This window comes from Drosophila miranda (genome assembly GCF_003369915.1).
Source record: "Drosophila miranda strain MSH22 chromosome Y unlocalized genomic scaffold, D.miranda_PacBio2.1 Contig_Y1_pilon, whole genome shotgun sequence".
Taxonomy (NCBI): Eukaryota; Metazoa; Arthropoda; class Insecta; order Diptera; family Drosophilidae; genus Drosophila; species Drosophila miranda.
In genome coordinates this window covers 10,606,778-10,748,949 of record NW_022881603.1, presented here as the reverse complement: position 1 = coordinate 10,748,949, position 142,172 = coordinate 10,606,778, and the positions used below count along the sequence as shown (strand labels likewise).

The 142,172-nt window shown below is 47.2% G+C and overlaps 8 protein-coding genes, 1 long non-coding RNA gene and 9 pseudogenes across 9 annotated transcripts; 9 read left to right on the top strand and 9 right to left on the bottom strand.

Annotated features, from left to right (window-relative positions):
* Positions 1–3,787: 3,787 nt before the first annotated feature.
* LOC117192085 lies at positions 3,788–5,103 on the bottom strand. Its single transcript, XR_004474196.1, has 2 exons — positions 4,584–5,103; positions 3,788–4,522 (listed from the first exon to the last, which is right to left on the bottom strand). It is a non-coding gene; the product is annotated as an uncharacterized LOC117192085 (long non-coding RNA).
* A 41,011-nt stretch (positions 5,104–46,114) lies between these two features.
* Positions 46,115–48,685, top strand: LOC117190438 (annotated as a pseudogene).
* A 29-nt stretch (positions 48,686–48,714) lies between these two features.
* On the bottom strand, positions 48,715–51,030 carry LOC117191913 (annotated as a pseudogene).
* A 79-nt stretch (positions 51,031–51,109) lies between these two features.
* Positions 51,110–53,933, top strand: LOC117191920 (annotated as a pseudogene).
* Positions 53,901–56,233, bottom strand: LOC117191914 (annotated as a pseudogene).
* A 1,139-nt stretch (positions 56,234–57,372) lies between these two features.
* LOC117191918 (general transcription factor 3C polypeptide 3-like) lies at positions 57,373–59,250 on the top strand. Its single transcript, XM_033396667.1, has 2 exons — positions 57,373–58,283; positions 58,342–59,250. Exons 1-2 carry the CDS (start codon positions 57,411–57,413, stop codon positions 59,194–59,196), a joined length of 1,728 nt encoding a protein of 575 aa, XP_033252558.1. The 5' UTR covers positions 57,373–57,410; the 3' UTR covers positions 59,197–59,250.
* On the bottom strand, positions 59,218–83,549 carry LOC108158454 (spondin-1). Its single transcript, XM_017290740.2, is given in 6 exon segments — positions 59,218–60,331; positions 60,385–60,610; positions 60,670–61,131; positions 61,200–61,250; positions 61,253–61,608; positions 83,170–83,549. Coding segments are annotated over 6 exon segments (2,313 nt in total). The 5' UTR covers positions 83,357–83,549; the 3' UTR covers positions 59,218–59,300.
* Positions 61,997–62,736, top strand: LOC117191915 (protein teflon-like). Its single transcript, XM_033396665.1, has 2 exons — positions 61,997–62,259; positions 62,322–62,736. The coding sequence occupies exons 1-2, from the start codon at positions 62,019–62,021 to the stop codon at positions 62,723–62,725; spliced, it is 645 nt and encodes a 214-aa protein (XP_033252556.1). The 5' UTR covers positions 61,997–62,018; the 3' UTR covers positions 62,726–62,736.
* Positions 81,920–82,306, top strand: LOC117191916 (protein teflon-like). Its single transcript, XM_033396666.1, has 2 exons — positions 81,920–82,038; positions 82,097–82,306. The coding sequence occupies exons 1-2, from the start codon at positions 81,940–81,942 to the stop codon at positions 82,304–82,306; spliced, it is 309 nt and encodes a 102-aa protein (XP_033252557.1). The 5' UTR covers positions 81,920–81,939.
* Positions 83,550–87,319: 3,770 nt separating the features above from the next.
* LOC117191912 lies at positions 87,320–91,028 on the bottom strand (annotated as a pseudogene).
* A 166-nt stretch (positions 91,029–91,194) lies between these two features.
* LOC117191917 lies at positions 91,195–95,372 on the top strand (annotated as a pseudogene).
* Positions 95,373–95,407: 35 nt separating this feature from the next.
* LOC117191921 lies at positions 95,408–97,282 on the bottom strand. Its single transcript, XM_033396668.1, has 4 exons — positions 96,825–97,282; positions 96,299–96,446; positions 95,897–96,241; positions 95,408–95,832 (listed from the first exon to the last, which is right to left on the bottom strand). Exons 1-4 carry the CDS (start codon positions 97,018–97,020, stop codon positions 95,421–95,423), a joined length of 1,101 nt encoding a protein of 366 aa, XP_033252559.1. The 5' UTR covers positions 97,021–97,282; the 3' UTR covers positions 95,408–95,420.
* Positions 97,283–115,022: 17,740 nt separating this feature from the next.
* LOC117189486 (cyclin-dependent kinase 10-like) lies at positions 115,023–116,611 on the top strand. The gene is made up of 5 exons (XM_033394625.1): positions 115,023–115,333; positions 115,407–115,479; positions 115,534–115,911; positions 115,968–116,414; positions 116,476–116,611. The coding sequence occupies exons 1-5, from the start codon at positions 115,199–115,201 to the stop codon at positions 116,607–116,609; spliced, it is 1,167 nt and encodes a 388-aa protein (XP_033250516.1). The 5' UTR covers positions 115,023–115,198; the 3' UTR covers positions 116,610–116,611.
* On the bottom strand, positions 116,563–117,044 carry LOC117189490 (annotated as a pseudogene).
* Positions 117,045–117,135: 91 nt separating this feature from the next.
* On the top strand, positions 117,136–121,616 carry LOC108158452 (annotated as a pseudogene).
* On the top strand, positions 120,262–121,570 carry LOC117190434 (GPI ethanolamine phosphate transferase 1-like). The gene is made up of 5 exons (XM_033395513.1): positions 120,262–120,523; positions 120,592–120,857; positions 121,004–121,049; positions 121,105–121,475; positions 121,550–121,570. The coding sequence occupies exons 1-5, from the start codon at positions 120,262–120,264 to the stop codon at positions 121,568–121,570; spliced, it is 966 nt and encodes a 321-aa protein (XP_033251404.1).
* A 946-nt stretch (positions 121,617–122,562) lies between the features above and the next one.
* LOC117189489 lies at positions 122,563–124,136 on the bottom strand. Its single transcript, XM_033394626.1, has 2 exons — positions 123,490–124,136; positions 122,563–123,385 (listed from the first exon to the last, which is right to left on the bottom strand). Exons 1-2 carry the CDS (start codon positions 123,586–123,588, stop codon positions 122,807–122,809), a joined length of 678 nt encoding a protein of 225 aa, XP_033250517.1. The 5' UTR covers positions 123,589–124,136; the 3' UTR covers positions 122,563–122,806.
* Positions 124,137–127,479: 3,343 nt separating this feature from the next.
* On the bottom strand, positions 127,480–129,513 carry LOC117189488 (annotated as a pseudogene).
* Positions 129,514–142,172: the final 12,659 nt, after the last annotated feature.

Sequence of the window (142,172 nt, the reverse complement as noted above, 5' to 3'; positions counted from 1 at the left end):
TTCCACCTCGTTTATATCTTATTTTTGTTATATTTATACCCGATACTCAAAATGAGTATTGGGGTATATTAGATTTGTGGTAAAAGTGGATGTGTGTAACGTCCAAAAGGAATCGTTTCCGACTCCATAAAGTATATATATTCTTGATCAGCATCAATAGCCGAGTCGATTGAGCCATGTCTGTCTGTCCGTCTGACCGTCTGTCCGTCCGTCCGTCTGTCCGTCTGTCCGACCCCTTCAGCGCCTAGTGCTCAAAGACTACTACACTGCTACAAGAATATTTCAAAACTTTGCCCCGCCCACTTCCGCCCCCACAAAGGGCGAAAGTCTGTGGCATCCACAATTTCGACGATACGAGAACACTAAAAACGCAGAATCGTAGAAGATGACTATATCTTCTAGAGTGCAAAATCTGAACCAGATCGTATAATTATTATAGCCAGAATCAAGAAAACAATTTCATTTTTTCTCGCCCTGTCTCTCTCTAACACACACGTAGCATAGGCGGCTTTGCTTAGAGTAAAACATTAGCGCCTAGATCTCAGAGACTATAAAAGCTAGAGCAACCAAATTTGGTATCCACACTCCTGATATATCGGACCGAGACGAGTTTATTTCAAAATTTCGCCACAGCCCCTTCCGCCCCCGCAAAGGATGAAAATCTGGGGATATTCACAAATCTCAGAGACTATTAAGGCTAGAGTAACCAAATTTGGTAGTCGCACTCCTGTTAGATCTCACTATAAAACGTATATCTCAAAATTTCAAAATTTTCGGTTTGCATAGCTCAAACCATTACAAATCCAGCTAGCACATCTGTGTTAACGAGGCAGCAATCTAGACTCGTACCAATCCCAAGAGCAGATAGCTTATCAAATTTGGCCGAAACGAGAAGTGAAGAGCTAAGTGCGAGCGAGAACCCGTCCATCGTCGAGATGAGCCAGACGTCTGCCGAAATTGCAGCCGCTGTCAAGGCTATACAGAACGAGCTGTTAACTCAGTTGACAGAACAAATGGCGAATCTCATTCAAACCAATGTAGAAGCTCACATAAATAATATGGAGCAGCAAAGACAAACGCCAAATCCAAATACTAGCAGGAATACTTCTTTGGAGCAGCTACTAGGAATCAATGGGCAGCAACCAGATCCGGGGTTACCTCCGCGTGCTACCAGCGCCCGATCGGTAGGTTCTGAATTGGCCCAAAGACCAGACAAAGTGGCCTTAATGTCGAACTGGAAATTAAGATTTTCAGGAACCACCGATACAATAGGAATCGATAGCTTTATCTATAGAGTTGAGGCCCTTACTCATCAGACCTTAGAGGGAAATTTCTCACTTCTGTGTGGTAATGCGAATTCGCTAATTGATGGCAAGGCATCTGATTTCTTTTGGCGATATCACAAGTCGGTAGGAGTAGTTCGTTGGCAGGAGCTTTGTGCTGCGTTGAGGAAGCAATTCCGAGACTCCAGAACGGATGTGGATATCCGCCAAATGATAAGGGATAGAAAACAGAGGGAAAAAGAAACGTTCGAAAGTTTCTACGATGCCATCCTAAAGCTAACTGATAGACTCGACCAGCCTCTTAATGAGAAGACGCTGATTGAAATTGTGAGGCGTAATTTACGTCCGGAAATTCAGCATGAAATTCTCAACATACGGGTAGATTCGATGGAAACCTTGAGGGATATATGCAGGAAAAGGGAATGCTTTTTAGAAGAAGTCCGTAAGAATCATGGTTATCAGAAACCATCGGTCTTTAAGAAGCAGATATCAGAGCTCTGGGAGGAAGCGAACATCGATGATGCCGTAGAATTTTCTGAAGGAGAGGTAGAGGATGAGATAGGCGCTTTTGCTCTCGTATGCTGGAATTGGAGGAAGGAGGGGCATAGGTATCAAGACTGCGCGGAAAAAAGGAAAATTGTTTGCTATGGATGCGGTATTCCTAATGCCTATAAACCTTCATGTGCGCGATGCCAAAAAAACGCGCAAAGGAGCACTGCAGCATCTCGTCCACTGACCAGTGTTCCCAACCGGCAAGCGGCGACAAAGGAGTGAGGATATATAGCAGTGGTGGGGAGCGGGAAATGACACACTCCCTTTCGGCTGGTCAGCCAGAGTATTTTTGTCATACTAAGCTGGAAAGATTAGGAAGATTGGGTTTCCGAGCTTTGGCGACAAAGCAAATACAAGTTCTCGCAGCAGTCGGCGGTTAAAAAAATTCTGGGAGTCAGTAAAGTACATAAATAGCATTAGAAGAAACAAAGGGGACAAACGCCCTTATGCTGAAGTTGGTCTTCTGGATAATAAGCGAGTGGGTTTGCTCGATACAGGAGCTGCTCTGACTTGCATCGGAGGGAAACTGGCCAAAGAATATATTATCAGCAGGAGGCCGTTTAAAAAGGTGCTGTCCAAGGCATGCACCGCTGATGGAAGTCATCAAAAAATAATTGGTAAATTTAGGACTAGTATAGAGTATAAAGGTATAAGTAAAGAATTAGATATATACATAATCCCTTCGTTAAGTCAGGATGTTTATTTAGGAATTGATTTTTGGATGTCGTTCGATCTTTTGCCCCCACCCTTAGAGGTGGCGGAAATATCAGCCGCCACAGAGCAGCACGTTCTGACAGACATTCAGGAATTGAAATTGCAGGGAATGGTCCAACGTTTTCCATCATTTGCGACATCGGGTCTCGGGAAAACTTCGGTGTTGTCACACTCAATAGACACTGGAAACGCGAAGCCCGTTAAGCAGCGTCATTTTCCAGTTTCCCCGGCAATTGAGAAGTTATTGTACACTGAGATTGACAGGATGCTTCAACTAGGAGTGATTGAAGAATCTAAGAGTCCTTGGTCCTCGCCAGTAGTACTTGTCCGGAAACCGGGAAAAGTCAGAGTTTGTTTGGACAGCAGAAAAGTGAATGAGGTTACGGAAAAAGATGCGTACCCCCTTTCCCAAATAGATGGCATTCTCAGCCGTTTACCGAAGGCAGTGTTCATAAGTAGTCTCGACCTGAAGGATGCATATTGGCAGATCCCCTTGGATCCGGCATCTAGGTGTAAAACTGCATTCACGGTTCCAGGGAGGCCCTTGTATCATTATAAAGTCATGCCGTTTGGTCTCTGTAATGCCTCTCAAACCATGACACGCTTAATGGATAAAGTCATTCCTGCGTCGCTTAGAAACGAAGTCTTCGTTTATTTGGACGACTTATTGCTGGTGTCAGATACGTTTGAGAGACATTTACTCGTTTTGGACACCGTGGCCTCGCGGATTCGGGAAGCTGGCTTGACCTTAAATATCGAGAAAAGTAAATGCTGTGTGCGCTCTGTGAGATACCTAGGGCATATAATAGGAGAGGGTGGTATTCGCACTGACCCCGAAAAAGTCTCGGCTATTTCGGATTTTCCATTGCCGACGTCGTTGAAAGCGTTGAGAAGCTTTCTGGGATTGGCAGGGTGGTATCGAAAGTTCATAAACAACTTTGCGTCTGTATCCGCCCTGTTGATGCCAACAGAAGGCAAGGAAGCTTTTGAGCGGTTAAAGGGCATGCTTTGCAGTGCTCCGGTCTTGCAAAGTCCGGACTTCAGCAAACCATTTTTTATACATTGCGACGCCAGTAAAAGCGGGGTAGGCGGAGTCCTGGTACAGAAGTCGGTCGAAGGGGAAGAACTGCCGATAGCCTTTGTTTCGAAGAAGCTTAACAAAACCCAAAGAAACTATACGGTTACAGAGCAGGAATGTCTCGCTGCTCTGGTGAGCATAAAAAGATTCAGAGCCTATGTAGAGGGTCAGGAGTTCACTGTAATTACGGATCACGCCTCGCTGAAATGGCTCATGTCTCAAAGTGATTTGAATTCGAGGTTAGCGAGATGGGCTTTAAAACTGCAAGGTTTCCGGTTCAGTATCCAACACAGAAGAGGGAAGCTGAATGTTGTTCCGGATGCCTTGTCCAGGGTCCCATATGACCAAGTGGCTGCAGTGGATTTCAGCAATGGCTTGCTGGTGGACATTGAGTCAGCTCATTTCAAATCGGGAGAATATTTGGAACTGATGGAGGGAATTAAGAGCAATATGGCTCAACTCCCCGACCTTAAAATAGTTGATTCTCTGATCTATCGGCGATCCGAGCATGTAAAAGGAGACATCCTTAACGACGCGTTTGCTTGGAAGTTGTGGGTACCCAGGGGGATGGTCAAAGAAGTGCTTAAGAGAGCACACGATGATCCGCTGGCTTCCCATGGTGGAGTCCACAAGACACTCGAGCGGATTCGGCGTTATTATTTCTGGCCCGGACTCATCAATGACGTAAAAGACTACGGGGCAGCCTGCGAGCAATGTAAAATGTCAAAAGCTCCAAACGCTCCGTTACGTCCACCGATGGGAAAAGCGGCCGAGTCGCAAAAGTTCTTCCAGCGTCTCTATATTGATTTCTTAGGTCCGTATCCTAAGTCTCGCAGTGGAAATATAGAAATTTTTATTGTCCTGGACCATTATTCGAAATTTGTTTTCCTCAAGGCTGTAAAAAAATTAAATGCGGATGTTGTGCTGAGGTATTTAGAGGAGGAGTTATTCCATACTTTCGGAGTTCCAGAGGGAATTGTATCTGACAACGGATCGCAATTTCGATCCGAGAAGTTTCAAGGCCTGCTCAGAAGGCATCGAATAACGCACACGCTAACAGCTGTCCACGCTCCCCAAGCCAATGCTTCGGAGCGAGTCAACCGTTCGGTCATCGCTGCCATTCGGTCGTATATTCGCAGTGACCAGAAAGACTGGGATGAGAGTCTTAGCAAAATATGCTGTGCGTTGAGGTCGGCGGTTCACTCAGGGTTAGGATCCACGCCCTACTATATGGTTTTCGGCCAGCAGATGGTGTCTTCAGGCGCAACGTATTCTTTGCTGAGGAAATTGGGGATGTTAGAGGACAAGGCAGCGACCTTCACACGTGAGGATTCATTGGATATCGTCAGAAAGAGAGCGTGTGAAGTGATGCGGAAGCAATGGGAGCGAAATCGACGGCATTATGACCTGAGGGCACAGGAAGTATCGTACCAGGTGGGGCAGGAAGTGCTACGGCGAAATTTTAAACAAAGCAATTTTCAAGCTGGCTACAACGCTAAGCTAGGGCCAATGTTTCTTAAGGCGCGAGTTAGACGGAAAGTGGGGAACTCGATTTATGAGCTGGAAGATCTGCAAGGAAAGCTCATCGGAAGGTACCACGGGAAGGATATCCGGCAAGTGTAGCTACAAGCCAGTCAGCCTTGTGGATTCCTCAAGGCAGGCAATATCCCTAAGTCTGACTTTGGCAGGGGGATTTTGTAAGAGGCTTGTAGCTGAGGGCGTAAACTAAATTGACCGCCAACGACTTTGTATGGGCAGCCATAGTCTCGCTGCTACAGGGGGATTTGGAGTCAGGGGCTCTTAAACGGTGCTCTGAAAGGTTGGCTCCCTCTGGGGGTGAGTTAACGCTGATGGCAGGTGAAGAGAAAGAGGAGAAAGCGATGACATTCGAACGTCATCCAGCGGATCCGACCGGTCTCATAGTGGATGGGAGCGTGTCCATCTTCCTTTTGGAATTTGGATGTCGAGCGACCAACATCGCCCCGAACAGGCTCAGCAAAAATCATTAATGAAAAAGTTCCAAAGTCAAGAAAAGAATATTGTCAAAGCGCGAGTGGTATCCAGCAGCATCAAAGCAAAAGTCGCGGGACTACGATAACTGAAGCTAGGTGGTCGGCCACTGGGGCCAAGATTGACGGGTAAGAGGAACAAAAAGTGGGATACCACAGATCTTTCGGGGCCGAATACGTTAGACGGTTCTTTCTCCCTGCACTAGATTTGGCGCCTAGCAATTTGGGCTGGCGAAGCAGCGGCGCTCCAAGCAGCTGATCCGTCGCAGCACAGAGCGAGGGATCAGAGACGCAGAAAAAATTCAGAGAGGCTCGACCTTCGCGGGCAGCCGGATCGACGTCGGTGAGGCGGCGGCCACAAAGCGGGACGGCCGATAACCCGCGATAGCGGAAAGTTCAGCACCGGCGAAATACGAACGGAGAAAAAGGAGGAAAATAGCGCAAATCCTACCTAAACGTGCCGTATACAGTTAACAAGGCCCAATTAAGATCCGCAGTACATAGGGAAGGAAAGAGTTAGTGTGTTGTTGGAGTTCAATACTCAGAGCTGCAAGGGTAATGCCCCAAAAAAATAAAGAGGGCGAGCGGAGCCAAAGGTGATGCGTGCATAGGCAGAGAGTGAAAGCGGGGGAGAGAGAGAACTCGCAAGCAGCAAAGGCAGAGCCCAATAGGAGAGCGAGCGAGCTATAAAAACGCTCGCCAGCAACGGAGCCGAAGGGGGCTGGCGATAAGCCGAGTGAAGTAACATAAGTTAACATAAGAGTAAGCAGAATAGTACCGAGCAGCAGAACAGCTATTTAAGTTTACATACATATACATAAACGAGGTGGAACGTTGTGAGTTGCTGCGGACACCGCAACTCTACAGTTATACCCGATACTAAGTCAGTACGGCTCTCCTCCGGCAGACGCCGCTAATATTAAACGACACGACAAAGAGTGCGTGCGAGAGAGACAGAAAATCAGTCTGAGCGTGACGTCGGGTGCTGCGAGGCCAGTGCAAATTGATTTGTTCCTTTTGGCTATAAAAATGATCTGATCTGATCCAGATTCAGCAATCTGATATATATGATCATTATCTATGATTCTGCGTTTTTAGTTTTCTCGTATCCTCAATATTGTGGATGCAACAGATTTTCGTCTTTTGTGGGGGCGGAAGGGGTGGGACGAAATTTTAAGATACACGTTTTATAGTAAGATCTAACAGGAGTGCGGATACCAAATTTGGTTACTCTAGCTTTAATAGTCTCTGAGATTTTTGAATATCCCCAGATTTTCGTCCTTTGCGGGGGCGGAAGGGGTGTGGCGAAATTTTGAAACAAACTCGTCTCGGTCCGATATATTAGGAGTGTGGATACTAAATTTGGTTGCTCTAGCTTTTGTAGTCTCTGAGATCTAGGCGCTAATGTTTTACTCTAAGCAAAGCCGCCTATGCTACGTGTGTGTTAGAGAGAGAAAGGGCGAGAAAAAATGAAATTGTTTTCTTGATGCTGGCTATAATAATAATACGATCCAATTCAGATTCCGCAGTCTTAAAGATATGGTCATTCTCTACAATTCTACGTTTTTGGTTTTCTCATATCTTTAAAATTGTGGATGCCACAGATTTTCGTTCTTTGTGGGGGCGGAAGTGGGCGGGGCGAAGTTTTGAAATATTTTTGTATTAGTGACATATCACAGAAGTCTGAATCCAAAACATCGTTGCTCTAGCACTTATAGTCTTTGAGCACTAGGCGCTGAAGGGGACGGACAGACGGACAGACGGACGGACGGACAGACGGACAGACAGACAGGGCTCAATCGACTCGGCTATTGATGCTGATCAAGAATATATATACTTTATGGGGTCGGAAACGATTCCTTCTGGACGTTACACACATCCACTTTTACCACAAATCTAATATACCCCAATACTCATTTTGAGTATCGGGTATAAAAAGAGCCGCTACATCTCAGAGAGCTGGCAATCTTCATCAAAACTGCTGACTTAAACTTTTGACCCCTTTTTTCTTCATCATGTTATAAAGTAATTTCAGTTTATTTTCTAAAACAGTTAAGTAATTTTCCTCTTTTTTTTATATACCGACCTGTTGTAAGAGGCTTGTAGCTGAGGGCGTAAACTAAATTGACCGCCAACGGCTTTGTATGGGCAGCCATAGTCTCGCTGCTACAGGGGGTTTTGGAGTCAGGGGCTCTTAAACGGTGCTCTGAAAGGTTGGCTCCCTCTGGGGTGAATTAACGCTGATGGCAGGTGAAGAGAAAGAGGAGAAAGCGATGACATTCGAACGTCATCCAGCGGATCCGACCGGTCTCATAGTGGATGGGAGCGTGTCCATCTTCCTTTTGGAATTTGGATGTCGAGCGACCAACATCGCCCCGAACAGGCTCAGCAAAAATCATTAATGAAAAAGTTCCAAAGTCAAGAAAAGAATATTGTCAAAGCGCGAGTGGTATCCAGCAGCAGCAAAGCAAAAGTCGCGGGACTACGATAACTGAAGCTAGGTGGTCGGCCACTGGGGCCAAGATTGACGGGTAAGAGGAACAAAAAGTGGGATACCACAGATCTTTCGGGGCCGAATACGTTAGACGGTTCTTTCTCCCTGCACTAGATTTGGCGCCTAGCAATTTGGGCTGGCGAAGCAGCGGCGCTCCAAGCAGCTGATCCGTCGCAGCACAGAGCGAGGGATCAGAGACGCAGAAAAAATTCAGAGAGGCTCGACCTTCGCGGGCAGCCGGATCGACGTCGGTGAGGCGGCGGCCACAAAGCGGGACGGTCGATAATCCGCGATAGCGGAAAGTTCAGCACCGGCGAAATACGAACGGAGAAAAAGGAGGAAAATAGCGCAAATCCTACCTAAACGTGCCGTATACAGTTAACAAGGCCCAATTAAGATCCGCAGTACATAGGGAAGGAAAGAGTTAGTGTGTTGTTGGAGTTCAATACTCAGAGCTGCAAGGGTAATGCCCCAAAAAAATAAAGAGGGCGAGCGGAGCCAAAGGTGATGCGTGCATAGGCAGAGAGTGAAAGCGGGGAGAGAGAGAACTCGCAAGCAGCAAAGGCAGAGCCCAATAGGAGAGCGAGCGAGCTATAAAAACGCTCGCCAGCAACGGAGCCGAAGGGGGCTGGCGATAAGCCGAGTGAAGTAACATAAGTTAACATAAGAGTAAGCAGAATAGTACCGAGCAGCAGAACAGCTATTTAAGTTTACATACATATACATAAACGAGGTGGAACGTTGTGAGTTGCTGCGGACACCGCAACTCTACAGTTATACCCGATACTAAGTCAGTATGGCTCTCCTCCGGCAGACGCCGCTAATATTAAACGACACGACAAGGAGTGCGTGCGAGAGAGACAGAAAATCAGTCTGAGCGTGACGTCGGGTGCTGCGAGGCCAGTGCAAATTGATTTGTTCCTTTTGGCTATAAAAATGATCTGATCTGATCCAGATTCAGCAATCTGATATATATGATCATTATCTATGATTCTGCGTTTTTAGTTTTCTCGTATCCTCAATATTGTGGATGCAACAGATTTTCGTTTTTTGTGGGGGCGGAAGAGGGTGGGGCGAAATTTTAAGATACACGTTTTATAGTAAGATCTAACAGGAGGGGGGATACCAAATTTGGTTACTCTAGCTTTAATAGTCTCTGAGATTTTTGAATATCCCCAGATTTTCGTCCTTTGCGGGGCGGAAGGGGGTGTGGCGAAATTTTGAAACAAACTCGTCTCGGTCCGATATATTAGGAGTGTGGATACTAAATTTGGTTGCTCTAGCTTTTGTAGTCTCTGAGATCTAGGCGCTAATGTTTTACTCTAAGCAAAGCCGCCTATGCTACGTGTGTGTTAGAGAGAGACAGGGCGAGAAAAAATGAAATTGTTTTCTTGATGCTGGCTATAATAATAATACGATCCAATTCAGATTCCGCAGTCTTAAAGATATGGTCATTCTCTACAATTCTACGTTTTTGGTTTTCTCATATCTTTAAAATTGTGGATGCCACAGATTTTCGTCCTTTGTGGGGGCGGAAGTGGGCGGGGCGAAGTTTTGAAATATTTTTGTATTAGTGACATATCACAGAAGTCTGAATCCAAAACATCGTTGCTCTAGCACTTATAGTCTTTGAGCACTAGGCGCTGAAGGGGACGGACAGACGGACAGACGGACGGACGGACAGACGGACAGACAGACAGGGCTCAATCGACTCGGCTATTGATGCTGATCAAGAGTATATATACTTTATGGGGTCGGAAACGATTCCTTCTGGACGTTACGCACATCCACTTTTATCACAAATCTAATATACCCCAATACTCATTTTGAGTATCGGTATAATTAAGAAGATCTTGATTTTTGGCGCCCAACGTGGGGCCACCTTGTGTTGTACATCGGATTGACTCCGATTAATTAATACCAGGAGGACTCACACATTACATTGACCACAATTGTTTTCTTTCCCATCTGTCTTATTTACAACCTTGTATTGGCTGAGTGAATAGCGTAGGGTAGCTGTCCGTAAAGTTTACGCTGGTTAGCGTATAGCTTTGATGGAAAATATCTGTTTTCTGCGAGCATGGAACCATGACAAAAACTTGGAATGCAGGCAAATTAGCCTCAGAGGCGATAACCTGTCCAGTGAGATGTGGGTTCGAGCGGGATTTCTATATTTTCAACAAGTGAAGGGACGACTGGGATAGAATGCATAGGAATTCAGAATGGGTCGGCTGCGAGCAGTTGCCTTCTGACCACATTTACCTAGCGATAGTTTTCACTTAACTTTATCTTTTATTTGTTTTGATGTTTTTGTTGAAAAGCCATTCTGACGATTGGAAATCAAGTTGATTCAACCTTAGGGGTGAATCTCTGACCACGGCAGATGGACTGGAACGGAAACATGGCAGTTCTTCTATTTGTTTGTGATCGAGAAATTGAGTCGAGTAGGAAACAAGGAGAGTTTTTTTGTCATGACATGCCTCCTGTCCACGATTCATTTGTGTTGGTCAGTTTCATAAATTTGCTATTAGACGTTACCAAAAAAAGCGGACAATTGGTGTGCAGCTTCTGCAGGGAGCTATTGGGAGTCGGGAGATCATTCTTTTCTTTTGATGGTATAATTTCAAAGAATTAAATTTCTTTATATATTTGTTTTATAGAAACATTTTTATATTTTCTTCTATATTTTTATACCCGATACTCAAAATGAGTATTGTGGTATTGTTCGGAGCAGAACCCAGCCGATTAGCTGCTTGCCAAATAGCACCTAATTCTTCGGCCCTCAGCCGCTTATTTTGTTTGTTACTTATGTCTATGTCACTCATTTGTTTGTTAAAGCTCTGCGCTTGCTTGCCCTGCTAAACGCTCTCTGCCAGCTCGCTCTTCGCTATCTCCGCTTTGCGTCTGCCTACCGACGTCGGCCGAGCGAAGCTGCGCTTAGCGATCGGAGCGGCAATGTAAAGGGCAGGCAAGCCACACTTGCAATTTGGATGTCACGAATTAAAGAACATATCGTAATTTTATTTCTGCGCCGAGTTTTATTTAATTCGAAATAATTAGTCGGCCGATTGGGGATAAAAAACATTATCTCCACATAAAATTTGGTGACCCCGACGTGATCTCTGAGTTGCAGTGTCAATTAATATTTATTCGCGATCGACATTCGTTAGCCCTAGCAAATTTTCGGCGGTTAAGCACAATTCGGTGCTAAAACACACTTACATACACCTACATACACGCATTGCTGGCTATTAATTTCTCTGTCGCGACAATTCGGTCAGTGCAGTGCGGTAGGCAGTGCAGCGAACTCACTAATACACACAAGCGGAGTACAAAGCGGAATCGGACAGCTCGCACAGCCGCACAGCTAAAGGCATTAGCTGTAATCCCTTTGCTTTCGGTTCCCACGTTTATACGTATACAGGGTGTCTTTTTCGGTCGTGCTGAGTGACTCTTTTAAAACCTCAACATGGCAGCACCTGAGCCTACCAATGTCGCGAACGCAGCAATGCCGAGTGATGTAGATTTCTACAAGCACAAGGCCGAGTCCATCGCGCGCCAACTAAAGGCCATGGATCGCTTTCTCACCAAGGGAGATCTTGCCGAGTTAGATGAGGCAGAACTTCAAGCTCGCTTAGAGCAGATCGAGCGAATGAATGCGGATTTCGATGCCGCTCAAACGAGCCTTGAAAGGCTGGATTTCCTGCAGTTAGCCCATGATGCCCGGCTGGACTTTTCGAATGTTTATGTCAAGGTTAGGTCCAGGCTGTCGCGGGAGTTGATGGCTGCTCGCACGGTAAATGTTGCCAATTCAACGGCTCGGCATACTCTCGAGGGGAATTCGTCGTTGTTCGCCTATCATAGTATAGGCCGTTCTCGAATGCCCAAGTTGCAGCTTCCGCGATTCGGTGGGAGCTACATGGATTGGCCAGAATTCCACGCGATGTTTTCGACAATGGTGCACAAAGACCATCGTATACCAATCATCGAAAAATTCCAATATCTTCGTGGATGTCTAGATGGTGCTGCGCTGGATACGATTCGTTCCTTGGAACTTTCTGAGGAGAATTACGACAAGGCGTTGAATTTGCTAATGTTGCGATTCGATAATAAACTGTTACATTTTCAGGCACACGTCAAGGCTATTTTCGGGCTGCAAGGGGTGGAGAAGGGCTCGGCTATCGGCTTGCGCGCGCTCAGCGATAAAATCAATTCGCACTTGCGTGCACTTCAGACCTTGGCGACCCCGCAGGAGATTTCCGATGGGTTGCTGATCTTCATCATAGGCACGAAATTGGACCACAAGACCAAGCAGAAATGGGAAGAGAACTTGCCGACGTCAGGATTGCCTCGGTGGTCAAGCATGGCCTCATTCTTGGAAGCAAGATGTCGGATGCTGGAAAATTTGTGATCGGCTATGGTAACAATTCCTAGCCAGCAGGTGGGAGAAAGTAAACCTAGCACCCTAATCACCTACATTAACGATCATAATAGCTCAACATGCAAGTATTGCAAATCCTCCGATCACTACATATCCCGATGCCAGGCATTTATAGATCTCCCTGTTTTTTCTCGATACAAGGAGGTGAAGAAGCGCCATTTATGTCTAAACTGCCTCAACAAAGGCCATTCATTGCAACGCTGCAAGTCAGGGGCATGTAGAAATTGCCAAGCCAAGCATCAGACACTGCTCCACATGCAGTCGGGCGCTGACGCTGAGTTGCCGTCGCCGAGCACGGAATCGACCCAGCATGATCCTGCAAGTGCCCTAGTAGCAAGCAAATATATTAGCCCTCCCCCTCGAGTCAAAAATCTCTGCCTAGCCAAAACGTGCTGCTAGCTACTGCAATCGTATATGTCAGGGGCCGTTTTGGATCGCTTATTCCATGTCGTGCCATTTTAGATTCCGCTTCTCAGGTTAACTTTATAACATCGAGACTCGCCAATCAGCTGCAGTTAGATCCTCACCCGTCTCACGTTAAAATCGCCGGTATTGGAGAGTCAATTCTACCATCCAGCAAGGCTGTGGACATCGTCCTGCAATCTCAAGACGAAAGCTATCGCGGTTTCCTCTCTGCAATTATCACTGCCTCAATCACAGGAATGCAGCCTAACTTCGGCCTAGACGCAAAGGATTGGCCAATGCCAAATAATCTAAAACTGGCTGATCCTAATTTCGCCAAGCCCCAGCGTGTCGATCTGTTGATAGGTGCTGGTTTGTTTTTCGAATTAATGTGCGTTGGACAGATTCGACTGTCAGACCAATTGCCAACATTGCAGAGGACGAAACTTGGCTGGATAGTGTCAGGAAGTATTAAAAACTCTGAGAAAGCCCGTGCGGCGCTAGCAGCCGTTGAAGATCCCCCTGTCATCTCCGCTTGCGAGACTAATTTGTGCGATATTGTAAGGCGGTTTTGGGAAGTCGATGGAGATTATTCGCCCTCATCAATTTCGGAGGAAGATGTTCATTGCGAACAGCATTTCGTCACAAACTGCATTCGCCTAGAGTCCGGAGCTTACTCCGTGCGTTTGCCAACCAAATTCAGTCTAGAGGAATTAGGAGAATCGTATCAGCAGGCGCTACGTAGATTTCTCAATTTGGAGAGGAAGCTAGCAAAAAATGCACAGCTTAAGGCAAAATATATGGAGTTTCTCCAGGAGTATCGTGATTTAGGACACATGTCGCCAGCTTCGCGGCAGTCAGACCTCCCGCAGTACTTCTTGCCTCACCATTGCGTCCACAAGCAGGATAGTACAACCACCAAATTACGCGTAGTGTTCGATGGATCTGCCAAAACAGCGTCTGGAGTATCACTGAATGATGCGCTAATGGCTGGACCCACCATCCAACCTAAAATTCTGATAACTCTGCTTCGTTTCCGCTTTTTTAAAGTCGCCTTGTGTGGCGATATCTGCAAAATGTATCGCTGTGTACGCGTTTCCCATCCCGATACGCACGTGCAGTGCATCCTATGGCGCAATGACCCGAAGGAGGAGATTCAGGTGTTCAAGTTGGAGACTGTTACTTACGGAACCAAACCTGCCGCTTTCTTAGCAATTCGTGCTATGCATCAATTGGCAAATGATGAAGAGTTGCGTTTTCCGCTTGGCGCTGATGTTGTTCGAAGAGATTTCTATGTCGATGATCTCATATCTGGAGGGGACAGCATTGATTCTGTCATCAAGATTCGTCAGCAGGTAAAGGAGCTACTTTCGAAAGGATGTTTTCCCATACGTAAATGGTGTTCCAATGAACCCGCTGCTTTGGAAGGCGTATCGGAGGCGGATCGCGAAAAGTTCCTTACCTTTCATGACGGGACTGAAGTAACCAAGGCGCTTGGTCTAGTTTGGGATCCCACCACGGACAATCTTCTGTTTAGCTTCGCTCACGTCAGAACCGCTGCAGGCCCAATATCGAAGCGTTCGGTCCTGTCTACACTAGCTAGGTTCTACGATCCTCTAGGGCTCATCTCTCCCATCATCACAAAAGCTAAAATATTTATGCAGTCGCTATGGAACGAAAGCCTAAAGTTGAATTGGGACGAAAGCCTGCCCCAGGATCTACATACGAGTTGGATTGAGCTGACTTCGCAGTTGTCGATGGTTAAAAACTTGAAGTTTCCACGTTACGTGCTTCGGCAGCAAGCCAGATTAGAAATGCACGCGTTTTCTGATGCGAGCCAAGCAGCATATGGCGCCTGTGTATTCGGAAGCTCTTGGCATTGTGCAAAGTCATCTCTTATGCTCTAAATCCAGAGTCGCGCCCTTGAAAAGTATGACTATCCCCAAGCTTGAGCTGTCCACTGCCCTCGTATTAGCCGAACTAGTGTCCACCATAGTTAAGGGATTATCAGCTCCATGCCAAATACATTGCTGGTCGGATTCGTCCATAGCCCTTGCCTGGATTCGAGAATCACCATTGAATTTTAATATATTTGTTTCTAATCGAGTTCAGCGGATTCAGGAGCTCACCGCTGGAATGACTTGGCATCACGTGCCCACAAAGTTGAATCCTGCCGACATCATATCACGTGGAGCCACGCCCGCTGAACTAATGGATAGCAGCCTTTGGATCTCTGGACCACCATTCTTGCGTCTTGAGAGCTCAGAGTGGCCTGCAGGCTTGCAATTGCCGACCGATGTACCAGAACGTCGTCATGCAGCATTGGTTGTTTCAAACGAAAGGGATGTATCGTACGATTGCAAATTTCAAAACTCATTCGGATCCATGCAGCGCGTCTTTGCTTACATATATCGATTCTACATTCTCAAGGACAAAGGCATAGCGCGGTCGAAGGGTCAACTTACCGTAATCGACATCAAAAATGGTACGCATTTCCTCATAAGGGCAATACAGCAGCAACAATTTTCGGAAGAGATAAGGGCCCTCGCCAGCAAACAGGCCCTACCCCCAAAAAGCACGATGGCCTCACTGAATCCATTTCTGGATAGCTTTGGATTGCTGCGTGTTGGAGGCCGCCTCCAAAATGCCGAATTGGACTACGACGCGAAGCACCCGATCCTGCTTCCTAAGGGACATCCTGTCACTGTCTCTATTATTATCTTCTTTCACGAAAGGTTTCTCCACGCAGGAGCTCAAGGATTGCTCGGACTGCTTCGGCAAAAATTCTGGCCTATTGGTGGACGCAAATATGTTGCGGGAATCATTCGCAAATGTGTTAGATGCTTTCGTTTGAAGCCAGTGCTGAGGGAACATATCATGGGAAACTTGCCTGCGGATCGCGTAAGGACTAATCCAGCATTCCACACAACGGGCGTTGATTTTTGCGGACCCTTTTATCACAAGTCGGAAGTCAGAAGCAGGCCTCCTATCAAATGTTACATCGCTGTCTTCGTATGCTTTAGCACCAAAGCAACTCATTTGGAAGTCGTTCGGGATCTATCTACAGAATCCTTTCTGGCAGCATTAAGGCGTTTTATAAGTCTACGTCCCAAACCTCGAATCATCTGGTCAGACAACGCTACAAATTTTGTAGGAGCAAAAAATGAGCTTTTGGAGCTTCGGCAAATGTTCCTCAGCGATCCTCATACGTCGGCTGTGTCACATCTCTGCGTTTCTAGTGGAATCGACTGGAAATTCATCCCCCCTCGTTCACCTCATTTTGGGGTTTGTGGGAGGCGGCTGTTAAAGCAGCTAAATATCATTTTCATCGCATCGTCGGGACCTACATTTTTACTCTTGATGAAATTCAGACCTTGGCTTGTGAAATCTCTGCTTTGTGAAATTCCCGCCCGCTTTATGCAATTACAGAAAGTCCCGATGATCTAGATGTGCTCACGCCAAACCACTTTCTCAATGGAGCCCCGAAAGCTGCATTCGACGAGACAGATGTGGCGCATCTCCGGGTCAACCTACTTAGTCGATGGCAGAGATTGTGCCAAATGAAGCAGGCGTTTTGGAGAAAATGGAGCACGGCGTATCTTTCGATTCTTCAGGAGCGGAGCAAATGGCGGTCATCGTCTCCAAACATCAAGCTAGGAGCGCTCGTCATGATCAAGGAGGAAACGCTGCCACCATTAAGGTGGCCGCTTGGCCGCATTGAGAGCGTCATCCCAGGAAAAGATGGAACCATCAGAGTAGCCGTCATCCGCACTCAAAAAGGCCTTTTCAAGAGGGCCGTTGGAAAAATAGCGGTTCTGCCCCTTCAGGATGGATCTGTTGAAAGCCTTTGCCTTCCAACGGGGGGTGAATGTTCGGAGCAGAACCCAGCCGATTAGCTGCTTGCCAAATAGCACCTAATTCTTCGGCCCTCAGCCGCTTATTTTGTTTGTTACTTATGTCTATGTCGCTCATTTGTTTGTTAAAGCTCTGCTCTTGCTTGCCCTGCTAAACGCTCTCTGCCAGCTCGCTCTTCGCTATCTCCGCTTTGCGTCTGCCTACCGACGTCGGCCGAGCGAAGCTGCGCTTAGCGATCGGAGCGGCAATGTAACGGGCCGGCAAGCCACACTTGCAATTTGGATGTCACGCAATAAAGAACATATCGTCATTTTATTTCTGCGCCGAGTTTTATTTAATTCGAAATAATTAGTCGGCCGATTGGGGATAAAAAACATTATCTCCACAGGTATATTAGATTTGTGGTAAAAGTGGATGTGTGTAACGTCCAGAAGGAATCGTTTCCGACCCCATAAAGTATATATATTCTTGATCAGCATCAATAGCCGAGTCGATTGAGCCCTGTCTGTCTGTCCGTCTGTCCGTCCGTCCGTCTGTCCGTCTGTCCGTCCCCTTCAGCGCCTAGTGCTCAAAGACTATAAGAGCTAGAGCAACGATGTTTTGGATCCAGACTTCTGTGATATGTCACTGCTACAAAAATATTTCAAAACTTCGCCCCGCCCACTTCCGCCCCCACAACGGACAAAAATCTGTGGCATCCACAATTATAAAGATATAAGAAAACCAAAAACGTAGAATTGTAGATAATAACTATATCTTTAAGACTGCGGAATCTGAATTGGATCGTATTATTATTATAGCCAGCATCAAGAAAACAATTTCATTTTTTGTCGCCCTGTCTCTCTCTAACACACACGTAGCATAGACGGCTTTGCTTAGAGTAAAACATTAGCGCCTAGATCTCAGAGACTACAAAAGCTAGAGCAACCAAATTTGGTATCCACACTCCTAATATATCGGACCGAGACGAGTTTGTTTCAAAATTTCGCCACACCCCCTTCCGCCCCCGCAAAAGACGAAAATCTAGGGATATTCAAAAATCTCAGAGCTAGAGTAACCAAATTTGGTATCCGCACTCCTGTTAGATCTTACTATAAAACGTGTATCTTAAAATTTCGCCCCACCCCCTTCCGCCCACACAAAGAACGAAAATCTGTTGCATCCACAATATTGCACATTCGAGAAAACTAAAAACGCAGAATCATAGATAATGACCATATCTATCAGATTGCTGAATGCTGAATGATCTGGATCAGATCAGATCATTTTTATAGCCAATAGGAACAAATCAATTTGCAGTGGCTACGCAGCGCCCGACGTCACGCTCAGACTGATTTTCTGTCTCTCTCGCACGCACTCTTTGTCGTGTCGTTTAATATTAGCGGCGTCTGCCGGAGGAGAGCCATACTGACTTAGTATCGGGTATAACCGTAGAGTTGCGGTGTCCGCAGCAACTCACAACGTTCCCCCTCGTTTTTTATAATTTTTTTATACCCGATACTCAAAATAAGTATGAGTCCGTCCCCTTCAGCGCCTAGTGCTCAAAGACTATAAGAGCTAGAGCAACGATGTTTTGGATCCAGACTTCTGTGATATGTCACTGCTTTAAAAATATTTCAAAACTTCGCCCCGCCCACTTCCGCCCCCACAAAGGACGAAAATCTGTGGCATCCACAATTTTAAAGATATAAGAAAACCAAAAACGTAGAATTGTAGAGAATAACTATATCTTTAAGACTGCGGAATCTGAATTGGATCGTATTATTATTATTGCCAGCATCAAGAAAACAATTTCATTTTTTCTCGCCCTGTCTCTCTCTAACACACACGTAGCATAGGCGGCTTTGCTTAGAGTAAAACATTAGCGCCTAGATCTCAGAGACTACAAAAGCTAGAGCAACCAAATTTGGTATCCACACTCCTAATATATCGGACCGAGACGAATTTGTTTCAAAATTTCGCCACATGCCCTTCCGCCCCCGCAAAGGACGAAAATCTAGGGATATTCAAAGATCTCAGAGACTATTAAAGCTAGAGTAACCAAATTTGGTATACGCACTCCTGTTAGATTTTACTATAAAATGTGTATCTTTAAATTTCGCCCCACCCCCTTCCGCCCACACAAAGGACGAAAATCTGTTGCATCCACAATATTGAGGATACGAGAAAACTAAAAACGCAGAATCATAGATAATGATCATATCTATCAGATTGCTGAATCTGGATGAGATCAGATCATTTTTATAGCCAATAGGAACAAATCAATTTTCAGTGGCTACGCAGCGCCAGACGTGACGCTCAGACTGATTTTCTGTCTCTCTCGCACGCACTCTTTGTCGTGTCGTTTAATATTAGCGGCGTCTGCCGGAGGAGAGCCATACTGACTTAGTATCGGGTATAACCGTAGAGTTGCTGTGTCCGCAGCAACTCACAACGTTCCACCTCGTTTATATCTTATTTTTGTTATATTTATACCCGATACTCAAAATGAGTATTGGGGTATATTAGATTTGTGGTAAAAGTGGATGTGTGTAACGTCCAAAAGGAATCGTTTCCGACCCCATAAAGTATATATATTCTTGATCAGCATCAATAGCCGAGTCGATTGAGCCATGTCTGTCTGTCCGTCTGACCGTCTGTCCGTCCGTCCGTCTGTCCGTCTGTCCGACCCCTTCAGCGCCTAGTGCTCAAAGACTACTACACTGCTACAAGAATATTTCAAAACTTTGCCCCGCCCACTTCCGCCCCCACAAAGGGCGAAAGTCTGTGGCATCCACAATTTCGACGATACGAGAACACTAAAAACGCAGAATCGTAGAAGATGACTATATCTTCTAGAGTGCAAAATCTGAACCAGATCGTATAATTATTATAGCCAGAATCAAGAAAACAATTTCATTTTTTCTCGCCCTGTCTCTCTCTAACACACACGTAGCATAGGCGGCTTTGCTTAGAGTAAAACATTAGCGCCTAGATCTCAGAGACTATAAAAGCTAGAGCAACCAAATTTGGTATCCACACTCCTGATATATCGGACCGAGACGAGTTTATTTCAAAATTTCGCCACACCCCCTTCCGCCCCCGCAAAGGATGAAAATCTGGGGATATTCACAAATCTCAGAGACTATTAAGGCTAGAGTAACCAAATTTGGTAGTCGCACTCCTGTTAGATCTCACTATAAAACGTATATCTCAAAATTTCAAAATTTTCGGTTTGCATAGCTCAAACCATTACAAATCCAGCTAGCACATCTGTGTTAACGAGGCAGCAATCTAGACTCGTACCAATCCCAAGAGCAGATAGCTTATCAGATTTGGCCGAAACGAGAAGTGAAGAGCTAAGTGCGAGCGAGAACCCGTCCATCGTCAGAATGAGCCAGACGTCTGCCGAAATTGCAGCCGCTGTCAAGGCTATACAGAACGAGCTGTTAACTCAGTTGACAGAACAAATGGCGAATCTCATTCAAACCAATGTAGAAGCTCACATAAATAATATGGAGCAGCAAAGACAAACGCCAAATCCAAATACTAGCAGGAATACTTCTTTGGAGCAGCTACTAGGAATCAATGGGCAGCAACCAGATCCGGGGTTACCTCCGCGTGCTACCAGCGCCCGATCGGTAGGTTCTGAATTGGCCCAAAGACCAGACAAAGTGGCCTTAATGTCGAACTGGAAATTAAGATTTTCAGGAACCACCGATACAATAGGAATCGATAGCTTTATCTATAGAGTTGAGGCCCTTACTCATCAGACCTTAGAGGGAAATTTCTCACTTCTGTGTGGTAATGCGAATTCGCTAATTGATGGCAAGGCATCTGATTTCTTTTGGCGATATCACAAGTCGGTAGGAGTAGTTCGTTGGCAGGAGCTGTGTGCTGCGTTGAGGAAGCGATTCCGAGACTCCAGAACGGATGTGGATATCCGCCAAATGATAAGGGATAGAAAACAGAGGGAAAAAGAAACGTTCGAAAGTTTCTACGATGCCATCCTAAAGCTAACTGATAGACTCGACCAGCCTCTTAGTGAGAAGACGCTGATTAAAATTGTGAGGCGTAATTTACGTCCGGAAATTCAGCATGAAATTCTCAACATACGGGTAGATTCGATGGAAACCTTGAGGGATATATGCAGGAAAAGGGAATGCTTTTTAGAAGAAGTCCGTAAGAATCATGGTTATCAGAAACCATCGGTCTTTAAGAAGCAGATATCAGAGCTCTGGGAGGAAGCGAACATCGATGATGCCGTAGAATTTTCTGAAGGAGAGGTAGAGGATGAGATAGGCGCTTTTGCTCTCGTATGCTGGAATTGGAGGAAGGAGGGGCATAGGTATCAAGACTGCGCGGAAAAAAGGAAAATTGTTTGCTATGGATGCGGTATTCCTAATGCCTATAAACCTTCATGTGCGCGATGCCAAAAAAACGCGCAAAGGAGCACTGCAGCATCTCGTCCACTGACCAGTGTTCCCAACCGGCAAGCGGCGACAAAGGAGTGAGGATATATAGCAGTGGTGGGGAGCGGGAAATGACACACTCCCTTTCGGCTGGTCAGCCAGAGTATTTTTGTCATACTAAGCTGGAAAGATTAGGAAGATTGGGTTTCCGAGCTTTGGCGACAAAGCAAATACAAGTTCTCGCAGCAGTCGGCGGTTAAAAAAATTCTGGGAGTCAGTAAAGTACATAAATAGCATTAGAAGAAACAAAGGGGACAAACGCCCTTATGCTGAAGTTGGTCTTCTGGATAATAAGCGAGTGGGTTTGCTCGATACAGGAGCTGCTCTGACTTGCATCGGAGGGAAACTGGCCAAAGAATATATTATCAGCAGGAGGCCGTTTAAAAAGGTGCTGTCCAAGGCATGCACCGCTGATGGAAGTCATCAAAAAATAATTGGTAAATTTAGGACTAGTATAGAGTATAAAGGTATAAGTAAGGAATTAGATATATACATAATCCCTTCGTTAAGTCAGGATGTTTATTTAGGAATTGATTTTTGGATGTCGTTCGATCTTTTGCCCCCACCCTTAGAGGTGGCGGAAATATCAGCCGCCACAGAGCAGCACGTTCTGACAGACATTCAGGAATTGAAATTGCAGGGAATGGTCCAACGTTTTCCATCATTTGCGACATCGGGTCTCGGGAAAACTTCGGTGTTGTCACACTCAATAGACACTGGAAACGCGAAGCCCGTTAAGCAGCGTCATTTTCCAGTTTCCCCGGCAATTGAGAAGTTATTGTACACTGAGATTGACAGGATGCTTCAACTAGGAGTGATTGAAGAATCTAAGAGTCCTTGGTCCTCGCCAGTAGTACTTGTCCGGAAACCGGGAAAAGTCAGAGTTTGTTTGGACAGCAGAAAAGTGAATGAGGTTACGGAAAAAGATGCGTACCCCCTTTCCCAAATAGATGGCATTCTCAGCCGTTTACCGAACGCAGTGTTCATAAGTAGTCTCGACCTGAAGGATGCATATTGGCAGATCCCCTTGGATCCGGCATCTAGGTGTAAAACTGCATTCACGGTTCCAGGGAGGCCCTTGTATCATTATAAAGTCATTCCGTTTGGTCTCTGTAATGCCTCTCATACCATGACACGCTTAATGGATAAAGTCATTCCTGCGTCGCTTAGAAACGAAGTCTTCGTTTATTTGGACGACTTATTGCTGGTGTCAGATACGTTTGAGAGACATTTACTCGTTTTGGACACCGTGGCCTCGCGGATTCGGGAAGCTGGCTTGACCTTAAATATCGAGAAAAGTAAATGCTGTGTGCGCTCTGTGAGATACCTAGGGCATATAATAGGAGAGGGTGGTATTCGCACTGACCCCGAAAAAGTCTCGGCTATTTCGGATTTTCCATTGCCGACGTCGTTGAAAGCGTTGAGAAGCTTTCTGGGATTGGCAGGGTGGTATCGAAAGTTCATAAACAACTTTGCGTCTGTATCCGCCCTCCGGTCTTGCAAAGTCCGGACTTCAGCAAACCATTTTTTATACATTGCGACGCCAGTAAAAGCGGGGTAGGCGGAGTACTGGTACAGAAGTCGGTCGAAGGGGAAGAACTGCCGATAGCCTTTGTTTCGAAGAAGCTTAACAAAGCCCAAAGAAACTATACGGTTACAGAGCAGGAATGTCTCGCTGCTCTGGTGAGCATAAAAAGATTCAGAGCCTATGTAGAGGGTCAGGAGTTCACTGTAATTACGGATCACGCCTCGCTGAAATGGCTCATGTCTAAAAGTGATTTGAATTTGATGTTAGAGCAAAGGGCTTTAAAACTGCAAGGTTTCCGGTTCAGTATCCAACACAGAAGAGGGAAGCTGAATGTTGTTCCGGATGCCTTGTCCAGGGTCCCATATGACCAAGTGGCTGCAGTGGATTTCAGCAATGGCTTGCTGGTGGACATTGAGTCAGCTCATTTCAAATCGGGAGAATATTTGGAACTGATGGAGGGAATTAAGAGCAATATGGCTCAACTCCCCGACCTTAAAATAGTTGATTCTCTGATCTATCGGCGATCCGAGCATGTAAAAGGAGACATCCTTAACGACGCGTTTGCTTGGAAGTTGTGGGTACCCAGGGGGATGGTCAAAGAAGTGCTTAAGAGAGCACACGATGATCCGCTGGCTTCCCATGGTGGAGTCCACAAGACACTCGAGCGGATTCGGCGTTATTATTTCTGGCCCGGACTCATCAATGACGTAAAAGTCTACGGGGCAGCCTGCGAGCAATGTAAAATGTCAAAAGCTCCAAACGCTCCGTTACGTCCACCGATGGGAAAAGCGGCCGAGTCGCAAAGGTTCTTCCAGCGTCTCTATATTGATTTCTTAGGTCCGTATCCTAGGTCTCGCAGTGGAAATATAGAAATTTTTATTGTCCTGGACCATTATTCGAAATTTGTTTTCCTCAAGGCTGTAAAAAAATTAAATGCGGATGTTGTGCTGAGGTATTTAGAGGAGGAGTTATTCCATACTTTCGGAGTTCCAGAGGGAATTGTATCTGACAACGGATCGCAATTTCGATCCGAGAAGTTTCAAGGCCTGCTCAGAAGGCATCGAATAACGCACACGCTAACAGCTGTCCACGCTCCCCAAGCCAATGCTTCGGAGCGAGTCAACCGTTCGGTCATCGCTGCCATTCGGTCGTATATTCGCAGTGACCAGAAAGACTGGGATGAGAGTCTTAGCAAAATATGCTGTGCGTTGAGGTCGGCGGTTCACTCAGGGTTAGGATCCACGCCCTACTATATGGGTTTTGGCCAGCAGATGGTGTCTTCAGGCGCAACGTATTCTTTGCTGAGGAAATTGGGGATGTTAGAGGACAAGGCAGCGACCTTCACACGTGAGGATTCATTGGATATCGTCAGAAAGAGAGCGTGTGAAGTGATGCGGAAGCAATGGGAGCGAAATCGACGGCATTATGACCTGAGGGCACAGGAAGTATCGTACCAGGTGGGGCAGGAAGTGCTACGGCGAAATTTTAAACAAAGCAATTTTCAAGCTGGCTACAACGCTAAGCTAGGGCCAATGTTTCTTAAGGCGCGAGTTAGACGGAAAGTGGGGAACTCGATTTATGAGCTGGAAGATCTGCAAGGAAAGCTCATCGGAAGGTACCACGGGAAGGATATCCGGCAAGTGTAGCTACAAGCCAGTCAGCCTTGTGGATTCCTCAAGGCAGGCAATATCCCTAAGTCTGACTTTGGCAGGGGGGATTTTGTAAGAGGCTTGTAGCTGAGGGCGTAAACTAAATTGACCGCCAACGGCTTTGTATGGGCAGCCATAGTCTCGCTGCTACAGGGGGTTTTGGAGTCAGGGGCTCTTAAACGGTGCTCTGAAAGGTTGGCTCCCTCTGGGGGTGAGTTAACGCTGATGGCAGGTGAAGAGAAAGAGGAGAAAGCGATGACATTCGAACGTCATCCAGCGGATCCGACCGGTCTCATAGTGGATGGGAGCGTGTCCATCTTCCTTTTGGAATTTGGATGTCGAGCGACCAACATCGCCCCGAACAGGCTCAGCAAAAATCATTAATGAAAAAGTTCTAAAGTCAAGAAAAGAATATTGTCAAAGCGCGAGTGGTATCCAGCAGCAGCAAAGCAAAAGTCGCGGGACTACGATAACTGAAGCTAGGTGGTCGGCCACTGGGGCCAAGATTGACGGGTAAGAGGAACAAAAAGTGGGATACCACAGATCTTTCGGGGCCGAATACGTTAGACGGTTCTTTCTCCCTGCACTAGATTTGGCGCCTAGCAATTTGGGCTGGCGAAGCAGCGGCGCTCCAAGCAGCTGATCCGTCGCAGCACAGAGCGAGGGATCAGAGACGCAGAAAAAATTCAGAGAGGCTCGACCTTCGCGGGCAGCCGGATCGACGTCGGTGAGGCGGCGGCCACAAAGCGGGACGGTCGATAATCCGCGATAGCGGAAAGTTCAGCACCGGCGAAATACGAACGGCGTAAAAGGAGGAAAATAGCGCAAATCCTACCTAAACGTGCCGTATACAGTTAACAAGGCCCAATTAAGATCCGCAGTACATAGGGAAGGAAAGAGTTAGTGCGTTGGTGGAGTTCAATACTCAGAGCTGCAAGGGTAATGCCCCAAAAAAATAAAGAGGGCGAGCGGAGCCAAAGGTGATGCGTGCATAGGCAGAGAGTGAAAGCGGGGGAGAGAGAGAACTCGCAAGCAGCAAAGGCAGAGCCCAATAGGAGAGCGAGCGAGCTATAAAAACGCTCGCCAGCAACGGAGCCGAAGGGGGCTGGCGATAAGCCGAGTGAAGTAACATAAGTTAACATAAGAGTAAGCAGAATAGTACCGAGCAGCAGAACAGCTATTTAAGTTTACATACATATACATAAACGAGGTGGAACGTTGTGAGTTGCTGCGGACACCGCAACTCTACAGTTATACCCGATACTAAGTCAGTACGGCTCTCCTCCGGCAGACGCCGCTAATATTAAACGACACGACAAAGAGTGCGTGCGAGAGAGACAGAAAATCAGTCTGAGCGTGACGTCAGGTGCTGCGAGGCCAGTGCAAATTGATTTGTTCCTTTTGGCTATAAAAATGATCTGATCTGATCCAGATTCAGCAATCTGATATATATGATCATTATCTATGATTCTGCGTTTTTAGTTTTCTCGTATCCTCAATATTGTGGATGCAACAGATTTTCGTTCTTTGTGGGGGCGGAAGGGGGTGGGACGAAATTTTAAGATACACGTTTTATAGTAAGATCTAACAGGAGTGCGGATACCAAATTTGGTTACTCTAGCTTTAATAGTCTCTGAGATTTTTGAATATCCCCAGATTTTCGTCCTTTGCGGGGGCGGAAGGGGGTGTGGCGAAATTTTGAAACAAACTCGTCTCGGTCCGATATATTAGGAGTGTGGATACTAAATTTGGTTGCTCTAGCTTTTGTAGTCTCTGAGATCTAGGCGCTAATGTTTTACTCTAAGCAAAGCCGCCTATGCTACGTGTGTGTTAGAGAGAGACAGGGCGAGAAAAAATGAAATTGTTTTCTTGATGCTGGCTATAATAATAATACGATCCAATTCAGATTCCGCAGTCTTAAAGATATGGTCATTCTCTACAATTCTACGTTTTTGGTTTTCTCATATCTTTAAAATTGTGGATGCCACAGATTTTCGTCCTTTGTGGGGGCGGAAGTGGGCGGGGCGAAGTTTTGAAATATTTTTGTATTAGTGACATATCACAGAAGTCTGAATCCAAAACATCGTTGCTCTAGCACTTATAGTCTTTGAGCACTAGGCGCTGAAGGGGACGGACAGACGGACAGACGGACGGAAGGACAGCCGGACAGACAGACAGGGCTCAATCGACTCGGCTATTGATGCTGATCAAGAATATATATACTTTATGGGGTCGGAAACGATTCCTTCTGGACGTTACACACATCCACTTTTACCACAAATCTAATATACCCCAATACTCATTTTGAGTATCGGGTATAAAAAGAGCCGCTACATCTCAGAGAGCTGGCAATCTTCATCAAAACTGCTGACTTAAACTTTTGACCCCTTTTTTCTTCATCATGTTATAAAGTAATTTCAGTTTATTTTCTAAAACAGTTAAGTAATTTTCCTCTTTTTTTTATATACCGACCTGTTGTAAGAGGCTTGTAGCTGAGGGCGTAAACTAAATTGACCGCCAACGGCTTTGTATGGGCAGCCATAGTCTCGCTGCTACAGGGGGTTTTGGAGTCAGGGGCTCTTAAACGGTGCTCTGAAAGGTTGGCTCCCTCTGGGGGTGAATTAACGCTGATGGCAGGTGAAGAGAAAGAGGAGAAAGCGATGACATTCGAACGTCATCCAGCGGATCCGACCGGTCTCATAGTGGATGGGAGCGTGTCCATCTTCCTTTTGGAATTTGGATGTCGAGCGACCAACATCGCCCCGAACAGGCTCAGCAAAAATCATTAATGAAAAAGTTCCAAAGTCAAGAAAAGAATATTGTCAAAGCGCGAGTGGTATCCAGCAGCAGCAAAGCAAAAGTCGCGGGACTACGATAACTGAAGCTAGGTGGTCGGCCACTGGGGCCAAGATTGACGGGTAAGAGGAACAAAAAGTGGGATACCACAGATCTTTCGGGGCCGAATACGTTAGACGGTTCTTTCTCCCTGCACTAGATTTGGCGCCTAGCAATTTGGGCTGGCGAAGCAGCGGCGCTCCAAGCAGCTGATCCGTCGCAGCACAGAGCGAGGGATCAGAGACGCAGAAAAAATTCAGAGAGGCTCGACCTTCGCGGGCAGCCGGATCGACGTCGGTGAGGCGGCGGCCACAAAGCGGGACGGTCGATAATCCGCGATAGCGGAAAGTTCAGCACCGGCGAAATACGAACGGAGAAAAAGGAGGAAAATAGCGCAAATCCTACCTAAACGTGCCGTATACAGTTAACAAGGCCCAATTAAGATCCGCAGTACATAGGGAAGGAAAGAGTTAGTGTGTTGTTGGAGTTCAATACTCAGAGCTGCAAGGGTAATGCCCCAAAAAAATAAAGAGGGCGAGCGGAGCCAAAGGTGATGCGTGCATAGGCAGAGAGTGAAAGCGGGGGAGAGAGAGAACTCGCAAGCAGCAAAGGCAGAGCCCAATAGGAGAGCGAGCGAGCTATAAAAACGCTCGCCAGCAACGGAGCCGAAGGGGGCTGGCGATAAGCCGAGTGAAGTAACATAAGTTAACATAAGAGTAAACAGAATAGTACCGAGCAGCAGAACAGCTATTTAAGTTTACATACATATACATAAACGAGGTGGAACGTTGTGAGTTGCTGCGGACACCGCAACTCTACAGTTATACCCGATACTAAGTCAGTACGGCTCTCCTCCGGCAGACGCCGCTAATATTAAACGACACGACAAAGAGTGCGTGCGAGAGAGACAGAAAATCAGTCTGAGCGTGACGTCGGGTGCTGCGAAGCCAGTGCAAATTGATTTGTTCCTTTTGGCTATAAAAATGATCTGATCTGATCCAGATTCAGCAATCTGATATATATGATCATTATCTATGATTCTGCGTTTTTAGTTTTCTCGTATCCTCAATATTGTGGATGCAACAGATTTTCGTCTTTTGTGGGGGCGGAAGAGGGTGGGGCGAAATTTTAAGATACACGTTTTATAGTAAGATCTAACAGGAGTGCGGATACCAAATTTGGTTACTCTAGCTTTAATAGTCTCTGAGATTTTTGAATATCCCCAGATTTTCGTCCTTTGCGGGGGCGGAAGGGGGTGTGGCGAAATTTTGAAACAAACTCGTCTCGGTCCGATATATTAGGAGTGTGGATACTAAATTTGGTTGCTCTAGCTTTTGTAGTCTCTGAGATCTAGGCGCTAATGTTTTACTCTAAGCAAAGCCGCCTATGCTACGTGTGTGTTAGAGAGAGACAGGGCGAGAAAAAATGAAATTGTTTTCTTGATGCTGGCTATAATAATAATACGATCCAATTCAGATTCCGCAGTCTTAAAGATATGGTCATTCTCTACAATTCTACGTTTTTGGTTTTCTCATATCTTTAAAATTGTGGATGCCACAGATTTTCGTCCTTTGTGGGGGCGGAAGTGGGCGGGGCGAAGTTTTGAAATATTTTTGTATTAGTGACATATCACAGAAGTCTGAATCCAAAACATCGTTGCTCTAGAACTTATAGTCTTTGAGCACTAGGCGCTGAAGGTGACGGACAGACGGACAGACGGACGGACGGACAGACGGACAGACAGACAGGGCTCAATCGACTCGGCTATTGATGCTGATCAAGAGTAGATATACTTTATGGGGTCGGAAACGATTCCTTCTGGACGTTACACACATCCACTTTTACCACAAATCTAATATACCCCAATACTCATTTTGAGTATCGGGTATAATTAAGAAGATCTTGATTTTTGGCGCCCAACGTGGGGCCACCTTGTGTTGTACATCGGATTGACTCCGATTAATTAATACCAGGAGGACTCACACATTACATTGACCACAATTGTTTTCTTTCCCATCTGTCTTATTTACAACCTTGTATTGTCTGAGTGAATAGCGTAGGGTAGCTGTCCGTAAAGTTTACGCTGGTTAGCGTATAGCTTTGATGGAAAATATCTGTTTTCTGCGAGCATGGAACCATGACAAAAACTTGGAATGCAGGCAAATTAGCCTCAGAGGCGATAACCTGTCCAGTGAGATGTGGGTTCGAGCGGGATTTCTATTCTTTCAACAAGTGAAGGGACGACTGGGATAGAATGCATAGGAATTCAGAATGGGTCGGCTGCGAGCAGTTGCCTTCTGACCTCATTTACCTAGCGATAGTTTTCACTTAACTTTATCTTTTATTTGTTTTGATGTTTTTGTTGAAAAGCCATTCTGACGATTGGAAATCAAGTTGATTCAACCTTAGGGATGAATCTCTGACCACGGCAGATGGACTGGAACGGAAACATGACAGTTCTTCTATTTGTTTGTGATCGAGAAGTTGAGTCGAGTAGGAAACAAGGAGAGTTTTTTTGTCATGAAATGCCTCCTGTCCACGATTCATTTGTGTTGGTCAGTTTCATAAATTTGCTATTAGACGTTACCAAAAAAAGCGGACAATTGGTGTGCAGCTTCTGCAGGGAGCTATTGGGAGTCGGGAGATCATTCTTTTCTTTTGATGGTATAATTTCACAGAATTAAATTTCTTTATATATTTGTTTTATAGAAACATTTTTATATTTTCTTCTATATTTTTATACCCGATACTCAAAATGAGTATTGGGGTATTGTTCGGAGCAGAACCCAGTCGATTAGCTGCTTGCCAAATAGCACCTAATTCTTCGGCCCTCAGCCGCTTATTTTGTTTGTTACTTATGTCTATGTCAATCATTTGTTTGTTAAAGCTCTGCGCTTGCTTGCCCTGCTATACGCTCTCTGCCAGCTCGCTCTTCGCTATCTCCGCTTTGCGTCTGCCTACCGACGTCGGCCGAGCGAAGCTGCGCTTAGCGATCGGAGCGGCAATGTAAAGGGCAGGCAAGCCACACTTGCAATTTGGATGTCACGCATTAAAGAACATATCGTAATTTTATTTCTGCGCGGAGTTTTATTTAATTCGAAATAATTAGTCGGCCGATTGGGGATAAAAAACATTATATCCACATAAAATTTGGTGACCCCGACGTGATCTCTGAGTTGCAGTGTCAATTAATATTTATTCGCGATCGACATTCGTTAGCCCTAGCAAATTTTCGGCGGTTAATCACAATTCGGTGCTAAAACACACTTACATACACCTACATACACGCATTGCTGGCTATTAATTTCTCTGTCGCGACAATTCGGTCAGTGCAGTGCGGTAGGCAGTGCAGCGAACTCACTAATACACACAAGCGGAGTACAAAGCGGAATCGGACAGCTCGCACAGCCGCACAGCTAAAGGCATTAGCTGTAATCCCTTTGCTTTCGGTTCCCACGTTTATACGTATACAGGGTGTCTTTTTCGGTCGTGCTGAGTGACTCTTTTAAAACCTCAACATGGCAGCACCTGAGCCTACCAATGTCGCGAACGCAGCAATGCCGAGTGATGTAGATTTCTACAAGCACAAGGCCGAGTCCATCGCGCGCCAACTAAAGGCCATGGATCGCTTTCTCACCAAGGGAGATCTTGCCGAGTTAGATGAGGCAGAACTTCAAGCTCGCTTAGAGCAGATCGAGCGAATGAATGCGGATTTCGATGCCGCTCAAACGAGCCTTGAAAGGCTGGATTTCCTGCAGTTAGCCCATGATGCCCGGCTGGACTTTTCGAATGTTTATGTCAAGGTTAGGTCCAGGCTGTCGCGGGAGTTGATGGCTGCTCGCACGGTAAATGTTGCCAATTCAACGGCTCGGCATACTCTCGAGGGGAATTCGTCGTTGTTCGCCTATAATAGTATAGGCCGTTCTCGAATGCCCGAGTTGCAGCTTCCGCGATTCGGTGGGAGCTACATGGATTGGCCAGAATTCCACGCGATGTTTTCGACAATGGTGCACAAAGACCATCGTATACCAATCATCGAAAAATTCCAATATCTTCGTGGATGTCTAGATGGTGCTGCGCTGGATACGATTCGTTCCTTGGAACTTTCTGAGGAGAATTACGACAAGGCGTTGAATTTGCTAATGTTGCGATTCGATAATAAACTGTTACATTTTCAGGCACACGTCAAGGCTATTTTCGGGCTGCAAGGGGTGGAGAAGGGCTCGGCTATCGGCTTGCGCGCGCTCAGCGATAAAATCAATTCGCACTTGCGTGCACTTCAGACCTTGGCGACCCCGCAGGAGATTTCCGATGGGTTGCTGATCTTCATCATAGGCACGAAATTGGACCACAAGACCAAGGAGAAATGGGAAGAGAACTTGCCGACGTCAGGATTGCCTCGGTGGTCAAGCATGGCCTCATTCTTGGAAGCAAGATGTCGGATGCTGGAAAATTTGTGATCGGCTATGGTAACAATTCCTAGCCAGCAGGTGGGAGAAAGTAAACCTAGCACCCTAATCACCTCCATTAACGATCATAATAGCTCAACATGCAAGTATTGCAAATCCTCCGATCACTACATATCCCGATGCCAGGCATTTATAGATCTCCCTGTTTTTTCTCGATACAAGGAGGTGAAGAAGCGCCATTTATGTCTAAACTGCCTCAACAAAGGCCATTCATTGCAACGCTGCAAGTCAGGGGCATGTAGAAATTGCCAAGCCAAGCATCACACACTGCTCCACATGCAGTCGGGCGCTGACGCTGAGTTGCCGTCGCCGAGCACGGAATCGACCCAGCATGATCCTGCAAGTGCCCTAGTAGCAAGCAAATATATTAGCCCTCCCCCCTCGAGTCAAAAATCTCTGCCTAGCCAAAACGTGCTGCTAGCTACTGCAATCGTATATGTCAGGGGCCGTTTTGGATCGCTTATTCCATGTCGTGCCATTTTAGATTCCGCTTCTCAGGTTAACTTTATAACATCGAGACTCGCCAATCAGCTGCAGTTAGATCCTCACCCGTCTCACGTTAAAATCGCCGGTATTGGAGAGTCAATTCTACCATCCAGCAAGGCTGTGGACATCGTCCTGCAATCTCAAGACGAAAGCTATCGCGGTTTCCTCTCTGCAATTATCACTGCCTCAATCACAGGAATGCAGCCTAACTTCGGCCTAGACGCAAAGGATTGGCCAATGCCAAATAATCTAAAACTGGCTGATCCTAATTTCGCCAAGCCCCAGCGTGTCGATCTGTTGATAGGTGCTGGTTTGTTTTTCGAATTAATGTGCGTTGGACAGATTCGACTGTCAGACCAATTGCCAACATTGCAGAGGACGAAACTTGGCTGGATAGTGTCAGGAAGTATTAAAAACTCTGAGAAAGCCCGTGCGGCGCTAGCAGCCGTTGAAGATCCCCCTGTCATCTCCGCTTGCGAGACTAATTTGTGCGATATTGTAAGGCGGTTTTGGGAAGTCGATGGAGATTATTCGCCCTCATCAATTTCGGAGGAAGATGTTCATTGCGAACAGCATTTCGTCACAAACTGCATTCGCCTAGAGTCCGGAGCTTACTCCGTGCGTTTGCCAACCAAATTCAGTCTAGATGAATTAGGAGAATCGTATCAGCAGGCGCTACGTAGATTTCTCAATTTGGAGAGGAAGCTAGCAAAAAATGCACAGCTTAAGGCAAAATATATGGAGTTTCTCCAGGAGTATCGTGATTTAGGACACATGTCGCCAGCTTCGCGGCAGTCAGACCTCCCGCAGTACTTCTTGCCTCACCATTGCGTCCACAAGCAGGATAGTACAACCACCAAATTACGCGTAGTGTTCGATGGATCTGCCAAAACAGCGTCTGGAGTATCACTGAATGATGCGCTAATGGCTGGACCCACCATCCAACCTAAAATTCTGATAACTCTGCTTCGTTTCCGCTTTTTTAAAGTCGCCTTGTGTGGCGATATCTGCAAAATGTACCGCTGTGTACGCGTTTCCCATCCCGATACGCACGTGCAGTGCATCCTATGGCGCAATGACCCGAAGGAGGAGATTCAGGTGTTCAAGTTGGAGACTGTTACTTACGGAACCAAACCTGCCGCTTTCTTAGCAATTCGTGCTATGCATCAATTGGCAAATGATGAAGAGTTGCGTTTTCCGCTTGGCGCTGATGTTGTTCGAAGAGATTTCTATGTCGATGATCTCATATCTGGAGGGGACAGCATTGATTCTGTCATCAAGATTCGTCAGCAGGTAAAGGAGCTACTTTCGAAAGGATGTTTTCCCATACGTAAATGGTGTTCCAATGAACCCGCTGCTTTGGAAGGCGTATCGGAGGCGGATCGCGAAAAGTTCCTTACCTTTCATGACGGGACTGAAGTAACCAAGGCGCTTGGTCTAGTTTGGGATCCCACCACGGACAATCTTCTGTTTAGCTTCGCTCACGTCGGAACCGCTGCAGGCCCAATATCGAAGCGTTCGGTCCTGTCTACACTAGCTAGGTTCTACGATCCTCTAGGGCTCATCTCTCCCATCATCACAAAAGCTAAAATATTTATGCAGTCGCTATGGAACGAAAGCCTAAAGTTGAATTGGGACGAAAGCCTGCCCCAGGATCTACATACGAGTTGGATTGAGCTGACTTCGCAGTTGTCGATGGTTAAAAACTTTAAGTTTCCACGTTACGTGCTTCGGCAGCAAGCCAGATTAGAAATGCACGCGTTTTGTGATGCGAGCCAAGCAGCATATGGCGCCTGTGTATACATGCGTTCGGAAGCTCTTGGCATTGTGCAAAGTCATCTCTTATGCTCTAAATCCAGAGTCGCGCCCTTGAAAAGTATGACTATCCCCAAGCTTGAGCTGTCCACTGCCCTCGTATTAGCCGAACTAGTGTCCACCATAGTTAAGGGATTATCAGCTCCATGCCAAATACATTGCTGGTCGGATTCGTCCATAGCCCTTGCCTGGATTCGAGAATCACCATTGAATTTTAATATATTTGTTTCTAATCGAGTTCAGCGGATTCAGGAGCTCACCGCTGGAATGACTTGGCATCACGTGCCCACAAAGTTGAATCCTGCCGACATCATATCACGTGGAGCCACGCCCGCTGAACTAATGGATAGCAGCCTTTGGATCTCTGGACCACCATTCTTGCGTCTTGAGAGCTCAGAGTGGCCTGCAGGCTTGCAATTGCCGACCGATGTACCAGAACGTCGTCATGCAGCATTGGTTGTTTCAAACGAAAGGGATGTATCGTACGATTGCAAATTTCAAAACTCATTCGGATCCATGCAGCGCGTCTTTGCTTACATATATCGATTCTACATTCTCAAGGACAAAGGCATAGCGCGGTCGAAGGGTCAACTTACCGTAATCGACATCAAAAATGGTACGCATTTCCTCATAAGGGCAATACAGCAGCAACAATTTTCGGAAGAGATAAGGGCCCTCGCCAGCAAACAGGCCCTACCCCCAAAAAGCACGATGGCCTCACTGAATCCATTTCTGGATAGCTTTGGATTGCTGCGTGTTGGAGGCCGCCTCCAAAATGCCGAATTGGACTACGACGCGAAGCACCCGATCCTGCTTCCTAAGGGACATCCTGTCACTGTCTCTATTATTATCTTCTTTCACGAAAGGTTTCTCCACGCAGGAGCTCAAGGATTGCTCGGACTGCTTCGGCAAAAATTCTGGCCTATTGGTGGACGCAAATATGTTGCGGGAATCATTCGCAAATGTGTTAGATGCTTTCGTTTGAAGCCAGTGCTGAGGGAACATATCATGGGAAACTTGCCTGCGGATCGCGTAAGGACTAATCCAGCATTCCACACAACGGGCGTTGATTTTTGCGGACCCTTTTATCACAAGTCGGAAGTCAGAAGCAGGCCTCCTATCAAATGTTACATCGCTGTCTTCGTATGCTTTAGCACCAAAGCAACTCATTTGGAAGTCGTTCGGGATGTATCTACAGAATCCTTTCTGGCAGCATTAAGGCGTTTTATAAGTCTACGTCCCAAACCTCGAATCATCTGGTCAGACAACGCTACAAATTTTGTAGGAGCAAAAAATGAGCTTTTGGAGCTTCGGCAAATGTTCCTCAGCGATCCTCATACGTCGGCTGTGTCACATCTCTGCGTTTCTAGTGGAATCGACTGGAAATTCATCCCCCCTCGTTCACCTCATTTTGGGGGTTTGTGGGAGGCGGCTGTTAAAGCAGCTAAATATCATTTTCATCGCATCGTCGGGACCTACATTTTTACTCTTGATGAAATTCAGACCTTGGCTTGTGAAATCTCTGCTTTGTTAAATTCCCGTCCGCTTTATGCAATTACAGAAAGTCCCGATGATCTAGATGTGCTCACGCCAAACCACTTTCTCAATGGAGCCCCGAAAGCTGCATTCGACGAGCCAGATGTGGCGCATCTCCGGGTCAACCTACTTAGTCGATGGCATCAAGCTAGGAGCGCTCGTCATGATCAAGGAGGAAACGCTGCCACCATTAAGGTGGCCGCTTGGCCGCATTGAGAGCGTCATCCCAGGAAAAGATGGAACCATCAGAGTAGCCGTCATCCGCACTCAAAAAGGCCTTTTCAAGAGGGCCGTTGGAAAAATAGCGGTTCTGCCCCTTCAGGATGGATCTGTTGAAAGCCTTTGCCTTCCAACGGGGGGTGAATGTTCGGAGCAGAACCCAGCCGATTAGCTGCTTGCCAAATAGCACCTAATTCTTCGGCCCTCAGCCGCTTATTTTGTTTGTTACTTATGTATATGTCGCTCATTTGTTTGTTAAAGCTCTGCTCTTGCTTGCCCTGCTAAACGCTCTCTGCCAGCTCGCTCTTCGCTATCTCCGCTTTGCGTCTGCCTACCGACGTCGGCCGAGCGAAGCTGCGCTTAGCGATCGGAGCGGCAATGTAAAGGGCAGGCAAGCCACACTTGCAATTTGGATGTCACGCAATAAAGAACATATCGTCATTTTATTTCTGCGCCGAGTTTTATTTAATTCGAAATAATTAGTTGGCCGATTGGGGATAAAAAACATTATCTCCACAGGTATATTAGATTTGTGGTAAAAGTGGATGTGTGTAACGTCCAGAAGGAATCGTTTCCGACCCCATAAAGTATATATATTCTTGATCAGCATCAATAGCCGAGTCGATTGAGCCCTGTCTGTCTGTCCGTCTGTCCGTCCGTCCGTCTGTCCGTCTGTCCGTCCCCTTCAGCGCCTAGTGCTCAAAGACTATAAGAGCTAGAGCAACGATGTTTTGGATCCAGACTTCTGTGATATGTCACTGCTACAAAAATATTTCAAAACTTCGCCCCGCCCACTTCCGCCCCCACAACGGACAAAAATCTGTGGCATCCACAATTTTAAAGATATAAGAAAACCAAAAACGTAGAATTGTAGATAATAACTATATCTTTAAGACTGCGTAATCTGAATTGGATCGTATTATTATTATAGCCAGCATCAAGAAAACAATTTCATTTTTTGTCGCCCTGTCTCTCTCTAACACACACGTAGCATAAGCGGCTTTGCTTAGAGTAAAACATTAGCGCCTAGATCTCAGAGACTACAAAAGCTAGAGCAACCAAATTTGGTATCCACACTCCTAATATATCGGACCGAGACGATTTTGTTTCAAAATTTCGCCACACCCCCTTCCGCCCCCGCAAAAGACGAAAATCTAGGGATATTCAAAAATCTCAGAGACTATTAAAGCTAGAGTAACCAAATTTGGTATCCGCACTCCTGTTAGATCTTACTATAAAACGTGTATCTTAAAATTTCGCCCCACCCCCCTCCGCCCACACAAAGAACGAAAATCTGTTGCATCCACAATATTGCACATTCGAGAAAACTAAAAACGCAGAATCATAGATAATGACCATATCTATCAGATTGCTGAATGCTGAATGATCTGGATCAGATCAGATCATTTTTATAGCCAATAGGAACAAATCAATTTGCAGTGGCTACGCAGCGCCCGACGTCACGCTCAGACTGATTTTCTGTCTCTCTCGCACGCACTCTTTGTCGTGTCGTTTAATATTAGCGGCGTCTGCCGGAGGAGAGCCATACTGACTTAGTATCGGGTATAACCGTAGAGTTGCGGTGTCCGCAGCAACTCACAACGTTCCCCCTCGCTAGTTTTCTCGAATGTGCAATATTGTGGATGCAACAGATTTTCGTTCTTTATTTTTTGCGGAAGGGGGTGGGGCGAAATTTTGAGATACACGTTTTATAGTTAGATCTAACAGGAGTGCGGTTAACAAATTTGGTTACTCTAGCCTTAATAGTCTCTGAGATTTTTGAATATCCCCAGATTTTCGTCCTTTGCGGGGGCGAAAGGGGGTGTGGCGAAATTTTGAAACAAACTCGTCTCGGTCCGATTTGCCACTGCAAATTGATTTCTTGCTTTTGGCTACAAAAATGATCCGATCTGATCCAGATTCAGCAACCTGATAGATATAGTCATTATCTATGATTCTGCGTTTTCAGTTTTCTCGAATGTGCAATATTGTGGATGCAACAGATTTTCGTCCTTTGTGGGGGCGGAAGGGGGTGGGGCGAAATTCTGAGATATACGTTTTATAGTGAGATCTAACAGAAGTACGGATACCAAATTTGGTTACTCTAGCCTTAATAGTCTCTGAGATTTGTGGATGCCCCAGATTTTCGTCCTTTGCGTGGGCGGAAGGGGGTGTGGCGAAATTTGGACACGAAACGGTCAAGGTCCGATATCACAGGAGTGTGGATACCAAATTGGTTGCTCTGGCTCTTATAGGTTCTGTCTGTCCGTCTGTCCGTCCGTCCGTCCGTCCGTCCGTCCGTCCGTCCCCTTCAGCGCCTAGTGCTCAAAGACTATAAGAGCTAGAGCAACGATGTTTTGTATCCAGACTTCTGTGATATTCCACTGCTACAAAAATATTTCAAAACTTCGCCCCGCCCGCTTCCGCCCCACAAAAGACGAAAATCTGTGGCATCCACATTTTAAAAGATACGATAAAGCCAAAAACGCAGAATCGTAGAGGATGACTATATGTTTTAGAGTGAAAAATCTCAACCAGATCGTATAATTATTATAGCAAGAATCAAGAAAACAATTTCATTCTTTCTCGCTCTGTCTCTCTCTAACACACAGGTTTCAGGGTCGGCTTTGCCAATTGCAAAATATGAGTTCAAGGATCTCAGAACCTATAAGAGCCAGAGCAACCAATTTGGTATCCACACTCCTGTGATATCGGACCTTGACCGTTTCGTGTCCAAATTTCGCCACACCCCCTTCCGCCCACGCAAAGGACGAAAATCTGGGGCATCCACAAATCTCAGAGACTATTAAGGCTAGAGTAACCAAATTTGGTATCCGTACTTCTGTTAGATCTCACTATAAAACGTATATCTCAGAATTTCGCCCCACCCCCTTCCGCCCCCACAAAGAACGAAAATCTGTTGCATCCACAATATTGCACATTCGAAAAAACTGAAAACGCAGAATCATAGATAATGACTATATCTATCAGGTTGCTGAATCTGGATCAGATCGGATCATTTTTGTAGCCAAAAGCAAGAAATCAATTTGCAGTGGCCACGCAGCGCCCGACGTCACGCTCAGACTGATTTTCTGTCTCTCTCGCACGCACTCTTTGTCGTGTGGTTCAATATTAGCGGCGTCTGCCGCAGGAGAGCCATACTGACTTAGTATCGGGTATAACTGTAGAGTTGCGGTGTACGCAGCAACTTACAACGTTCCCCCTCGCTAGTTTTCTCGAATGTGCAATATTGTGGATGCAACAGATTTTCGTACTTAGTGTGGGCGGAAGGGGGTGGGGCGAAATTTTGAGATACACGTTTTATAGTTAGATCTAACAGGAGTGCGGATAACAAATTTGGTTACTCTAGCCTTAATAGTCTCTGAGATTTTTGAATATCCCCAGATTTTCGTCCTTTGCGGGGGCGGAAGGGGGTGTGGCGAAATTTTGAAACAAACTCGTCTCGGTCCGATATATTAGGAGTGTGGATACCAAATTTGGTTGCTCTAGCTTTTGTAGTCTCTGAGATCTAGGCGCTAATGTTTAACTCTAAGCAAAGCCGCCTATGCTACGTGTGTGTTAGAGAGAGACAGGGCGAGAAAAAATGAAATTGTTTTCTTGATGCTGGCTATAATAATTATACGATCTGGTTCAGATTTTGCACTCTAGAAGATATAGTCATCTTCTACGATTCTGCGTTTTTAGTTTTCTCGTATCGTCGAAATTGTGGATGCCACAGATTTTCGCCTTTTGTGGGGGCGGAAGTGGGCGGGGCAAAGTTTTGAAATATTCTTGTAGCAGTGACATATCACAGAAGTCTGGATCCAAAACATCGTTGCTCTTGCTCTTATAGTCCTTGAGCACTAGGCGCTGAAGGGGACGGACAGACGGACAGACGGACGGACGGACAGACGGACAGACAGACATGGCTCAATCGACTCTGCTATTGATGCTGATCAAAAATATACATACTTTATGGGGTCGGAAACGATTCCTTTTGGACGTTACACACATCCACTTTTACCACAAATCTAATATACGCCAATACTCATTTTGAGTATCGGGTATAACGAGGGGGAACGTTGTGAGTTGCTGCGGACACCGCAACTCTACAGTTATACCCGATACTAAGTCAGTATGGCTCTCCTCCGGCAGACGCCGCTAATATTAAACGAGACGACAAAGAGTGCGTGCGAGAGAGACAGAAAATCAGTCTGAGCGTGACGTCGGGCGCTGCGTAGCCACTGCAAATTGATTTGTTCCTATTGGCTATAAAAATGATCTGATCTGATCCAGATCATTCAGCATTCAGCAATCTGATAGATATGGTCATTATCTATGATTCTGCGTTTTTAGTTTTCTCGAATGTGCAATATTGTGGATGCAACAGATTTTCGTCCTTTGTGTGGGCGGAAGGGGGTGGGGCGAAATTTTGAGATACACGTTTTATAGTTAGATCTAACAGGAGTGCGGATAACAAATTTGGTTACTCTAGCCTTAATAGTCTCTGAGATTTTTGAATAACCCCAGATTTTCGTCCTTTGCGGGGGCGGAAGGGGGTGTGGCGAAATTTTGAAACAAACTCGTCTCGGTCCGATATATTAGGAGAGTGGATACCAAATTTGGTTGCTCTAGCTTTTGTAGTCTCTGAGATCTAGGCGCTAATGTTTTACTCTAAGCAAAGCCGCCTATGCTACGTGTGTGTTAGAGAGAGACAGGGCGAGAAAAAATGAAATTGTTTTCTTGATGCTGGCTATAATAATTATACGATCTGGTTCAGATTTTGCACTCTAGAAGATATAGTCATCTCCTACGATTCTGCGTTTTTAGTTTTATCGTACCGTCGAAATTGTGGATGCCACAGATTTTCGCCCTTTGTGGGGGCGGAAGTGGGCGGCGCAAAGTTTTGAAATATTCTTGTAGCAGTGACATATCACAGAAGTCTGGATCCAAAACATCGTTGCTCTCGCTCTTATAGTCTTTGAGCACTAGGCGCTGAAGGGGACGGACAGACGGACAGACGGACGGACGGACAGACGGACAGACAGACATGGCTCAATCGACTCTGCTATTGATGCTGATCAAAAATATACATACTTTATGGGGTCAGAAACGATTCCTTCTGGACGTTACACACATCCACTTTTACCACAAATCTAATATACCCCAATACTCATTTTGAGTATCGGGTATAAAAAAATTATAAAAAACGAGGGGGAACGTTGTGAGTTGCTGCGGACACCGCAACTCTACGGTTATACCCGATACTAAGTCAGTATGGCTCTCCTCCGGCAGACGCCGCTAATATTAAACGACACGACAAAGAGTGCGGGCGAGAGAGACAGAAAATCAGTCTGAGCGTGACGTCGGGCGCTGCGTAGCCACTGCAAATTGATTTGTTCCTATTGGCTATAAAAATGATCTGATCTGATCCAGATTCAGCAATCTGATAGATATGGTCATTATCTATGATTCTGCGTTTTTAGTTTTCTCAAATGTGCAATATTGTGGATGCAACAGATTTTCGTCCTTTGTGGGCGGAAGGGGGTGGGGCGAAATTTTGAGATACACGTTTTATAGTAAGATCTAACAGGAGTGCGGATACCAAATTTGGTTACTCTAGCCTTAATAGTCTCTGAGATTTTTGAATATCCCCAGATTTTCGTCCTTTGCGGGGGCGGAAGGGAGTGTGGCGAAATTTTGAAACAAACTGGTCTCGGTCCGATATATTAGGAGGGTGGATACCAAATTTGGTTGCTCTAGCTTTTATAGTCTCTGAGATCTAGGCGCTAATGTTTTACTCTAAGCAAAGCCGCCTATGCTACGTGTGTGTTAGAGAGAGACAGGGCGAGAAAAAATGAAATTGTTTTCTTGATGCTGGCTATAATAATAATACGATCCAATTCAGATTCCGCAGTCTTAAAGATATAGTTATTCTCTACAATTCTTACACACGTCTGTCCGTCTGTCCGTCCCCTTCAGCGCCTAGTGCTCAAAGACTATAAGAGCTAGAGCAACGATGTTTTGGATCCAGACTTTTGTGATATGTCACTGCTACAAAAATATTTCAAAACTTCGCCCCGCCCACTTCCGCCCCCAAAAAGGACGAAAATCTGTTGCATCCACAATATTGCACATTCGAGAAAACTAAAAACGCACAATCATAGATAATGACCATATATATCAGATTGCTGAATCTGGATCAGATCAGATCATTTTTATAGCCAAAAGGAGCAAATCAATTTGCACTGGCTACGCAGCACCCGACGTCACGCTCAGACTGATTTTCTGTCTCCCTCGCACGCACTTCTTGTCGTGTCGTTTAATATTAGCGGCGTCTGCCGGAGGAGAGCCATACTGACTTAGTATCGGGTATAACTGTAGAGTTGCAGTCTCCGCAGCAACTCACAACGTTCCCCCTTGTTATGTATAATTTAGTTCCAATAAATATCATTATAATGTTTAACTAAACCCTTCTTATGATCTCCCCTTCCATGCCCCTGTAGCGCGTGTCGGCACACCAAGGGGTCATGGCCGACAGATAGATGTATGGAATGGCATGACCAAGGTAGGGTGGGCAAGGGGTCCTCGAAACAGCTGAGGATCGTCCGTCTGTCTTTTAGGTAATCGTCCGTGTTATGTGGTCATTTGTAGTGAACTCTGTCCGGTGAGGTGTATGGCTTGTTTTTTTCTTGCACGTTAAATTTAAAATAAAGAAAGTAAAGGGCCTCGGACTATGACAATAAAACAACTCCACCCCCTTGCTGACGAGCCAGCAGCCGGAAACAATACGTGCCGGTCATAGCCGAGTAATACCATCTCGCCCAAGTACTCGTTACCCATTACACTGTCAAACTCGCCAAACTACATCACCAGTATCTGATCAATGTGGCTACAGTGCTACGATCAAAATTCCGATCATCCTTAAGATGATTTAAAACCAAAAAAAAAAAAAAAAACGAGGTGGAACGTTGTGAGTTGCTGCGGACACCGCAACTCTACGGTTATACCCGATACTAAGTCAGTATGGCTCTCCTCCGGCAGACGCCTCTAATATTAAACGACACGACAAAGAGTGCGTGCGAGAGAGACAGAAAATCAGTCTGAGCGTGACGTCGGGCGCTGCGTAGCCACTGCAAATTGATTTGTTCCTATTGGCTATAAAAATGATCTGATCTGATCCAGATTCAGCAATCTGATATATATGGTCATTATTTATGATTCTGCGTTTTTAGTTTTCTCGAATGTGCAATATTGTGGATGCAACAGATTTTCGTCCTTTGTGGGCGGAAGTGGGTGGGGCGAAATTTTGAGATACACGTTTTATAGTAAGATCTAACAGGAGTGCGGATACCAAATTTGGTTACTCTAGCCTTAATAGTCTCTGAGATTTTTGAATATCCCCAGATTTTCGTCCTTTGCGGGGGCGGAAGGGGGTGTGGCGAAATTTTGAAACAAACTGGTCTCGGTCCGATATATTAGGAGTGTGGATACCAAATTTGGTTGCTCTAGCTTTTATAGTCTCTGAGATCTAGGCGCTAATGTTTTACTCTAAGCAAAGCCGCCTATGCTACGTGTGTGTTAGAGAGAGACAGGGCGAGAAAAAATGAAATTGTTTTCTTGATGCTGGCTATAATAATAATACGATCCAATTCAGATTCCGCAGTCTTAAAGATATGGTCATTCTCTACAATTCTACGTTTTTGGTTTTCTCATATCTTTAAAATTGTGAATGCCACAGATTTGCGTCCTTTGTGGGGGCGGAAGTAGGCGGGGCGAAGTTTTGAAATATTTTTGTAGCAGTGACATATCACAGAAGTCTGGATCCAAAACATCGTTGCTCTAGCTCTTATAGTCTTTGAGCACTAGGCGCTGAAGGGGACGGACAGACGGACAGACGGACGGACGGACAGACAGACAGGGCTCAATCGACTCGGCTATTGATGCTGATCAAGAATATATATACTTTATGGGGTCGGAAACGATTCCTTCTGGACGTTACACACATCCACTTTTACCACAAATCTAATATACCCCAATACTCATTTTGAGTATCGGGTATAAAAAAATTATAAAAAACGAGGGGAACGTTGTGAGTTGCTGCGGACACCGCAACTCTACGGTTATAACCGATACTAAGTCAGTATGGCTCTCATACGGCAGACGCCGCTAATATTAAATGACACGACAAAGAGTGCGTGCGAGAGAGACAGAAAATCAGTCTGAGCGTGACGTCGGGCGCTGCGTAGCCACTGCAAATTGATTTGTTCCTATTGGCTATAAAAATGATCTGATCTGATCCAGATTCAGCAATCTGATAGATATGGTCATTATCTATGATTCTGCGTTTTTAGTTTTCTCAAATGTGCAATATTGTGGATGCAACAGATTTTCGTCCTTTGTGGGCGGAAGGGGGTGGGGCGAAATTTTGAGATACACGTTTTATAGTAAGATCTAACAGGAGTGCGGATACCAAATTTGGTTACTCTAGCCTTAATAGTCTCTAAGATTTTTGAATATCCCCAGATTTTCGTCCTTTGCGGGGCGAAAGGGGGTGTGGCGAAATTTTGAAATAAACTCGTCTCGGTCCGATATATTAGGAGTGTGGATACCAAATTTGGTTGCTCTAGCTTTTATAGTCTCTGAGATCTAGGCGCTAATGTTTTACTCTAAGCAAAGCCGCCTATGCTACGTGTGTGTTAGAGAGAGACAGGGCGAGAAAAAATGAAATTGTTTTCTTGATGCTGGCAAAAATAATAATACGATCCAATTCAGATTCCGCAGTCTTAAAGATATGGTCATTCTCTACAATTCTACGTTTTTGGTTTTCTCAGATCTTTAAAATTGTGAATGCCACATATTTGCGTCCTTTGTGGGGGCGGAAGTAGGCGGGGCGAAGTTTTGAAATATTTTTGTAGCAGTGACATATCACAGAAGTCTGGATCCAAAACATCGTTGCTCTAGCTCTTATAGTCTTTGAGCACTAGGCGCTGAAGGGGACGGACAGACGGACAGACGGACGGACGGACAGACAGACAGGGCTCAATCGACTCGGCTATTGATGCTGATCAAGAATATATATACTTTATGGGGTCGGAAACGATTCCTTCTGGACGTTACACACATCCACTTTTACCACAAATCTAATATACCCCAATACTCATTTTGAGTATCGGGTATAAAAAAATTATAAAAAACGAGGGGAACGTTGTGAGTTGCTGCGGACACCGCAACTCTACGGTTATACCCGATACTAAGTCAGTATGGCTCTCCTCCGGCAGACGCCGCTAATATTAAACGACACGACAAAGAGTGCGTGCGAGAGAGACAGAAAATCAGTCTGAGCGTGACGTCGGGCGCTGCGTAGCCACTGCAAATTGATTTGTTCCTATTGGCTATAAAAATGATCTGATCTGATCCAGATTCAGCAATCTGATAGATATGGTCATTATCTATGATTCTGCGTTTTTAGTTTTCTCAAATGTGCAATATTGTGGATGCAACAGATTTTCGTCCTTTGTGGGCGGAAGGGGGTGGGGCGAAATTTTGAGATACACGTTTTATAGTAAGATCTAACAGGAGTGCGGATACCAAATTTGGTTACTCTAGCCTTAATAGTCTCTAAGATTTTTGAATATCCCCAGATTTTCGTCCTTTGCGGGGGCGGAAGGGGGTTTGGCGAAATTTTGAAATAAACTCGTCTCGGTCCGATATATTAGGAGTGTGGATACCAAATTTGGTTGCTCTAGCTTTTGTAGTCTCTGAGATCTAGGCGCTAATGTTTTACTCTAAGCAAAGCCGCCTATGCTACGTGTGTGTTAGAGAGAGACAGGGCGAGAAAAAATGAAATTGTTTTCTTGATGCTGGCTATAATAATAATACGATCAAATTAAGATTCCGCAGTCCTAAAGATATGGTCATTCTCTACAATTCTAAGTTTTTGGTTTTCTCATATCTTTAAAATTGTGGATGCCACAGAGTTTCGTCCTTTGTGGGGGCGGAAGGGGGCGGGGCGAAGTTTTGAAATATTTTTGTAGCAGTGACATATCACAGAAGTCTGGATCCAAAACATCGTTGCTCTAGCTCTTATAGTCTTTGAGCACTAGGCGCTGAAGGGGACGGACAGACGGACAGACGGACGGACGGACAGACGGACAGACAGACAGGGCTCAATCAGGACTCGGCTATTGATGCTGATCAAGAATATATATACTTTATGGGGTCGGAAACGATTCCTTTTGGACGTTACACACATCCACTTTTACCACAAATCTAATATACCCCAATACTCATTTTGAGTATCGGGTATAAAAAAAAACTTCTCCAACGACTCCAATGTTCTAATTGAGGAAATTGAGACCAACGATGTGCCGGACGATGAGTTGGAGCAGTTCGAGGAGACGCAGCCCCTCAGGATTGTGGACATCATAGACATGGCTACAGGGGAGGCTGAAGACAGTGACCAGAACTACGACTACGAGGAGGAAGGAGCGCTAATCAAGCGCTATGTGCAGGGAGTCCAGTGCCTAGAATTCCCAGACTTCTGCACAAAGCTCGAGCCCAGCGACGAAGATGATGAAAATAATGGAGAGGAGGAAGCAGAGGAACAACCCACAGTGTCTGCGCAACGAAAACCGCCGGTGGGACAGCAGCAGGAAGGTGCTCGCTCCGGCGGTGGCGGAAATCTGGGGCGCAAGAGCCAGCTGAGCCCCGCTCTGCAAGGATTGATGGGCGAGGCGAACCTGAGCTTCGCGTACGGTCGGTATGAGACAGCCGAACGGATTTGCATGGAGATCATCCGGCGGAACCCGCTGGCCAGTGAGCCGATAAGAGTCTCTGATTTTCTGGTGCAGCAGGGCAACATGGCCCGTGCCCGTCTTATTTATACAAAGGCCATCAAAGTGCTTCCAAAAGGTTACTTGTTAAGGCTCCGAAAAGCGCAGCTGCTGTACCTCAAGATGCTGCCCCTGATGCCGCCAGAGGAGTGGAGCACGTGCCTTAGCACGGCAAAGAATGTGGCTCGTTTCTTTCACGTCCTCGAGAAGCATGCGATAGCTCTCGAGGCCATGGAGGGGGCGTACAGTGGATGTGGAACCCGCTTCAGCCTGGAGGATCTCAACATGTATCTCGAGCTGTTGATTATCAACAAGCGATACTCCAAGGTGCTCAGTTGCCTCAGAGAGCGAACAAACTTTGAGCTGGAATGATTGGAGATGATTTACTGTTGTGTCATACCCGACGACTACGCGCCCGAGCTGAGGGCCAAGCTATGTGTGAGTCTGATCCATCTGCGGGCCCACCACCTCTTGGGCTACCTCATCCAGAATGTACAGGAGCACATCACGCTGACCGTGGGCCGCGTGGAACTGTACATGGACATCACGAAAGCCCTGATGCAGGAGCACAAGTATGCCGAGGCCATAGCCCTTATGAGTCCCATCACCGATGGCGATACCTTCGACTGTCCCGCCTTCGTCTGGCTGCAGAAGGTGGAGTGTCTTCGCCAGCTAAATCGCACCAATGAGGCCATCCAATGCTACCAGAGAGTGGTCCATCTAGCCCCCGTTTGCTACGATGACAAGTTCACGCTGTCCGCACTTCTGAAACAGCAGGGCCGGCATGAGGAGGCCGTCGAGGCCTTGGAGCAGTCTGGCGAGGTCGAGGGTCAGCCCTTGATTGCTCGCCTGCTCTACGAAATATGCGTAATGTTGAAGCAAATCGGGCGCATCGAAGAGTTTCTGGACGTGGGATATGTTTTGCTCAGTAGACATTCCATCAAGCTGAAAAATCGCGAGGAAATGATAGCGGCGGACAACGGCGGAAGTACCTACAACGCCGAGAGCTTAAAGGCCATTATGCAGATGCGAAGTCTGGCAGCTGGGGAAACGGGATCAACAGAGCCGGAGCTGCAAGTAAAAATACTTACTTGTACGATTCCGAAAGAATTCCATTCAATTGAGTGATCTTTAGGATCCCGGCAAGAGTGCCGCATCAGAGGCCTCCGATCTGACCATCAAGGATGAGTACGATCTGTTTCAGGACCTGATGCGCACGGCCCACACACATGGCATGAGCAGTGCCGCTGAGAAGCTCTGCTTCGCAATGGTCACCACAAAGAGGTTCACGTATTACCATTACGAGATTGAAAGGATTATGATACTGGCCTGCTATTTCAATGACGGTTGCGCCATTGCGTTTTCGTATCTACGTGAACTCATCGCAAAGCAGCCGAACCAGATAAACTTGTGGAACCTGCTCTCCCTGCTCGTCCAGAAGGGGGAGGACATGCGGTACTGTCGCTACATAAGGCGTCTCCTGCATCGCCAGCCCCTTGTCGACCAACAGATGCGTCTTTTCCTGGGCCACTACCATCTCAACTGCAGTTCATTCAAGTACGCTCTCAACGTGTACGTGCCCATGCTGCGCGAGAATCCGGATCCCCTGGTAGCGCTCTCCATAGCCGTCGTCTTCAATCAGTTGGCCCTGCAGAAGAAGGTGCTCCGGAAGTCGGCAGCCGTAGCTCAAGCGGTGGCCTTTGCCGAGCGCTACAAAGAACTCCGGTCTGCTGGCGATGATTTCTGCAGGTGCGCTGCCCAGCAGGAAATCTTCTACAATATCGGATGCATCTACCATCAGGCCAATATACTCCACCTCGCAGTCGAGTTCTACGAAAAGGCCTTGGCCGTGCATCATCCACTGATTGCCGAGTATGAGGACACTCTGGGACTTCAGCACGAGACGGCCTTCAACTTTCATCTCATCTACCGCGCCAATGGCAACCCCTGGAAGGCCCGTCAGTATCTCATGCGTTACTGTGTGGTGTGATATATGTATTTAAGATGAAAATATTGTAAATGTGTTTATTTGAATCTCTGTGGAGACGTACATTGAGTAATTGGTGAGGATTTTTTAGCTTGCCAAAAGATAGGCTAGCAGGCGGGCATAGTGCAGCGACGATGTTTGACCAAACGCTTGGGACAGGACTGGCCGCCATGCTTCGGCTCGCTTATGACAAAGCGATGGCCCTCGGAGAAGCCGACGCCGCAGCTGACGCTACAGGCCGACCAATTTTCCCACTCGGACATGATGCAGCCTTTGGGTAGATTGCCATCCTGGTCAGCTGTGCTCGAGGCGGAGCCTGTCATGCTGCAGGTGTGCAGACAGTCTTTCTCCGTAAGGAAGTTGTTCCGGTTTCCACGGCAACCGCCGTAGCTGAACGCATCGCAGCGATGGGTGTGCGGATTGAAGGCGTAGCGCTGGTAGCTGCCGCGGCAAGGACCAGAGTCCGGCTGTTGAACGCAAATGTCCTTGGCCAGCTCCATATTGATGTGGCAGTCCTGCGGGTTAACACACTCCTTCTGTTGATGCAGCTCCATTCGCTGCGTGCAGTTCTCCTTCTCGGGTCCGTTCTCCAGCAACAAGAGACGGGTGCGGATGGTCACGCCGCGACCACAGGTGGCTGAGCACGGGCTCCAATCACTCCACTGTGTGGTGGGACAAGTCGGATCGGGCAGCTCCACTTGCTCGTAGGTGCAGTATTGCCGCATGCACTTGTTCTTCTCCACGATGGTGATGTGCGGACAGCGCTTGCTACCCAGATGGTTGACAAAGGTGCGAGTCTGCATGGTGATTCCGATTCCGCAGCTGGCAGAACACTCGGACCATACGGACCAGTGACTGTGAGTTGGCCAGGTTCTCGCCCTCATCCTCGTCTCGGTCGCGGCTGGGGGATGAGCCGTCGGCGCACTCGGCCACCGCAGCCACACACATCTCCTTGGAAACCAATTGGCGACTGCACTTGGTCTGCTCCGCCTGCTGGGGGTAGACATACTGCCGACTGCGCATTCGGATGCCCTTGCCACAGGTCACAGAGCATGGGCTCCACGTGGAATAGTCGTTAACACGGCACTCAGCTGGGGATAAGAAGATGGAGTTAGCATTAAAATAAAATATGAATGCATCTTACCGCGAGTGTCCTGCTCCTCAGCATCGTCCGACACCTCCAGCTGGAGCGCTTACAGGAACTCTTCATCGCAGTTACGCGAGACAATCTTCTCTCTGCGCAGATGCAACTTGGCCAGTGGCGTCATCTCGCGGCTCTGCGGGTTGTAGAAAGGAGCACGGGGATCCTCTGGGTACATTGTCGTGATGCGGTACATCCGTACCGGGGGCTGTGTTTCTGAATTGGGCGACTACAGCAGAATGAACATTAGGCAATTGGACGAGGCATCCGAGCAATCTAAGACCTCACCATGTAAGTGATCCCACTGTCAGTGCCAGCATCCCAGGGATACAAATCGAAGTCCAGAGACTCCTTCCAGCTGCAGTCGTCAGTGCAAAGGTCGACGCCACTAATGCCCACGACCCAGTCCGGGGAGGACCAAACATCGACACCATAGACACCTTGGGATGCTTCCGATCTACGCGGAACTTGGAGGAGGTGTTCTCGTTTACATTCGGATACCAGAGGCCTGCGGCTTTGATCAACGTACGCAGCTTGGGCCCGTTGGCTCGAAGCTCCGTCTCCAGAGCTGCTGGCGATCCCCATTCGGCCAATGAGTGAAAACCGGCAGTCGCAATGTGATTCTCGCCCCAAAATGAGAAGTTGGACTCGTGCGAGGCCCCAATCACGTCCGAAAAGTGGGTCAACCAGATGGCAAATGGATAGTCCTTCGGATGCGTCTCATTCGACCAGATGCCCTCGAAGACAAACTGCAAAGGGACCAGTACAATTGATTATAGTTACCTTGAGGACCGCAACCACTTCCTATTCAACTAACGCTGTACTTGGCCTCGTCGCAGGCGCAACATTCCTTCTGACTCAGAAGTTCTGAGCCGTGGCAGCATCGGGTTTGCGCTGACAGATTACCGCTGACAGTTTGCCGTCATCTGCATATCACGCACGCGGACCCTCGTAAACCATGGCGGAGAGTGCTACGCAGCCAGATCCGGACTCCGGAGCTACCCACATCACCTGGACTTCCGTCTTGGGCAAGTCATCCGCCTCCGAGACGGTGTTCACACATCGATCATTGAATTGGGTTAGCGAATCACTAAATAGCTGGAACCGTCCTACGCGTCGAGGACTGGCCACTTGGGGGCGTCTGGCGCCAGTTTGAGCCTCTGCAGTAATGGTGAAGTGGGTGAAATGTTGCACCTTTGAGTGCGTGCGGGAACCGAGCAGGAGTACTGAAAAAAATTTAAAATTCGCTCTACTTCACTCGATAGTGTCATCTGCAGCTAGGGGAGGAATATATATGAGACGATATATTTTGGTGTATTTCTGAGGGTCGGTCACACTGGATACGAGAATTAGCAGCTGTTGAACATTCGATTTATGAGTTCGCGCGTTTTTTTTGTTGTTCAGTCTTCGTGTTGTTATAAAAATGTCCTCGTTTCTTGATATCCTGGGCGATGGACATGTGAACTTTGAAAAATGTGGGGACGTTGTTGTTTCGCCCAAGGACAACATGGTCGCCATGTTCTGCCATTTCTGCAAAGACATTTTCACTCATCTGCCGGAGTTCCTGAGACACCTTCAGTGGGCCCACAGCGACGTGTTGCAATTCACAAAGGAGCAGAATGTTTACAGAGTCGAGGAACTGATGTCCTTGGAGAGCTCAGAAGATGATGTACAGTCGCAGGCAAACAGCTGCAGCAGCGGCGACTCGGGATTGGCAGGCGAAATGGAAGATGCAGATGGGGAACCAGGATCATCCGAGTGCCTGGTAAATAATTTAGAAATAATGAATGCCCTGGCAGCATTCGATGTGGATGTCGATGGACTGAATAATGTCAGCCACGAACAGTCGTATTCAAAAACTCCTCCGGATTCTCGGACAGAAGGTAAGTCCAGTGCGACAGGTTCATTAACTTACTTTAAATGGTAAATACTTTTGTACCGGTAGATATTGGGGAAAAATGTGCCGCAAGAAATATTCTAGCAGAAGTGGAAGCCATGATGCTTGAAGATGAGGGCGACATTTCTCCCAGCTCCCAAACTGTCCAGTCAGTACATTGCCGTGCGGAGAGGAAAATCCAGGCAGAACCTATCATAACAGAAACACCCGTCAAGAAAACGTACTGCAAAGTAAACTACACCGAGAAGGAGATAGAGGCCCACAGCTCGAAAGGTTTCCGTCGAGCCCGCAAGCCGGGGAGAGTGAAAAAACCACCGAGCATCTGCGACCTTAAGAGCTACAACATTACCAGACACTCCCGCAAAAGGGAGGCGATCAAACAGCGCCTAAGCAGCGTAAAAAAGCGTATCATGCGCTCCCTTGAAATGATGTGTCAAAGCCAGTCGTTATGAATCTAAATGACAGGCGTCTGCCTTTAAAAGGCACCAGCATTAGGCAGGAATTGCCATATCAAGTCACTGCTGTAGCTACAAAATTGCCACGTGACAAATTTGAGTCTAAAGAAAACCGCGTTATGTTAACTCAAGCGATCCAGTCTAGTGAAATGAAGCCAGCATTTATCAACCATTTGAGCAGGACAAAAACTTTAGCTTATGTTAGTTTGATTAGGCCAGCGTTAACCTCGTCTACAACCAAATCTGTAGTTAAGGAGAAATCGGTCCTGTCCGCTTTGACAAATCGAAATAGTACTACAAATAGCACTTCTATCACCTCGGTTCCTGCTAGTCTGCGTGAACCATTGGCTAAAAACGAGGCAAAGGCCGAGGCCATAGCCCTTATGAGTCCCATCACCGATGGCGATACCTTCGACTGTCCCGCCTTCGTCTGGCTGCAGAAGGCGGAGTGTCTTCGCCAGCTAAATCGCACCAATGAGGCCATCCAATGCTACCAGAGAGTGGTCCATCTAGCCCCCGTTTGCTACGATGCCAAGTTCACGCTGTCCGCACTTCTGAAACAGCAGGGCCGGCATGAGGAGGCCGTCGAGGCCTTGGAGCAGTCTGGCGAGGTCGAGGGTCAGCCCTTGATTGCTCGCCTGCTCTACGAAATATGCGTAATGTTGAAGCAAATCGGGCGCATCGAAGAGTTTCTGGACGTGGGATATGTTTTGCTCAGTAGACATTCCATCAAGCTGAAAAATCGCGAGGAAATGATAGCGGCGGACAACGGCGGAAGTACCTACAACGCCGAGAGCTTAAAGGCCATTATGCAGATGCGAAGTCTGGCAGCTGGGGAAACGGGATCAACAGAGCCGGAGCTGCAAGTAAAAATACTTACTTGTACGATTCCGAAAGAATTCCATTCAATTGAGTGATCTTTAGGATCCCGGCAAGAGTGCCGCATCAGAGGCCTCCGATCTGACCATCAAGGATGAGTACGATCTGTTTCAGGACCTGATGCGCACGGCCCACACACATGGCATGAGCAGTGCCGCTGAGAAGCTCTGCTTCGCAATGGTCACCACAAAGAGGTTCACGTATTTCAATGCTATTTCAATGACGGTTCCGCCATTGCGTTTTCGTATCTACTTGAACTCATCGCAAAGCAGCCGAACCAGATAAACTTGTGGAACCTGCTCTCCCTGCTCGTCCAGAAGGGGGAGGACATGCGGTACTGCCGCTACATAAGGCGTCTCCTGCATCGCCAGCCCCTTGTCGACCAACAGATGCGTCTCTTCCTGGGCCACTACCATCTCAACTGCAGTTCATTCAAGTACGCTCTCAACGTGTACGTGCCCATGCTGCGCGAGAATCCGGATCCCCTGGTAGCGCTCTCCATAGCCGTCGTCTTCAATCAGTTGGCCCTGCAGAAGAAGGTGCTCCGGAAGTCGGCAGCCGTAGCTCAAGCGGTGGCCTTTGCCGAGCGCTACAAAGAACTCCGGTCTGCTGGCGATGATTTCTGCAGGTGCGCTGCCCAGCAGGAAATCTTCTACAATATCGGATGCATCTACCATCAGGCCAATATACTCCACCTCGCAGTCGAGTTCTACGAAAAGGCCTTGGCCGTGCATCATCCACTGATTGCCGAGTATGAGGACCCTCTGGGACTTCAGCACGAGACGGCCTTCAACTTGCATCTCATCTACCGCGCCAATGGCAACCCCTGGAAGGCCCGTCAGTATCTCATGCGTTACTGTGTGGTGTGATATATGTATTTAAGATGAAAATATTGTAATTGTGTTTATTTGAATCTCTGTGGAGACGTACATTGAGTAATTGGTGAGGATTTTTTAGCTTGCCAAAAGATAGGCTAGCAGGCGGGCATAGTGCAGCGACGATGTTTGACCAAACGCTTGGGACAGGACTGGCCGCCATGCTTCGGCTCGCTTATGACAAAGCGATGGCCCTCGGATAAGCCGACGCCGCAGCTGACGCTACAGGCCGACCAATTTTCCCACTCGGACATGATGCAGCCTTTGGGTAGATTGCCATCCTGGTCAGCTGTGCTCGAGGCGGAGCCTGTCATGCTGCAGGTGTGCAGACAGTCGTTCTCCGTAAGGAAGTTGTTCCGGTTTCCACGGCAACCGCCGTAGCTGAACGCATCGCAGCGATGGGTGTGCGGATTGAAGGCGTAGCGCTGGTAGCTGCCGCGGCAAGGACCAGAGTCCGGCTGTTGAACGCAAATGTCCTTGGCCAGCTCCATATTGATGTGGCAGTCCTGCGGGTTAACACACTCCTTCTGTTGATGCAGCTCCATTCGCTGCGTGCAGTTCTCCTTCTCGGGTCCGTTCTCCAGCAACAAGAGACGGGTGCGGATGGTCACGCCGCGACCACAGGTGGCTGAGCACGGGCTCCAATCACTCCACTGTGTGGTGGGACAAGTCGGATCGGGCAGCTCCACTTGCTCGTAGGTGCAGTATGGCCGCATGCACTTGTTCATCTCCACGATGGTGATGTGCGGACAGCGCTTGCTACCCAGATGGTTGACAAAGGTGCGAGTCTGCATGGTGATTCCGATTCCGCAGCTGGCAGAACACTCGGACCATACGCTCCAGGGCGATGTCTTGCAGAGACCGGCTCCCTCGCCATTGTCGTTGACCAGTGACTGTGAGTTGGCCAGGTTCTCGCCCTCATCCTCGTCTTGGTCGCGGCTGGGGGATGAGCCGTCGGCGCACTCGGCCACCGCAGCCACACACATCTCCTTGGAAACCAATTGGCGACTGCACTTGGTCTGCTCCGCCTGCTGGGGGTAGACATACTGCCGACTGCGCATTCGGATGCCCTTGCCACAGGTCACAGAGCATGGGCTCCACGTGGAATAGTCGTTAACACGGCACTCAGCTGGGGATAAGAAGATGGAGTTAGCATTAAAATAAAATATGAATGCATCTTACCGCGAGTGTCCTGCTCCTCAGCATCGTCCGACACCTCCAGCTGGAGCGCTTGCAGGAACTCTTCATCGCAGTTACGCGAGACAATCTTCTCTCTGCGCAGATGCAACTTGGCCAGTGGCGTCATCTCGCGGCTCTGCGGGTTGTAGAAAGGAGCACGGGGATCCTCTGGGTACATTGTCGTGATGCGGTACATCCGTACCGGGGGCTGTGTTTCTGAATTGGGCGACTACAGCAGAATGGACATTAGGCAATTGGACGAGGCATCCGAGCAATCTAAGACCGCACCATGTAAGTGATCCCACTGTCAGTGCCAGCATCCCAGGGATACAAATCGAAGTCCAGAGACTCCTTCCAGCTACAGTCGTCAGTGCAAAGGTCGACGCCACTGATGCCCACGACCCAGTCCGGGGAGGGACCAAACATCGACACCATAGACACCTTGGGATGCTTCCGATCCACGCGGAACTTGGAGGAGGTGTTCTCGTTTACATTCGGATACCAGAGGCCTGCGGCTTTGATCAACGTACGCAGCTTGGGCCCGTTGGCTCGAAGCTCCGTCTCCAGAGCTGCTGGCGATCCCCATTCGGCCAATGAGCGAAAACCGGCAGTCGCAATGTGATTCTCGCCCCAAAATGAGAAGTTGGACTCGTGCGAGGCCCCAATCACGTCCGAAAAGTGGGTCAACCAGATGGCAAATGAATAGTCCTTCGGATGCTTCTCATTCGACCAGATGCCCTCGAAGACAAACTGCAAAGGGACCAGTACAATTGATTATAGTTACCTTGAGGACCGCAACCACTTCCTATTCAACTAACGCTGTACTTGGCCTCGTCGCAGGCGCAACATTCCTTCTGACTCAGAAGTTCTGAGCCGTGGCAGCATCGGGTTTGCGCTGACAGATTACCGCTGACAGTTTGCCGTCATCTGCATACCACGCACGCGGACCCTCGTAAACCATGGCGGAGAGTGCTACGCAGCCAGATCCGGACTCCGGAGCTACCCACATCACCTGGACTTCCGTCTTGGGCAAGTCATCCGCCTCCGAGACGGTGTTCACACATCGATCATTGAATTGGGTTAGCGAATCACTAAATATCTGGAACCGGCCTACGCGTCGAGGACTGGCCACTTGGGGGCGTCTGGCGCCAGTTTGAGCCTCTGCAGTAATGGTAAAGTGGGTGAAATGTTGCACCTTTGAGTGCGTGCGGGAACCGAGCAGGAGTACTGAAAAAAATTTAAAATTCGCTCTACTTCACTCGATAGTGTCATCTGCAGCTAGGGGAGGAATATATATGAGACGATATATTTTGGTGTATTTCTGAGGGTCGGTCACACTGGATACGAGAATTAGCAGCTGTTGAACATTCGATTTATGAGTTCGCGCGTTTTTTTTGTTGTTCAGTCTTCGTGTTGTTATAAAAATGTCCTCTTTTCTTGATATCCTGGGCGATGGACATGTGAACTTTGAAAAATGTGGGGACGTTGTTGTTTCGCCCAAGGACAACATGGTCGCCATGTTCTGCCATTTCTGCAAAGACATTTTCACTCATCTGCCGGAGTTCATGAGACACCTTCAGTGGGCCCACAGCGACGTGTTGCAATTCACAAAGGAGCAGAATGTTTACAGAGTCGAGGAACTGATGTCCTTGGAGAGCTCAGAAGATGATGTACAGTCGCAGGCAAACAGCTGCAGCAGCGGCGACTCGGGATTGGCAGGCGAAATGGAAGATGCAGATGGGGAACCAGGATCATCCGAGTGCCTGGTAAATAATTTAGAAATAATGAATGCCCTGGCAGCATTCGATGTGGATGTCGATGGACTGAATAATGTCAGCCACGAACAGTCGTATTCAAAAACTCCTCCGGATTCTCGGACAGAAGGTAAGTCCAGTGCGAAAGGTTCATTAACTTACTTTAAATGGTAAATACTTTTGTACCGGTAGATATTGGGGAAAAATGTGCCGCAAGAAATATTCTAGCAGAATTGGAAGCCATGTTGCTTGAAGATGAGGGCGACATTTCTCCCAGCTCCCAAACTGTCCAGTCAGTACATTGCCGTGCGGAGAGGAAAATCCAGGCAGAACCTATCATAACAGAAACACCCGTCAAGAAAACGTACTGCAAAGTAAACTACACCGAGAAGGAGATAGAGGCCCACAGCTCGAAAGGTTTCCGTCGAGCCCGCAAGCCGGGGAGAGTGGAAAAACCACCGAGCATCTGCGACCTTAAGAGCTACAACATTACCAGACACTCCCGCAAAAGGGAGGCGATCAAACAGCGCCTAAGCAGCGTAAAAAAGCGTATCATGCGCTTCGTTGAAATGATGTGTCAAAGCCAGTCGTTATGAATCTAAATGACAGGCGTCTGCCTTTAAAAGGCACCAGCATTAGGCAGGAATTGCCATATCAAATCACTGCTGTAGCTACAAAATTGCCACGTGACAAATTTGAGTCTAAAGAAAACCGCGTTATGTTAACTCAAGCGATCCAGTCTAGTGAAATGAAGCCAGCATTTATCAACCATTTGAGCAGGACAAAAACTTTAGCTTATGTTAGTTTGATTAGGCCAGCGTTAACCTCGTCTACAACCAAATCTGTAGTTAAGGAGAAATCGGTCCTGTCCGCTTTGACAAATCGAAATAGTACTACAAATAGCACTTCTATCACCTCGGTTCCTGCTAGTCTGCGTGAACCATTGGCTAAAAACGAGGCAAAGGCCGAGGCCATAGCCCTTATGAGTCCCATCACCGATGGCGATACCTTCGACTGTCCCGCCTTCGTCTGGCTGCAGAAGGCGGAGTGTCTTCGCCAGCTAAATCGCACCAATGAGGCCATCCAATGCTACCAGAGAGTGGTCCATCTAGCCCCCGTTTGCTACGATGCCAAGTTCACGCTGTCCGCACTTCTGAAACAGCAGGGCCGGCATGAGGAGGCCGTCGAGGCCTTGGAGCAGTCTGGCGAGGTCGAGGGTCAGCCCTTGATTGCTCGCCTGCTCTACGAAATATGCGTAATGTTGAAGCAAATCGGGCGCATCGAAGAGTTTCTGGACGTGGGATATGTTTTGCTCAGTAGACATTCCATCAAGCTGAAAAATCGCGAGGAAATGATAGCGGCGGACAACGGCGGAAGTACCTACAACGCCGAGAGCTTAAAGGCCATTATGCAGATGCGAAGTCTGGCAGCTGGGGAAACGGGATCAACAGAGCCGGAGCTGCAAGTAAAAATACTTACTTGTACGATTCCGAAAGAATTCCATTCAATTGAGTGATCTTTAGGATCCCGGCAAGAGTGCCGCATCAGAGGCCTCCGATCTGACCATCAAGGATGAGTACGATCTGTTTCAGGACCTGATGCGCACGGCCCACACACATGGCATGAGCAGTGCCGCTGAGAAGCTCTGCTTCGCAATGGTCACCACAAAGAGGTTCACGTATTACCATTACGAGATTGAAAGGATTATGATACTGGCCTGCTATTTCAATGACGGTTCCGCCATTGCGTTTTCGTATCTACTTGAACTCATCGCAAAGCAGCCGAACCAGATAAACTTGTGGAACCTGCTCTCCCTGCTCGTCCAGAAGGGGGAGGACATGCGGTACTGCCGCTACATAAGGCGTCTCCTGCATCGCCAGCCCCTTGTCGACCAACAGATGCGTCTCTTCCTGGGCCACTACCATCTCAACTGCAGTTCATTCAAGTACGCTCTCAACGTGTACGTGCCCATGCTGCGCGAGAATCCGGATCCCCTGGTAGCGCTCTCCATAGCCGTCGTCTTCAATCAGTTGGCCCTGCAGAAGAAGGTGCTCCGGAAGTCGGCAGCCGTAGCTCAAGCGGTGGCCTTTGCCGAGCGCTACAAAGAACTCCGGTCTGCTGGCGATGATTTCTGCAGGTGCGCTGCCCAGCAGGAAATCTTCTACAATATCGGATGCATCTACCATCAGGCCAATATACTCCACCTCGCAGTCGAGTTCTACGAAAAGGCCTTGGCCGTGCATCATCCACTGATTGCCGAGTATGAGGACACTCTGGGACTTCAGCACGAGACGGCCTTCAACTTGCATCTCATCTACCGCGCCAATGGCAACCCCTGGAAGGCCCGTCAGTATCTCATGCGTTACTGTGTGGTGTGATATATGTATTTAAGATGAAAATATTGTAATTGTGTTTATTTGAATCTCTGTGGAGACGTACATTGAGTAATTGGTGAGGATTTTTTAGCTTGCCAAAAGATAGGCTAGCAGGCGGGCATAGTGCAGCGACGATGTTTGACCAAACGCTTGGGACAGGACTGGCCGCCATGCTTCGGCTCGCTTATGACAAAGCGATGGCCCTCGGATAAGCCGACGCCGCAGCTGACGCTACAGGCCGACCAATTTTCCCACTCGGACATGATGCAGCCTTTGGGTAGATTGCCATCCTGGTCAGCTGTGCTCGAGGCGGAGCCTGTCATGCTGCAGGTGTGCAGACAGTCGTTCTCCGTAAGGAAGTTGTTCCGGTTTCCACGGCAACCGCCGTAGCTGAACGCATCGCAGCGATGGGTGTGCGGATTGAAGGCGTAGCGCTGGTAGCTGCCGCGGCAAGGACCAGAGTCCGGCTGTTGAACGCAAATGTCCTTGGCCAGCTCCATATTGATGTGGCAGTCCTGCGGGTTAACACACTCCTTCTGTTGATGCAGCTCCATTCGCTGCGTGCAGTTCTCCTTCTCGGGTCCGTTCTCCAGCAACAAGAGACGGGTGCGGATGGTCACGCCGCGACCACAGGTGGCTGAGCACGGGCTCCAATCACTCCACTGTGTGGTGGGACAAGTCGGATCGGGCAGCTCCACTTGCTCGTAGGTGCAGTATGGCCGCATGCACTTGTTCATCTCCACGATGGTGATGTGCGGACAGCGCATGCTACCCAGATGGTTGACAAAGGTGCGAGTCTGCATGGTGATTCCGATTCCGCAGCTGGCAGAACACTCGGACCATACGCTCCAGGGCGATGTCTTGCAGAGACCGGCTCCCTCGCCATTGTCGTTGACCAGTGACTGTGAGTTGGCCAGGTTCTCGCCCTCATCCTCGTCTCGGTCGCGGCTGGGGGATGAGCCGTCGGCGCACTCGGCCACCGCAGCCACACACATCTCCTTGGAAACCAATTGGCGACTGCACTTGGTCTGCTCCGCCTGCTGGGGGTAGACATACTGCCGACTGCGCATTCGGATGCCCTTGCCACAGGTCACAGAGCATGGGCTCCACGTGGAATAGTCGTTAACACGGCACTCAGCTGGGAATAAGAAGACGGAGTTAGCATTAAAATAAAATATGAATGCATCTTACCGCGAGTGTCCTGCTCCTCAGCATCGTCCGACACCTTCAGCTGGAGCGCTTGCAGGAACTCTTTATCGCAGTTACGCGAGACAATCTTCTCTCTGCGCAGATGCAACTTGGCCAGTGGCGTCATCTCGCGGCTCTGCGGGTTGTAGAAAGGAGCACGGGGATCCTCTGGGTACATTGTCGTGATGCGGTACATCCGTACCGGGGGCTGTGTTTCTGAATTGGGCGACTACAGCAGAATGGACATTAGGCAATTGGACGAGGCATCCGAGCAATCTAAGACCTCACCATGTAAGTGATCCCACTGTCAGTGCCAGCATCCCAGGGATACAAATCGAAGTCCAGAGACTCCTTCCAGCTGCAGTCGTCAGTGCAAAGGTCGACGCCACTGATGCCCACGACCCAGTCCGGGGAGGGACCAAACATCGACACCATAGACACCTTGGGATGCTTCCGATCCACGCGGAACTTGGAGGAGGTGTTCTCGTTTACATTCGGATACCAGAGGCCTGCGGCTTTGATCAACGTACGCAGCTTGGGCCCGTTGGCTCGAAGCTCCGTCTCCAGAGCTGCTGGCGATCCCCATTCGGCCAATGAGCGAAAACCGGCAGTCGCAATGTGATTCTCGCCCCAAAATGAGAATTTGGCCTCGTGCGAGGCCCCAATCACGTCCGAAAAGTGGGTCAACCAGATGGCAAATGGATAGTCCTTCGGATGCGTCTCATTCGACCAGATGCCCTCGAAGACAAACTGCAAAGGGACCAGTACAATTGATTATAGTTACCTTGAGGACCGCAACCACTTCCTATTCAACTAACGCTGTACTTGGCCTCGTCGCAGGCGCAACATTCCTTCTGACTCAGAAGTTCTGAGCCGTGGCAGCATCGGGTTTGCGCTGACAGATAACCGCTGACAGTTTGCCGTCATCTGCATACCACGCACGCGGACCCTCGTAAACCATGGCGGAGAGTGCTACGCAGCCAGATCCGGCCTCCGGAGCTACCCACATCACCTGGACTTCCGTCTTGGGCAAGTCATCCGCCTCCGAGACGGTGTTCACACATCGATCATTGAATTGGGTTAGCGAATCACTAAATATCTGGAACCGGCCTACGCGTCGAGGACTGGCCACTTGGGGGCGTCTGGCGCCAGTTTGAGGCTCTGCAGTAATGGTGAAGTGGGTGAAATGTTGCACCTTTGAGTGCGTGCGGGAACCGAGCAGGAGTACTGAAAAAAATTTAAAATTCGCTCTACTTCACTCGATAGTGTCATCTGCAGCTAGGGGAGGAATATATATGAGACGATATATTTTGGTGTATTTCTGAGGGTCGGTCACACTGGATACGAGAATTAGCAGCTGTTGAACATTCGATTTATGAGTTCGCGTTTTGTTGTTCAGTCTTCGTGTTGTTATAAAAATGTCCTCGTTTCTTGATATCCTGGGCGATGGACATGTGAACTTTGAAAAATGTGGGGACGTTGTTGTTTCGCCCAAGGACAACATGGTCGCCATGTTCTGCCATTTCTGCAAAGACATTTTAACTCATCTGCCGGAGTTCCTGAGACACCTTCAGTGGGCCCACAGCGACGTGTTGCAATTCACAAAGGAGCAGAATGTTTACAGAGTCGAGGAACTGATGTCCTTGGAGAGCTCAGAAGATGATGTACAGTCGCAGGCAAACAGCTGCAGCAGCGGCGACTCGGGATTGGCAGGCGAAATGGAAGATGCAGATGGGGAACCAGGATCATCCGAGTGCCTGGTAAATAATTTAGAAATAATGAATGCCCTGGCAGCATTCGATGTGGATGTCGATGGACTGAATAATGTCAGCCACGAACAGTCGTATTCAAAAACTCCTCCGGATTCTCGGACAGAAGGTAAGTCCAGTGCGACAGGTTCATTAACTTACTTTAAATGGTAAATACTTTTGTACCGGTAGATATTGGGGAAAAATGTGCCGCAAGAAATATTCTAGCTGAAGTGGAAGCCATGTTGCTTGAAGATGAGGGCGACATTTCTCCCAGCTCCCAAACTGTCCAGTCAGTACATTGCCGTGCGGAGAGGAAAATCCAGGCAGAACCTATCATAACAGAAACACCCGTCAAGAAAACGTACTGCAAAGTAAACTACACCGAGAAGGAGATAGAGGCCCACAGCTCGAAAGGTTTCCGTCGAGCCCGCAAGCCGGGGAGAGTGGAAAAACCACCGAGCATCTGCGACCTTAAGAGCTACAACATTACCAGACACTCCCGCAAAAGGGAGGCGATCAAACAGCGCCTAAGCAGCGTAAAAAAGCGTATCATGTGCTCCCTTGAAATGATGTGTCAAAGCCAGTCGTTATGAATCTAAATGACAGGCGTCTGCCTTTAAAAGGCACCAGCATTAGGCAGGAATTGCCATATCAAATCACTGCTGTAGCTACAAAATTGCCACGTGACAAATTTGAGTCTAAAGAAAACCGCGTTATGTTAACTCAAGCGATCCAGTCTAGTGAAATGAAGCCAGCATTTATCAACCATTTGAGCAGGACAAAAACTTTAGCTTATGTTAGTTTGATTAGGCCAGCGTTAACCTCGTCTACAACCAAATCTGTAGTTAAGGAGAAATCGGTCCTGTCCGCTTTGGAAAATCGAAATAGTACTACAAATAGCACTTCTATCACCTCGGTTCCTGCTAGTCTGCGTGAACCATTGGCTAAAAACGAGGCAAAGACTTATATGATAAGTCCCAGGCTTAACAAACTGCGATCGAAATTCAATAACTCTCTTAGCTCTAACATTTCTGGTCCACCACAACAATCAAAAACGAGGGGGAACGTTGTGAGTTGCTGCGGACACCGCAACTCTACGGTTATACCCGATACTAAGTCAGTATGGCTCTCCTCCGGCAGACGCCGCTAATGTTAAACGACACGACAAAGAGTGCGTGAGAGACAGAAAATCAGTCTGAGCGTGACGTCGGGCGATGCGTAGCCACTGCAAATTGATTTGTTCCTATTGGCTATAAAAATGATCTGATCTGATCCAGATTCAGCAATCTGATAGATATGGTCATTATCTATGATTCTGCGTTTTTAGTTTTCTCGAATGTGCAATATTGTGGATGCAACAGATTTTCGTCCTTTGTGTGGGCGGAAGGGGGTGGGGCGAAATTTTGAGATACACGTTTTATAGTAAGATCTAACAGGAGTGCGGATACCAAATTTGGTTACTCTAGCCTTAATAGTCTCTGAGATTTGTGGATGCCCCAGATTTTCGTCCTTTGCGGGGGCGGAAGGGGGTGTGGCGAAATTTTGAAACAAACTCGTCTCGGTCCGATATATTAGGAGTGTGGATACCAAATTTGGTTGCTCTAGCTTTTGTAGTCTCTGAGATCTAGGCGCTAATGTTTTACTCTAAGCAAAGCCGCCTATGCTACGTGTGTGTTAGAGAGAGACAGGGCGAGAAAATACGAAATTGTTTTCTTGATGCTGGCTATAATAATAATACGATCCAATTCAGATTCCGCAGTCTTAAAGATATGGTCATTCTCTACAATTCTACGTTTTTGGTTTTCTCATATCTTTAAAATTGTGGATGTCACAGATTTTCGTCCTTGTGGGGGCGGAAGTGGGCGGGGCGAAGTTTTGAAATATTTTTGTAGCAGTGACATATCACAGAAGTCTGGATCCAAAACATCGTTGCTCTAGCTCTTATAGTCTTTGAGCACTAGGCGCTGAAGGGGACGGACAGACCGACTGCTGCTGACAGAGCTGCTGGCGATCCCCATTCGGCCAATGAGCGAAAACCGGCAGTCGCAATGTGATTCTCGCCCCAAAATGAGAAGTTGGACTCGTGCGAGGCCCCAATCACGTCCGAAAAGTGGGTCAACCAGATGGCAAATGGATAGTCCTTCGGATGCGTCTCATTCGACCAGATGCCCTCGAAGACAAACTGCAAAGGGACCAGTACAATTGATTATAGTTACCTTGAGGACCGCAACCACTTCCTATTCAACTAACGCTGTACTTGGCCTCGTCGCAGGCGCAACATTCCTTCTGACTCAGAAGTTCTGAGCCGTGGCAGCATCGGGTTTGCGCTGACAGATTACCGCTGACAGTTTGCCGTCATCTGCATACCACGCACGCGGACCCTCGTAAACCATGGCGGAGAGTGCTCCGCAGCCAGATCCGGACTCCGGAGCTACCCACATCACCTGGACTTCCGTCTTGGGCAAGTCATCCGCCTCCGAGACGGTGTTCACACATCGATCATTGAATTGGGTTAGCGAATCACTAAATATCTGGAACCGGCCTACGCGTCGAGGACTGGCCACGTGGGGGCGTCTGGCGCCAGTTTGAGGCTCTGCAGTAATGGTGAAGTGGGTGAAATGTTGCACCTTTGAGTGCGTGCGCGAACCGAGCAGGAGTACTGAAAAAAATTTAAAATTCGCTCTACTTCACTCGATAGTGTCATCTGCAGCTAGGGGAGGAATATATATGAGACGATATATTTTGGTGTATTTCTGAGGGTCGGTCACACTGGATACGAGAATTAGCAGCTGTTGAACATTCGATTTATGAGTTCGCGTTTTGTTGTTCAGTCTTCGTGTTGTTATAAAAATGTCCTCGTTTCTTGATATCCTGGGCGATGGACATGTGAACTTTGAAAAATGTGGGGACGTTGTTGTTTCGCCCAAGGACAACTGGTCGCCATGTTCTGCCATTTCTGCAAAGACATTTTCACTCATCTGCCGGAGTTCATGAGACACCTTCAGTGGGCCCACAGCGACGTGTTGCAATTCACAAAGGAGCAGAATGTTTACAGAGTCGAGGAACTGATGTCCTTGGAGAGCTCAGAAGATGATGTACAGTCGCATGCAAACAGCTGCAGCAGCGGCGACTCGGGATTGGCAGGCGAAATGGAAGATGCAGATGGGGAACCAGGATCATCCGAGTGCCTGGTAAATAATTTAGAAATAATGAATGCCCTGGCAGCATTCGATGTGGATGTCGATGGACTGAATAATGTCAGCCACGAACAGTCGTATTCAAAAACTCCTCCGGATTCTCGGACAGAAGAAAGGTTCATTAACTTACTTTAAATGGTAAATACTTTTGTACCGGTAGATATTGGGGAAAAATGTGCCGCAAGAAATATTCTAGCAGAAGTGGAAGCCATGTTGCTTGAAGATGAGGGCGACATTTCTCCCAGCTCCCAAACTGTCCAGTCAGTACATTGCCGTGCGGACAGGAAAATCCAGGCAGAACCTATCATAACAGAAACACACGTCAAGAAAACGTACTGCAAAGTAAACTACACCGAGAAGGAGATAGAGGCCCTCAGCTCGAAAGGTTTCCGTCGAGCCCGCAAGCCGGGGAGAGTGGAAAAACCACCAACAGATTTTCGTCCTTTGTGTGGGCGGAAGGGGGTGGGGCGAAATTTTGAGATACACGTTTTATAGTAAGATCTAACAGGAGTGCGGATACCAATTTTGGTTACTCTAGCCTTAATAGTCTCTGAGATTTGTGGATGCCCCAGATTTTCGTCCTTTGCGTGGGCGGAAGGGGGTGTGGCGAAATTTTGAAACAAACTCGTTTCGGTCCGATATATTAGGAGTGTGGATACCAAATTTGGTTGCTCTAGCTTTTGTAGTCTCTGAGATCTAGGCGCTAATGTTTTACTCTAAGCAAAGCCGCCTATGCTACGTGTGTGTTAGAGAGAGACAGGGCGAGAAAAAATGAAATTGTTTTCTTGATGCTGGCTATAATAATAATACGATCCAATTCAGATTCCGCAGTCTTAAAGATATGGTCATTCTCTACAATTCTACGTTTTTGGTTTTCTCATATCTTTAAAATTGTGGATGTCACAGATTTTCGTCCTTGTGGGGGCGGAAGTGGGCGGGGCGAAGTTTTGAAATATTTTTGTAGCAGTGACATATCACAGAAGTCTGGATACAAAACATCGTTGCTCTAGCTCTTATAGTCTTTGAGCACTAGGCACTGAAGGGGACGGACAGACGGACAGACGGACGGACGGACAGACAGACAGGGCTCAATTGACTCGGCTATTGATGCTGATCAAGAATATATATACTTTATGGGGTCGGAAACGATTCCTTCTGGACGTTACACACATCCACTTTTACCACAAATCTAATATACCCCAATACTCATTTTGAGTATCGGGTATAAAAATGTCTTCTCTATTGAAAAACAGTTCAGTAAATGAACTTCCAGCTGTCTTGGAATCTACGAACCATACCAATTTTGATTCGGAACAGCCTTATGTGGTGTCTACGACGATAAAACCATCCATTCGTCCATGCCCCAGTAGGCCAGCTGTTCAGACAGACAGAAACATCTCCCATCAGCCTGTAGCTAGAAGTTCAACCGTGAATATAGAGCGGGTTGATATTCTGCCACCCATCAATATAAAACAGAAGATGAAAATGTCAGCTGTAGGGGTCATGAATCGACTCAGTATGTGCTGGAAGGCGCCTTGCTGATCAGCTGCCTGGACAGCTGACCGCAGAACGGACAAGTGTAGAAGTCAGCCGAGGTCAGGGTTGCTCAATTTTGACAACCTAGAGGGCGTAACCTCCCTATGCAAAAGTGCATGCAAATGACAAGCGGCCAGATCAAGTTTCCGGCTTCGATCTTTTCCTGTGCGACAATCAAGCCAACAAGATGTGTTTTTATACCCGATACTCAAAATAATTAGTATTGGGGTATATTAGATTTGTGGTAAAAGTGGATGTGTGTAACGTCCAGAAGGAATCGTTTCCGACCTCATAAAGTATATATATTCTTGATCAGCATCAATAGCCGAGTCGATTGAGCCATGTCTGTCTGTCCGTCTGTCCGTCTGTCCTTCCCCTTCAGCGCCTAGTGCTCAAAGACTATAAGAGCTAGAGCAACGATGTTTTGTATCCAGCCTTCTGTGATATGTCACTGCTACAAAAATATTTCAAAACTTCGCCCCGCCCATTTCCGCCCTCACAAAGAACGAAAATCTGTGGCATCTACATTTTTAAAGATAGTATAAAACTAAAAACGCAGAATCGTAGAAGATGACTATATCTTCTAGAGTGCAAAATCTGAACAAGATCGTATAATTATTATAGCCAGAATCAAGAAAACAATTTCATTCTTTCTCGCTCTGTCTCTCTCTAACACACAGGTTTCATGGTCGGCTTTGCCAATTGCAAAATATGAGTTCAAGGATCTCAGAACCTATAAGAGCCATAGCAACCAAATTTGGTATCCACACTCCTGTGATATCGGACCTTGACCGTTTCGTGTCCAAATTTCGCCACACCCCCTTCCGCCCCCGCAAAGGACGAAAATCTGGGGCATCCACAAATCTCAGAGACTATTAAAGCTAGAGTAACCAAATTTGGTATCCGCACTTCTGTTAGATCTCACTATAAAACGTATATCTCAGAATTTCGCCCCACCCCCTTCCGCCCCCACAAAGAACGAAAATCTGTTGCATCCACAATATTGCAGATTCGAGAAAACTAAAAACGCAGAATCATAGATAATGACCATATCTATCAGACTGCTGAATCTGGATCAGATCGGATCATTTTTATACCCAAAAGGAACAAATCAATTTGCACTGGCTAAGCAGCGCCCGACATCACGCTCAGACTGATTTTCTGTCTCTCTCGCACGCACTCTTTGTCGTGTCGTTCAATATTAGCGGCGTCTGCCGGAGAGAGCCATACTGACTTAGTATCGGGTATAACTGTAGAGTTGCGGTGTCCGCAGCAACTCACAACGTTCCACCTCGTTTAAACAGTGAAAAGTTTGCCATCCGCGCCGAATTACACTACCTAAAGTAAAAAGTGTGTACAGTGCCGGAAGGTGTATAAGTGTAGCCGTTTCTGCTGGAACAACCTCTTCTGTGGGCGTTCCAACCCAGAGGAACGCCAGAGGCTGGATTAATCTGTGAACACCCACGGATTCCGCTGCCACTGCGGTAAGATAAATGTCGATCCTCATTCTCCGGACGAATATGTAATAGAGGTAACTCGTATTTTTGCGCAGCAAAAGATTTCCTGCGGAAATTGCGGACCAGCTCTTCGGAAAGACGCCGCCTTGCGCGCCCCAGCCTAGCGCGACCCGTGCTAAGGCGCCGCAAGGCACCCCCACGTTTGCGGCACCAAAGAGTGACCAGCAAAGTGGAGTTCTTCGACCCGCCTGGAAATCGCAGGCGTCAGCACATTCATCATTTATCCTGGATCCGCCGAGGGGCCCGTAGATTCCACGTGCCGCATCAACGAGCGATCCACTGCGCCCACTGCTCGTGGGCGGAGATTCTCGTCCCGTTGGCCGCTCCCCGTCCCCAGCCGGCGCACAAGTCGCCCGACGAAGAGTGTGTGCCGACAAAACAAGGCGCGTACGAGCCGTGCCACATTTAAAATATTTATAAACATTGATAGAAATACCGAAAGAAAACTCAATATACCGTTCCCGCTTCCATAGAGACCTGTATTAATAGAGTTTCGTCGACATATAAAAAGATCTCGGTCCGTGGTTAGAAATGGCGCATTAAAGCCGGTGGTGAGGAAAAATTATGGCCCGAGAGATGCCCTGAATAATTAAAATTAATAGTTACGTTTTTTTTGGAGACCAGATGCCAGTTTCCCAATTATCAGTTCCAAAACAGACCAATGAAGTTCCTAATATTTAGCTTTAATTATTAGTATGGCCCGTTCGTATTAAGAATTTATATAAAGTATGGAAAATAGATAGAGGAAATTGTGAGAAACCTAAGAAGTACCGAGAAGAAAAGGAAAAACAGAAATTTAATGGTTCTAGGACTAACTCCGTATGAGGAAAGTCAAAGGTTTCGAAAAATAATAATGTAAACGAAAGGAAGGATAATGTTCTATTTCAGAGTCGCCGGGAGATCGATCTTTCGCCGCCTCGTTTGCTCAAGAAGGTTTAGGAAAAACCGACTTGATAACGCATGTTATCGACGTAGGGAACGCCAGGCCAGTGAAACAAAGACATTTCCCTGTTTCGCCAGCCGTAGAAAAGGCCATGTACTCGGAAATAGACCGAATGATCCAATTGGGAGTAATAGAGGAATCAGACAGCGCTTGGTCCTCGCCAATAGTGTTGGTCTCTAAGCCGGGAAAAATCCGCATCTGTTTGGATTGCCGGAAAGTGAACAGTTTCACGGAAAAGGATGCTTATCCCTTGCCTCAGATTAACGGGATCCTGAGCCGTTTGCCGAAGGCAGAATTCATCTCGAGTATTGATCTGAAAGATGCGTACTGGCAAGTATCGTTGGACGTAAAGTCCCGGGATAAGACGGCCTTTACAGTCCCTGGACGTCCCCTTTACCAATTCAAAACAATGCCTTTCGGGCTGTGCAACGCCACCAGTACCATGTCACGATTAATGGACAAAATAGTTCCTTGTAACCTTCGAAACGAAGTGTTCATCTACTTAGACGATCTGTTGATAGTTTCTTCGAATTTCGAGCGACATCTGGAAGTACTATTAGAAATGGCCAAGCAACTCAGGCGAGCGAAATTAACTATCAACATCGGTAAAAGCCATTTCTGCATGCGTCGAGTGAGGTATTTGGGGCACATAATAGGAGACGGAGGAGTCCGAACCGATCCCGACAAGATAAAGGCCATTGCCGACTTCCCAGTACAGAAAAATCTGAGGGGACTGAGAAGCTTTATAGGAATGTGTGGGTGGTATCGTAAGTTCGTACCAAATTTTGCGTCACTCGCCTCGCCCTTGACCGACGTCATGACAACCAAGAGGAAGTTTGTGTTTCCAAAGGAAGCCATAGAAGCCTTCAATGAATTGAAGCGGTGCCTTTGCGAAGCCCCGGTATTGAGAAGCCCTGATTTTACGAAACCGTTTTACATCCACTGTGATGCTAGCAAAACAGGAGTAGGGGGAGTTCTGGTGCAGCTGTCGGATGAAGGGGACGAATGTCCAATCGCTTATGTCTCGAAAAAACTAAACAAAGCTCAACGAAATTATACCGTAACCGAGCAAGAATGTTTAGCCGCCATAGTATCGCTGAAGAATTTCAGAGCGTACGTGGAAGGACACGAATTCACCGTGATAACGGATCACGCGTCCTTAAAATGGCTCATGTCTAATACCGACCTCAGTTCTCGGCTAGCCCGATGGGCACTAGGATTGCAAAGATACCGTTTTAAAATTGAGCATCGAAAAGGCACACAGAACGTGGTTCCTGATGCCTTGTCGCGGGTTAATGAAGAGATGGTGGCCGCTTTGGAATCACCCGAAGGATCGCTGGTTGATCTTGAATCGACAGAATTCAAGTCACCCGAGTATACCGAGTTAGTTAGCCGAGTAGAAACCAACAGGGATAAGCTGCCTGATTTGAAAACTGACGGCGTCTTCGTATTCCGTCGTGCCGAGCACCTGTCTGGAGAGCAAATCCACGACGAGTATGCCTGGAAGCTCTGGGTACCAAAGAGTTTGGTTCCGGATATCCTAAGTCGAGCTCATAATAGGTCGCTAGCTGCTCACGGAGGAATCCACAAAACGATCGAACGCCTAGGGCGTCACTACTTTTGGCCAGGTTTGGTTTCGGATGTCAAGGCTTATATCAACTCCTGCGACGTGTGTAAAACGACTAAGGCTCCGAATCGCATTCTCCGATTTCCGTTGGGGAAAGCACCAGAAACCCACCGGTTTTTCCAAAGGCTATTCGTTTATTTTTTGGGTCCCTATCCCCGGTCCAGAAGCGGGAATATTGGCATTTTCATTGTGCTCGATCATTTCTCAAAATACGTATTTGTGAAACCGGTGAAGAAAATTAGCGCAGATGTGGTGGTCAAGTACCTAGATGGAGAGTTGTTCATGACATTTGGTGTACCCGAAACTATCGTATCCGATAATGGATCGCTGTTTCGATCTGAAACCTTCCGAAAACTCTTGACTCAGTTCAAGGTAACGCACACCCTGACGGCAGTCCATTCACCTCAGGCGAACGCCTCCGAACGGGTGAACCGTTCTGTGATTGCTGGTATCCGGGCGTACATACGACCCGACCAGAAGAACTGGGACGACTGCTTAAACAGAATAGCGTGTGCGTTGAGATCGGCAAGACATGCCAGCGTAGGAACGACTCCGTATTATATGGCTTTCGGTCAACACATGATTAAAAGTGGTTCGACATATTCGTTATTGAGAAAATTTAACAAGCTAGAGGATCGATCGTTGGTGTTCGATAAGCAAGATTCCCTTGAAATAGTACGCCAAAGCGCTGGAAAGCAAATGCAACGAAGTCACAATCTGAACGAGAAGCGATACAACTTACGGTCCAGCGAAGTAGCGTTTGCAGTAGGCCAAGAAGTGTTTAGGAGAAATTTTAAACAAAGTTGTTTTCAGTCCGGCTACAACGCCAAATTTGGGCCTGCCTTTGTGAAAGCCCGTGTCCGCAGAAAGATAGGAAATTCCTACTACGAATTGGAAGATTTGCAAGGACGCCTGCTGGGTAACTACCACGCAAAGGACATACGACAGTGATAAGTCGCTTCATGTGGTATCAGCCTAGGAGATGTAACCACCCCTAGTCTGATCTGGTGGGGGGCTTTGTAGGGGTCATGAATAGACTCAGTATGTGTTGGAAGGCGCATTGCTGATCAGCTGCCTGGACAGCTGACCGCAGAACGGACAAGTGTAGAAGTCAGCCGAGGTCAGGGTTGCTCAATTTTGACAACCTAGAGGGCGTAACCTCCCCATGCAAGAGTGCATGCAAATGACAAGCGGCCAGATCAAGTTTCCGGCTTCGATCTTTTCCTGTGCGACAATCAAGCCAACAAGACGTGTTTTTATACCCGATACTCAAAATGAGTATTGGGGTATATTAGATTTGTGGTAAAAGTGGATGTGTGTAACGTCCAGAAGGAATCGTTTCCGACCCCATAAAGTATATATATTCTTGATCAGCATCAATAGCCGAGTCGATTGAGCCCTGTCTGTCTGTCCGTCTGTCCGTCCGTCCGTCCGTCTGTCCGTCCGTCCGTCCGTCCGTCCGTCCGTCCCCTTCAGCGCCTAGTGCTCAAAGATTATAAGAGCTAGAGCAACGATGTTTTGTATCCAGACTTCTGTGATATGTCACTGCTACAAAAATATTTCAAAACTTCGCCCCGCCCATTTCCGCCCTCACAAAGAACGAAAATCTGTGGCATCTACATTTTTAAAGATAGTATAAAACTAAAAACGCAGAATCGTAGAAGATGACTATATCTTCTAGAGTGCAAAATCTGAACAAGATCGTATAATTATTATAGCCAGAATCAAGAAAACAATTTCATTCTTTCTCGCTCTGTCTCTCTCTAACACACAGGTTTCATGGTCGGCTTTGCCAATTGCAAAATATGAGTTCAAGGATCTCAGAACCTATAAGAGCCATAGCAACCAAATTTGGTATCCACACTCCTGTGATATCGGACCTTGACCGTTTCGTGTCCAAATTTCGCCACACCCCCTTCCGCCCCGCAAAGGACGAAAATCTGGGGCATCCACAAATCTCAGAGACTATTAAAGCTAGAGTAACCAAATTTGGTATCCGTACTTCTGTTAGATCTCACTATAAAACGTATATCTCAGAATTTCGCCCCACCCCCTTCCGCCCCCACAAAGGACGAAAATCTGTTGCATCCACAATATTGCAGATTCGAGAAAACTAAAAACGCAGAATCATAGATAATGACCATATCTATCAGACTGCTGAATCTGGATCAGATCGGATCATTTTTATACCCAAAAGGAACAAATCAATTTGCACTGGCTACGCAGCGCCCGACGTCACGCTCAGACTGATTTTCTGTCTCTCTCGCACGCACTCTTTGTCGTGTCGTTCAATATTAGCGGCGTCTGCCGGAGAGAGCCATACTGACTTAGTATCGGGTATAACTGTAGAGTTGCGGTGTCCGCAGCAACTCACAACGTTCCACCTCGTTTAAACAGTGAAAAGTTTGCCATCCGCGCCGAATTACACTACCTAAAGTAAAAAGTGTGTACAGTGCCGGAAGGTGTATAAGTGTAGCCGTTTCTGCTGGAACAACCTCTTCTGTGGGCGTTCCAACCCAGAGGAACGCCAGAGGCTGGATTAATCTGTGAACATCCACGGATTCCGCTGCCACTGCGGTAAGATAAATGTCGATCCTCATTCTCCGGACGAATATGTAATAGAGGTAACTCGTATTTTTGCGCAGAAAAATATTTCCTTCAGAAATTGCGGACCAGCTCTTCGGAAAGACGCCGCCTTGCGCGCCCCAGCCTAGCGCGACCCGTGCTAAGGCGCCGCAAGGCACCCCCACGTTTGCGGCACCAAAGAGTGGCGCAAAGTGGAGTTCTTCGACCCGCCTGGAAATCGCAGGCGTCAGCACTCTGATTCATCATTTATCCTGGATCCGCCGAGGGGCCCGTAGATTCCACGTGCCGCATCAACGAGCGATCCACTGCGCCCACTGCTCGTGGGCTGAGATTCTCGTCCCGTTGGCCGCTCCCCGACCCCAGCCGGCGCACAAGTCGCCCGACGAAGGATGTGTGCCGACAAAACAAGGCGCGTACGAGCCGTGCCACATTTAAAATATTTATAAACATTGATAGAAATACCGAAAGAAAACTCAATATACCGTTCCCGCTTCCATAGAGACCTGTATTAATAGAGTTTCGTCGACATATAAAAAGATCTCGGTCCGTGGTTAGAAATGGCGCATTAAAGCCGGTGGTGAGGAAAAATTATGGCCCGAGAGATGCCCTGAATAATTAAAATTAATAGTTACGTTTTTTTTGGAGACCAGATGCCAGTTTCCCAATTATCAGTTCCAAAACAGACCAATGAAGTTCCTAATATTTAGCTTTAATTATTAGTATGGCCCGTTCGTATTAAGAATTTATATAAAGTATGGAAAATAGATAGAGGAAATTGTGAGAAACCTAAGAAGTACCGAGAAGAAAAGGAAAAACAGAAATTTAATGGTTCTAGGACTAACTCCGTATGAGGAAAGTCAAAGGTTGCGAAAAATAATAATGTAAACGAAAGGAAGGATAATGTTCTATTTCAGAGTCGCAGGGAGATCGATCCTTCGCCGATGGAGGAGCATGACTGCGTGAGTACAATCCTGCGCCTTTCGTTTGATTCTGGTAGTTGCGCCCGATCCTAATCTCTCAGAAAAGAAAACGAGGGGGAACGTTGTGAGTTGCTGCCGAGACCGCAACTCTACATTTATACCCGATACTTAGTCAGTATGGCTCTCCTCCGGCAGACGCCGCGAATATTAAACGACACGACAAAGAGTGCGTGCGAGAGAGACAGAAATCAGTCTGAGCGTGACGTCGGGCGCTGCCTAGCCACTGCAAATTGATTTCTTGCTTTTGGCTACAAAAATGATCCGATCTGATCCAGATTCAGCAATCTGATAGATATGGTCATTATCTATGATTTTGCGTTTTGCAATATTGTGGATGCAACAGATTTTCGTCCTTTGTGGGGGCGGAAGGGGGTGGGGCGAAATTCTGAGATATACGTTTTATAGTGAGATCTAACAGAAGTGCGGATACCAAATTTGGTTACTCTAGCTTTAATAGTCTCTGAGATTTGTGGATGCCCCAGATTTTCGTTCTTTGCGGGGCGGAAGGGGGTGTGGCGAAATTTGGACACGAAACGGTCAAGGTCCGATATCACAGGAGTGTGGATACCAAATTTGGTTGATATGGCTCTTATAGGTTCTGAGATCCTTGAACTCATATTTTGCAATTGGCAAAACAGACCATGAAACCTGTGTGTTAGAGAGAGACAGAGCGTTCACTTGTAAGTTTTTATACCCGATACTCAAAATGAGTATTGGGGTATATTAGATTTGTGGTAAGAGTGGATGTGTGTAACGTCCAGAAGGAATCGTTTCCGACCCCATAAAGTATATATATTCTTGATCAGCATCAATAGCCGAGTCGATTGAGCCATGTCTGTCTGTCCGTCTGTCCGTCCGTCTGTCCGTCTGTCCGTCCGTCCGTCTGTCCGTCCCCTTCAGCGCCTAGTGCTCAAAGACTATAAGAGCTAGAGCAACGATGTTTTGGATCCAGACTTCTGTGATATGTCACTGCTACAAAAATATTTCAAAACTTCGCCCCGCCCACTTCCGCCCCCACAAAGGACGAAAATCTGTGGCATCCACATTTTTAAAGATACGATAAAACCAAAAACGCAGAATCGTAGAGGATGACTATATGTTCTAGAGTGTAAAATCTCAACCAGATCGTATAATTTATATAGCTAGAATCAAGAAAACAATTTCATTCTTTCTCGCTCTGCTGCTGGCGATCGGTGTTGCATTACATGACGGAGCTAGGAATGTGATACTCCTTGGTTTTATGTCTAGCTTTGATTGGTCCTCATGAGTGGCGTGATTCTAAAGAATCGATTTCTCGAAAGTGGCGTGATTCTAATGTTGATGAAACAATGTGGTCCATTGTTTATATTATGGGGGGCTCTAGCTTGGAGTATGGGAAGAAACAGTTATTGATTCTTGAGTGGGGGGTCCTGTTACTTGTGTGGATGGGGTGGATGAATTGTACATAAACATAATGTGTATGGGATGTGGGGAATTATGGATATGTCACTATATGCATGTGTTTGTAGTGGGGCGGATCGAAGCTCAACTCTCCCACACCGCAATTGCGGTAGCCGTCATAAGAAATGAAAACCGTTATGTTTAGTGATATATAATTATGTGTGTGTATTTGGTTGGACGGTCGCGCGGTAGAAGCGGGGGTGAAATCGTAACTGCTTAACACTATGCCTTATGGTGCTTTTTCTGCCGTGAGCGCCGTGTGGATCGTGGATTGTGGATCCGAGCGCCCCTCCGAGCGCGCGAGAGCGAGTTGGGACCGGGGTGCACGGAGTTGGCACAGTGCGCGGAAATTTTTTACGGCTGGCCTGAACATCCTCCCCCCCCCCCCCTTGCAGGATTGCAAAGTATAATGGGGTGGCCTATGGCTGGGCGTACGCCCCGGTGTGCTCTGGACTTGACAAGGACGTCGACTCAGTGTCGCTCCACGGTCGGATAGGCGTGAGGATGCGCAAAACGGGGGTTGCTCTTGAGGAATCTGTGGATGGCGCCGTGGTTCCTACGACGGGGCGGCTCGCGGGGAGACGAGTGTGTCGTTCGTCGTGAGCCGATGTAGATGGCGACGGTACAGTCGCGGCTGAGCGGGCTGGACGACGAGGGCGGCGTTTTGCATGGTTCGATTTAGATGGCGACGATGCTCCCGAGGCTGAGCGGGCCGGACGACGAGACGTGGGTACGTAGAGTAGCGTGTGGTTGTTTTTGCCGGAGTGTTGGTGAGCCAGGCAGTTCCCGCAATACTGGTTGATAAGGACAGCTCGGAGTTTCTCTTCGGGGCTCAGGAGAAGAAATTGGTGGTAGGTCCGTAGCGGATGGACTCCTTGGCAGATTCGGAAACGTCGGTTCTCCCTGGTGCGGTTGGCGCGGGGACGTGGGGCCATATCTGGGTGCGGAGAAATAAATTGAAATAAAGGCGTCGAAGACACATTAGTAACGATCTTGGAACGGGTGAGAGGCACATTTAAGACATTGGAAATTGCCGCCCGGTTACATAGTCTGGTGAGGCTATGTTGATCTAAGGACGGATTCACCTTCGAGTTCAGGCTTGAATTCGGACCGGAGCGTAGAGCTTTCATACAGTGCATATTTTGGAAATATTTCCGTCGGTCAGGAGACCGTTCGAGAACTTCTGCGGAGGGAGCTGGAAGGAAATTGCTGTCGTAAAAAGACCCCGAGTCTTCTACCAGTGTGATAGGTCGTCTGGAAATTTGACTCGAGAACGATGAGATTTGATTCATTACCTGAGGCACTGGACCTGTGAGTACCCAGCCGAAAATGGTCTCCTGCCCGAGGAGAGAGCCACAGATGTTGGTCAGTGAGCCACTTAACTGAATGGACGGAAGGATATCCGCTCCAATCAGGATATATATTTGTGAACTCTCATAGAAGGTCGGATCCGCCCATGAGAGGTTCGGCAGGTCTCTCAAGAACCCTTGCGAGATCGGATGCGATGGAATATTCGCGGCCAATTCCGGAATAACGTAGGCTGTGGCATTTAGTTGTAAGCCCGGCTTAGTCGGAGAACGGATGGAAAAACTGCAGAGCTTCTTTGACTGAGCGGATACGGCATTATTTAGGCCGGAGACCTGTGCCTGGATACGTTGGAATGGCAATTTGATCATGTCCACAAGACGTTCTGTAATGAACGTTGCCTCTGAGCCAGAGTCGATCAGAGCGCGGGCGTGGAAAGTTTTTCCCAGGTGGCAAATATTAACCATGGCCGTGCCTAGGAGGACAGCACTCGTACCGGATGCGAAATATGACTGAACGTTTGGATGGGCTTCGGTCGAACTTGGATTTTGTACGCTTGGTACTCGTAGATGTAGCTCGGGCCACGCTGAGGAATTTTGTGCCGTTGTGGAAATCGCCTCGCTGGAGTTTGCTGGATTGCTACGGTGCAGAAGCGTATGGTGCCGGTCTCCACAAATTATGCAATTGTGGGCGCTTTGGCATGCTCGTATCTGGTGGCCCCTTGCAAAGCAGTTCAAACAAAGCTGCTTTTGCTTAATGTAGTCGGAGCGAGCGCCAGCGGGCATTTGAAGGAAGTAAGGGCATAACCGGATTGGATGATACTCTTTGGAGCAGAGATCACACGTGCTCCTCGTTTGATTGACTGTGGTCTCGAACGAGTGGTCACTCCTAGGATAGGGACTTCCTTGAGACCGAAACGGATTGCTTCTCGAATTGTCTGCAGTGCGTATGCTCGCCCTGGAGTGGGCCTGAGTCTCCATGCCTGGATGGTCGTCCTCGGTCACTTCGAGAGACAGGTACCGCTCCGCCAGGAACTTGTCCATGGCGTGCCAGGTGGGAATTTCGGACTTGTGCGTCACGGATTGCTCCCAAAGCTCTAAGGTCGTTTTTTGCAGCTTAGCGGAAATGAGGTACACTAAAACTCCGTCAGCGAAAACGCTGTCTGTGGAGACCTCGGAATGGGTGAGTGTCGTGAGGCACTTGTGGACGGCCCTCTGGAGCTCTTTTAGCGCTGCTGCTGACTCGGTACGGATTTGGGGCAGACTGAAAAGGATCTTCAGCTGGGCCTTGAGTATCAGCCTCTTGTTTTGGAAACGCTCACGGAGGGCGTGCCATGCGGACGCGAAAACCTCGTTCGTAAGTGGAGCCTGTGCCACTATGTCGTGGGCTTCACCGCTGGTCTTTTTGTTGAGGTGGAACAGTTTTTCCACTGGAGCCAACCTTGGGTTTTCTATGTAGATGGCGGTGAACAGGTCTCGGAACGTGGGCCACTGCTGGTAGTCCCCACTGAAAACTTCAGTGTCACATGGAGGGAGGCGGCAACCGCCGGAAGTCGGCACTTGAACGGCCAGTTGCGGCGTGTGAGGGACAGTCGGGGGCTCGAGCTGATCGTTCAGTTCGGCCAGGCATTGCGCGTAGACCGCGTAGCAGTCATCGTACATCTCTTGGACATAAGCTACACCCTCTGGATCCTCTTCCGCCATTGTCACCGAACAGGCCGCGAGCTCCGCGTCCACCTTTGCCCACAGGCTTCGGAGTTGTTCTCGATGGACTTGGGAGAGCGAGCGGGTTGGTGTGCTAGCATCTGGAGCGCTGAGCTTCTGGTCGAAGCGGGTCAGTCTGCTTGCGGCCAAGGCAAACTTAGACTGTGCGGAACTGGCGGCCATAGTGCTAGGAGCCGTGCGAGGGACTCCCGAGGGGAGCAACAAATCCTCGAAGGCATGTGGTGCGTGAGCCCTGGACGTGGTCGGACCTCGCTCAGCTGGGGCCGGACGGGAAGATGTGGGCGTAGTGGCTGAGCCGTTGGAGCTGGGTGGATGGGTCAAACTCAGCGAACTCACCCGCTTAAACTTCTTGCGAGATTTCTTCTCAACAGTGGGCATGTTTTGCTGATGGATCTGCGATAACGCGTAGTAGAGTCGCAAAGGTAGGTGAGCGGAAAAGGCGACGTGGAATTTTTAGAACTACAAACCGTGGATATGCGGTTTTGGTGGAATTTATTGCGATTATGGAATTATGGAAATAGTACACCGTGGCCGGAATATATAGATATAAATACTATGATTGAACTACGGTTGAAAACAATATACTCTCGAAATGCAGGGTAGCGCGTCACTTGGCGTTCCGTTACAGTCAAGCGCGGCACCGAAAAATATTCTCCCAACAACTACCACGCAGGCAAACGGTGGAGAAGCGAAAGCGAAAAGAAAAACGAAAAGAATGCACCGCTGCTGCTGCTTGTATGTATGCATGTATGGTTGTAAGTGCTATGTACCGCGGCTTGGGTTGAAGAGATGTCAAACAACGGGTAAAACGGGGGATAACCGTTTTATATACAATATGTATATTATATAGATGTGCAAGAATATGCTAATTTAAAATGCGTACGTATAGATATGTAAGATAAATATGTACATACATATGTATGTGCAGTATGTATGGATCGTTATTTTGTTGGTAGTATAATTAGTTAAATAAGGAGGCGCAGTGATTTGTTATTTTATTTCCTTATAAAACCGACAAACTATGGAACGTTGAGCATGCACGGAATAAACCACAAAAATAATTGGAAGAATATGCCTTTATGTTTGTTGCCAGCCGCTTGGATTGCGTTGCGATGTGTACATACATGTACATATGTATGTATGTATGTTAGCAACTAAAGCTCAGCTGGTAGCTGGAGAGGTAAGAATATTATTTACACTGGATCGGAAGCTGAACGCAGGAGTTAGCTCGGATCAAATTAAACCTTTGGAGAAGTAGGAAGCCACAACCGTTGGCAGAACGAAGTATGGTTTAATTTGGAGCTAGAGCGAGAACTAAATACATACACATGCATGTATGTACATATGCCACGGGAACTCGGACTGGGATGGAAAACTCGCACAAAATCACTGCACTGTTGTTAGGCACAATCGAAGAGTACTTATCTTGAACTTGGAGCGATCCGCCGATGCTGGCTGGGGTGAGCTTCTCCTTTTGGGGAAGGCGAAGATCCTGCTCGAATGACCAATGTTTGTAGTGGGGCGGATCGAAGCTCAACTTTCCCACACCGCAATTGCGGTAGCCGTCATAAGAAATGAAAACCGTTATGTTTAGTGGTATATATATAATTATGTGTGTGTATTTGGTTGGTCGGTCGCGCGGTAGATCGGCCGTCTGAAGCGGGGGTGAAATCGTAACTGCTTAACTCTATGCCTTATGGTGCTTTTTCTGCCGTGAGCGCCGTGTGGATCGTGGATTGTGGATCCGAGCGCCCCTCCGAGCGCGCGAGAGCGAGTTGGGACCGGGGCGCACGGAGTTGGCACAGTGCGCGGAAATTGGTTACGGCTGGCCTGAACAACATGTACATATATTAGATATAAAGACGTAGCATTAGAAAATTATGCCATCTCCGATTATATTAGCTTTAACCGTTTCTCGAACAAATATATAATGAAATTCAGATAAAGATAAGGTAGAGTGAACTCTGTGCCGGCGTGCGTGTAGCCGCGATCTAGCTGAAGGGGCCGTCTGAAACTTCCAGTTTCGAGGAAGATGGTCATAGGTTGGGTGGGCAAAATGGGCTACCACACTGACATCCGTGGGATAGCAACCGATATCTCCTCCCTTTTTCTCTCCTTTTTCACTCCTCCTTTTCCTCTCATCCCTTCACCCTCTTTTTCTCTCTCTCTCTCTCTCTCTCTCTCTCGCTCTCTCCTCTCCTCCTCCCCTCTCTTCCCAATCCTTTTCGAAGCCTTTTTTTTATCTTTTTGATCGTTCTACCGATAGTTTTCTAGCACTGTATCGTCGCAGCACGCTCAATTCTTGGGAAAACAAGAAAATCGTTAAAATTGTCGTGTGATAACGTTGAAAAGTGGAGACGATCGGCACGAGCAAGAACCACCACCCCAAAGCCGACGAGCTAGAGCCGGAACATTTAAAGCGTGCCCCGCCTTTGCAGATCGCCCCTCCACTTTGTCTCACGTAGACGAGCGTTTTGGGAAAATATAATTAGCTCAAGTGTTGCCAGTCAACAACCATCAGAGTTGAATGCCACAAATAATACAGTGGATCAGCCCCCAAAGCGTCCAGAGCGCAGATCTTCGCTAACGGTCATCTCCAGTAGCCCAATTCAGGCTAAGAAACCCATGACAAGGTCTTCTATGACAAGAGAAAACACATCTCCTGAAAGCTCACGAATTCTTCGTTCAGGAGCAGTTGAAAGTCCTGCAAAAGCCAAGAAACGTACAAAAGACAGTTTTGAAGAAACTAGTTCCTCCAATGAGAAAGGCGATGCAAAACGATCCAAATTAGAGCACAATAGATGCTCCATGAACTTCAGTTTGTCGGCGAGCGTTATAGAGTATATCAGGAGTGATTTGAAAACATCAAAGTTGGATTTAGACAGCCTCCTTCAATAAATACATTCCAGGCGTAATCTAAACCCTTTTTAATCACAGAAAAAGGCCACAAAAATGGGAAGCCCACAGAAGGAGTTTCCTAAACTTCAAATTGGTGTCAAGCCTGAAATGGAGGCTCTGCAAGACGACCTTAGGCTGCTGAAGACGGTTGGGGTAAGCAATAGGTCTTAAAAATCGCATCGTACTCGATTAAGTAACAAATTATTTTCAGTTGCTTGTATTAAAAGATTCCTGCTTTGAGGATAAACTGCCCTTTGAGCAGTCGGAAAACTTTCGTAAAACAGCGGCCAAGTTTAGCATAATCTATCATACGTACGATACAATCTGGAGTTACAGGAAAACAAAGACCATTGGAGTACACCAACGCCTAACCGAGCAGTTGAACTCATTCACCGAAGAGGTAAACAGGGAGATTGACTGACACTTGACCACGAACGAGATAAAACGCATTCTCAACTTAATTAACTCGTGGTATGCGTATCAGATCGATCAGAGGTTCTTTAGGATGGCGACCATTTCGTACAGCGTTGAACACTACATGTTCCTGTTTCACTTTCTGCCAAAGATTAATCCAACTGTGTACTTTTGCGAGTGCTGTGAGGAGATTTTCCCCAACGAAGCGCGCTACAAGAAACATGCCCAGAGTGTACATGCTGTATACGCGTTTACATGCTCCGAGTGTGGTAAATCCTTCAAGCGCCTCTATTTCTCGAGAAACACCTCAAAACAGTACATCTTAAGCCATAACGTGACAAAACATAATTTCTTAGTTTTAGTTTTTTTTAAATTTGTGAACCATTTTGTAGAGCACTCAATGCCATTTAGTGAAATTGTATAGCGAGTGCGCCGATTTGTTTACATAGACGATTTGTTTATCATTCTGTACAAAGGCTTTTATGAGACTGCTACCACTCTTAATTCGTGGGGAGAGTGGTCATAGCAGTCAAGTTCATGAACCGCCTGGACGAGTTCTTATCAAGTTATCTTCTTTTTATCATGTTACGCCTTAATGTAGTTCAAGTCTATTATATTGATTTTTTAGTAGTAATTGAAATCTACCTAATTTCATATTGCCATGTTAAAAATAAAGTACACACTTTTCTATTAATCTCGTATCTACCACCATTTCGTATCAAGTGGAACGTGAATCGAAATTAAAAGATGAAAAACATCTGCTCTGAACTCTGGGCTCTTATCGCTCCACTCTTCTTGCTTGCAGGCCTTAAGTGACCCGAACAGAGCTGATTATGAAACCAGAGGCTACTCTTTACCTTCTCTACTTACAATTATACGTCTTCCCGGGTACATATCCATTGGGTCCATCAGCCACAATTAATTTGTATCCATTGTCACCGCGTGCGCGCCGACCATGAAGCAAGTGGGTGGGCGCACGCGGACAGGCGGAGGCTGCATTAATTGTCTGCCAGACATAAACGAGGCAGGCAAGCAACAGCAGCAGCGATTGCCCCATCTCAGTTTCTTTGTTTCTCGCGTTATCGTTTGACGGTCAAAGTGCTCCGGGTGGACTACTGCGAAGGCGAACAAGCAGCCGCTTCAGGCGAGGCACAACAACTGACTAACCAAGCCGGAGAACCGAGCGATCTTCAAGTCGGGCAGCAGCCCGAAGCCGGATGTCACTCCGGTGATCTCGCGCTTTCTGATTAAGACTACTATGGAGATAATTTTTTTTATCCCCAATCGGCCGACTAATTATTTCGAATTAAATAAAACTCGGCGCAGAAATAAAATTACGATATGTTCTTTAATGCGTGACATCCAAATTGCAAGTGTGGCTTGCCTGCCCTTTACATTGCCGCTCCGATCGCTAAGCGCAGCTTCGCTCGGCCGACGTCGGTAGGCAGACGCAAAGCGGAGATAGCGAAGAGCGAGCTGGCAGAGAGCGTTTAGCAGGGCAAGCAAGCGCAAAGCTTTAACAAACAAATGAGTGACATAGACATAAGTAACAAACAAAATAAGCGGCTGAGGGCCAAGAATTAGGTGCTATTTGGCAAGCAGCTAATCGGCTGGGTTCTGCTCCGAACATTCACCCCCCGTTGGAAGGCAAAGGCTTTCAACAGATCCATCCTGAAGGGGCAGAACCGCTATTTTTCCAACGGCCCTCTTGAAGATGCTTGCTTGGGCGCAGCTGGCGGCTACGCTGGGATGATCGTCGAACGCAGCAATCGGCGCTTCTTTACGAAGGCGGCTTGTCGTGATTACGTCTTGATCATCGGGAACCTCTGTAATTGCATAGAATGGCAGGAAATTTGGCAATGTAGAAATTGTTGAAAGTTGAATTTCATTTAGCGTGGATATGTAGGTTTTTAATATATGGAAAAGTTCGCGCTGCAGTTCCTGATTCTCCGATCGCAGTTTTTCCACTTTCACCTGGCACTCGAGCAGCTGCTTCCTGCAATGCTGCTCTAAGTTTTGGTACTCCAGCGTTGTGGGTCGAAAATCGTCAATAGAGATGCACGAGGAATTTTCAAAAGCGGCTAAAGCTGCACGCTTATTCTCCGAGCTATCAATGCTTCCTGATACTATCCAACCAAGTTTAGTCTCCTGCAATGTTGGCAATTGGGCTGATAGTCGAATCTGTCCGACGCACATTAAATCGAAGAACAAACCAGAACCTATCAACAGATCGATACGTTGGGGCTTGGAGAAATTAGGATCAGCTAGTTTTAGATTACTCGGCATTGGCCAATCCTTTGCGTCTACGCCGAAGTTAGGCTGCATTTCCGCAATTGAGTTGGTGACAATTGCAGCGAAGAAAGCTCGATAGCTTGCGTCCTGGGATTGTACAACTATATGTACAGACTTGCTCGAAGGTAGAATGGAATCTCCGATTCCAGAGATGTGCAACTGATCAGCAAGTCTAGATGTTACAAAGTTTGCCTGTGATGCAGAATCCAAAATGGCACGACATGGGATAAGTGCTCCATAACGATCTGTTACATGGACGAGGGCAGTAGGTAGCAACACGTTCTGGCTAGGCTGAGATTTCTGGATCGAGGGGGGAGGGCTGGAACACCCGCTTGCTAGAAGCACAGTCGCGGCCTCTTGCTGGATCGATTCCTCGGCCGGTGAAGAGGAAGATGAAGCACCAGTTCCCGATGGAATGTGGAGTAGCGTGTGATGTTTGGCCTGGCAATGCCTGCAAAGTCCTGACCTGCACCTCTGCAATTCATGGCCTTTGTTGAGGCAGTTCAAACACAAGCGGCTCTTCTTTGCTTCTTTGTATCGTTCAAACGCAGAGAGATTCAGGAATGCCTGACATCTAGATATGTAATGCTCGGAGGAATTGCAATGGTTACATATGGGGTTAGGATGGTCGTTACTGGAGGTGATAAGTGTGACAGGATTGTCTTCTCCCACCTGTTGATTAGGACTTGTTGCCATGGCTGATCCCAAATTCTCCAGCATCCGACAGCTCGCTTCCAAAAATGAGGCCATGCTTGACCACCGAGGCAATCCTGACGTCGGCAAGTTCTCTTCCCATTTCTCCTTTGTTTTGTGGTCCAGTTTCGGGCCTATGATGAAGATCAGCAACCCATCCGAAATCTCCTGCGGGGTCGCCAAGGTCTGAAGTGCACGCAAGTGCGAATTGATTTTGTCGCTGAGCGCGCGCAAGCCGATAGCTGAGCCCTTCTCCACCCCTTGCAGCCCGAAAATAGCCTTGACGTGTGCCTGAAAATGTAACAGTTTATTATCGAATCGCAACATTAGCAAATTCAACGCCTTGTCGTAATTCTCCTCAGAAAGTTCCAAGGAACGAATCGTATCCAGCGCAGCACCATCTAGACATCCACGATTGGATATTGGAATTTTTCGATGATTGGTATACGATGGTCTTTGTGCACCATTGTCGAGAACATCGAGTGGAATTCTGGCCAATCCATGTAGTTCCCCCCGAATCGCGGAAGCTGCAACTCGGGCATTCGAGAACGGCCTATACTATTATAGGCGAACAACGACGAATTCCCCTCGAGAGTATGCCGAGCCGTTGAATTGGCAACATTTACCGTGCGAGCAGCCATCAACTCCCGCGACAGCCTGGACCTAACCTTGACATAAACATTCGAAAAGTCCAGCCGGGCATCATGGGCTAACTGCAGGAAATCCAGCCTTTCAAGGCTCGTTTGAGCGGCATCGAAATCCGCATTCATTCGCTCGATTTGCTCTAAGCGAGCTTGAAGTTCTGCCTCATCTAACTCGGCAAGCTCTTCCTTGGTGAGAAAGCGATCCATGGCCTTTAGTTGGCGCGCGATGGACTCGGCCTTGTGCTTGTAGAAATCTACATCACTCGGCATTGCTGCGTTCGCGACATTGGTAGGCTCAGGTGCTGCCATGTTGAGGTTTTAAAAGAGTCACTCAGCACGACCGAAAAAGACACCCTGTATACGTATAAACGTGGGAACCGAAAGCAAAGGGATTACAACTAATGCCTTTAGCTGTGCGGCTGTGCGAGCTGTCCGATTCCGCTTTGTACTCCGCTTGTGTGTATTAGTGAGTTCGCTGCACTGCCTACCGCACTGCACTGACCGAATTGTCGCGACAGAGAAATTAATAGCCAGCAATGCGTGTATGTAGGTGTATGTAAGTGTGTTTTAGCACCGAATTGTGCTTAACCGCCGAAAATTTGCTAGGGCTAACGAATGTCGATCGCGAATGATTATTAATTGACACTGCAACTCAGAGATCACGTCGGGGTCACCAAATTTTATGTGGAGATAATGTTTTTATCCCCAATCGGCCGACTAATTATTTCGAATTAAATAAAACTCGGCGCAGAAATAAAATTACGATATGTTCTTTAATGCGTGACATCCAAATTGCAAGTGTGGCTTGCCTGCCCTTTACATTGCCGCTCCGATCGCTAAGCGCAGCTTCGCTCGGCCGACGTCGGTAGGCAGACGCAAAGCGGAGATAGCGAAGAGCGAGCTGGCAGAGAGCGTTTAGCAGGGCAAGCAAGCGCAAAGCTTTAACAAACAAATGAGTGACATAGACATAAGTAACAAACAAAATAAGCGGCTGAGGGCCAAGAATTAGGTGATATTTGGCAAGCAGCTAATCGGCTGGGTTCTGCTCCGAACAACTACTTTTGGGCGAGGGTTTCGGCTACTTCGCTCCTTTAATATAGGTACGCTCCGTCATGTCTGTTTTCTATAAGTACATATATATATTTTGTGGTAAAATTTACAAATAATATTACAATTACATATCTACTATATTCCCGCTAACATTTTTCATTATGGTCCTCATACTTGTATATATTTTATAAATTTGTTGGTTGGCCTGCATCGACTATAATGCGCTTAGGTAACTCAACGTTCGTCGTAAGCTAAGCGAATAAACTGATAAATAAACTGAAATACGCGATTGGGAGACAGCACAACGAGTTAACTGATAACTGATCACACGACAGGGGCACTCGATCGAATAAAGAATACATATATGTACGGGATAAGAGAACTATAAAGCATAAAGGCAAATCACAATCGCAAATGAATGTAATACTAAAAGGTCAGAATGGGCGTCTCCCGATGATCCAGCAGATCTGCAATAGAGTGTTTCAATGAGAAACACGGAACTGATTGTGCTTTCGATCTTACCCTTCGCAATGCTCCACCAGGGCAGTGACATCCTTATCCTTGCCTTGCCGCTTGGGCGACATCTTGGACAGGAAATTACTCGTCGATCCGTTGGATTTCTGGTTAGAAGACTTCTTGTCGTTCTCCTTGTTCTTATCTTTCTCTTTGTCTATGCCCTTGTCCTGATCCTTAGCCTTAGCAGGGCGCAGTCTTGGGGTAATTATCTTCTTGGTGGCTACCGGCAGACTTGTTCTGCGATCGGCTGCACTGAGTGAGGCGCTTCTTGTGATGCTTCCGCCCAGTGGCTTGCGTTTGCTGTCGGCGGGCAGTCTTAGGCTGCTTCGCTTGCCCACCAGCAGTTCGCTCTCCACACTCAAAATACTGGTCTTTGGCTTAAGACGAGACTGTCGCTTGTCCGGCATCTTGCTGAGACAGGCAGGCGTCTCATTGGACGGGTCCTCGAATCTGGGACAGTACATCTCGGACATCTCCGGGGTGTCTGAGGTCTTGGACGATGCACAGCGCTTCTTACACTTTTTGCCGCCAAAGCAGTTGCAGCCCGTGGTCGTGCTCGTGCCGGATTGATCGCTGGCCACAGTCACCTCAACGGCAGCGCTTAGGGGTGGTGGAGTAACAGCTGGAACAGCTACCGCTGCAGCTGCACAGTCACCGTCACCGTCACCACAACCTGGAGATTCGTGTGTCGGCCCCTTGTCTAGCTCACCCTTCGCGGAAGCGAGCGTATCGGAGCACTTCGGATTCGAGTGCAGTTTTGCCGCGGAGGCCGAGAAAGCAGGACGTTGCTGATCTACAAGTAGATATAGATCGGTTTTTGCGTTTATAAGCATTGATACATCGACACACATGTACAACCGAGGATCGGCCCAAGCAACTTACAAATAATTGGCAGAAAGCAGTTAAATAATAAACCAGAAAGGGGCGACATATGTTGATATTCTAGGGGATCGAGTGTTTTGTGGAGCTTGATGACAGGAATGGAACTGTTAATGTTGATGCCACCACCACAGGAAGAATTGGGGTCAATGAAGAGCTATTCTATCTCTAAGAACATTCTCTCAAGGGGGGAAAGTTCTCGAATGTTTATCCATTTCCATTCTCATTTATTCTTGACAAACTTTTCCCTCTCGTGTGTGTACATTGAAACGGAAGAAACGGAAAAGGTATTCAGGAAATCAGGGTAACGGGTATAACGAAATAATTTTGGGTTGTCCTTGTGTATTATTTGTCCTGCTTTCTCGGCAATGTCAGGGTGTTCTTTATATATATACTCTGGCGTCGCTTGTAGGTAGATTAAAGTATATATATAAATTTGATAATTGGAAATAGGTAAAGGAAAATCATCGATGGAACCACAACACATTACGAGGAACAACTCAAGAATAAACAGAACGTAACGGAAAGGAAAGGAGCAGGCAGAAGAAGCGGCAAAAACTACGGTAATGAGTGCAAGGCGGCACACGTATAAATACGAATGTGAATGTGGAAAGCATGCAACTAAGAAATGCTCAAATGAATAGAAAAAATAAGAAAATAGTTTGGATTGGGACTGACCGTCGCGCAGATCACCGGCCTCGATCTCCGATACCTCGCTGGCCAGCGAGTCCAAGCCTTCGTTTTCGGAGCGTGCCTTTGCGCCGACATTGGAGCTGGTGCCGCTGCCCACCATATCCTGGGCGTTGGCATTCTTTGAACGCCAGCCGTACCGCGCTGGGGTCGCTGAGCCGGCGTTGGTGACGGTAGGTGCAGTAGTCATCGTTCTCCTCCTCCCACTCGTCCCACATGTCTGTGGCACAGAAGCCCGGCTCGCTTGTGGGGTTCTCCACGCCGGATCCCTTTGGCTTGGTCACGGCCATCTCGGCATGACCCTTTCCCTGAGGTCCCTTCATGCGGACAAACTCGCAGCGTGTCTGCACTCCGGCTCCGCTGCTGAACAGCCCAAAGGACATGCGCTGGGCCACCTTGGAGCTGAGACTCGATTGCTGCAGAATCAGATGAACAGGAAATTACACGTTGGTTATGTTTTTGTGCCTTTCAAACTAACCCTGGCATCGTACACCTTCTTTAGGGCATCGTAGCGTATGGATCCCAGGAAGATTACGCCCTGAACTGACCCATCCTTATCGTTGGCCACCAGTTCAACGCACACCATCTCGCCATCGCGCACCAGTATGTCGCTGAACACCTCGTCGAAGTTGTCCACCATAAAACAGATGTGTGGATACGTTATCTCCTCGCCCTCCCCCTTGGTGTCCATCTTCCTTCGGCTAGGACTGGCGTAGACGCGCTGAGAGTGCCTGCGCAGTACCTGCAGCTCCTTGGGCGACGTTCGGGTGCAAATGGCCAGCGTCAGGGTGTAATCAAACTGGTGAATGACCATGTTTAGATAGACCGTCTCCTCCCAGTCCACATCGGGATCGCCAATGGGCAGTTTGCGCGAGTCCTTGCGGAATACCTCTACCTCAGTCTTAAGAGGATGGGGAAATAGTATTTAAAAGGAGGATCAGAGAAGAGCCACCTGCTGGACTCACCTCATATTTTGGCATGTGGCGTAAAGAGGTCTTCACGTGTTTCTTGCGCACGAAGAAGAGCAAATCGTCTGAATTGATGCTATGCTCGGGTTCTGTTTGGAAGAGGAAGTGTCGCACATAGAGATCCGTCCAGTAGGTTGTGCCCTGGAGCACCACAAAGCCGCCATCTGCAACATTATCAAAAATCAGTTGTATGTTCCTACGCATTTCACTAGGGAGCTGCCCGACAGGTGAACAGCTGTTGGGAATGACACCCACGACCCCCCGCAATCACAAAAGGACACGCCGCTTACATAAAGGAAAGCAAACTGTGGGCCAAAAAAAAAAGTGGAGCGGAACACACACTGACACACAGCCAGTTGTAGGTACAGACAAAAGGCAGACACAGAGACACACTCTCTTAGGGGTTGCGCTGACAAATCGAAAATGTGCAAATGTAGACAAATTTTCTCAATAAGGAGAAATGGAAGTGGTTAAGGATACAGGAGTCAGGAAACGCACCATCTTTGAGCAGCTGCCGCATCTCCTTGGTGCGCTGGAAGTTGATGTCCTCCAGCAGCTGCTGCAGCGGCGTCTGGGAAGCCTTGAGCAAGGCGGCTGCGGCGCTGGCTAAAGCCATTCTGACGGGGGATTTCCTCTACGATGGCGATGACGAATAGCTTGAATTTCGCAATGTGCAACGCTACCAATCCATAGTCGGCGGGCGGGTAGGAGGGTGCAGGTTATATCAATATTTTCAGCTCCCACAGAGTCATTTTTTGGTGCTCGTGTCGCAGCAGCGTCGTGATTTGTTGTATTCGGGAAAGCTATTCCGGAGCGAGTGCAAGTCGCGAATGAGGCAGGAAACCAACCGCCACAGCTTTCGACAAACCCGCGCCCTTTCCCTGGGATCTTTACGGGGGTGGTTTTCTTATTCTTGCTATCTTCTGCTTGTTATCAGTTGTCAGCTGTTTTGGAGTACAACTCCTTTGTGTTAAATAATTTAATTAAATACGCACTTTTGCAGCAATGAATTGAAGCAAGTCGCAAAGCCAGATTTGTATTGTTTAATGGCTAAATAAACTATCTTTTATAGCCTAAACAAATAGAGTCAGTAGTGTTGGTAAATGCCGATAACATTTATGCTATTCGAATTCGATATATAGATCGTACTATCGATGGGCTTGCACCTCTAAGTCAAAATGAGGTTTTTTTCCGGCATTATTTTAATTGTATTAATTAAATTATTAGGTGAAATAAACGCACAGTCCAATGAAGTGGTAGGCTGTGGCGGCTTTATAAAAAGCCATGCCGATATTGACTTTTTCAAAGTAGAGATCAAACTGTAAGTTCCCGAAAACTTCGTTGCCCGCTGATAAGATTGTGCGCATGGTGCGGTGCTGGCACTAATTAAATAATAAATTAATGCTCACCCGCCATATTCTTTTAACTTCGGATACCACAGATTGACGAAACAAGGTTCGCTAAAGGATAAGACTGATTGCTCGCCTTCAAATGGATATTATTTCCTGCCCATTTATGATAAGGGTTACTACCTGCTAAGCATATCCCCGCCGCCCGGCTGGAGCTTCGAGCCGGAGCACGTTGAACTGAATTTCGATGGAAAGAATGACGTGTGCAGTCAGGGCAAAGACGTGAACTTTGTGTTTAAGGGCTTCGGCATAACCGGCAAAGTGGGCCTGGCCACTGGCGGCGGAGCACGTGATGTAGATGTAGAACTTCAGTCTGAACAGGGCGAAGTGAGGCGCACAAAGACAGACTTCAATGGCATCTTCTCGTTCACACCCATCATCCCTGGAAAATATGTAATTAAGGCCACGCACTCGAAGTGGCACTTCTCCAAGGCGGAGCACGATGTCGTGGTTGTTAGTGGCAACACAGAGCTGCCGGAAAACTCTCTGGTGGTGTCTGGTTTCGATATCAATGGCCGCTTTGGTACAAGTGCTCAACTCCCTGGCAGCTTAGGCGTGGTTTTTGTACAAAAAAAAGGGAGTAAGTCGAGTGTATGAAGCCTAATCAATCGAATCATTAATCTGACTTTTGTAATCCACAGCAAGCTCTGGTGCCAAAATGCGACAAGTCCTCTGTCGCAGCCTCAAATAGTGGCAGGAGCGAGTACGAGTCTGCCGCCTCTTGCTACACACTCATTGAGAAATCTGGCGAATATACATTCAAGAACGTACCCTCTGGCAAATACCTGTTGCAGGCCATTAAAGAGAACACCAGGCTAAAACTTCACCTTAGTCCCGATTTCCTGGAAGTGGAAGTGGGCAAGGATACGCAGCAGCTGAAGGAAGAGTTTAAGATAACTGGATTCACCATCTCGGGCCGCGTTTTGGGCTCTGCCGGTGGCGCGCCACTCAAATCGGTCATTGTCAAGCTGAATGGCAAGAAGGTGGCCGAAACAGATGACCAGGGTAGCTACACGCTGCAGAACATCAAAGCGGGGACCATAAACATAGAAGTTGAATCGCCACAGCTGCAGTTTGCTCCATTGCATGTCAAGGCCCAGATAAACACGGCTGAGCTGCCGACGATTGTGCCCTCCGCTTACGAAGTGTGCGGCAAAGTAGTGTCTACGAATTCCTATGCAGTGGGTCTCACGAAGCTCGGCTCCACCTTCCACACAACGACTAAAACACAGGCGGGAAGCGGTAGCTGGTGCGCCTACCTTCCTGTCGGTAAGTTCAGCATAGAGGTTCTCACCACGGATGCGGACAAGGCCAGTGGCGTTCAATTCTTCCCCGTGCAGCAGCAGACCGAGGTCAAGGGGAGCCCATCAATGGCATATCCTTCTCACAGCTTCGTGCCAAAATTCGCGGAGAGCTGCAGTGTCTGCCGGATGGCACGGGCACATGCACCGGGGCCGAGGTCACGCTCCAGGCTCTCGACGCCACCGGACAGCCAACGACCAACAAATGGAAAGCCAAGGCTAATCGTAAGTGCTGACTTTGAGGCTCTGTATCTCTGCTGACTATTGATGAAATTCTTTCCAGGTGGAAAATTTGTATTTAAGGACATGCTGCCCGGCCCGTACGAGCAGACAATACCCCAAGAAAATCTCTGCTATGAATCGACGCGCGTCTTCCTGAACGTTGCATCCGTCGAGGAGGACGCACCGCCGTTCGTTCACAAGGGCTACGAGGTCTCCATCATCTGCAGCCATCGGGCAGTGGTTAGTGATGTTAAAAGATAATTCCTAAAAGCCACAAAGCAAGCTAAGTGTTCTGTTCATTCTCCCCTATCCAGATGAGGTATACCCATGTTGCAGGACCCACGGAAGCAAAGGCACCATCGGAAACGCTGAAGATTCTGTCCGGCGTGAACACCTTCTGTGTGTCGAAATATGGCAGCTACGACTTCAAGCTTGAGGGCTGCCATACTTACGATGACTCTTTGCCTTCAAAGTTCATCACCCCGGAGCCAGAACAACTTCAGACGCTGATCATCAATGCGGTTACCCACAAGACTGGCATTCGCGTGTTATCCACGGAGTCAGCGGCTGACTCGATCAAGTTGCTTCTCGAATCAGAGAAACTGGGCAAAGAGACCATCACGCCCACGGCTGAGTCTCACAAGGTAGATGGCAAGTACGCCTACCGCTACGACACCTATCTAAAGCCTGAGGAAGTCCTCCACATTACACCCGTGAGCGATGTGATGCTTTTTGCGCCACAGCACCAGGATATAGTGGGCGGCAGCGACTGTGTTGACATTGCCTTCAACTTTGTGGCTACTAGGGGTCTGATATTGCGCGGCAAGGTGGTACCGGCGATTAAGAATGCCAAGATAACCCTGTCCTTCCCCGAGGATCCCGCGCTGAAGGACATCGAGACACTCACAGCCGTGACTGGCGAGTTCAAGTTCAACCCTATCGATGCGGGCATGGCCTTCGATCTGAAGGCGGAGAAGGAGTCGTACGTGTTCAGCGAATACAATCGTCAGTCGGCATCGTTCAGTGCCCACAAGCTGTGCGTGATTTCCGTAATTGTGAAGGACGAGGCGGGTCAGCTCTTGGGCGGTGTCTTGCTGTCGCTGAGCGGTGGGGAGAGCTATCGCAAGAACCTTGTGACTGGAGATGATGGTGCCATCAACTTCCACTCGCTGTCGCCCTCGCAATACTATCTGCGACCCATAATGAAGGAGTACAAGTTCGAGCCGAACTCCAAGATGATCGATACAAAGGATGGGGAGACCAACCAAGTCACCCTCATGTGAGTCTTCTTGTTTCAGCTGGAGTCTATACCTTGCTGAACAATGTTGTTTTTCCACAGTGGGAAACGCTGAATTACTTCGCTGAATGGTCAGCCCTTTGCCGAGGTTAATGTAAAAGCCACCGCCGATGAGAGCTGTCACAGCCAGCAGGAGGAGGCCACGAGTGAGCCCAATGGACAGTATCGCATCCGTGGCCTTCAGCCTGGCTGCAAGTACTCAGTTCGCGTGGTGCCCGACAACGAGAGAGTAGAGCGATCTCTTCCCAACGAGCACGAGGTCGGCGTGGGCCATCAAGACGTGCGCGACATCAATCTGGTGGCCATGAGTCCTCTGAAGATTGTGGACATCACGGCCCGTGTGACGGCCACTCTCAACGATCACTACAAGACCCTGCGCATTGTAATGTACCGTCGTGGCAACTCGGACTCCGGTGTTCTCGCAGCGCGTGGGCACACCAGTGAATCCCAAGGCCCGCCTGAATCCAGGCATGACCATATTCCTTCCGCGAATTCCCCTCGACGGCAAGAGCTATTTTGTAGAGCTTTAGTCGACGCTGTCGGACAAGACGTACACCTATAAGCTGCCATCGACCAGCTTTGTGGCCGACAGGGGTTCAGTGTTCATTCAGCTGGACTTCAAGCCTGAGGTGCGAGCAGCCGAGACAGATCTGAATCAGAACTCGATCTCCGCGCTGGTTCTCATTGCCCTCGTGGCGATTGCCTTCTTCAAGCAGGATCTGGCCACCAACTTCCTCTCCTTTGTGTGGGGCAAGCTCAACGATCTGGCGTCTGATCTCTCCCAGCGCTACAAGATCAAGACGCAAGTGCGCAAGAACGAGCCGAGAGAGAGCCAGCGAGAGATCGAACAATTGGCGGAGCAGATAAATGCCATCAAAAAGAAAAAGACTAAGAAGATTTAGTCCTGATTGCTGCGTTCTCTCCTTAGTCGATCATCAATTTAGTCACATTTCAAGGTATTCATTTGGTTTTGTTTTTTTCCCCTGTGTAACTCTTGACTCATGGAGATTTCTAGTTCTGTTTTCATATGTAGATGAGGCAAGTTTATTTTGTGTTCCCACTCTGGGTACGTTCTTCACTCTTATAGCTAAAATAAATAAATACAATAAATAGATTAATTGAACACATCGCTCCAACATCACTCCGATCTACGATCCGGACTACTGCGTCAGAATGTGCTCGGCAATGGAGCTCAGCATACGATCGCCGCGGCGGTTGCGCAGCTTGGCATTTTGCCGCTCAGCCTGCAGGTTGATCTCGTTCTGGGAGTCCAAGCTGCTGGGCTCCTCGGTGGCCGCCTGCTCCTCTTCCTGCTGGCCCTCGGCTTCTGAAGGCTCGCCAGTCTCGACGAATATGCACTCGGGATTCACGGCCGCGCATTCGCTGAAGCTGTTGGCCCTGGCGTCGGGATGGCGCGAATTGGTATACTTCTCGAAAAAGCCGCGTCCCACAATGCGGAAGGCCATGCTGGTCAAGGGGTTCAGCTTTGATCGGAACTCCATTTCGCAGACGAAGCGACGGCGACAGGCCTTGGAGTCGAGGCCCAAGAAGGCGAACATGAAGTCCGCAATCCTTATCGAGAGTTTACCAAGTTTAATTTCATTTCATAAGGCATCTCCTCAACTGTTATACTCACTGCTCTTCAGCGGACATTTGACGGGCCACACTCTCGGAAATCTCCTCGTCCACAATTTCTACCTCTTCTTGTTCCTGGTCATCATCCTCAATCTCAATTTCCGGCTGCTCAGCAGCACTGCGCTTACCACGACGATGCAGATCGGAAGGAGCCGTCGGAGCGTCACTATGAGAGTCGCCATGGACATCAGAGACTATGTCCGAGGCGGCATAGCTGCTGTAACCGGAGTATGGTTCAAAGCTAGATCCAGAGCTGGAGTCAAAGGATGTCGGCGCATCGTAGTGCTCCGAATGATTGTGATCGAGGGAGTAGGGAATGTGATCGTGATGACTGTACGACGCAGGACTAAATCAAGGAATCATGGAAATGATTATTAGTTTAAAATTGGACTACACAACTCACGGATGATCCAGGATGATCTCCTGGTTGCATTTGGCATGGGGCCAGAAGTAGCGCAGACCCAAGTAAATAGCGCTTCCAACGAAGAACGAAACGATCACCACTTTCACCTTGATAAAGTAAGCAATGTCCCACCGACAGAGATGGCGGTCTGGAAGAAGCGGGATCAATCAAGATTAAATAATTTCTCGTTGCATCATGGCAGGAAAACTTTTACCAGAAGTTCTACAACTGAATAAGAGCGAGGGGGAACGGGATCTACGACAATCCGATTGAAAGTGAAAAGTGTTAAATGAACGGAACGTTTCGTGATCGTCCAATTGGGAAAGATGCGTCTGGTTTGGGAGGGGGAGAAACTTTCCAAAGAAAGTGTCAAATTGGCAGTGGCGTGTGTACACTCCCGATTATTATTATGCTGATGATCCCAAGTGATCAGAATTGTAACTTGTTAGTGCTAATTTTTGTATACATGACCCGCTGAACACATCTGGATCTCTCGAATGGATAACCATAACCGAGCTCTACTTACACAAAAACATGTGGTCACGATGCCGACGGGTGCGTCCCTCGAATTCCATCAGTTCCCGGCCTAGATTCTCCCAGCTCTCCGTTTGGTTATCCAAGGCGGCCGGAGGATCAGCGCTTTCCTCTGTTTCCTCGCAGAAGACTAGGGTGAGGTAGAGCACAAGCAGCACAGCCGCATTCCAAATTGTATTCTTCTGCATGATGATAGAATAGATGTGTTGTGTGTGTAGATAACAAGCTTATATCCTTTGGGCTTTTGTATGTCACTGGAACACTGTTGCTGCAGAACTGAATACTGAATGATGCACCTCGACTGGGGGTTAACGTTTATATACCACCGGTAGAGAGACGATCGGCGATCGACTCCTAGTTCAGGGTGATAATTGATAGTGCCTTGTTGTTGTGGATTTACGCGAAGAGTTTAACACATGCGTATACAGTGATGACGAACTGGAAGCTATGCTTTTTATACCCGATACTCAAAATGAGTATTGGGGTATATTAGATTTGTGGTAAAAGTGGATGTGTGTAACGTCCAAAATGAATCGTTTCCGACCCCATAAAGTATATATATTCTTGATCAGCATCAATAGCCGAGTCGATTGAGCCATGTCTGTCTGTCCGTTTGTCCGTCTGTCCGTCCGTCCGTCTGTCCGTCTGTCCGTCTCCTTCAGCGCCTAGTGCTATAACACTATAAGAGCGAGAGCAACGATGTTTTGGATCCAGACTTCTGTGATATGTCACTGCTACAAGAATATTTCAAAACTTTGCCCCGCCCCCCACAAAGGGCGAAAATCTGTTGCATCCACAATATTGAGGATACGAGAAAACTAAAAACGCAGAATCATAGATAATGATCGTATATATCAGATTTCTGAATCTGGATCAGATCAGATCATTTTTATAGCCAAAAGGAACAAATCAATTTGCACTGGCTACGCAGCACCCGACGTCACGCTCAGACTGATTTTCTGTCTCTCTCGCACGCACTCCTTGTCGTGTCGTTTAATATTAGCGGCGTCTGCCGGAGGAGAGCCATACTGACTTAGTATCGGGTATAACTGTAGAGTTGCGGTCTCCGCAGCAACTCACAACGTTCCCCTCGTTTAATGCTTAAAGCATGCATTTGAATCTCTAACGAAATTTCTTTAAACTGGTGCAATTTCACTTTCTTGAATCGTGCTCAATTTTCTAACCGTTTTGTTTTTGCTTGAATTAGTAACTATTACGAAACTACGACATGGTTTTTCATTATTTAACATGCGGTAAAATTGAAGCAAACTTCAAAGAACACATTTGAAAATTCATTTAATTGGCGCGCAATTTTTGTTCTTTCCCCTGGATGTTCTTAAAAGCTATCGAATTATCTAGTCGATTTTATCCATAGTTTAACCTATTGTAGACCAGTGGGTACGAAATACACTCCAAACTGTGCTATTTTCCGTGGTTTAACTTAGAATGTGCATAAATAGAGGGGGGTTAAGTGGGTTAAGCTCGTTTTTTCTATCAAGAATGCCGGGTATAAACCCGGTATAAAAAAAATAATCATAAAGACGTATCCATTGCGAAACGGGTGCTGGAAGACAGTATAGATGAGTTCGAAGAAAAATGCAATAGGCTAAACCTGTCATTCAATCCGGTGAAGTCTAAAGTGATTTACTTCAACAATCGTAGAGCTGCGCTAAATATTTCGCATCAAGGAGTTGAGATCAGACAAGTAGAGCAGATCAAATACCTAGGCAGGACTATCTCAGCAAACAACTCAGCCTCTGGTCACATTGATCTGGCCATCTCGGAATCGAACAGAAACTGTGCGTTTCTCAGATTACTCAGTGGGTGTCACTATGGTATCAGCCCCAAAAGAGGGCTTATATTTTACAAGGCATTTGTCAGAAGTAGGCTAGAGTACGCGTGCTCATCATTCTGCAACCTGTCCAAATCTGCCTTGGCCAAAATCAAATCCCACTGCAACCATCACCTCAGAAAGTCGCTGGGTCGGATAATCTGCACTCCCGTTCCTATCATATATCACATGGCAGGAGAACTTCCCCCGGACTACAGGATGAGATTCCTGGCGGCGAAAGAGTTGGTTAAGGTGTTTGCATTTAATCTCCCAGCAAGTGAAGAAGTGTCAGCAAATAGGGATTTAAACACGGGCTACGCTAAGGCATATCGGGAGTTTGGCGGCATAATAGATAGAGTTGAGGTTTACGAGAACACAGCTTCGTTTTGCACTAAAATTAGCTCCGACTTAGAATTTTTCAAGGGTTCTGCACTTAACAAGCACGCTATAGACCAGGCAGGTATCATGCTGCTCCACGGGGAAAAGAAGGAGTGGTTTTGAAATCTATTACACGGATGGGTCAGTCATCGTCATCGTCAGTCACGATAGGACAGGTTTTTTACATAGCTATTACACGCACAAAACCCTTTCCTCGTTGTCCGCCGAGCTCCTTGCTATCGAGAAGGCATTAGACCATGCTATTTTGTACAATTTTCCTCGTGTCGCGCTCCTGACAGACAGCAGAAACGGGGCCCTCATTCTGGCGAAGAACATTCAGGATAACTCTATCGCCAACAAAATCCACATCTAAGAACTGTAGAGGTTCACTACATTCCCGAACACGCTAACATCCCTCAGAACACTTCAGTTGACGCAGCAGCCAAAGAAGCCCACAGACGAGGAAAATACACAGTGGTTAAATGGAACCTCAAAGACGCTATGTGCGAAATACACAGAATCTTAAAAGCAGAATGGGAGAGAGAATACGCCGAGTTTGCTAGTATCAAGCAACGAGGTTACTGCTCGCTTTTCCCCTCAACATCATCCAAACCGTGGTTCCTAAATAAAACTAAGCTTAAAGCCATTGACGCTAAAAGAATCAACAGACTGCTTAGTGGTAACGCATTCGATAGGCACACTCTCGCCAAAATGCATGTAGTTCCTAGTAACATATGTGATACATGCGATAGTATCGATAACGCCTCGCATTTAAGTTTCAATTGTACAAAGTACAACCACTAACCATACAGTATATAGATGTGCCAGTTCATACAACGAAAGCGTCACACACTGGCTAGCGCGTTCAGTACCTCAGAGTGACGTCATCATGAGAGAGAGAGCGCAGAGAGAACATCTTTGCATGTGTTAGTACACACGCAATATGTTTCGATAAAAATATGTGATTGTATGCTTTTTCAGATTTTTTTGAACTCTCTCAGGTCTGGTTCTGTTTTGCCACCAGCATGTTTTAGGGTGCACATGCATTCTCACGTACTTTGCGTTTTTGTGTTTAGTATTGCTGGCCGCTAGAACTGAAATTTGAGTTTGGTTCTTGTTTTGGGTCTTTTGATGGACTGACCTACTGCCACAAAATAAATGAAGAATGGGCAGGGGGTGGGGGTATGGTACACTAGGGCGCGGGAAATAAAATAAAAGCTGTTATTTAATTGATTTATACCACGAAATATAAAATATTACAATAATATAATTACACATTTATTTCCTTATTTTAAACAGGTTTATTATAAATTATAAAAATTATGCAAACGCCGTCGGTTCTCGACTTTTTTGTTTATTATAACTAAAACAATGATGTATCTAAATATACAATATAAGAAAAAAAATATATATATACTTAAATAAATATGCATATATATAAATGGAATTGGTTTTACATATGTATGTATATTTCAAATCAATTGTCAATCGCGCGCTTTCCGACGGGAATCTGCAAAGCAAAATTTAGATGCCGGTCGCACCTTGAATACTCTCATGGACAATACCCATAAATTTTCTAATTCAATTATAAAATATCTTATGTACATAGTCTCACAAATTCAATTTAAAATAAAACGAGGGTGAACGTTGTGAGTTGCTACGGACACCGCAACTCTACAGTTATACCCGATACTAAGTCAGTATGGCTCTCCTCCGGCAGACGCCGCTAATATTAGCGAGACGTCAGTCTGAGCGTGACGTCACGCGCTGCGTAGCCACTGCAAATTGATTTGTTTCCTTTGGCTATAAAAATGATCTGATCTGATCCAGACTCAGCAATCAGATAGATATCGGTCGTTAGGTCGTTATCTATGATTCTGCGTTTTTAGTTTTCTCGAATCTGCAATATTGTGCATGCAACAGATTTTCGTCCTTTGTGTAGGCGGAAGGGGGTGGGGCGAAATTTTGAGAAATACTTTTTATAGTGAGATCTAACAGGAGTGCGGATACTAAATTTGGTTACTCTAGCGTTAATAGTCTTTGAGATTTGTGAATATCCCCAGATTTTCGTCCTTTGCGGGGGCGGAAGGGTGTGTGGCGAAATTTTGAAACAAACTCGTCTCGGTACGATATACTAGGAGTCTGGATACCAAATTTGGTTGCTCTTGCTTTTATAGTCTCTGAGATCTAGGCGCTAATGTTTTACTCTAAGCAAAGCTACGTGTGTGTTAGAGAGAGACAGGGCGAGAAAAAATGAAATTGTTTTCTTGATGCTGGCTATAATAATAATACGATCCAATTCAGATTCTGCAGTCTAAAAGATATGGTCATTCTCTTCGATTCTGCGTTTTTAGTTTTATACTATCTTTAAAAATGTAGATGCCACAGATTTTCGTCCTTTGTGGGGGCGGAAGTGGGCGGGGCGAAGTTTTGAAATATTTTTGTAGCAGTGACATATCACAGAAGTCTGGATCCAAAACATCGTTGCTCTCGCTCTTATAGTCTTTGAGCACTAGGCGCTGAAGGGGACGGACAGACGGACGGACGGACAGACGGACAGACAGACATGGCTCAATCGACTCGGCTATTGATGCTGATCAAGCGTAGAACGTCCGCACACCCATTCTCGCTATCATTTTGTAATACGTCGGCAAATAATGATCAGGCAATTGCCGATCTTTTTGCCCAATTCTTCCAAACCACCTATTCTGAGGAAAGCTACTCTGGTCATCCGTACCCATACGGTTTACCGAGGTCGAACGGCATTTTCAGTCCCTTGTTAAATGAATGTTCCCTACTTCATGATCTTCGACTAGTTAAGCCGGTGTTTTCACCGGGTCCAGACGGGGTTCCAGGTTGTGTACTCAGGTACTGCGCCGAGGCTCTGTGTGGACCTTTGCTTAAACTATTCACCCTATCCATTGATTCTTCTTGCTTCCCCCGATCTGGAAGAAATCGTTTATAATTCCTCTCCATAAAAAAGGTAGCAAGTCTGATGCAAAAAATTATAGAGGTATAGCAAAGTTATCCGCTATTCCTAAAATGTTTGAGAGGGTTTTAACTCCGCACTTGCAACATCTCTGCAAGTCACTTATATCTCCAACTCAGCATGGATTTATAAGGCGGCGATCAACCACCACGAACTTGTTAGAGTTTACCTCTTTCATTATTAAAGGCTTTCAATGTAACTTACAGACGGATGTTATTTACACCGACTTTAGTAAAGCATTCGACTCTGTAAACCATTCCCTTTTAGCGCATAAACTTGACCTTTTAGGGTTTCCGCCCAACCTCCTGAGATGGATTTCTAGCTATCTTTGTTCTAGGTCTCAAAGAGTCCTCTTCAAAAACTCCCTCTCTTTCCCAGTAAAGGTTTCTTCGGGAGTACCACAAGGCAGCCATCTAGGCCCCTTACTCTTCACACTCTTTATTAATGACTTACCTTCAGTATTAACATACTCTCGAGTACTTATGTATGCGGATGATGTTAAACTCTGTGTCCAGTACAAGGACATTTCATTTCATTCTCGCTTGCAATCCGATCTCAATAACTTTCAGTCATGGTGTTGTGCAAACTTGTTACACCTTAATGCCTCGAAATGCAAAGTTATGACATTTCATCGTTCTAGCCCTTTGTTGGCTCCCTACACCCTATTTGGTGGTTCTCTTGAGAGAATTACCCTGGTGGATGATCTGGGTGTTATGTTAGACCCCAAGTTAAAGTTTTCCGAACACATTTCTACCATGGTAAATAAGGCCATGGGCGTGCTTGGGTTTATAAAGAGGTGGTCAAAGGAATTTGACGACCCCTATATAACAAAGACTCTCTATACCTCGCTTGTTCGTCCGATCTTAGAATACGGCTCCTGTGTATGGTGCCCTCAGTACAAAGTACACCAGAACCGTATAGAATCAGTACAGAAAAACTTTTTACTCTTTGCTCTGCGGGGCCTTAACTGGGATGCGGGTGTAAGACTCCCATCTTACTCTAGTAGACTACTATTAGTAAACCTCCCATCCTTAGTTAACCGTAGAAAAATGCTTGGTGTGATATTTATGCACAACTTGATCAGGGGTGACATAGACAGCCCTGATCTGTTGAGCCGCATAAACTTCACGATTCCTATTAGACTGACTAGAAATTTTATACCGTTGTTCCTTCCACTTTGTAGATCGAATTATTCCTTGCATGAACCGTTTAGGGTCTTATGCTCGGATTATAATTCCCTCTACCATATTATATCCACCACTAATTCTCTTCCTCTTATTAAATTATTAATCCTTACACACCTTTCTATTAATTAGTAACTGTAGTGGTATTTGTACTTTGATTGCATGCTTAGTTTCTTAGTAAGTTTAGTACTAATTTTCCTCGAATGTTAGTCTAATAGCTATCTTTCTTGCATGTTCGCGTTTGGTTCGGCTACGCACCGCGCGTCATGCGGCAGCGCCCCTCGGTCGGTTGGGCGGGAGGAGGGCTGCGTTTTGCCTGGGATCCGCGCGTAACAGCCTTCTGCTGGTGTCACACGGGCCACTTGACGGTGCAGTAACTGCATCGCCTCTTGAAAGATGCAGTCATTGCATGTCAACGTCCACAAAAAAAAATATATATACTTTATGGGGTCGGAAACGATTCCTTCTGGACGTTACACACATCCATTTTCACCACAAATCTAATCTACCCCAATACTCATTTTGAGTATCGGGTATAAAAAACGAGGGGGAACGTTGTGAGTTGCTGCGGACACCGCAACTCTACGGTTATACCCGATACTAAGTCAGTATGGCTCTCCTCCGGCAGACGCTGCTAATATTAAACGACACGACAAAGAGTGCGTGCGAGAGAGACAGAAAATCAGTCTGAGCGTGACGTCGGGCGCTGCGTAGCCGCTGCAAATTGATTTGTTCCTATTGGCTATAAAAATGATCTGATCTGATCCAGATTCAGCAATCTGATAGATATGGTCATTATCTATGATTCTGCGTTTTTAGTTTTCTCGAATTTGCAATATTGTGGATGCAACAGATTTTCGTCCTTTGTGGGGGCGGAAGGGGGTGGGGCGAAATTTTGAGATACACGTTTTATAGTAAGATCTAACAGGAGTGCGGATACCAAATTTGGTTACTCTAGCGTTAATAGTCTCTGAGATTTTTGAATATCCCCAGATTTTCGTCCTTTGCGGGGCCGGAAGGGGGTGTGGCGAAATTTTGAAACAAACTCGTCTCGGTCCGATATATTAGGAGTGTGGATACCAAATTTAGTTGCTCAAGCTTTTATAGTCTCTGAGATCTAGGCGCTAATGTTTTACTCTAAGCAAAGCCGCCTATGCTATTTGTGTGTTAGAGAGAGACAGGGCGAGAAAAAATGAAATTGTTTTCTTGATGCTGGCTATAATAATAACAGTCTTAAAGATATGGTCATTCTCTACAATTCTACGTTTTTGGTTTTCTCATATCTTTAAAATTGTGAATGCCACAGATTTTCGTCCTTTGTGTGGGCGGAAGTGGGCGGGGCGAAGTTTTGAAATATTTTTGTAGCAGTGACATATCACAGAAGTCTGGATCCAAAACATCGTTGCTCTAGCTCTTATAGTCTTTGAGCACTAGGCGCTGAAGGGGACGGACAGACGGACGGACGGACAGACGGACAGACAGACAGACAGACAGGGCCCAATCGACTCGGCTATTGATGCTGATCAAGAATATATGTATATACTTTATGAGGTCGGAAACGATTCCTTCTGGACGTTACACACATCCACTTTTACCACAAATCTAATATACCCCAATACTCATTTTGAGTATCGGGTATAATAAAAAGAAGCATAGTCCAAAAATGTATAATTTTAACGTCAAAAATAGATAAATATGCAGACTTAAATTTTCCGATCCGTGCTTTGTACACCGAAATCATCTGCTCAATCAGTTTGTATTGATTTTGATTAGAAAAAATTGTAAATGGTTAACAGATAGGATGATAGGGAATCAAAATGCAAAATCATACGAGAAGAAGCTCAAAATTTTGCGGCAGTAGGATTTTTTATTTCATTTTATAAAATGTATGTAAGTTAACGACAAAGTTGCCAAAACACCAGCAACCGACACGAGCCGCTCCAGATCGCCAAAACTGCTGGATCGGCGTCTGGACGATATCCGCCAACGGCGAGGGATTCCGAGAAATACCTCGCCACGGCTGAACTGCTGTCGTTGCATCGCTGCAACATTCCGCGGTCGCGAACCCACAGTAAGAATAGGGCCTCAAAATATATTGAAAAGTAGTCTTTAATTATACGTCAAATAAAGAACACGGACTTCGTCCGCAAGAAAACTCAATACGTTGAATTTATTAATATAAAAATTTAACTTGTATAAGTTTATTATATTTTGCTTATTATACACGATACTCAAAATGAGTATTGGGGTATATTAGATTTGTGGTAAAGGTGGATGTGTGTAACGTCCAGAAGGAATCGTTTCCGACCCCATAAAGTATATATATTGTTGATCAGCATCAATAGCCGAGTCGATTGAGCCCTGTCTGTCTGTCCGTCTGTCCGTCCCCTTCAGCGCCTAGTGCTCAAAGACTATAAGAGCTAGAGCAACGATATTTTGGATCCAGACTTCTGTGATATGTCACTGCTACAAAAATATTTCAAAACTTCGCCCCGCCCACTTCCGCCCCCACAAAGGACGAAAATCTGTGACATCCACAATTTTAAAGATATGAGAAAACCAAAAACTTAGAATTGTAGAGAATGACCATATCTTTAAGACTGCGGAATATGAATTGGATCGTATTATTATTATAGTTAGCATCAAGAAAACAATTGCATTTTTTCTCGCCCTGTCTCTCTCTAACACACACGTAGCATAGGCGGCTTTGCTTAGAGTAAAACATTAGCGCCTAGATCTCAGAGACTACAAAAGCTAGAGCAACCAAATTTGGTATCCACACTCCTAATATATCGGACCGAGACGAGTTTGTTTCAAAATTTCGCCACACCCCTTCCGCCCCGCAAAGGACGAAAATCTGGGGATATTCAAAAATCTCAGAGACTATTAAGGCTAGAGTAACCAAATTTGGTATCCGCACTCCTGTTAGATCTTACTATAAAACGTGTATCTCAAAATTTTGCCATACCCATTTCCGCCCCCACAAAGGACGAAAATCTGTTGCATCCACAATATTGCACATTCGAGAAAACTAAAAACGCAGAATCATAGATAATGACTATATCTATCAGATTGCTGAATCTGGATCAGATCAGATCATTTTTATAGCCAATAGGAACAAATCAATTTGCAGTGGCTACGCAGCGCCCGACGTCACGCTCAGACTGATTTCTGTCTCTCTCGCACGCACTCTTTGTCGTGTCGTTTAATATTAGCAGCGTCTGCCGGAGGAGAGCCATACTGACTTAGTATCGGGTATAACCGTAGAGTTGCGGTGTCCGCAGCAACTCACAACGTTCCCCCTCGTTTTTATACCCGATACTCAAAATGAGTATTGGGGTATATTAGATTTGTGGTAAAAGTGGATGTGTGTAACGTCCAGAAGGAATCGTTTCCGACCCCATAAAGTATATATATTCTTGATCAGCATCAATAGCCGAGTCGATTGAGCCCTGTCTGTCTGTCCGTCTGTCCGTCCGTCCGTCCGTCCGTCCGTCCGTCCGTCCGTCCGTCCGTCCCCTTCAGCGCCTAGTGCTCAAAGACTATAAGAGCTAGAGCAACGATATTTTGGATCCAGACTTCTGTGATATGTCACTACTACAAAAATATTTCAAAACTTCGCCCCGCCCACTTCCGCCCCCACAAAGGACGAAAATCTGTGGCATCTACATTTTTAAAGATAGTATAAAACTAAAAACTCAGAATCGTAGAATCTTCTAGAGTGCAAAATCTGAACCAGATCGTATAATTATTATAGCCAGAATCAAGAAAACAATTTCATTCTTTCTCGCTCTGTCTCTCTCTAACACACAGGTTTCATGCTCGGTTTTGCCAATTGCAAAATATGAGTTCAAGGATCTCAGAACCTTTAAGAGCCAGAGCAACCAAATTTTGTATCCACACTCCTGTGATATCGGACCTTGACCGTTTCGTGTCCAAATTTCGCCACACCCCCTTCCGCCCACGCAAAGGACGAAAATCTGGGGCATCCACAAATCTCAGAGACTATTAAGGCTAGAGTAACCAAATTTGGTATCCGCACTTCTGTTAGATCTTACTATAAAACGTGTATCTCAAAATTTCGCCCCACCCCCTTCCGCCCCCACAAAGGACGAAAATCTGTTGCATCCACAATATTGCACATTCGAGAAAACTAAAAACGCAGAATCATAGATAATGACCATATCTATCAGATTGCTGAATCTGGATCAGATCAGATCATTTTTATAGCCAATAGGAACAAATCAATTTGCAGTGGCTACGCAGCCACCGACGTCACGCTCAGACTGATTTTCTGTCTCTCTCGCACGCACTCTTTGTAGTGTCGTTCAATATTAGCGGCGTCTGCCGGAGAGAGCCATACTGACTTAGTATCGGGTATAACTGTAGAGTTGCGGTGTCCGCAGCAACTCACAACGTTCCACCTCGTTTATTTTCATTTATATGTATGTACATATATCTAACACATTTAATTTTAGGCGGGGAACATGGATGTGACTTAATTACTTAAAAGTCTTGAAATTAAGTCATATCAAGTCGACTCAAAGGTCAGATTAATTTTTGACCCCATTTAATATATAATGGCCTCCTCGTGGTGTTCCCTGGGTACCGATCTTCAATCGGGAGCCAATTTGAGCGGCGACTTTAGTACATAGTATGTATCTATTTACGTATATATATGTAGTTACATACATATATGAACATTCTTAAGCATAGCTCGCAAACGACGGTCAACACTTTTTCCCTTTGCTGTCTCGTCACTGACAAAACCGAAAAAGACCACGAAGACACGGTCTCTCACTGAGCAGAACACTTTTTGTCTCTTCGCTTGTGTTATGTGTTTCGGGTTTTCGGGTGAGCCCGACACACGATCGTGTCTCACAATAACAACTTAGAAAGACACTTTGGTCAAGCGCTCACAGCAAAAGTGTCTTTAGATGAGCAGAACCAAAAAAGTGTTTGAGTAAAGTGTTTTTAGTTTTTATACCCGAAACTCAAAATGAGTATTGGGGTATATTAGATTTGTGGTAAAAGTGGATGTGTGTAACGTCCAGAAGGAATCGTTTCCGACCCCATAAAGTATATATATTCTTGATCAGCATCAATAGCCGAGTCGATTGAGCCATGTCTGTCTGTCCGTTTGTCCGTCTGTCCGTCCGTCCGTCTGTCCGTCTGTCCGTCTCCTTCAGCGCCTAGTGCTATAACACTATAAGAGCGAGAGCAACGATGTTTTGGATCCAGACTTCTGTGATATGTCACTGCTACAAGAATATTTCAAAACTTTGCCCCGCCCCCCACAAAGGGCGAAAATCTGTGGCATCCACAATTTCGACGATACGAGAAACTAAAAACGCAGAATCGTAGAAGATGACTAAATGTTCTAGAGTGCAAAATCTGAATCAGATCGTATAATTATTATAGCCAGAATCAAGAAAACAATTTCATTCTTTCTCGCTCTGTCTCTCTCTAACACACACGTAGCAAATCCGGCTTTGCTTAGAGTAAAACATTAGCGCCTAGATCTCAGAGACTATAAAAGCTAGAGCAACCAAATTTGGTATCCACACTCCTAATATATCGGACCGAGACGAGTTTGTTTCAAAATTTCGCCACACCCCCTTCCGCCCCCGAAAAGGATGAAAATCGGGGGATACAAACAATTCTAAGAGACTATTAAGGCTAGAGTAACCAAATTTGGTATCCGCACTCCTGTTAGATCTTACTATAAAACGTGTATCTCAAAATTTCGCCGCCCCCTTTTCCGCCCCCACAAAGGACGAAAATCTGTTGCATCCACAATATTGCACATTCGAGAAAACTAAAAACGCAGAATCATAGATAATGACCATATCTATCAGATTGCTGAATCTGGATCAGATCAGATCATTTTTATAGCCAATAGGAACAAATCAATTTGTAGTGGCTACGCAGCCACCGACGTCACGCTCAGACTGATTTTCTGTCTCTCTCGCACGCAGTCTTTGTCGTGTCGTTCAATATTAGCGGCGTCTGCCGGAGAGAGCCATACTGACTTAGTATCGGGTATAACTGTAGAGTTGCGGTGTCCGCAGCAACTCACAACGTTCCCCCTCGTTTTTATACCCGATACTCAAAATGAGTATTGGGGTATATTAGATTTGTGGTAAAAGTGGATGTGTGTAACGTCCAGAAGGAATCGTTTCCGCCCCCATAAAGTATACATATTCTTGATCAGCATCAATAGCCGAGTCGATTGAGCCATGTCTGTCTGTCCGTCTGTCCGTCCGTCCGTCCGTCCGTCCGTCCGTCCGTCCGTCCGTCCGTCCCCTTCAGCGCCTAGTGCTCAAAGACTATAAGAGCTAGAGCAACGATATTTTGGATCCAGACTTCTGTGATATGTCACTACTACAAAAATATTTCAAAACTTCGCCCCGCCCACTTCCGCCCCCACAAAGGACGAAAATCTGTGGCATCTACATTTTTAAAGATAGTATAAAACTAAAAACTCAGAATCGTAGAATCTTCTAGAGTGCAAAATCTGAACCAGATCGTATAATTATTATAGCCAGAATCAAGAAAACAATTTCATTCTTTCTCGCTCTGTCTCTCTCTAACACACAGGTTTCATGCTAGGTTTTGCCAATTGCAAAATATGAGTTCAAGGATCTCAGAACCTTTAAGAGCCAGAGCAACCAAATTTTGTATCCACCCTCCTGTGATATCGGACCTTGACCGTTTCGTGTCCAAATTTCGCCACACCCCCTTCCGCCCACGCAAAGGACGAAAATCTGGGGCATCCACAAATCTCAGAGACTATTAAGGCTAGAGTAACCAAATTTGGTATCCGCACTTCTGTTAGATCTTACTATAAAACGTGTATCTCAAAATTTCGCCCCACCCCCTTCCGCCCCCACAAAGGACGAAAATCTGTTGCATCCACAATATTGCACATTCGAGAAAACTAAAAACGCAGAATCATAGATAATGACCATATCTATCAGATTGCTGAATCTGGATCAGATCAGATCATTTTTATAGCCAATAGGAACAAATCAATTTGCAGTGGCTACGCAGCCACCGACGTCACGCTCAGACTGATTTTCTGTCTCTCTCGCACGCACTCTTTGTAGTGTCGTTCAATATTAGCGGCGTCTGCCGGAGAGAGCCATACTGACTTAGTATCGGGTATAACTGTAGAGTTGCGGTGTCCGCAGCAACTCACAACGTTCCACCTCGTTTATTTTCATTTATATGTATGTACATATATCTAACACATTTAATTTTAGGCGGGGAACATGGATGTGACTTAATTACTTAAAAGTCTTGAAATTAAGTCATATCAAGTCGACTCAAAGGTCAGATTAATTTTTGACCCCATTTAATATATAATGGCCTCCTCGTGGTGTTCCCTGGGTACCGATCTTCAATCGGGAGCCAATTTGAGCGGCGACTTTAGTACATAGTATGTATCTATTTACGTATATATATGTAGTTACATACATATATGAACATTCTTAAGCATAGCTCGCAAACGACGGTCAACACTTTTTCCCTTTGCTGTCTCGTCACTGACAAAACCGAAAAAGACCACGAAGACACGGTCTCTCACTGAGCAGAACACTTTTTGTCTCTTCGCTTGTGTTATGTGTTTCGGGTTTTCGGGTGAGCCCGACACACGATCGTGTCTTACAATAACAACTTAGAAAGACACTTTGGTCAAGCGCTCACAGCAAAAGTGTCTTTAGATGAGCAGAACCAAAAAAGTGTCTGAGTAAAGTGTTTTTAGATTTTTTTTCGTGTATATGTTAAGAATCTTAAGGCATATCCTCTATTTATAGAAAGAAATATATATATTTATGCAAATTTATTTAAGTATATATATATTTTTTCTTATATTGTATATTTAGATACATCATTGTTTTAGTTATAATAAACAAAAAAGTCGAGAACCGACGGCGTTTGCATAATTTTTATAATTTATAATAAACCTGTTTAAAACGAGGGGGAACGTTGTGAGTTGCAGCGGACACCGCAACTCTACAGTTATACCCGATACAAAGTCAGTATGGCTCTCCTCCGGCAGACGCCGCGAATATTAAACGACACGACAAAGACTGCGTGCGAGAGAGACAGAAAATCAGTCTGAGCGTGACGTCGGGCGCTGCGTAGCCACTGCAAATTGATTTGTTCCTATTGGCTATAAAACTGATCTGATCTGATCCAGATTCAGCAATCTGATAGATATGGTCATTATCTATGATTCTGCGTTTTTAGTTTTCTCGTATCCTCAATATTGTGGATGCAACAGATTTTCGTCCTTTGTGGGGGCGGAAGGGGGTGGGGCGAAATTTTGAGATATACGTTTTAAAGTGAGATCTAACAGGAGTGCGGATACCAAATTTGGTTGCTCTAGCCCTAATAGTCTCTGAGATTTGTGAATATCCCCAGATTTTCATCCTTTGCGGGGGCGGAAGGGGGTGTGGCGAAATTTTGAAAAAAACTCGTCTTGGTCCGATATATTAGGAGTGTGGATACCAAATTTGGTTGCTCTAGCTTTTATAGTCTCTGAGATATAGGCGCTAATGTTTTACTCTAAGCAAAGCCGGCTATGCTACGTGTGTGTTAGAGAGAGACAGGGCGAGAAAAAATGAAATTGTTTTCTTGATGCTGGCTATAATAATTATACGATCTGGTTCAGATTTTGCACTCTAGAAGATACAGTCATCTTCTACGATTCTGCGTTTTTGGTTTTCCAAAAACTTGACACTTTGGTCAAGCGCTCACAGCAAAAGTGTCTTTAGATGAGCAGAACCAAAAAAGTGTTTGAGTAAAGTGTTTTTAGTTTTTATACCCGATACTCAAAATGAGTATTGGGGTATATTAGATTTGTGGTAAAAGTGGATGTGTGTAACGTCCAGAAGGAATCGTTTCCGACCCCATAAAGTATATATATTCTTGATCAGCATCAATAGCCGAGTCGATTGAGCCATGTCTGTCTGTCCGTTTGTCCGTCTGTCCGTCCGTCCGTCTGTCCGTCTGTCCGTCTCCTTCAGCGCCTAGTGCTATAACACTATAAGAGCGAGAGCAACGATGTTTTGGATCCAGACTTCTGTGATATGTCACTGCTACAAGAATATTTCAAAACTTTGCCCCGCCCCCCACAAAGGGCGAAAATCTGTGGCATCCACAATTTCGACGATACGAGAAACTAAAAACGCAGAATCGTAGAAGATGACTAAATGTTCTAGAGTGCAAAATCTGAATCAGATCGTATAATTATTATAGCCAGAATCAAGAAAACAATTTCATTCTTTCTCGCTCTGTCTCTCTCTAACACACACGTAGCAAATCCGGCTTTGCTTAGAGTAAAACATTAGCGCCTAGATCTCAGAGACTATAAAAGCTAGAGCAACCAAATTTGGTATCCACACTCCTAATATATCGGACCGAGACGAGTTTGTTTCAAAATTTCGCCACACCCCCTTCCGCCCCCGAAAAGGATGAAAATCTGGGGATATTCACAAATCTCAGAGACTATTAAGGCTAGAGTAATTTGGTATCCGCACTCCTGTTAGATCTTACTATAAAACGTGTATCTCAAAATTTCGCCGCACCCCCTTCCGCCCCCACAAAGGACGAAAATCTGTTGCATCCACAATATTGCACATTCGAGAAAACTAAAAACGCAGAATCATAGATAATGACCATATCTATCAGATTGCTGAATCTGGATCAGATCAGATCATTTTTATAGCCAATAGGAACAAATCAATTTGCAGTGGCTACGCAGCCACCGACGTCACGCTCAGACTGATTTTCTGTCTCTCTCGCACGCAGTCTTTGTCGTGTCGTTCAATATTAGCGGCGTCTGCCGGAGAGAGCCATACTGACTTAGTATCGGGTATAACTGTAGAGTTGCGGTGTCCGCAGCAACTCACAACGTTCCCCTCGTTTAATGCTTAAAGCATGCATTTGAATCTCTAACGAAATTTCTTTAAACTGGTGCAATTTCACTTTCTTGAATCGTGCTCAATTTTCTAACCGTTTTGTTTTTGCTTGAATTAGTAACTATTACGAAACTACGACATGGTTTTTCATTATTTAACATGCGGTAAAATTGAAGCAAACTTCAAAGAACACATTTGAAAATTCATTTAATTGGCGCGCAATTTTTGTTCTTTCCCCTGGATGTTCTTAAAAGCTATCGAATTATCTAGTCGATTTTATCCATAGTTTAACCTATTGTAGACCAGTGGGTACGAAATACACTCCAAACTGTGCTATTTTCCGTGGTTTAACTTAGAATGTGCATAAATAGAGGGGGGTTAAGTGGGTTAAACTCGTTTTTTTCCATCAAGAATGCCGGGTATAAACCCGGTATAAAAAAAATAATCATAAAGACGTATCCATTGCGAAACGGGTGCTGGAAGACAGTATAGATGAGTTCGAAGAAAAATGCAATAGGCTAAACCTGTCATTCAATCCGGTGAAGTCTAAAGACTTCTGTGATATGTCACTGCTACAAGAATATTTCAAAACTTTGCCCCGCCCTTTTCCGCCCCCACAAAGGGCGAAAATCTGTGGCATCCACAATTTCGACGATACGGGAAAACTAAAAACGCAGAATCGTAGAAGATGACTATATCTTCAAGAGTGCAAAATCTGAACCAGATCGTATAATTATTATAGCCAGAATCAAGAAAACAATTTCATTTTTTCTCGCCCTGTCTCTCTCTAACACACACGTAGCATAGCCGGCTTTGCTTAGAGTAAAACATTAGCGCCTAGATCTCAGAGACTATAAAAGCTAGAGCAACCAAATTTGGTATCCACACTCCTAATATATCGGACCGAGACGAGTTTGTTTCAAAATTTCGCCACACCCCCTTCCGCCCCCGCAAAGGATGAAAATCTGGGGATATTCACAAATCTCAGAGAATATTAAGGCTAGAGTAACCAAATTTGGTATCCGCACTCCTGTTAGATCTCACTATAAAACGTATATCTCAAAATTTCGCCCCACTCCCTTCCGCCCCCACAAAGGACGAAAATCTGTTGCATCCACAATATTGCACATTCGAAAAAACTAAAAACGCAGAATCATAGATAATGACCATATCTATCAGATTGCTGAATCTGGATGAGATCAGATCATTTTTATAGCCAATAGGAACAAATCAATTTGCAGTGGCTACGCAGCGCCCGACGTCACGCTCAGACTGATTTTCTGTCTCTCTCGCACGCACTCTTTGTCGAGTCGTTTAATATTAGAGGCGTCTGCCGGAGGAGAGCCATACTGACTTAGTATCGGGTATAACCGTAGAGTTGCGGTGTCCGCAGCAACTCACAACGTTCCCCCTCGTTTATTTTGTGGCGGTAGGTCAGTCCATCAAAAGACCTAAAACAAGAACCAAACTCAAATTTCAGTTCTAGCGGCCAGCAATACTAAACACACACACGCAAAGTACGTGAGAATGCATGTGCACCCATACACTAAAACATGCTGGTGGCAAAACAGAACCAGACCTGAGAGAGTTCAAAAAAATCTGAAAAAGCATACAATCACATATTTTTGTCGAAACATATTGCGTGTGTACTAACACATGCAAAGATGTTCTCTCTGCGCGCTCTCTCTCATGATGACGTCACTCTGGGGTACTGAACGCGCTAGCCAGTGTGTGACGCTTTCGTTGTATGAACTGGCACATCTATATACTGTATGGTTAGTGGTACAACACAACAAGGCAAAACATCCCATCTCTAAGAAAATATAATGATATTTACAAATTCTTTGAAAAAGAAAACATCAGCGCGTACCAAACACTAATTGACTTCATCGACGAAATTGATGTAAAGCTATAAACAGTACTCCAACATCTTCTATTCTTTGACTTGGCAATTTCCACCTTCAAAAGGCGGGCGGCCAAATAATCCCACGCTACTCACGGGTAGCTTGGTAACTTAAACCTTAAAAAAAAAAAAAATAAACAAAATAATTGGTAAAAATGTCGTCCAGCTTGACGTCAAATGAATTGGAAGCCAACCCGGCCCCCGATCCCCAGGCGCCCATCACACGCAAGGGATTTCTTATATCGCTGAAGAACAGTGGAACCCCCATGCCGATCCCGGAGCAGAATTTGGTAAATTTGTCAGACAGTCGAAGACTGCTCAAAGAAATATATTCGTGTTTTATATACTTCTTTCTATAATTAGTATGGACGCTGCCGACCCGTCGCCGAGTTCGAGAAGCTAAACCGCGTGGGTGAAGGCAGCTATGGCATTGTTTGTAAGTCAGCCTAAAACCGCATCAAACCGAATAAACCAACATGATTTCTCCCAGATCGAGCTCGTGACACTCGGAACAACGAAGTTGTGGCCCTGAAGAAGGTGCGCATGGACCAGGAGAAGGATGGCCTCCCGGTGAGCGGATTGCGGGAAATAATGATACTAAAGCAACTCAAGCACGAAAATATCGTTCGGCTGCGGGAAGTTGTCGTGGGCAAGAGCTTGGACAGCATATTCCTTGTCATGGATTTCTGTGAGCAAGACCTAGCCTCCGTGCTGGACAACATGTCTCAACCGTTCACCGAGTCTGAGGTTAAGTGTATTACGTTGCAGGTACTGCGTGCCCTAAAATATATTCACGATCGGTATATAATCCATCGCGATTTAAAAGTTTCAAACCTGTTGATGACGGACGATGGGTGCATCAAGTTAGGCAAGTAAAGCGAACGCTATTTCTAGTTTCCAAGCTAATCTTTTTCGCTCTTACAGCTGACTTTGGCCTGGCACGCATGTATAGCAATCCCCCCAAACCAATGACACCGCAAATGGTGACCCTGTGCTATCGCGCCCCGGAGCTACTACTCGGATGCAAAACACATACCACAGCCGTGGACATGTGGTCGTTTGGCTGCATACTTGGCGAGTTACTACTGGGAAAACCAATGCTGCCTGGAAGCTCCGAGATAGCCCAGCTGGATATGATAATTGATCTGCTTGGAGCGCCATCAGAGTCCATCTGGCCAGGTTTTTCAGAGCTACCGGCCGTGCAAAACTTCACATTGAGCCAGCAGCCGTACAACAATCTAAAAACCAAATTCAGTGCAATCGCAAAGGCGGGCAAAAATCTCCTCAACATATTGTTCATCTACAACCCCAATACCCGAGCCACAGCCGAAGAGTGTTTGAACAGCAAGTACTTCATTGATCCGCCACAGAGTAAGCTAATCATCAATAGAATAAATGATCTAAATGATAGCCTAAATCTGTCCACTTGCAGCCTGTGACCCACGCATGATGCCCACATTTCCACAACACCGAAACAATACAGCCCCGCAGCAGGCCCAGACGTCGGCAGATATTCCCATTTCTGATTTGTTAAATGTATTCATAAAGAGACAGCGCATGGATTAAAACGTAAGCGAATTTATTATGCAATGCACCCAGTTTACAGGTATGGCCTATCCATGGGCGTCTTCTTGGCCTTCTTGTCGCGAGCACGTGGGAACCAACGGTGCTTTGTGGTGTGTGTCAATTTCGACAGCTCGTAGCGTGCGACTTCAGGATGCTTCCTCTTGAATCCCTGCATCGCCGTCTTCAGTGCAGTTGCTTGATCACCGCAGAGGTTTGCGCTTCCACAACTTTGGGCAGCGGCTTTGAGTGTTCGTAGGGGAAGGCTGTTTCTGCATGCCAGGCAACTATTGTTTTGCCATTTTTTGTAATAGCCACGCCGTCCACCAGACTCTTGCCTCCGATGGCTTTGCAGTTCACGGCATTATTACAAAAAAATCGAAAACTTGTGTATAAACGTGCCGCCCAAGCTATTTTTATCATTAACAGATGAAAAACCAACTTAGCCCACTTAACCCCCTCTCGGCACAGGTGAACAGCTTCAGTTCAAACACGGAAAATAATATTGTTTTGTAAATCATTCTTGTAGATTTAACCTTCCTCTTTCTCTACAATCATTATTTCCACGATATCTTTCACCTGAACTGTGCTAAAATAATTAAAGTTTCTTAATTTTCGTGAACTGTATTTGAGTACCCCATTGGTCGTCAATGGGCTAACCGTTACCAACATCGATATACCTATCGCTTGCTATTCGATTACAGTAGGCTGGGTACTCAATAGTTTGGCTCACTTATCGCACTTGAACTTTGGAGAGATACAGAGAGCATACATTTTTAACACAATGTGGATATTTTACGCATTTCTGGTCCACGTACTTCTCCTGGGCTCGATACTTGTGATCAACTTTCGTTCGCCCGTCATCAAGGGCCTACATCCACAGACACCTCTACTTGCATTCGATTTGAATCCTCCGGCGTCTCGCTTGGTTCTGTTTGCTACTGATGGACTCCGTGCCGCTTCGTTTTTCGAAGACAATTGCCGGCTGTCGTGCGGCATGTGCCGCATTTGCGGGAGATATTCATGCGCGAAGGGTTGGTTGGAATATCTCGCACGCGTGCTCCCACTGAATCTCGACCAGGTCACATAGCATTGCTAGCGGGCTTCTACGAGGATCCTTCGGCAGTTTTCAAAGGCTGGAAAGGGAATCCCATTGACTTTGACTCGGTGCTCAATCGCAGTGGCTACAGTTTTTCCTGGGGATGTCCGAACATAATGGACGTATTTAAGAAGGTAACCAAGCGCGGAGGCAGCGTTCACTTCCATCCCTTCAATGAAGCTGTGTACGAAGCGGCAAGATGGGCCACCTACAGACTGGACGAATGGGTGTTTAGCCAAGTAAGCGCACTCCTTGATCGCATTAATAACAAGTGGAACACATTCAGCACGGTAGTATTCTTCTTGCATTTGATGAGCTCCGACAGGGCCGGACATGTCCACAAACCAGGAACGATCCTTTTCCAAAAAAGCCTTAACATTACGGAGCGTGGCATTTGGGAGATGTACCGGAAATTCGAGGAAACCTTCCCGGATAAGAATACAGTTTACTTGTTGACCTCCGACCACGGCATGTCAGACACAGGTTTGAGATAAACAAAAATAACCGACTTATTCGAATACCATTAAAACATTGATCTGCTTAGGCATCCATGGTTCTGGCACAGCACATGAAATCGAAACACCCTTCATGCTCTGGGGCGCAGGAGTTTCCCGTATCGCTTCCACTGTGGGAGCCCGCAAATTTGTGGCCAGTTCCAGTTACCGCTCCACGAGCTGGAGCAGGCACAACTGACACCACTGATGTCCGCGCTGGTAGGCCTGCCTCCTCCAATGAACAACTTTGGGACACTGCCGACCGGCTACATGGCTGTGAGTGAGAAGAACGAGGCCATGGCTGCTCACAGAAATGCTCTCCAGTTGCTAGCTCAATACGAAAAGCTGCTGGAGCAGCACAGACAAGGGTTCTTTGCATACTTTTTGAAAAACTTCGATGAGCTGTCGCCGGCAGAAATCAAATCATATAAGAAGCTGATATTGAATCTTCACACCAGAAGGGCCTATTCGGAATCTTTGGCCAGGAGCAATGTCGTTATGGAGCTTACTCTGAAGGGAACGGGTACTATCGCAATTGTTTACTGCTAAGCACTGCGGCCACCTTCCTCGGTTGGATATTCTACCTGTATTGCTGTCCAGGAACACGGCAGGAAACCTCCAGATAATGCTTGAAAAGCAAGAAAAAGTGTGCAGAATAACATTGGATGTTTCCATGTTCTTGTTGCTAATCTTTCTCGTGGCGCAGCGAGCGCCGATCGCAATTGCATTCTATTTGTTGCTCCCGATGCCTGTATGGATGATGGCACTGAAGCCCACAGCGTTTGAGTCCACATCAGCATCGGTTCCCAGCAGTCAGCCTGGAGTAACTGACTTCAGCGTCGCAACTGTTGTTGATTATTGTATGCGCTGAGCTGATGGTGTTTACCTTCTTTGAACAACGTCTGATCTCGCTGTGTTTCGTAGCCTTTGGATTCTATAACAATTGGAGAAACTTCGTGCCTAACTCCCGGGAGCTCTACACCTGGCTGGCGTTGGTCATTATCCTTGCCTGTTTCCCCCTTCTTCCGCTGTCAGAGGGTTACCAAAATTGGTATCTTTTTCTTTCTGGCATTGTGCTAGTATTTCTAAGAGCATTTTGGTCCAAGAAGCGGCGCTTCAGTTACAGTTATCACACCAAGTACTGTAATGCCCTGATCCTGTTGAACACCATCATCTGTGCGTATTTTGACTCAGAGGAATACGACATTCCCATCTTGCTATACCTAGCCAGCTGGTCTTTCTTGATCTATGCCTTTGTCTCAATTCTAACGAACAAGGAGTCGAACCTGGAGCAGCGTCTGGACCAGATCTGCTTTAATCTGGGATCGCTCCATGCTCTGCTTTCCACCTCATACGAATCCGTCTTCGTGCAGCTGCTCACCATGGAACTTAGCCTATCGCTCGCCGCTACGAACTCGGTCAAATCAGTTCTCCTGTATACATTATTCTCATTCTTTGGTATGGAATCTTTTGAATCGGTCGACAATCTGTTTGATTCCAACAGTGGGCGCTGCTTCCTCTGGCAGTATACGCCGTATATCACCATTGGTCTTGTTCTGTTGAAGCACTCCCTGCCGGTGCTGCTAAACATGTCCATTTTCTATACGCACTGCGAGTATGCCCGTCAGAGGGAGAAGAGAATCTTCATCTGCATATTGTTCATTTGCAACATAATGGGACTGAACTTCCTGTTCCTGGTGCGCAATCGGGGATCCTTGAAAGATATGTGGGCTTCAATTATTAATTTCTCCATCATGGGGTTAATTACGCTGATATTCTTCTGCTGTCCTGGGTCGCACAGCTGCTGCTGGGCCTGATTGCAATCGTCTACCGGCAAGTCTGACCTAGTTCTAAATCATGAAAATCCTTTTTAATAAAATATATAAACATTTCTTTGTTTTACTGACCGTTAAGGTTCGATAACGTGCTTCTCTGTAAAATGTCTCCAAAAAGAATCGAATAGCTATCATTGCACTCGATTAAAATGTATCGAAAAATACCCTAGCGCGTTGTTTCACATCAGCTGATTTTAGTTATGATTTAAATTTGTACAATACAAATAATGTGTATTGTTTACGCCTTGGTGGTCCATGTACTGCTTCTGGGCTCGATATTTGTGATATACTTTCGATCCCCCGTTATCAATGGCCTGAAGCCGCATACACCATTTATTGGATACGGACTGGAAGCCCCGGCGAATCGTATGGTTCTGATTGTCACAGATGGACTCCGCGCCGCTTCGTTTTTCGAAGACAATTGCCGGCATGTGCCGCATCTGCGGGAGATATTCATGCGCGAAGGCTTGGTTGGAATATCTCGCACGCGTGTGCCCACCGAGTCGACCGGGTCACATTGCTTTTGCTAGCCGGCCTCTACGAGGATCCATCGGCAGTGTTGAAATGCTGGAAGGAGAATCCCATTGACTTTGACACGGTGCTCAATCGCTGTGGTCACAGCTATTCCTGGGGAGCTCCAGATATTCTGAACATATTCCAAAAGCTGGCCGGCGAGAACGACCCCCGAATGTACTTCGATGCATACTCTCATGATATGGACTTCTCGGGAAAGCACAAAACCTACGAGCTGGACGAATGGGTGTTCAGGCAAGTGCGGTTTCTCCTTAACCGAAAGAAGGATGAGTTGCGCAAATACCAACCGGTTGTTTTCTTCATGCATTTGCTGAGCCTCGATACGGCCGGTTCCGTCCATAAGCCGGGAACACCGCTTTTCCTAGAAAATCTAAACTTTACGGAGCATGACTCTGGAAAATTTACAATGAATTTGATAATGTCTTTCCTGATAAGAAAACAGTCTACTTGCTGACCTCCGACCACGGCATGACTGACTCAGGTTTGCAAGCTAAAACTCATTAATATACACATAATATAGGATTTATCATTTCTAGGCTCGCATGAATCTGGCGCCCCACATGAAACCGAAACACCCTTCATGCTCTGGGGCGCAGGAGTTTCCCGTATCGCTTCCACTGTGGGAGCCCGCAAATTTGTGGCCAATGATGAGGGCCTCCAGTTACCGCTCCACGAGCTGGAGCAGGCACAACTGACACCACTGATGTCCGTGCTGGTAGGCCTGCCTCCTCCAATGAACAATTTAGGGACACTGCCGACCGGCTACATGGCTGTGAGTGAGGAGTACAAGGCCATGGCTGCTCACAGCAATGCTCTCCAGTTGCTAGCTCAATACGAAAAGCTGCTGGAGCAGCACAGGCAAGGGTTCTTCGCTGACTTTCTGAACAATTTCGATCAGCTGTCGCCGGTAGATATAAATACGTATAAGCAGCTGATAGTTAAGCATCGCACGGAAAGAGCCTATGCGAAATCTTTGGCCAGGAGGATGACTATATGTTCTAGAGTGTAAAATCTGAACCAGATTGTATAATTATCATAGCCAGAATCAATAAAACAATTTCATTCTTTCTCGCTCTGTCTCTCTCTAACATACTGGTTTCATGGTCGGTTTTGCCAATTGCAAAATATGAGTTCAAGGATCTCAGAACCTATAAGAGCCAGAGCAACCAAATTGGTATCCACACTTCTGTGATATCGGACCTTGACCGTTTTGTGTCACAATTTCGCCACACCCTCTCAAAACTTCGCCCCGCCCACTTCCGCCCCACAAAGGGCGAAAATCTGTGGCATCCAAAAATTTAAAGATACGAGAAAACTGAAAACGCAGAATCGTAGAGGATGACTATATGTTCTAGAGTGTAAAATCTGAACCAGATCGTATAATTATCATAGCTAGACTTAATAATACAATTTCATTCTTTCTCGCTCTGTCTCTCTCTAACACACTGGTTTCATGGTCGGTTTTGCCAATTGCAAAATATGAGCTCAAGGATCTCAGAACCTATAAGAGCCAGAGCAACCAAATTTGGTATCCACACTTCTGTGATATCGGACCTTGACCGTTTTGTGTCAAAATTTTGCCACACCCCCTTCCGCCCCCGCAAAGGACGAAAATCTGGGGCATCCACAAATCTCAGAGACTATTAAGGCTAGAGTAACCAAATTTGGTATCCGCACTCCTGTTAGATCTCACTATAACACATATATCTCCAAATTTCGCCGCACCCCCTTCCGCCCCTCCAAAGAACGAAAATCTGTGGCATCCACAATTTTTAAGATACGAGAAAACTAAAAACGTAGAATCATAGATAATGATCATATCTATCAGATTGCTGAATCTGGATCAGATCAGATCATTTTTATAGCCAATAGGAACATATAAATTTTCAGTGGCTTCGCAGCGCCCGACGTCACGCTCAGACTGATTTTCTGTCTCTCTCGCACGCACTCTTTGTCGTGTCGTTGAATATTAGCGGCGTCTGCCGGAGGAGAGCCATACTGACTAAGTATCGGGTATAAATGTAGAGTTGCGGTGTCCGCAGCAACTCACAACGTTCCCGCTCGTTATAAATAGGGCGTTATCCCAAAAACGTGCCTGGATTGGGAATCCAAGTCACTGTGTCCTATGCCACTGGGCTGCGCTTGGGCTGCTGTTGATGCCACGGCCGGGGCACCCTGTCTCTCGCACAGGGCCACAAATTATAAATGGAGACAGCTCAAGGATTGTTACCGAGATAACTACAAAATTATTGACTGACAATTCTCAAGCTCGCCGAGCGGGAGAAGGAGACGAAGAGCACCGAGTGCTCGTATGAGGAGCGATGTGAAAAGGGATCCCAACGGCAAGAATAACACTTTAAATACTTCTTCACACTTTGTCATCATCAGGCAGCTTAGTGGCATTGGCAAAAAGAAACCTCTGCTCTGCCTGGGTCTGGGCCTGGGTCTGGCCAACACCAACAGCAACTCCAATTCGAAAACGCTTCTGACCGTTTTCTGTTCTCTTTTGTTCTCCTCTGGCTTTTCGCTGAACGAGCCACACGAAACGAAACTCGTTCGTACGTCGGGCATATGAAACAAAAACAAAAATGATGGAGAGACACAGAAGAGGTGGGGGTGCGGGGCGGGGCGGGTCGGACCTGGTCCGGCAAACTCCCGGCCAAGACGAAGTTGGCAGACAGCGCGGCGGCAGCAGGTTAGGTAGAAGTGGTAGAAGTCACAAGCTGTAGTTGAAGATGGAAGCAGCAGCAGCATCGGTGGCAGCTTCTTCTTTGTCTGCCTTTTGGACAAGCCCAGCCGAAGAGGCACTTTTAATACCTGGAATATTCAAGTGTTTTCTTGGGATTACGAAGTGCTGATCATTTGTAGTAACATTTGTAACATTGTGCCTGTTATGTTTTATCTTTTTATTAAACACTTACTGTCTGCTCCAGTCGCCGCTCCTTGGACTGATCGTCACTCTTGCCGGCCGCCGCCATGACCGCCACGAACAAGGTCAGGAATAAACATCGCGCAAACATCTCAGTGCAAGCAATTTTAATTGTTTTAGCTCTTTTTTTTGCGGCAAAGTGTTTGTGTGTTCGTGTTCACAGTTAGAGCCAAAAATGAATGAAGATCGGCATTATACTCAAATATTCAAGTATGCATTTATTTCACCGTCAAACTTTTTTTTGCAAAGTCGCAATTAGAATTTCTTTTCTTGTTGTGGGTGTGTGGGTGTATTGTGTATGGTGCGGAGGAGGAGATAGAACTTTTACTTTAGTGCTTTATTTATTTATCGATTTCCGTTGGCTATTTATAGTAACTGTTTCTACACCTACATACGTGAACATATATGTACATATGTATTGCACGTGTGCATGTGTGTACGTGCATTAAGGTTTTGTAGATCTTGTTTATATAATGGATTTCTGCTTTATATGTATGATTTTGCCGTTGTTTCGTGAAATTTCAAAAACCGTCCGAAAATAATCAAAAAACGAACTGAAGAACCAAAACCAACCAACCAAACGGTCGCAAAGTTTTCTGTCGACTGCGACTGGCATCCAATCCACCAAGCTGTTGAGGAGTAGAGTAGCCACCGTTGCCGACGCAGTCGCCGAAGCAGAATATAGGCGGGCCGGCCGATACGATACTGCTGAGGCCTAAACTAGCCACAAAGAGAGCAAGAGAGAGAGAGAGAGAGACCTGCCGTACCGCTGCCGCATATGAATGTACATGTGTATGCATGTGTGTGTGAGAGAGAGGATCGGTCTGGTGGCGTGCAGCGCCGCCGCCGCCTCCGTATTGAAAATCGCCAATGTCGCCACAATGTCTGGCGTGTCTCTGTCTCCGCCATATCTTATCTTTTACTTTGCCTTTGCCTTTTGTGTGTTTCCTCTCCTGACACAGCCTTGCACCACAAAGCATTCACGACTATGAGCACAATGCCAGCTAGAACTAGATACCAGTTCTTGTAACCCACTGACGGAGGCAGAAGGGGGAAACAGGCAAAGATAATGACCAGCGCCAGCCAGGTGTAGAACTCCCGGGAGTTAGGCACGAAGTTTCTCCAATTGTTATAAAACCCAAAGGCTACGAAACACAGCGAGATCTGACGTCGCTCAAAGAAGGTAAACACCATCAGCTCAGCGCATACAATAATCAACAACAGTTGCGACGCTGAAGTCATCCGGGCAGTTACTCCAGGCTGACTGCTGGGAACCGATGCTGACGTGGATCCACACGCTTTGGGCTTCAATGCCATCATCCATACAGGCATCGGGAGCAACAAATAGAATGCAATTGCGATCGGCGCTCGCTGCGACACGAGGAAGAATAGCAACAAGAACATGGAAACATCCAATGGTTTTCTGCATACTTTTTCTTGCTTTTCAAGCATTATCTGGAGTTTCCCCGCCGTGTTCCTGGACAGCAATCGATACAGGTAGAATATCCAACCAATGAAGGTGGCCGTAGTGCTTAGCAGTAAGCAATTGCGATAGTACCCGTGATAGTAGTCAATTCCCTTCAGAGTTAGCTCTGATAGCGTGATAGGCCAGCGAACATTATTTTTCGGGGTATGCGGCATAGGCGCTGGTTGAACCATCCTTAGTATATGAGTATTCGGTGCGAGCCACTTATTCGGGCTCAAAGTTTGTCGGACTCCACTGATCAGCAGGCACAGCATAAAAGGCGCCTCGTCCATACACCTGTAAGGTCATGCAGTGTTCGCGGTTATCCTGCGATGTGATCTGCAAATATTAAAATGATATTGACGGCTTGGAGGCCTATCTCGGAGTTCCAAATTACCGTTTTGGCCCATCGAGCGATGGGTGTGCCGGCTGCGTATCTCCACTCAGACAGTCAGACTCCGCAAATGGACATTGCTAGGGTGGAAGATGGCATCGACAAAAGACTGCAAGATGCTGTGGTCAACATCAAGTCGGTTACTGGGGTCAATTCTTACTCAGTGCAGCAGATTCGATTGCGCAGGCTTCATGGGTCAGGTGGTTAAATGCAGAGGATTATTCTGCTCCGGCCGGGTGTGGGCCTGTGCTCAGCCTGTAGGATCTAGGCGGATGCTAGCAAGCAGATCTGCTGATGCTAAAAGGCTAAAAGGTTCTTTCTTTCACTATCATAGTCAGTGCCACAAAAAGAAAACGAAACAATAGCAGGAGTATGACGATGGTATACTCCTAATCTCCTATACTTTTAATCACCATTCTGATTATAGCTTTGTCTACGGAAAATCCATTAATTCGTTATAATATAGAAAAGATATTAAAAAAAAAACGAGGGGGAACGTTGTGAGTTGCTGCGGACACCGCAACTCTACAGTTATACCCGATACTTAGTCAGTATGGCTCTCCTCCGGCAGACGCCGCTAATATTGAACGACACGACAAAGAGTGCGTGCGAGAGAGACAGAAAATCAGCCTGAGCGTGACGTCGGGCGCTGCGTAGCCAGTGCAAATTGATTTGTTCCTTTTGGCTATAAAAATTATCTGATCTGGTCCAGATTCAGCAATCTGATAGATATGGTCGTTATCTATGATTCTGCGTTTTTAGTTTTCTCGAATGTGCAATATTGTGGATGCAACAGGTTTTCGTCCTTTGTGTGGGCGGAAGGGGGTAGGGCGAAATTTTGAGATACACGTTTTATAGTAAAATCTAACAGAAGTGCGGATACCAAATTTGGTTACTCTAGTCTTAATAGTTTCTGAGATTTTTGAATATCCCCAGATTTTCGTCCTTTGCGGGGCGGAAGGGGGTGTGGCGAAATTTTGAAACAAACTCGTCTCGGTCCGATATATTAGGAGTGTGGATACCAAATTTGGTTGCTCTAGCTTTTATAGTCTCTGAGATCTAGGCGCTAATGTTTTACTCTAAGCAAAGCCGCCTATGCTACGTGTGTGTTAGAGAGAGACAGGGCGAGAAAAAATGAAATTGTTTTCTTGATGCTGGCTATAATAATAATACGATCAAATTAAGATTCCGCAGTCCTAAAGATATGGTCATTCTCTACAATTCTACGTTTTTGGTTTTCTCATATCTTTAAAATTGTGGATGCCACAGATTTTCGTCCTTTGTGTGGGCGGAAGTGGGCGGGGCGAAGTTTTGAAATATTTTTGTAGCAGTGACATATCACAGAAGTCTGGATCCAAAACATCGTTGCTCTAGCTCTTATAGTCTTTGAGCACTAGGCGCTGAAGGGGACGGACAGACGGACGGACGGACAGACGGACAGACGGACAGACAGACAGACAGACAGGGCCCAATCGACTCGGCTATTGATGCTGATCGAGAATATATATACTTTATGGGGTCGGAAACGATTCCTTCTGGACGTTACACACATCCACTTTTACCACAAATCTAATATACCCCAATACTCATTTTGAGTATCGGGTATAAACATCAACAATTTGTAAGCTTATTTTTGTAAAAAGTTTTATTCCATGGAGGGTTATCAGGAGGATATCAGCAGAATCAAGATTTATGCGGTGCTTGAATGCCGCCAGAAATCGCAACTTTTCTGGGCTGGTTAGTAATTGACCTTTGATTAGAAAATGTGAATCGAAACCGCTGTTCGTATTGTATTGTAAAATGAGTAGATCCACTTTCGCTTTCGGCATTTGCAAGGCCCTCAATTAGTATCGTATCCTAATATCTTATCCAAAACATATTTCAGCTATTGGACAATAACAGCAAAATCTAATTAATGTCCAAATGGACGTGGGCTGGCCGAACAAATTGGCGACAAAAGGCGCTGCAGTGGCAGTATTAAGTGCTACGCAATTGTGTTGAGATCCCCCGTCCCCCGACATTTATTTTTTTATGATTTATATACCATATACATTTGTACATATGTACATAAATATATGCTTACATACATACATATGTATGTAGATATGATTTTGTGGGTTAAACAAGAATTCGCGCACTCAGCAGCAGCCGTGCCGGCACGGCCCAGGCAGTTGGTCGACACGACACTCGACAACATCCAAGCGACAACGAAAGCGACAGGCCGCCATAATTTCGGTGCTGATTTTTGGGTTTCGCATGGCTTTTTGCACATTGCTCTCGTATTTGCGATGCCATTCAAGTTATGGGCCTGACAACTTTGATTTTCATATTAGCCATGTCGCGTGTATACGCCCCTGCCGGGCCAGGCGTTCACTGTTCGCCATTCCGTATGCAAGTCAGAGTCGAGCGGCCAGACGCTCGGCGACTTGGCCATAAATGCGATAAATCATTTTACGCGTGTTTGATTCTATTTAAGCGTGTCTCCCCTCGCCGCGGCGGTTGCGCAGCTTGCCATTTTGCCGCTCAGCCTGCAGGTTGATCTCGTTCTGGGAGTCCAAGCTGCTGGGCTCCTCGGTGGCCGCCTGCTCCTCTTCCTGCTGGCCCTCGGCTTCTGAAGGCTCGCCAGTCTCGACGAATATGCACTCGGGATTCACGGCCGCGCATTCGCTGAAGCTGTTGGCCCTGGCGTCGGGATGGCGCGAATTGGTATACTTCTCGAAAAAGCCGCGTCCCACAATGCGGAAGGCCATGCTGGTCAAGGGGTTCAGCTTTGATCGGAACTCCATTTCGCAGACGAAGCGACGGCGACAGGCCTTGGAGTCGAGGCCCAAGAAGGCGAACATGAAGTCCGCAATCCTAATCGAGAGTTTACCAAGTTTAATTTCATTTCATAAGGCATCTCCTCAACTGTTATACTCACTGCTCTTCAGCGGACATTTGACGGGCCACACTCTCGGAAATCTCCTCGTCCACAATTTCTACCTCTTCTTGTTCCTGGTCATCATCCTCAATATCAATTTCCGGCTGCTCAGCAGCACTGCGCTTACCACGACGATGCAGATCGGAAGGAGCCGTCGGAGCGTCACTATGAGAGTCGCCATGGACATCAGAGACTATGTCCGAGGCGGCATAGCTGCTGTAACCGGAGTATGGTTCAAAGCTAGATCCAGAGCTGGAGTCAAAGGATGTCGGCGCATCGTAGTGCTCCGAATGATTGTGATCGAGGGAGTAGGGAATGTGATCGTGATGACTGTACGACGCAGGACTAAATCAAGGAATCATGGAAATGATTATTAGTTTAAAATTGGACTACACAACTCACGGATGATCCAGGATGATCTCCTGGTTGCATTTGGCATGGGGCCAGAAGTAGCGCAGACCCAAGTAAATAGCGCTTCCAACGAAGAACGAAACGATCACCACTTTCACCTTGTTAAAGTAAGCAATGGCCAAGGGCCAGAGATGGCGGTCTGGAAGAAGCGGGATCAATCAAGATTAAATAATTTCTCGTTGCATCATGGCAGGAAAACTTTTACCAGAAGTTCTACAACTGAATAAGAGCGAGGGGGAACGTGATCTACGACAATCCGATTGAAAGTGAAAAGTGTTAAATGAACGGAACGTTTCGTGATCGTCCAATTGGGAAAGATGCGTCTGGTTTGGGAGGGGGAGAAACTTTCCAAGGAAAGTGTCAAATTGGCAGTGGCGTGTGTACACTCCCGATTATTATTATGCTGATGATCCCAAGTGATCAGAATTGTAAATTGTTAGTGCTCATTTTTGTATACATGATCCGCTGAACACATCTGGATCTCTCGATTGGATAACCATAACCGAGCTCTACTTACACCAAAACATGTGGTGACGATGCCGACGGGTGCGTCCCTCGAATTCCATCAGTTCCCGGCCTAGATTCTCCCAGCTCTCCGTTTGGTTATCCTAGGCGGCCGGAGGATCAGCGCTTTCCTCTGTTTCCTCGCAGAAGACTAGGGTGAGGTAGAGCACAAGCAGCACAGCCGCATTCCAAATTGTATTCTTCTGCATGATGATAGAATAGATGTGTTGTGTGTGTAGATAACAAGCTTATATCCTTTGGGCTTTTGTATGTCACTGGAACACTGTTGCTGCAGAACTGAATACTGAATGATGCACCTCGACTGGGGTTAACGTTTATATACCACCGGTAGAGAGACGATCGGCGATCGACTCCTAGTTCAGGGTGATAATTGATAGTGCCTTGTTGTTGTGGATTTACGCGAAGAGTTTAACACATGCGTATACAGTGATAACGAACTGGAAGCTATGCTTTTTATACCCGCTACTCAAAATGAGTATTGGGGTATATTAGATTTGTGGTAAAAGTGGATGTGTGTAACGTCCAGAAGGAATCGTTTCCGACCCCATAAAGTATATATATTCTTGATCAGCATCAATAGCCGAGTCGATTGAGCCCTGTCTGTCTGTCCGTCTGTCCGTCCGTCCGTCCGTCCGTCCGTCCGTCCGTCCGTCCGTCCGTCCGTCCGTCCCCTTCAGCGCCTAGTGCTCACAGACTATAAGAGCTAGAGCAACGATGTTTTGGATCCAGACTTCTGTGATATGTCACTGCTACAAAAATATTTCAAACCTTCGCCCCGCCCACTTCCGCCCCCACAAAGGACGAAAATCTGTGGCATCCACATTTTTAAAGATACGTGTTCGGAGCAGAACCCAGCCGATTAGCTGCTTGCCAAATAGCACCTAATTCTTGGCCCTCAGCCGCTTATTTTGTTTGTTACTTATGTCTATGTCACTCAGTTGTTTGTTAAAGCTTTGCGCTTGCTTGCCCTGCTAAACGCTCTCTGCCAGCTCGCTCTTCGCTATCTCCGCTTTGCGTCTGCCTACCGACGTCGGCCGAGCGAAGCTGCGCTTAGCGATCGGAGCGGCAATGTAAAGGGCAGGCAAGCCACACTTGCAATTTGGATGTCACGCATTAAAGAACATATCGTAATTTTATTTCTGCGCCGAGTTTTGTTTAATTCGAAATAATTAGTCGGCCGATTGGGGATAAAAAACATTATCTCCACATAAAATTTGGTGACCCCGACGTGATCTCTGAGTTGCAGTGTCAATTAATATTTATTCGCGATCGACATTCGTTAGCCCTAGCAAATTTTCGGCGGTTAAGCACAATTCGGTGCTAAAACACACTTACATACACCTACATACACGCATTGCTGGCTATTAATTTCTCTGTCGCGACAATTCGGTCAGTGCAGTGCGGTAGGCAGTGCAGCGAACTCACTAATACACACAAGCGGAGTACAAAGCGGAATCGGACAGCTCGCACAGCCGCACAGCTAAAGGCATTAGCTGTAATCCCTTTGCTTTCGGTTCCCACGTTTATACGTATACAGGGTGTCTTTTTCGGTCGTGCTGAGAGACTCTTTTAAAACCTCAACATGGCAGCACCTGAGCCTACCAATGTCGCGAACGCAGCAATGCCGAGTGATGTAGATTTCTACAAGCACAAGGCCGAGTCCATCGCGCGCCAACTAAAGGCCATGGATCGCTTTCTTACCAAGGAAGAGCTTGCCGAGTTAGATGAGGCAGAACTTCAAGCTCGCTTAGAGCAAATCGAGCGAATGAATGCGGATTTCGATGCCGCTCAAACGAGCCTTGAAAGGCTGGATTTCCTGCAGTTAGCCCATGATGCCCGGCTGGACTTTTCGAATGTTTATGTCAAGGTTAGGTCCAGGCTGTCGCGGGAGTTGATGGCTGCTCGAGTTGCAGCTTCCGCGATTCGGGGGGAACTACATGGATTGGCCAGAATTCCACTCGATGTTCTCGACAATGGTGCACAAAGACCATCGTATACCAATCATCGAAAAATTCCAATATCTTCGTGGATGTCTAGATGGTGCTGCGCTGGATACGATTCGTTCCTTGGAACTTTCTGAGGAGAATTACGACAAGGCGTTGAATTTGCTAATGTTGCGATTCGATAATAAACTGTTACATTTTCAGGCACACGTCAAGGCTATTTTCGGGCTGCAAGGGGTGGAGAAGGGCTCAGCTATCGGCTTGCGCGCGCTCAGCGACAAAATCAATTCGCACTTGCGTGCACTTCAGACCTTGTCGACCCCGCAGGAGATATCCGATGGGTTGCTGATCTTCATCATAGGCACGAAACTGGACCACAAAACAAAGGAGAAATGGGAAGAGAACTTGCCGACGTCAGGATTGCCTCGGTGGTCAAGCATGGCCTCATTTCTGGAAGCGAGATGTCGGATGCTGGAGAATTTGGGATCAGCCATGGCAACAAGTCCTAGTCAACAGGTGGGAGAAGACAAACCTGTCACCCTTATCACCTCCAGTAACGACCATCCTAACCCCATATGTAACCATTGCAATTCCTCCGAGCATTACATATCTAGATGTCAGGCATTCCTGAATCTCTCTGCGTTTGAACGATACAAAGAAGCAAAGAAGAGCCGCTTGTGTTTGAACTGCCTCAACAAAGGCCATGAATTGCAGAGGTGCAGGTCAGGACTTTGCAGGCATTGCCAGGCCAAACATCACACGCTACTCCACATTCCATCGGGAACTGGTGCTTCATCTTCCTCTTCACCGGCTGAGGAATCGATCCAGCAAGAGGCCGCGACTGTGCTTCTAGCAAGCGGGTGTTCCAGCCCTCCCCCGTCGATCCAGAAATCTCAGCCTAGCCAGAACGTGTTGCTACCTACTGCCCTCGTCCATGTAACAGATCGTTATGGAGCACTTATCCCATGTCGTGCCATTTTGGATTCTGCATCACAGGCAAACTTTGTAACATCTAGACTTGCTGATCAGTTGCAGTTGGATCATCGCTCGTCTTATGTTCACATCTCTGGAATCGGAGATTCCATTCTACCTTCGAGCAAGTCTGTACATATAGTTGTACAATCCCAGGACGCAAGCTATCGAGCTTCCTTCGCTGCAATTGTCACCAACTCAATTACGGAAATGCAGCCTAACTTCGGCGTAGACGCAAAGGATTGGCCAATGCCGAATAATCTAAAACTAGCTGATCCTAATTTCTCCAAGCCCCAACGTATCGATCTGTTGATAGGTTCTGGTTTGTTCTTCGATTTAATGTGCGTCGGACAGATTCGACTATCAGCCCAATTGCCAACATTGCAGGAGACAAAACTTGGTTGGATAGTATCAGGAAGCATTGATAGCTCGGAGAATAAGCGTGCAGCTTTAGCCGCTTTTGAAAATTCCTCGTGCATCTCTATTGACGATTTTCGACCCACAACGCTGGAGTACCAAAACTTAGAGCAGCAATGCAGGAAGCAGCTGCTCGAGTGCCAGGTGCAAGTGGAAAAACTGCGATCGGAGAATCAGGAACTGCAGCGCGAACTTTTCCATATATTAAAAACCTACATATCCACGCTAAATGAAATTCAACTTTCAACAATTTCTACATTGCCAAATTTCCTGCCATTCTATACAATTACAGAGGTTCCCGATGATCAAGACGTAATCACGACAAGCCGCCTTCGTAAAGAAGCGCCGATTGCTGCGTTCGACGATCATCCCAGCGTAGCCGCCAGCTGCGCCCAAGCAAGCATCTTCAAGAGGGCCGTTGGAAAAATAGAGGTTCTGCCCCTTCAGGATGGATCTGTTGAAAGCCTTTGCCTTCCAACGGGGGTGAATATTCGGAGCAGAACCCAGCCGATTAGCTGCTTGCCAAATAGCACCTAATTCTTGGCCCTCAGCCGCTTATTTTGTTTGTTACTTATGTCTATGTCACTCATTTGTTTGTTAAAGCTTTGCGCTTGCTTGCCCTGCTAAACGCTCTCTGCCAGCTCGCTCTTCGCTATCTCCGCTTTGCGTCTGCCTACCGACGTCGGCCGAGCGAAGATGCGCTTAGCGATCGGAGCGGCAATGTAAAGGGCAGGCAAGCCACACTTGCAATTTGGATGTCACGCATTAAAGAACATATCGTAATTTTATTTCTGCGCCGAGTTTTGTTTAATTCGAAATAATTAGTCGGCCGATTGGGGATAAAAAACATTATCTCCACAATACGATAAAACCAAAAACGCAGAATCGGTGAGGATGACCATTGTGAGGACCCATACTGGGACCCTCACATAGTAACAAGAATAATAATAATAATATTAATAATTGGATTACTCACAACCATATGCTATAGTAGTAAATAAGCTAGTTATGTTTTGCATAGCCGAAATCCCGCCAAACGGCCAGCTCACACGGAACAACCGCAAAGAAGACGGCGAGGAGAGGGAGCCATGCTCAGCCGGCAGCAGAGCGGAGCTCTTTCGGAAAAGTCCCGTTGGCCCGAAAACGAGCGCGAGGCGTGGCGAGAACGTCGAGCGACCGTAGCGAGAGAGGGAGTCGATTCTGGGAAGTGAGCGAAGACGGAACGTCGCGGACATCGAAGTGAAGAGAAAAAAAAAGTGTTGAACGGCCGCGCGCCAGAGAGGAGAGAAAAGCATGGAGGAGCTGCGGGAACACAGGCGCCGGATCCGCGGGTGAGCTGGCCGCTGTCCAAGGTAGTAGTAGGAGTAGGAGGGAGTGCGAGGGGAACCAATCCAATAAAACTTCGATCATAGAATTAAGAACGCGTTGGCTTCCATTTATTTTCTCTGGTCGGACCACCGACTGCGGTCATCTCTCCACCCCCTCCCCACCCGTTTTCCTGACTGTTCTCGGTCACTACGCTCCCGCTCTGACTCTGGCAACAGGGTTTTACCCTGCTGGAGTGAGAAGTGGTACGCGTTTAGACAGAGGCGCCCCCCCCTCATCCTTTTCCTTCACCTCCCCGGACCCGCGGCCCACTGCGACCTTGGCAACAGGGGTTTTACCCTGCTGAAGTCGGGGAGGGCAGCGTCTCGGGTGAGTTTCGCGCCGCCCGGCCCAACGCCGCTTTCCCCCCCCCCTCCCTAATTTCTCCCGAAGGCCCCGTCGTTGACGGCGGCTCGGCGATCCCTGCGCCAACGACCCGCCTCCCCCCCCAGTCTCAACGTCTCAGCAACTTACAAATAAACTGTAGGTGACCCTGGGCAGACTGAGACTGACCCCAGCCTAGGATCACTACTTTACAGATGGCGCCCGAGCAGGGACTGTTGAGACAATTCAAACGATAGTTTTCTGGGGGGATTTCACCCTTCGTGGCCTAAAGATCCACAAGTAGATCGCGTAGGTAGCGCCGCATCAAACCGAGGAGAAATTTATAGGGTATCAATAAGAAAATACGATACGAAGGTACAGGCCAGCAGCGAGCAAAGCGTGGCTGAAAAGCTGTACAATCCCCGTTAGCCGTCGGCAAATGAAGAGGAGAGAACGGGAAAGAGGAAATGAGAGAGGAAAACGACAGAATGAAAGTACAGCCCGCAGCCAAGCAAAGCATAGTGATGCCCTTCCCATGTCCAGCAGAAAGAGAAAAAAAAAAAATCCAAGCGAAACACCAGCGACGAAGCAGCACGCAAAGCAGAACGAAAATTCTGTGGTCCCCATTATCCTCAGGCAAAACCATGCGGGATCATAGCGCCCGGTACAGTGGGGAAAGAGCCAAGGGCAGCCAGACCTCTGTTACATCTCAGTGGGGAGAGAGGGGGTGAAGACCGGAGAACAGTTCTGGGCGTCGGCGGCGGGCATGAGCCGAACGACCCACGAGTATAATACATGAAATTATCCCTTTCTCATACTACCCGCACCCCCGATCTTCGACTATTTACCTAACCATTCGCCCGCGGCTCTCTCGCGTGGTGTTCTCGGCCGACTCCGAGACGTCGACGTCGGCAGAGGCTCGGCCGTTCAGCCAGACCCAATATAAGCCGGGTTGTATACAACGCAAGAGACAGTCATCCTCAGCATTCGGTCAAACATACAACGTGTGAAACAGAGTGATCCCCTGCCTTCGATCAGTACACAACGCGCAAAATACAGTGGTCCTTATCCCGCAGCATACAGTGGTCCCTATCCCGCAGCATACAACGTGCGAAAGACAGCGATCCCCGCGTCTTCTGTCCACCTCGCGCTCCCCCCGAAACTGAACACGAACCAACGGATTCTAACCGGAACAATCCTGCAGAAACCAACGACTGAAGTACCCCTGAACAAGCGCGTGTTAATTGCCAGCCCCCGTGTCCAGGCCCACGACCAAGACGGCCCACCGGTAATTCACTACCGAATAGCCTCGCACGCGTCCTCGCCGTTTAAGGATTCAGAGCCCCGTCTTTCGCCGCGTCCTTAGCTACGTTTTTCGACTCCTCGGGCGACGCTCCAGACATTTGATCGTAGACCACGTGCAGCAACAGTGACCCGGACCAACTCAACATGGGAGTCAAGTGGATTTCGGTGAGGCGCAAGAACGAGTTGGAGATGATTACCGCGGAGCTTGGGTTAGACAGCGCTGGAACTGTCGAAGAGTTGAGACGTCGACTCGCGACCTTCGCAAGCTCGGCCGATTTACCAAGTACGGCGCGTTCTCGGTTGGAGGAATTGGAGGCCCAGTACGGAGTCGCCGTGACTCCAGAGGTTAAACCACTTTCTCCCCGCCCTTCTACACTCGCGCCTCTTAACCTACAACCCCATCCCCCGGCTGCGTATGATGTCGTACCCGCCAGTAGCCGTAGTATCGTGGCGTCGGGATCCGCTGTGCCGGCAGAGAGCCTACTCCATGGCATCGACGTCGGTGCCGCGCAGAGAAACCTGCACGGTAGCAAGGACCCACCAACGAAGGGGTCCACCTGGAACGAAGAGCATTTTAACGCTGCGATCACCGAGAAAATGGTCCGCTGGGGAATCGTGTTTGATGGGTCCGGCGATCCGTTAAGTTTCCTGGAGCACGTGCAAGAGAGGGCAGCCACTTATAAGATAGATCTACGCCACTTATCACAAGGAATCCTCGTGTTGTTGACCGGTCGGGCCGAGAGTTGGTTTCGAACGAGCCGCCTTAGTGGAGAACCATGGGAGACCTTTCGCAAAGAGTTTTCAGAGTTTTTTTTGCCTCCCCGGTACTTTCAACGGCTAGAAGACGAGATCCGAACCCATCTTCAACGACCAAAAGAAGCGTTTAAAACGTACCTCGTGGACATTCGACTAATGATTATGGGAACTGCGGCGGGTCCGGACACTTTTCCAGGGAGTGTAAACAGCCCCAAGTCTTGTACTGCTGGGACTGCGGCCGTCGCGGGCTACGCACCATCGAATGCTGTCGCAGGAATTCGTCGGGAAACGGACAGGCGCTTCACTCGGCAGGGGACCGGGCGAAGACCGCCAATCCCACCCCGAGGCAGTAAAGGGAACCCTGCGGCTGGAGAGAGGACGAATTCGCGCGCAAGTAACCATGGAAGGAGAGGACCTACTCGCTACTCTGGACACAGGCGCCACACGGAGCTTCGTTAGCGAACGCAAAGCCCTGGAGCTGGACAACGGACAGAGTATAGCGATGGTGCGAACGACGATCAGATTGGCGGATGGGTCCCTCCGGGAATTGACTCAGGCGCTGATGGCAGACATACGACTAGGAGATCAACAAGTAAAGATGCCGGTGCTAGTAATGAAAGACGTGCTGGATGACGTCCTCCTCGGGATGGATTTCCTATGCGGAATAGACGCGACCCTGCAGTGTGGAGGAGTCCCCTTGCGCCTGCAATTTAAACACAGCCATGATACCAGGACTCAAGACATAGGATCCCCAGCCCGCCTGGATCAACCTACGAATCTCAGCCGAGGCCGGGTCGCCCAGCATCAAGAACCGACGAGGAACGACGTGCCGAACGAGGAGCGCGTGGCCGATCCCCTGGGATCCATGATGGTGAGGTGGGGAAAATTTGCGAGGGACGACGTACCAAACGAGACGTGCGTGGCCGTTTCTTCAAGGAATTCTAGGAATTCGGGCGAGGTCTCGACCCCGGCAGGATACCAACCCGGATGGACATCGGCGCTCCCCGGCCTCGACCACAGAGCCATGCTGAAAAACCCCTTCCGGGTACACGAGGTACAGCAGCGATCCAAGAAACGAGTGCGATTCGAGCCCGGCATCGGCGACAACGGGCCCCGCCGTAGGCGCACCAGGGAACGGACACAGGGAGCAACAGTGGCCACCGTGAGTATATCCCAATTGCCCGACGTTTTGGCCCCTGGATTCGAGCCCGAAGACGACGAACCCCTGGAACCCCGGATCACCGAATGGTTGCAACAGGAACTGAAACAATTCGACGGCCTCAGCGGAGTGTCCCCCATTGCAGAACACACCATCGTGATGCGCGACAACAAGCCTATAAAACAACGTTATTATCCAAAAAACCCCGCTATGCAAGCCGTCATTAATAAACAGGTCGACGAACTGCTTAAGGAAGGGCAGATTGAACCTTCGAAGAGTCCACATAGCGCCCCAATTGTCCTCGTGGGCAAGAAAACAGGTGACATCAGGATGTGCATAGACTTCCGACAGTTGAACGCGCGATCAATCCCCGACGCGTATCCCCTCCCCAGGATTCACCACATATTGGAACAGCTGAGAGATGCCAGGTACATATCGACCCTGGACCTGAAGAGCGGCTACTGGCAAATTCCGCTTGCCCCAACCAGCCGCGAGTGCACGGCGTTCACCGTGCCGGGCCGCGGGTTGTTTCACTGGAAAGTGATGCCTTTTGGCCTTCACTCCGCCGGCGCGACCTTCCAGCGAGCACTGGATAGCGTGATTGGCCCCGACATGGAACCACACGCATTCGCCTATCTTGATGACATTATCGTCATCGGGCACACCGTGGAGGACCACATGCGGCATCTTGGGACAGTTCTACAGCGGCTGCGCAAGGCTAATCTTCGACTCAACAAGGACAAATGCAGCTTCTTCAAACGCAGACTGAAGTATTTAGGACACGTCATCAGCGGGAACGGCATACACACGGATCCTGACAAGATCGCCGCAGTGCGCAACCTGAAACCTCCGGCAGGTGTCAAGGAACTTCGCCGATGCATCGGTATGGCCTCCTGGTACCGGCGGTTTGTACCCAACTTTTCCGAAATAGTAGAACCCATGACGGCGTTGTTAAGGAAAGATCGGCAATGGAAATGGTCGGAAGAACAGGAGAAAGCCTTCGAGGAGTTGAAGATCAGGTTAACCGAAGCGCCGGTCCTCGCCTGCCCTGATTTTTCTGAAAAATTCTCATTGCAAACCGACGCTAGCGAACAAGGATTAGGAGCCGTCCTTACACAAAAGATAAGGGACGAGGAACGAGTAATAGCCTACGCGAGTCGACGCTTGTCCAAAGCCGAGGAGAACTACTCCGTTACTGAGAAGGAATGCTTGGCAATAGTGTGGTCAATCCGCAAGCTGCGCTGTTACTTGGAAGGATACCGATTTGACGTGATCACGGACCATCTCGCCCTCAAATGGATCAACTCGATCGACAACCCCACTGGACGGATAGCACGTTGGGCTTTGGAGCTGCAGCAATATCAATTCGATATTCGCTATCGCCGAGGGAAGCAGAACGTGGTAGCAGATGCACTTTCCCGCCAACCATTGGAGTTACTACATCAAGCTCTGGAGGAGGAGTCACAGTGCAAGTGGATCAGGAAAATGTTGGCGAGAATCAGGCAGCAGCCGGGCAAATATGAAGACTACCGAAGCGAGAGTGGACAACTGTATCGGCGCCTGCACACCGTGCCCGAAGAAGAAGACTCCACCCCATGGAAACTCTGCGTCGCTGCAGAACATAGACGACGCGTACTAAAAGAATGCCATGACCACCCGACGGCCGGACATCTAGGAATCCGAAAAACAAGCACACGAGTCGCCCAAAAGTACTACTGGCCAGGCCTGTTCCGAGAAGTCGCCAGATACGTTCGCCAATGCGTAGTGTGCCAAAAATACAAGGTGAGCCAGTTCAAACCGGCGGGGAAAATGTTCACCAGACAAGTTGACGAACCCTTCAGCGTGTTATGCGCCGACTTTGTTGGGCCGTTGCCCCGCTCCAAACATGGAAACACCGTCCTCCTGGTTTTCTTCGACGTATTTAGTAAGTGGGTCGAACTGGTGCCTCTACGCAAGGCAACTACGCCACACCTGGAAAGATCATTCCGAGAAAGAATCCTAAGCCGCTTTGGTACCCCTCGTACCTTCGTTTGCGACAATGGGGCACAGTTTACCAGCCGATCGTTCAAAGGATTCTGCAAAAGGCTAGGGATGGAACTTCAGCATACTGCCCCGTACACTCCCCAACAAAACCCAACAGAACGCGCGAACAGAACAATTAAGACGATGGTGGCGCAATACATCGACGGAAAACAGAACACTTGGGACGAGCTCTTGCCAGAAATCACGCTCGCGATCAACTCAAGCGTGTCCGATTCGACGCGATTCAGCCCCGCGTTTTTGATCCAAGGTCGCGAGCCAAGACTGCCAGGCGCCTTGTACGACGAGGTTACGCCAGGAACGGGAACTAGCATCGCCGACCCGGAGACCAGGGCACGACAGATGAGAGAGGTGTTCGAAATCGCAAAAACAAACTGCGACAAAGCATCAGAAGAGCAAAAACGACATTACAACCTCCGCCGTAGGGAATGGAAACCGGCTATTGGATCCCAAGTGATGTTACGTCGCCACACTCTGTCCAAAGCAGCCGAAGGCTTCGCCTCCAAGTTGGCCACGAAATTCGAGGGACCATACCGGGTGACCAAGTTTCTCTCTCCGAATCTCGTCCGATTACAGGTTCTAAACGGACGTAAGCAGCGATCAGCCAGTTTGAACGACCTGAAGGCGTTCTACCCGACCATCGACGAAGATGACGAAAAGACCGACCAGATCAGGACGGACAGTGAAGACGACCCTGACCGAACCAATATACAACAATCTTGATTACAACGCAGATCTACTCAAACCGCCACGACGATGCTGACACCCCGGATACACAGAGACGAAACCAATCAGGAACCCGGATATCTTGCGAGGAACGACGCACCGAACGAGGCGTGCGTGGCTGCTCCTCCTGGACACATCCGCTTCGGGAACCCGGATATCTTGCGAGGAACGACGCACCGAACGAGGCGTGCGTGGCTGCTCCTCCTGGACACATCCGCTTCAGGAACCCGGATGTCCTGCGAGGAACGACGCACCGAACGAGGCGTGCGTGGCTGCTTCTCCTGGACCCATCCGCTTCAGGAACCCGGATATCCTGCGAGGAACGACGCACCGAACGAGGCGTGCGTGGCCGCTTCTCCTGGACACATCCGCTTCCGGGACCCGGACATCCTTCGAAGAACGACGCACCAAACGAAGCGGGCGTGGCTGTTCCTTCAAGGGCAAACCGCAACCGTGATTGTACCGAAGGGACCAACCAAGGCCGACATTTTGGAGATTCTCATTAAGTCTATAACCGCTCCGCCGCACTCATAGAGTATCAAAGTATTTCTTGCCTGTAGTCAACAAGTCCATGCCTATTCACAGCTCATCGAATGCGAGAGACCCCCGCCGTCGGAGAACTACGACAAAAGCCAGGCCGGAGCCCCCAGTCGACTGGGAGATCATCGAGGAACTGATTCTTCGCCCCACTCCACGAGAATTCCAAGTCCACCCAGAGGTCCTCAGCTGGGAAAATTTATGCGGCGACGTCGTAAGCTGGCCCCGCATCGACCAGATCATCGAGGGGCACGATTCAGACCCCGATCACGTCAATATTACAGGAGACGTGGCCCAGACGTACAGGGACCCAAGCCCTGGCAACGCCGCCAGAGCCACGTTCACCCATGCTCAGGGCCCCAGCCAGGTCAACCCCGACCAGGTCGCCGAAGACCACGCGCAGGGCCCTGGACACGCCACCGTAGGAGAAGCAGCCGACTACACCGCTCCGGGTCCGAGCCCCGACGAGGGGGCAGAGGCCATCACTATCCCTGACGGGCTGCCAGGTGCCACCGCACGCGGATACCGCCAGCAATTCGAGCCGACGGAGTTCGAAAAAGAGGTGCTCCGCTGGGAAGAGCCACCGCTTCCGGCACTCTTCGGGGCCCTTGATACGCTCAACCTTCTCGAACGGATAGACGGGTTGGACATCGCCCCCGAAGATGCAGGACTACCGGCCGTCAGCAACTTTGACGCCATCCTGCGTCCCGAAGACATCGCCACCGAAGATGCAGGACTACCGGCCGTCAGCAACTTTGACGCCATCCTGCGTCCCGAAGACATCGCCACCGAAGACGCAGAGCTACCGGACGCCTGCGATCTGGACGCCATCCTACATCCCGAGGGCGGCCGTCCGGAGATACCAGAAACGTCGACCCCCAACCCAGCCGTTCGTTGGGTGACTGGGGAGGCGGATTGGAGAGTACGTACGCCCGACGGCCGGCTGCCAGACACCCTGAAAGCCCGGCTCCTGGCACAACTCGTCAACCCGCGGCGTAAAGATGTCCGATTCTTGGCAGAGGCGGACAACACCTTCTTCCAGGTCCACATCAGCAAGACGAGCAAAGTGACTATTCGCTCACGGGCCCCCGAAGTAAGGAGAGGGTGTGAGGACCCATACTGGGACCCTCACATAGTAACAAGAATAATAATAATAATATTAATAATTGGATTACTCACAACCATATGCTATAGTAGTAAATAAGCTAGTTATGTTTTGCATAGCCGAAATCCCGCCAAACGGCCAGCTCACACGGAACAACCGCAAAGAAGACGGCGAGGAGAGGGAGCCATGCTCAGCCGGCAGCAGAGCGGAGCTCTTTCGGAAAAGTCCCGTTGGCCCGAAAACGAGCGCGAGGCGTGGCGAGAACGTCGAGCGACCGTAGCGAGAGAGGGAGTCGATTCTGGGAAGTGAGC

What these genes read in the sequence shown, in the direction of transcription:
- LOC117191916 (XM_033396666.1), top strand. Translation starts at nt 81,940, where the DNA reads ATGGGAAGCCCACAGAAGGAGTTTCCTAAACTTCAAATTGGTGTCAAG. An exon ending in GGCTGCTGAAGACGGTTGGG is followed by an intron (nt 82,039 to 82,096) that starts GTAAGCAATAGG and finishes AATTATTTTCAG; the next exon opens with TTGCTTGTATTAAAAGATTC.
- LOC117191921 (XM_033396668.1), bottom strand. Translation starts at nt 97,020, where the DNA reads ATGCAGAAGAATACAATTTGGAATGCGGCTGTGCTGCTTGTGCTCTAC. An exon ending in GAGATCATCCTGGATCATCC is followed by an intron (nt 96,242 to 96,298) that starts GTGAGTTGTGTA and finishes TCCTTGATTTAG; the next exon opens with TCCTGCGTCGTACAGTCATC. An exon ending in CAAATGTCCGCTGAAGAGCA is followed by an intron (nt 95,833 to 95,896) that starts GTGAGTATAACA and finishes ACTCTCGATAAG; the next exon opens with GATTGCGGACTTCATGTTCG.
- LOC117189489 (XM_033394626.1), bottom strand. Translation starts at nt 123,588, where the DNA reads ATGTTTGCGCGATGTTTATTCCTGACCTTGTTCGTGGCGGTCATGGCG. An exon ending in AGCGGCGACTGGAGCAGACA is followed by an intron (nt 123,386 to 123,489) that starts GTAAGTGTTTAA and finishes TGAATATTCCAG; the next exon opens with GTATTAAAAGTGCCTCTTCG.
- LOC117190434 (XM_033395513.1), top strand. Translation starts at nt 120,262, where the DNA reads ATGTGTATTGTTTACGCCTTGGTGGTCCATGTACTGCTTCTGGGCTCG. An exon ending in GGTTGGAATATCTCGCACGC is followed by an intron (nt 120,524 to 120,591) that starts GTGTGCCCACCG and finishes ATCCATCGGCAG; the next exon opens with TGTTGAAATGCTGGAAGGAG. An exon ending in AGTTGCGCAAATACCAACCG is followed by an intron (nt 120,858 to 121,003) that starts GTTGTTTTCTTC and finishes TTTCCTGATAAG; the next exon opens with AAAACAGTCTACTTGCTGAC.
- LOC117191915 (XM_033396665.1), top strand. Translation starts at nt 62,019, where the DNA reads ATGTCCTTGGAGAGCTCAGAAGATGATGTACAGTCGCAGGCAAACAGC. An exon ending in TCCGGATTCTCGGACAGAAG is followed by an intron (nt 62,260 to 62,321) that starts GTAAGTCCAGTG and finishes TTGTACCGGTAG; the next exon opens with ATATTGGGGAAAAATGTGCC.
- LOC117191918 (XM_033396667.1), top strand. Translation starts at nt 57,411, where the DNA reads ATGAATCTAAATGACAGGCGTCTGCCTTTAAAAGGCACCAGCATTAGG. An exon ending in CAACAGAGCCGGAGCTGCAA is followed by an intron (nt 58,284 to 58,341) that starts GTAAAAATACTT and finishes AGTGATCTTTAG; the next exon opens with GATCCCGGCAAGAGTGCCGC.
- LOC117189486 (XM_033394625.1), top strand. Translation starts at nt 115,199, where the DNA reads ATGTCGTCCAGCTTGACGTCAAATGAATTGGAAGCCAACCCGGCCCCC. An exon ending in AGGCAGCTATGGCATTGTTT is followed by an intron (nt 115,480 to 115,533) that starts GTAAGTCAGCCT and finishes GATTTCTCCCAG; the next exon opens with ATCGAGCTCGTGACACTCGG. An exon ending in CTTCATTGATCCGCCACAGA is followed by an intron (nt 116,415 to 116,475) that starts GTAAGCTAATCA and finishes GTCCACTTGCAG; the next exon opens with CCTGTGACCCACGCATGATG.